The following is a 143748-nucleotide window of genomic DNA, read 5'->3' as shown; positions in this document are numbered from 1 at the left end:
TATATCTGATGCATCTTGAACAAATAATAAAATGAATACATTTTGGAATAAATTTTAAATCAGGGCACCTGAAAGACTAACAAAATTTATTCCAGCATATACTTTCAAGGTGAGTTATGAGCCCCGAAAGTGTACGCTGGAACAAATTTTGTTTTTAAGGTGCCTCTGGGCGCCTGTTGTATTAAGTTAAACACATGATGCTGCCTTATACTGAATCAGACCCTTGGTCCACCAAAGTCAGTATTGTCTACTCAGATTGGCAGTGGCTTTCCAGGGTCTCAGGTAGAGGTCTTTCACATCACCTGCTTGCCTGGTCCTTTTAACTGGAGATGCCGGGGCTTGAACCTGGGACCATGCCAAGCAGACGCTCTGAGCCACAGCCCCTCCCTAGGTTCCTTGACAGCCAGCATGACATAGTTGACAGAGCGTCAGACTAAGATCCTGGGAGACGACCTGTGTTTGAATCACTGCTTCTACCATGGAAACTGTCTGGGTGGCCTTGGGCCCACCACACACTCTCGGCCTGGCCTACCTCACAGGGTTGTTGTGAGAGTAGAGGAAGGAAGAACGATGTTCTAAGCCACTTTGAGTTCCAAGTGGGGAGAAAAGCAGGATATAATAAATGCAAATACATTGTCCTCGGGGGTAGGGACCCAATTTCGGCCTCTGGAACCCTACCAAAAAATTCCAGGGTGCATAGCGCTGTCCAATTCATCCCTTATACACAGAGAACCAGCGCAAAAAGCGCTTTAAGAACCCGGCTTGATAGCAGCAAGCGAGCCAATCCCATCCTAAAAACAATTTCTGGTCATTTATGCATGGTTAATATGTCCCTGGTTCCTCCCTCTCTCACACACTTTTATATCCCAAGATTGGAAAACCTTATGGATGGTGTCCCTTGTAGTTAAGAAAGTCGCTTGTAGTTAAGAAAGGCAAGGGGCTGTGGCTCAGTGGTAGAGCATCTGCTTGGCATGCAGAACATCCCAGGTTCAATCCCGGGCATCTCCAGTTAAAGGGACTAGGCAAGTAGGTGATTTGAAAGACTTCTTCCTGAGACCCTGGAGAGCTGATGCTGGTCTGAGTAGGCAATACTTTGATGGACCAAGGGGCTAATTCAGTATAAGGCAGCTTCATGTGTTCAAGTTCCGGACAGTCTCTTGAGAGAGAGCAAGGCAAAACGTTTTAAGAAATCCGATTTGCAGGGGCCAGCAAGAGAGCACTCCCCACGTGCAATGGAGTTGTGTGCTGGCTTTAAGCTTGGGGTTCGTTTATAAATATATATATATATATATATATATATATATATATATATATATATATATATATATATATATATATATATATATATATATATATATATATATATATATATATATATATTGGGATACAGAAAAAAGAAAATGGGGGGAAGAAGCACAAGGGGAAAAAGCAAAAGTACAAACAGGTCTGTGCCCAATCTTCAATATAATAATGCGTTCATACCACCCTTCATCAACTTGAGACTTAAGTTATTGGTTTCACTGGGTTTGGGATTCGTTTTTTTAAAAAATATATATATATTTTTCTTATATATTGGGATACAGAAAAAAAGAAAACAAGGGGGAAAAGAAGCATAACGGGGAAAAGCAAAAGTATAAACATGCCTGCGCCCAAGCTTCAATATAATAATGTGTTCATCAACTCGAGACTTAAGTTATTTGTTTTATTGGGTTTGAGGTCCATTAAAAAAAAAAACACAATTTTTATTTTTACATATTGGGATACAGAAAAAAAAAATTGGTAAAAAAAAGAAGCATAAGGGGGGAACGCAAGAGTACAAACACGTCTGTGCCCAAGCTTCAATATAATAATGCGTTCATACTCCCCTTCGTCAACTTGAGACTTAAGTTATTGGCGTCATTGGGTTTGGGGTCCGTGTTGTTGATTTCTTTTAGGGGACTTTCACGCATGCCAAATAATGCAGTTTCGATCCACTTTCAGTGCACTTTGAAGCTGGCTTTTACTGTGTGAAAAGGCACAATACCACTTGCAAACAATCGGGGGTTACCGCACTTTGTATTCCCAGCGATGTATTAAGAGTTTGAAAATGTTATAAAAAACATCATCGGCTGTTACCGCACTTGTATTCCCACCGATGTATTAAGAGTTTGAAAACGTTATAAAAAATACTGTTCGCACTTTGTTTGGTCCCTTTAGCTGTGAAGACGTCTTCCAACCATTTATAAGCCATGGTATCCAAAAACCCTTCTAAAGCGATGTTTTTTTACAACATTTTCAAACTCTTAATACATCGCTGGGAATACAAAGTGCGGTAACCCGCATTGCTTTAAAAGGGTTTTTGGATACCATGGCTTATAAATGGCTGGAAGACGTCTTCACAGCTAAAGGGTCCAAACAAAGTGCGAACAGTATTTTTTATAATGTTTTCAAACTCTTAATACATCCGTGGGAATACACAGAAAGTGCGAACAGCACTTTTTACAACATTTTCAAACTCTTAATACATCGCTGGGAATACAAAGTGCGGTAACCCCCATCGCTTTAAAAGGATTTTTGGATACCACGGCTTATAAATGTCTGGAAGACGTCTTCACAGCTAAAGGGTCCAAACAAAGTGCGAACAGTATTTTTTATAACGTTTTCAAACTCTTAATACATCGGTGGGAATACACAGAAAGTGCGAACAGCACTTTTTACAACATTTTCAAACTCTTAATACATCGCTGGGAATACAAAGTGAGGTAACAGCCAATTCGTCAAAAAAGTGCATGGACGAATTAAAAAAAACTTGGGCAAAGGCCATCACATATTGGGATAAACTGGCAAAAATGGATTTTACTACTTTAATTAGTGAGTTATAGAAACTAGTTTTAATATTCTTATATTTTACTGTTAATGGATATTTTTAAAACTGTTAAGACGCTTCTTCGGAAGTCAGGTGATGGGCCACTTCATTAAGGTGGGTGGAGGGCGAAGGGGTATCTTTTTGGTCTGTATAATTTTGTAATTACAAATGTATTAACAAGTATAGATAGATACTCTTTTGTATTTTTGTTAATGTTGTTTATATTATTTTTATTGTATTTGTTTTTTTATGTTATGTTATAAAACTTAATAAAAATTATTTAAAATTTTATAAAAAAATTTATATAAAAAGTGCATTGAAAACGGATCGAAAGTGCAGTATTTGGCATACGTGAAAGAGCCACTTCTTTAAGGTGGGTGGAGGGCGAAGGGGTATCTTTTTGGTCTGTATAAATCTGTAATTACAAATGTATTAACAAGTACATATAGATACTCTTTTGTATTTTTTGTTAATATTTTATATTATTTTTATTGTATTTGTTTTTGTTTTATATGTTGTTATAAAACTTAATAAAAATTATTAAATTGAAAACGGATCGAAAGTGCAGTATTTGGCATGTGTGAAAGAGCCACTTCTTTAAGGTGGGTGGAGGGCGAAGGGGTATCTTTTTGGTCTGTATATTTTTGTAATTACAAATGTATTAACTAGTATATATAGATACTCTTTTGTATTTTTTTTGTTAATATTTTTATATTATTTTTATTGTATTTGTTTTTGTTTTATATGTTATGTTATAAAACTTAATAAAAATTATTAATTTTTCAATAAAATTTATAAAAATATATATAAAAAAGTGCATTGAAAACGGATCGAAAGCGCAGTATTTGGCATGCGTGAAAGAGCCACTTCTTTAAGGTGGGTGGAGGGCGAAGGGGTATCTTTTTGGTCTGTATAAATCTGTAATTACAAATGTATTAACAAGTATATATAGATACTCTTTTGTATTTTTTGTTAATATTTTTATATTATTTTTATTGTAATTTGCTTGTTTTCGTTTTATATGTCATGTTATACAACCTAACAAAAATTATTAAAACATTTTATAAAATTTATAAAAAAAAATTATTAAAAAAAAGTGCATTGAAAACGGATCGAAAGCGCAGTATTTGGCATGCGTGAAAGAGCCACTTCTTTAAGGTGGGTGGAGGGCGAAGGGGTATCTTTTTGGTCTGTATAATTTTGTAATTACAAATGTATTAACCAGTACATATAGATACTCTTTTTTATTGTTTGTTAATATTTTTATATTATTTTTATTGTAATTTGCTTGTTTTCGTTTTATATGTCATGTTATACAACCTAACAAAAATTATTAAAACATTTTATAAAATTTATAAAAAAAAAATTATTAAAAAAAAAAGTGCATTGAAAACGGATCGAAAGCGCAGTATTTGGCGTGCGTGAAAGAGCCCGACTTTAAGGTGCGGGGGGGGGGCGCGCGGGAGGCGGAGCGGCCAGGAGACGGCCGGGCGGTAGGACCGGGCGGGCGTCCCCGGGCGGAGAAGCGAGGGCGAGCGGCGCGCGAGCGACTCAAAGCAGGGGAAGGGAAGGGGGACGCCGGAGGGCCCGGGAAGCGCGAGCCCCGCCGGCCAGCCCCAGCAGCCCTGCTGCGCTGCCCTCCTTGCAAAGCAGCCCCGGCGTGGCCGTGCCTGGAAAGAGCCCGGGCGGCGGCCCAGCCTCCCTCCCTCCCTCCCTCCATTCATAGCCCGGGCCAGGCAGGAGCTCAATGGGCTGAGCAAGCCGGAGGAGGAGGAGGAGGAGGAGGAGGAGGCGCCTGCACCCGCCGAGGCCTCGGCTCCAGCCTGCTCTGCAGCCGCCGCTCGCCTCGCCTGCTTCCTCCGGCGCCGGGCATGTAAGTGAACTCCCCCTCCCTTTTTTTTTTGGTGCATTGTCTGGAGCGCCTTCCCGGGCCGAGGTCCCTTCGCCGGCCCCCCATTGCACCCCCCCGGTCTCGTTAGGGAGCCCCCCCCCGTGCAAAAGCGACCCCTCCCTCCTTCCTTCCTCGGGCTTACAGGCCTTGCAGGAGGGTTTGCAAAAATGTGTGTCTGTCTCCCTCTCTCTTCTCTCTCTCCACCCCCCCCCCCCGGTTTAGTGCATTGCGGCTCGGGAGCTGCTCCTGCGGATGCAGCTTGGGCGATGCGTGACCCCCCCCCCCAAAAAAAAAGGCCAGAGGGAGGGGAGCCGCGGCGGAGAAAGCGCCTCGCCTCCTTTGGCGTGCCCCCTCTTTCCCTTTCCTCTGAACCCTAGCAAATGTTGGGGGGGGGGTTAGGCTTTGCACCCTTAGGGGGCTTTGGAGGGGTGGGCGTGCCTCCCTTTGAATGGGCCCGCGGTTCCTGGTCCCCCTTTCCCCGTTGCGGTACTGGTGCGTGTTTACCAAAAAAAAAAAAAACATTTCCCCTGTTTGCAACCCCCATTTCCCCTGTTTGCAACCCCCATTTCCCCTGTTTGCAACCCCCATTTCCCCTGTTTGCAACCCCCATTTCCCCTGTTTGCAACCCCCATTTCCCCTGTTTGCAACCAGCAGCTGCTGTGGAAGCGAAGGGGGGGTCTGGGGCGGGGGTCCCTTCCTCCTAGGCAGGTGGGGTCTCTGCCTCCCCGCCCGCAGATCAGCAGGGGCAGGCGCCTGATCCTGTGCAAGAGTCACCCCGGTGCAAGCCCTTTCACAGCCCTGGGTTTGCACTGGAGTGCTCCGGCCTGCACAGCAGGGTGGCGTGTAAGGTTGCACAGGACGCTGGGTTGTTCCTTTGCCAACATCTGGAACCATCCTGCATTGGATCCCGCTCTTTAGTTAGGGGGAAAGGGCCAGAGTCCAGTAGCGCCTTAAAGACTAACCAAAATATTTTCTGGCAGGGTGTGAGCTTTCGTGAGCCACAGCTCGCTTCTTCAGGTACCTGAAGAAGCGAGCTGTGGCTCACGAAAGCTCCCACCCTGCCAGAAAATATTTTGGTTAGTCTTTAAGGCGCCACTGGACTCTGGCCCTTTTCTACTACTGCAGACAGGCTAACACGGCTACCCACTGTGGATTTAGTTAGGGGGGTGTTTGTAAGGCGGCGGCCCCTGTTGCTTCCCCACCACCACCTGGAACAGTGATGGGTGCATGCGAAAGGCATGCTCTTTGGAGAGCCGGGACGCACTTCCGCTCCCTGGGAACTGTACGCTGCCGGAGTTGGCTGTTGTGTAATGTATACAGCAGCCCCACAGCCTCTGGGGATTGTGAAATTGCTAGAATAAATACATCAGAGGCTGGTGGCCCTTAGGGACTTTATTCTATTAGAATAAGATGTGTTAGTGTTTAAGGGGCAGACGGGCTGTGGAATAGGTCTCCCATCTTTTAAAAACGGGAGTTGTCTTGTAAGATTAGCAAAGAAAATCAAATACGGTGAAGAAATAGAAAGTACATTTTGTTGACAGTATCATATTCCTCAGGAAATGCAGTGTGTTTGTGGGTTTTTGGACAGTGTTATTTACCCCCCCTCCCACCCCACACACACACATTATATGGAGGTATGCCCCTCTGACTTCCACAGAACTTTGCCAGTGGGGCATAGTGGTTAGAGTTTGCGACTGAGACCTGGGAGACCCAGGTTCGAATCCTCACTCTGCTGTTGGAAGTTTATCGGGTGACCTTGGGACAGTCACTCTCAGTCTTGCCTACCTCACAGGGCTGTTGCGAAGGTACAGTGGGAGTGTGGGAAACGGTGGGTGATGCCCTCAGATTTGTGGAAGAATATGTAAGTTGGCATAATTGTTCAGAGCCTGAGCTTTAACATGCAGGTATCGTGCTCTTTTCCACACATTTGATCCTGATAATCTCTGGGCATAACTTTTATTTATTTATTTATTTTTTTCCAATTTATAACCCGCCCTCCCTGGCCGAGACCAGGCGCAAGGCGGGTAACATCATCCAAACACATCAAACATCAGCAATAAAATTAATAATTTTAAAATCAAACGTCAAAACCCAATTGAAAACCTTAAAACTCCAGATGGCGCCTACTTTAGCCCATAGTGCCCGGAATAAGCAGCAGGTTGCCTCCCCAATAGCAAGAGTAACATAAGAATGGGGGGGGGGAATAGGGATTTGTGTGGGCAGACTGTGTTAGGAGCCAAGCGGGGCAGAAAGGACTATGGGGATACCAGGATGGGCTCTCTGCTTTCCGTGCGGCTACCCTGTTTCTCATGTTGCGCATGTTCCCCTGAGGTCGTGCCCAGAGAAGTTCTGGCCGACCTCTTGGGCAAAAAGCCACGTTGTGTGAACAGGATCTGACTACTGTCAAGTCCTGCTTAGTGGTTTGTTTAGGGAAGTCTGGGTTTGCTTCCTTGTCTTGCGAATGCAAAGAGCAGGTCTCTCTTTTTGAGCCTTGTTGCGCCTATCTGTGCGGCATCGTTTAAAACGTCTGGTGTCTCTCTCCCCCCACCTTGTTTTTTAAAAGGGTGGGCCAGGTTAATTATCACCCGTGTATTTGTGTACAGATAAATTGGGCTGTCTTGCCAGTAGAACGTAGCTGCTGACTTCCTACTTCAGGACCAATAGTGTTTTGAATGGTTTGAAACCTTTGGACCAAAGGGATGTGCTTTTCGAAATGTGTGGGTTGATTTCGGAGGTCACAGAAGCACAACAAAATGCATGTACACTCACGGAGCAGTTGTCTACTGGAAGCAGATTAAAAGCCAGAGATCCAGCATGGTGTGGTGGTCAGAGTGGAGGACGAATCCCAGGTTCAAATCCCCCCACCCTTACCAAGAAAAATTAATTGGATGACTTGGGGCCTGCCTTGCAGGGTTATTGTGAGGATGAAATGGAGAAGGAGAGGACCATGTTGATGGCTGTGAGATCCTTTGAGGAAGAACAGGATAACAGTGCAGTCAATACATTTCTGAGCTGAGTTATATAGGATTGGACAACTTTTCTCTCTTTTGGTGTAATGCTAGAACTCCACGACACCCATTGAAGTTCACGGGCAAAAGGAAACGCTTCTTTACAAGATTAGTAATTAAATTGTGGAATTCATTGCCAGTGGACGCAATGGGCAGTGATGCTTTTGAGCACAGAGGGTTAGACAGATTCATAGAGGATAGATCCATCAGTGGCTACTAGCCATGGTGACTAAAGGGAACCGCCGCTAGTCTGATCCAACAGGGCTCTTAGAACAATCCAGAAGGGCAACACAAACTTTTAAGTCACCATCTTTCTGGTCCATCCGCCCGAGCTAATTTTTATCCCACCATCCTTCCAAGGAGCACAGAACAGTACGCTTGGGACTCTTTCCCACCCACCCATTTTGTCTTCTCAACAACCCTGGGAGGTAGACTAGACGGGGATAAAGGGCCTGGCCCAGGATCGCTCAGCCAGTTGCATATCCATGCAGGGGCTTGAACTGGGGTCTCCCCCAGTCCGGGTCCGACGCTTTATCCGCCAGGGTGTCGGTGGCACTTCTCTAGCATGCATGCAAAATTGCTTTCCCTTTACTCCAGGAGGCATATGCTCACAGCAACCACATCAGACTGATGGGGGGAAACTTTGCATGCCCAGGATAAGGGGTCTGTTTCTCAGAAGTCCGGTCTATTTACATCTTGCCCTTTTCGCTGAGTTATGACAAATACCAGAGTTCAGATGATAACCACATGGCGTTGCCGGCTGGGAACAGTGGTGCGCATGCATTCAAATGCCCCCTCTTCGCTGCGAAAGGCACAGAAGCAGCCAATAAGGGAAAGGGTTGAGCATTTGATTCTGTGTGTACAGTACAGGATCCTGGCTGTCCAAAAACATAAGCGCCCCCCTCCGCTGACGGCACCGCCGTGAGTATATGTTCGCAGATTAAAGCTGAGTGCTTCCAATGAGTTTTTAAAAAGTGTGAACCAGTGTCTAATGTTTTCTGCTCATCGTGCGCTTGCGGGATAGGGCCATTTACTAGGAGCGATTGTTCTTAGAATTAAGTTAGCCGGAATTGTCTTTCATTCCATCCAGGGAAGAAAATACGGATGTAATTGAGTTATGTAGCTAGTTCGGCTTAAGACTCCGCGTATATTTTGCGTGTGAGGTGGAGGCAGCTGATTCTTTTTGGAGAAAGGATCTGTGTACACCCAGGCATTTTCAGACTCTTCTAAAGCCATGCATTTGCCCACCAGCTCTAAGAAAAAAATAAGGAATTCACTAGAGTTCCTTTTGGGCGTCCATACCACTTTGTTGTAGCTTACGTGTTTTCTAAGGAAAAGTGGTCTCTTCCACTGAGCTATGCGATGTGTTTTAAAGATGGTAGGCTTCATCCTCTGAATCTTTAGAGAAAAAGAACTCCAGTAACTGGGTTGGAAAAGATTCTGCTGGAGATCTTGGAAGCTGCTGTCCATGATGCTTCTGAGATAAATGGACTTGGTTCCTCGCTGGATAAGGCAGCTTCATAAATTGCTAACTCTTTAAAAGCATTTACTCGAGGGATTTTGAACAGTTTTGAAAGTGCCGTGCCCCCCTCCCCCTTTTTACCTGGGCAATGGAAGCACCTGTCTTCCATTCTCGCTTGACCCTTGGTTTTAGAGTTGCCAACAGGCCTGGAGAAAAATGCCCTGAAAGACAATATCCCAGTAAGCCTCTAACAGAGGCTTTCAGGACATTCCCCCCCCCCTCCAGGCCTGGTGTCAACCCCTGCTTGGGTTTCTTGTACAGTCTTTCAGCTCGGCGCACACTCTCCCTGCGCATCAACAAAATAAGTTGTGTTTGTCAGGACTGATGTGAAACGTGCTGCGTCTTTTCACCCCATCCCCAGCTGTGGTTTCGCCGGCCAAATTTGACGCTTCGAGATTGCAGGCCGGTGCTAATGCATCTGCAACACTTCTAGAGGGCCACTGCAGTGCTGGCGTCATGCCATGGTTTGGGGTGTGCTAGAGCAGCGCTTGCTATGCGCTGCCCTGTGTGTACATGTGCCGGCAAAACCTACCTGCGCTTAAATAACGCTTGCGTGCAAGAGGATCCCATTGACTACAGTGGAGTTCCTGTGCATTTAAGACCGTTTTTGTCTCCTTTTAAGGCACGCATCAACCTTCTTCGTGTGTCAAACTTCTCCCCCCCACCCCCTTACTTCCAAATCCCTCCTTGGGAAGGGGTTTTTCTGACTCTCACACCCAATTCAATTTCAGTTTATTGCTGTCATAGACCAGCAAAGCAAACATGCAAGGATTTAAATTGATCAATATATCTGTTCGTAAGATATTCAAAGGAATTAAGATTTGATTAAAAGGTATAAAATATAACAATATCTGTATATAAAAAGCATCACAGAATAAATGTTTACAATAAAATTGTTTACATTAATATTATCCATTCAGTTACATATTCCATTTCCCTTATCAGAGTTAGACCAAGTACTTCTAAGATTAATACCTAACCTTGCATACTTGGCGACTTTATGGGTTGTCTCACTATTCCTGTCTGAAAGTATCATCTTTATTTGGGTGGATCTTTGGCTAGTTGGAAGGCCAGCCAAAATGGGTAATATTAGTCCTTGCTGAATTTGATTGTAAATCCTGCAATTGAATATCACATTTCTCTCCAGGATCAGGGGAGCATGCCTATTATCTTAGGTGCTGTGGAACACAGGCAGGATGGTGCTGCTGCAGTGGTCTTGTTTGGGGGCTTTCCTGGAGGCCCCTGGTTGGGCCACTGTGTGAACAGACTGCTGGACTTGATGGGCCTTGGTCTGATCCAGCAGGGCTTTCTTATGTTCTTATGTATTGTTTCTACACTACCATCCTGGCAAATGCACACACATTCCTGAAAAGGGATTTTTTTATAATTGCCTTCTATCAGTGCTGATGTTCGGGCTCCCCCCCCCCCCCACGGATCTGATTCAGCGGTTTCCGTCATGCCTGCTCTTTGGAAGTCTCTGACCTCTTCCTCGTCCCCTTTATGGGTGCTGCGTTGAAAGAAACGGTTGTACAAGGCCCGATATATGCAAACAGCAGAATGCGGTGGGAATGAAATGTTAGAACTATGAGGAAGCAGAATGGAATGTATCACTTCCGATTGCAAGGGGGCGTGTGTGTGAATGAGAGCCTCTGAATGCTTTCTCTTTGCATTGAAAGGCTTTTAGGATGAGGGGATGGTAGCACATTGCAGAGAGAGCTTTCTCATCCTGATGGGCTAGTTTTCTGCATTAAGGGAGGGACAGAGAAATTCAGGGTCATTGAAAGGAAGTAGTTCTTCCTGGGAAGGGCGGCCATGAAGGAGCTAGAAAAGATTCTGCGGTGTAAGGATGTCACTGGCCACCAAGATTAAGTTAATTCATGCCATCGTATTCCCTATTACTATGTATGGGTGTGAAAGGTGGACAATGAAGAAAGCTGATAGGAAGAAAGCAGATTGCTTTGAAATGTGGTGTTGGAGGAGATTGTTACGGATACCGTGGACTGCCAAAAAAACAAATCAGTGGGCTATAGATCAATTCAAGCCTGAACTGACCCTAGAAACTAAAATGACTAAACTGAGGCTATCATATTTTGGTCATATTATGAGAAGACGAGAGTCACTGGAAAAGACAATCATGCTAGGAAAAGTGGAAGGCAGCAGAAAAAGAGGAATACCCCACAAGAGATGGATTGAATCAATAAAGGAAGCCACGGCCCTCAGTTTGCAAGATCTGAGCAAGGCTGTCAAAGATAGGACATTTTGGAGGACTTTGATTCATAGGGTCACCATGAGTCAGAAGCGACTTGATGGCACTTAACACACACACACAGTTCTTCATAGTGCAATTATGTCTGGAATTCACAGCTAATAGATGTGGCAACGGCTGCTAGTTTAGACAGCTCTAAAAGAAGACTAGAAGAGTTAAGTGTTCTGTCGGTGGCTTCGAGACCTGGGTTGGTGGGTGGTTAGCATGTCAGACTTGGATTTGGGGGGCCCAGGTTTGGATCCCCACTCTGCCATGGATGCTTGCTGAGTGAACATGGACTGATTGCTAGGGTTGCCAACTCCAGGCGGGGAAATTCCTGGAGATTTGGGAGGTGGAGCCTGGGGAGGGGACAGAGCTCAGCAGGGTATGATGCCATAGAGTCCACCCTCCAGAGCGGCCATTTTCTCCAGGGGAGCTGGTCTGTGTAGTCTGGAGATCGGTTGTAATTCTGGGAGATCTCCAGCCCCCACCTGGAGGTTGGCAGTGCTGCCTCATTTTCCACCTAATGTGCTTCATGGAGTTGTTTTGAGGTAGGAAGAAGGGCAGACAATGTTGTAAGCCACTTTGAGGCTATTTTGGAGAGAAAAGCTGGCTATAAACATCTGAATGAATAAATAGTTGATTAAATCGAACTTCCATGTCTCAAAGTAGTGCTCCTTGGAATACTGGTTATCGAGGGGGGACAGTCGGGGGAAGCTTTGGCCTGCTTGCCTGGCTTGTGAACTTTCTGAGGGATACTTGGTAGGGTTGCCAACCTCCAGGTAATAGCAGAAGATCTCCTGCTATTACAACTGATCTTCAGCCAATAGAGTTCAGATCACCTGGAGAAAAATGGCCTCTTTGGCAATTGGACTCCATGGCATCAAAGTCCCTCTCCTCCCCAAACCCCGCCCTCCTCAGGCTCTGCCCCCAAAATCTCCTGCCGATGGCTAAGAGGGACCTGGCAACCTTAGTATCTGGCCAGTGACTGGCCAGTCCCAACATGTTTGTTGGGAGTAGATGGACCATTGATTTGAAACAATCAGATTGTTTTTATGCTGGTCTGTGGGAGGGATCGCGTGATGGATTCACGCCAACCCGGCAACATTGGGATTTATAGGGCCTTTGTTGAAGTTGCATGAATATTTACAAATTCTGGTACTGGTACCCTAGAACCATAGAGTTGGAAGGGGCCATACAGGCCATCTAGTCCATCCCCCCCTGCTCAATGCAGGATCAGCCTAGAGCAAGGGTGGGGAACGTCAGGCCCGGGGGCCGTATAAGGCCCGCGAAACCATTTGTTCTGGCCCTTCGTGGGTCCTGGCAGGTCTCTAGCTCAGAAGGATGCTGCCCTGCCTGAATCTCTTGGGCCCAGCTGGGGACAGCAGAGCTCAAAAGCGAGTCACTCTATTTGGCAGACACTCGGAGCCGTCTCCGGTCCTGCCTCTTGGCTAAATGTTTGACCAAATATAGCAGGCTAATTTTTAAGTTGATAATTTTGTATGGCCCCCGAATGATGTTATAAATATCCAAATGGCCCTTGGCAGAAAAAAGGTTCCCCACCCCTGGCCTAGAGCATGGGTGTCAAACATAAGGCCCAGGGGCCGGATCTGGCCCCTTGAGAGCTCTTATCCAGCCCGCGAGGCAGCCACCCCCCCACTTCTGATCTAGGCTGGTGAGTCCGCTGCGGTCAATTATCAAAGACTGTTAAATAAAAGAAAATACTGCAAGAGTGTTATTAAGCATGTTTGTATTTTAAGTAAAAAATAAAGTAAAAAATATTAAATTGGCTTTGCCTGTGTCTATAAAGTTTTTATCTCTGGTACCTGGGATTAAATTTTATGGTACACATGGCCTGGCCCAACCAAGTGACATTTATGTCATATCCGGCCCTCGTAACAAATAAGTTCGACACCCCTGGCCTAGAGCATCCCTGACAAGTGTTCGTCCAGCCACATTTGAAAGACTGCAAGGGAGGGGGAGCTCACCACCCTCCCTAGGTAGCTGATTCCACTGTTGAACAATTCTTACTGTAAAAATTTCCCCCCTAATATCCAGCCGGTACCTTTCCACTTGCAATTTACACCCATTATTGCGAGTCCTATCCTCTGCTGCCCACAGGAACAGCTCCCTGTCCTCCTCTAAGTGACAGCCCTTCAAATGCTTAAAGAGAGCAATCATGCCCCCCACCAACCTGCTTATGTTTCATGCTATCCCACGAGGAGCCGGCCGGTTCTCCAAAGGCACTGACGTAAAGCGAAGACACCATTTTGGAGTGTACTGCATCCCCCCCCCCCATGGTGTGGTAAAATGCAAGCAAAAAAATGATTGTTCAACATGTTTTCAATTGAATACCCTTTAGTTGTCACACACTGGAGGTGCATCAGTGTGCAACATGCTAATAAATGGCCTTTACTTCATATAGATTACTTTTCAGAGTGGATCTCAGTACATTCATTGAGAAAATGGGCTTCTGGAGATACAGAATTGCTTTGAATGCCAGACTGCTGTAAGAGACGTGGGCAGCTAAAGAGCAGGAAGCAAGGTCTGCTTCTTTCTGAAGCAGTGTAGATTTCTGGTATTGGTGGTGGAAAATGCTGCCAATTTATGGCGCCCCGTAGGGTTTTCAAGGGAAGAGACATTCAGAGGTGGTTTGCCGTTGCCTGCCTCTGTGTTGTGAACATAAGAAAGGTCTTGCTGGATCAGACCAAGGTCCATCATGTCCAGTAGTCTGTTTACACAGTGGCCAACCAGGTGCCTCTAGGAAGTCCCCAAACAAGACGACTGCAGGAGCATTATCCTGCCTGTGTTCCAAAGCACCTAATATAATAGGCATGCTCCTCTGATCCTGGAGAGAATAGGTATGCATCATGACTAGTATCCATTTTTACTAGTAGCCATGAATACCCCTCTCCTCCATGAACATGACCCTGGACTTCCTCGGTGGTCCCCACCCAAGTACTAACCAGGGCCAACCCTCCTTAGTTTCCGAAATCTGACAAGATCAGGCTGGTGAGGGCCATCCTTGTAAATGATCTCTTAATAGCAATATTAAAAACTGTAAAAGAAGTGATGGCGTTTGCTGGTATCCCTCGACCCTTTTAGCTGTGTCATTGCGTGGACAATACAGATTCATTCACTCTGTAAGCGTCTGTACTGTTCACTTATCTGAATCTCCTCTTTATCTGAACTGTGTGTTTCAGTACTGCTGCATGTTATTCCCATATGCAAACTCTCCCCCCCCCCCATAGAATTGGAAGGGACCACCAGGGTCATCTAGTCCAACCCCCTGTACAATGCAGGAAATTCACAACTACCTCCCCCACGCATCCCCAGTGGCCCATACTCCACACCCAGAAGATGGCAAAAATACCCTCCTCCAGTATCCCTGGCAAGTCTGGCCTGGAGGAAACATGCTTCCTATCCCCAAAGTGGTGATCGGCACTACCCTGGGCATGCACGAAAGGGCCAAGAGAGCCAAACAATGATGCAACCCGTCCTGCCCTCTCTCTCATGACCTGCCTAAGTTCACAAAATCAACATTGCTGACAGATGGCCATCTAGCCTCTGCTTAAAAACCTCCGGGGAAGGAGAGCCCACCACCTCCCGAGGAAGCATGTCCACTGAGGAACCGCTCTAACTGTTAGAAAGTTCTTCCCAGTGTTTAGCTGGAAACTCTTTCGATTTAATTTCAAGCCGTTGGTTCTGGTCCGACCATCTAGGGCAACAGAAAACAACTTGGCCCAATCCTGTGTATGGCAGCCCTTCAAATACTTGAAGATGGTTATCATATCCCCTCAGTTGTCTCCTCTCCAGGCTAAACGTACCCAGCTCCCTGTTATCTCCAAAACATCTATTCTGTTTCTGAGTTTTTTTCCAGATAAGGATTGGCAGCTGGATTTTTCCAGGGGCCAAATCATGCCCTCAGGAGTACTTGGTGGCCCCGCTGGTTGTTACCCCAGAGGGGTATGTGAAGAGCGCGGACACTGGCAAAGGGTCTCGGTGAGGGTCTTGAGCCCATTCCAAGTGGCTGTCCCATAAAACTAGTTGCTGACCTCAGGGTGTGTGTGTTATTGTACCCATCTAAGCAAGCCTCTGAAATTAATGGCCCACAGGTTTGTTGCGGGTTTGTTTTGGTCGCTTAGGCACAGTTCATCTGTGGCCTGAAAGAAAAGAGCAACCCATTTTTGTGAATCTGCTTTGCCTGGTCGCCTACAGGTGATCTGGGCTTGCTACAGGCGACCAGACTCAAACGGCAGTTTGCAAGCCTTCTTGTTACGGCGGAAAGAAAATCTTTAAACCCAGTGTTTTACCGTGTGCATCTTCATGTTACAGTTTACAACACTGGGGATGTTTGAAGGGGAGGGACTTTCCCCTCCTGCCTGGGAAGCTCCATTAATTACCATGTTTAATTGATGGGCTTTTGATAGCTTCAACGGGCAGAACTATCCAGTGGTTCCAATTAAGCTTGGCTTTCTTGAAAGCCAGCCTCCGGAGACTCGTATACTATCTGCGAACAGGAGCTAAAGCTTCTGTTAGTTAATATTTACTCGGTTGGGGAGCTCTGCCCACGGTTGTAGTGTAGAAACAGGGCTTCCCTTCCTCCCAGAATGCTGTTCCTTAGAAGCTAGGGAATCCTCTGTTTCTGTACTAGTTGAGCAAGTAGAATAGAAGGGTTTTTCTCTTTCCTCTACAGTATGGAAGTCCCTGGTAGGGACATATAAACCCTTGGTGATAATTACTGACCCATGGGGAGATGTCACATCCCGACGTTTACTAAGCAGACTGTGTTTATGGGGTGGTTTGCCAGTGCCTTCCCCAGTCATCTACACTTTACTCCCAACAAGCTGGGTACTTATTTTACCGACCTCGGAAGGATGGAAGGCTGAGTCAACCTTGAGCCGGCTACCTGCAACCGACCTCGGTCAGGATTGAACTCGGGTCGTGAGCAGAGCTTGGACTGCAGTACTGCAGCTTACCACTCTGCGCCACTCTTATTGCAACAGCTATATTCTAAAACGCTGGCCCAACAGTTGTATGGGACCATGCTTGGACCACCACCATCTTGTTTTGCCCCACTTGAGCGGGTCTGATCAAAATGTTTAAGAGCGGCCCTCCACTTGTCCTGCTGCGTGTCCAACGCAACCATACGATTAGAGACAGGAACGGTGAAGGTGGAGGCACAGGTGTGTCTTGCTTCCATTACCCTGTGGCTCAAACTAAATCTTAACTTTCAAGGCCTGTCACCTTTGATCTTGCAGGATAATTTCCAGTCCTTATGGCTTAGGGCAGTTTACAACAAAATGGAATGGTTGGGCTTCTCTCCTTGTTGGCTCAGGGTAAAGATCCGGCAAATGCCTTCTGAAGCAAAGGGTGAATGATATTGGACATCAGGCAGATCTCAGGAAATCGCTGTTCTTCCTATCACCTGAAAAATCTAGGTACATAGTCTTCCCCCTATCTTTCCCAGTTAGAACTTATCAATCATAGGAAAACTTTCACCCTTGCTGGGTGCCAGATTTTACCATCAGTGGTAATAGAAGGAAGATATAAGAAGGGCCCTACGAGGGTAAAGCATTACCCTTGTGGGTCAGGGGATATCGAAACCTCAGAACATGTTTTGATTTGCTGTTCATTCTACCAAGAAGTCCACCCAAGGTTTCTTTCCCCTCTGCTTTACACTTTCCCTGTCCAACCTGACGTGTTTCTGGCTAAGAAGCTCTTAACAGATGAAAAACCACAGTTTTCACTCCTGACTGCTAAATTTGGTGCTGCAGCTATCAAAATATGCCATACCCTGGTAGGATAAGACTAACTGAACTATTTTATTATTTAAAATATTAAGGGGGATATGTCATGCAATGTTTATATACATTTTATTTATACATGCAATATGTAATTTTTAAGTTTAGGTCATTTGTTGTCTTTTTTTCCTGCTGGTCAGCGACCGTATTAATAAATTATCATTATAGCAAGATTGCTGGACTTGGACCAGAGAGGTTTGGTGTACGGCCTTGAGTTGCCCCTAGCATTCTGCCCTGAAGTACCTTACAGGGTTGTTGTGCAGGATAACCCCCCAATCTGGGTCATCCTCCGCTCTTAAACCAAGATAAAATGTATAGCCTTCTCTTCTCACTGAGACTCGAGTTGGATTCTTTGGTTTAGGGCAATGCAGTCAGGTAGCACAAGAGGTTTAATAAGCCATGCTAGAGGGCTCAGATTGCAAAAATCAGAGACACTGGAAAACGGTCAGACATGGTATGTCAGGCAGCAGAGAAAAATGGAATTGCAAAAGTAGGAAGCAATGCAGCAAGAGCAGGATAATACATACCATATACAGCGGTATATGCAGACCAGTCGCTTTTATAAAATTGCCTTCCTAAACCATTCTGTTATACTGTAGCTCTATTACCTTTATAAAAATGCCTTCCTGAGCAATTCTGTTTATGCCAGTGGGATGTCAGTGGGGTTACAGCTTGGAAGGGAGAAGCCTTGTTTGGCAAGTTGAAAGCCCCCGGAATCTCCTCTTAAAATGGGTTTCAGGACCAAAATCTGCGTGAATCAGAGGAGCTGTGGTCTTCCCTTTTTTAAGGTACGAATACAAAAGCCTTTATTGGTGTTAAAAGGGAAATTGTACAGTGACGTTTGCAGTAAAATCATGCTATAAAGGCATGCAGATATCATATGATAAAATGGACTATGAAATCATTTTTATAAGAACATAAAATCCCACAAAATTGGTTACTTGGTTATTCAGTCCTGACTTAACCGTTACATGGTGCAGCTTAACAATTGTGTTCTTTAACTACAAGCTGAAAAAACCTGGCCACCGAGTCAATAATTGTTGGATCCTGCGTTGACATAAGGTGGGACACCTTTGACTTGGTAGGTAACTGTTCCCTATCAGCAAGTAACGGGTCAATTTTTAAAGGTAAAAGCAGCCGTGGAAGTTGGCACTGTTTTGAAAGAGCTGCAGTGTGGGGGAACTGTGTGTGTGTTCAAGCCTCGCATTTATCACTTTTCTTGATGCAAAGAGTTTCTCTCCGGAGGTTTGTTCTGTGGAGAAAAACAAACGGATACTATGGTATTCTTTCTCGCAGGCTTTTCCCTTGAAAAAAAATAAGGCATCCTGCTACCAAAGATGCGTCAAACGTTTTTGATTGGGTTTCTAAGCCAACGTAGTGTAGTGGCTAAGAGCAGTGGTTTGGAGCGGTGGAGTCTGATCTGAAGACCCGGGTTTGATCCCCCCCCCACTCCTCCACATGAGCGGCGGAGACTAATCTGGTGAACCGGGTTGGTTTCCCCACTCCTCCACATGAAGCCAGCTGGGTAACCTTGGGCTAGTCACAGTTCTCTTAGAGCTCTCTCAGCCCCACCTACCTCACAGGGTGTCTGTTGCAGGGAGGGGGAAAGGGAAGGTGATTGTAAGCCGGTTTGAGTCTCCCTTAACTGGTAGAGAAAGTCTGCATGTAAAAACCAACTCTTCTTCTAATTCTCTCGCTCTCTCTCGCTCTCTTTAGTTTTTTCCAGCCTCTGAATGCAGTATTTCCCTAGGGAATAAATAGTGACTCTTTTTCTCCTAACAGAGGTTGGAAAAACTTCCATGGCTTCCAAGATTCAAAAGGCAAAACCAATTAAAGATTAAAATAGTTGTATCTTGCCTCTCCCCCCCCCCCCGGCTCAACGTAACTCCAGTGTATGTTCAGGGCTAGGTCTATTTCAGATGCAGGAAATATCAGTCACATTTTCACAAAGCAGCATATGAAGTCTGAGAATGTAAAGGACTCTCTTTGCTGGATCAAGCCAGAGGCTTTTCTAGGTCTTATTAAGACTATTGGCACTTTTGGGGTAGGGTAGGGGGCACCCCCACAAAATGACCCTTTGGTTGTGTGGCCGATAACACAATTGCTGTCATAGGGGATAACACAATTGCTGTCCTGATTGTCAGGACCAGCTCTTTGGTTTGGGGAAAGAGATGCTGTTAAGTTCCATTTTAAATGAAAGAGAAGGGTTTGTCCCTTTGTGGACTCAGGGAGTTTTCCAAGCCCAGAGAAACACGTAAAGATATATCTATGGCTGTGGTTAGGGCTGTGATAGGGCCTGCCCAGAATACGCTCAGTGTCTTGCTAGTCAACTGGTAAGGGGTGACCCTAAACTCCTCTTTTAATTACTATTTTTATAGGCCTTCTTTCTCGTGGAGACTCAAGACAGATCACACAACGTAAATGGATGTGATCAATAGGATGTGTCAACGTAAATGGATGTGATCAATAGGATGTGACATCTAAAAGGCAGTGTACTAAACAGGACTAGGATTACAGGGATCTGAAAGAAGCATAGGCTATTAGACATGATATCAAATGCAGAGCAATGGTATTATATCATGAGAAAATAATGCAGTGGAAGCAGGGTAATAATAAACCAATAACGCATTCCATACACAGTGGCATAGACTTTTATAATAGTGCCTTCCTGAACTGCTCCATTATAGTATAGCCCTACTATCTTTATGGAAAGGTCTTCCTGAATAATTCAGGTTTGTGTACTTTGTGGAAAGCCAGGAGAGTGTGAGCCTTCCTGACTTTCTCAGTCTACCTAGGGAGGTGGTGAGCTCCCCCTCACTGGCAGTCTTCGAGCAGAGGCTGGACAAGCACTTGCCAAGGATGCTCTAGGCTGATCCTGCATTAAGCACGGGGTTGGACTAAATGGCCTGTGTGGCCCCTTCCAACTCTGTGGTTCTGTGATCCTAGGTAGGTTAGGCTGAGAGTGTGTGACTGCCCCAAGGCTACCCAGCAAGCTTCCATGGTAGAGTGGGGAGAAGAACATGAACACATGAAGCTGCTTTATACTGAATCAGACCCTTGGTCCATCAAAGTCAGTATTGTCCCAGTATTGAACCTGGGACCTTCTGCATGCCAAGCAGATGCTCTACCACAGCCCCTCCCAACATAAGAAAGGCCATGCTGGATCAGACCAAGGTCCATCAGGTCCAGCAGTCTGTTCACACAGTGGCCAACCAGGTGCCTCTAGGAAGCCACAAACAAGACGACTGCAGCAGCATTATCCTGCCTGTGTTCCACAGCACCTAATAATAGGCATGCTCCTCTGATTCTAGAGAGAACAGGTATGCATCATGGCTAGTATCCGCTTTGACTAGTAGCCATGAATACCCTCTCATCCATGAACATGTCCACTCCCCTCTTAAAGTTTTCAGTTTTCCATATTTCCCATATTTGAACCTGAAGCTCCCAGATTGTAGTATGACACTCTGACCACTACACCACACTGGCTTTCCAGTAGACTTCAGATAGCAGATGGTGGGAAGTCCATTTCTGTGGCTAAGATCCTGGATAGCTGTTCCTAGCCTAAGTACAAAATACTGAGTCAGCTGGTCCATGGTTTTTTGTTTTTTATTGTTTCAATTTAATACCCCGCTCTCCCCGGCCAAGACCAAGTTCTAACTCTGTTTATGGCAGATTTGGGTACAGGAATGTAGATCTAGGGTAAACAGAATGGAAAAATAATATGGTCCTATTAGGATAATGTTAAAGAAAATAGTCATTTATCCGTAACTATTATTGATGCCAGGAATAATAGTTTGCTCTGTAATTGTCTATTTATTGTGCTGTTTAATATGCTGCTAATTGTACTACGGGCAGCCAAAAGATATAATTGCTCACCTGCTTTCCTTTCTCTCTCTGTCTTTGAAAGATCTTCCCTAGAAAGGAGATTTAGTGACAACGAAGGGAAGGGAGAGCAAATCTGAACAGATTGTTAGGGTTTTGCAGAAAAAATATGGTGAATCTTACCAATAATTGATTGACCTCATGCTAATTTAAAATATGGGTGGCGTTTCAAATATTTTGCCGGTTTTGATTTTGGGTTCAAATTTTCGATGTCTTGTGCGACACAAGTTATTCAAATATTCGCGCTTTTGAAAACCTTGCTTATCGCTGCTGTTGTAACTTGCAACTGCTTCTTTGGTGTAGATTAATTGTTAATTCTATTTTATGGATGTTTTTATGGGGCTGGAAATTACTGATCCGATTTATTGATTTTAATTGCTGAAATTTTATTGTGTTTATTGTATGAAATTTCTTGTTGTGAGCCGCTCTGAGCCCAGGGTATAAAACGAAATAAATAAATAGATGTACATTTTGTGGGCATTCAGAAACCATGAGGAAACTCTGTTTCTTCTCCCCTACCTTTGGTTCCCTGGTTTTCTGTTATCTAGGAGGGGGGAATAAAACTCATGCAATACTTTCTTATCAAACCTAACCTTACATTACTACTTTAAGAACATAATAAACACTGACGTTCATAGCTCTGTTAAAATATAAGCTTGTGCCATTTGGTATATTTACGAGATCAAAATGTATAAAATGCCGTAGTATTGTTCCAACTCAGTGCTAGAGAGAGATGCAGATTGTCTCCCCCCTGTGCTATTGAGGCACATACATTTTCATTTTTAACTGTCTTGAGAAATAGCAAAAATAAAAGTTGGGAACAGAAACCGTACGTTTTGTCATAAACAAAAGGAAGTTGACAGTGTGGGGTTTAGAAAGCGTCTTTGTAGAGTCAGAGCATTAAAGACCCTCAGCGGAGTTGAATGTTGAAGTAACAAAACCCTTCAACAATATATTATGTATATGAATTGCGGACTAAGTTTGGTTGCATTTAAATAAAGCCCTTGGAAATATTTTGTTTAAGGGCCTTTCACTAGTACAATGCATTTCTAGGGGTTATATTTAAATGCAACCAAAGTTGATACAGGTTGAGTATCCCTTAACTGGACATCCAAAAACCGGAATGACCGAAAACCGGACTTCCTGGTCCCTCAACTGCTTCTGATGTTTCTTCTCAGTTAAAAAAATAAAATACAGGGTACGCAGCATCGTAGGTGGAGACTGTAAGCCTGTTGTTAGTTAGTTTGTTGTTGCTGTTGTACTTGTTTAACAGCTGATACAGGTATTCTGGTGCGATAAGTTACACCTTTGCTTTCTGATGGTTCAGTGTGCGCAAAATGATTAAAATATTGTTTAAAATTACATTCAGGCTAGGTGTATAAAGTGTATATAAAACATAAATGAATATGAGTCCCATCCCCAAGATATCTCATTATATAAGTGCAAATATTCCAAAATACGGAAAGATCTAAAATATGGAACACTTCTGGTCCCAAGCATTCTGGATAAGGGTTACTCAACCTGTACACAGTTCGCATACTCTGTGTGTAGGGCAACACAGTCTATATACTCTGTGTGTAGCTCAGTGGTGGAGCATCTGCTTGGCATGCAGAAGGTCCCATGTTCAGTCCCCAGCATCTCCAGTTAAAGGGACTAGGCAAGTAGGTGATGTGAAAGACCTCAGCCTGAGACCCTGGAGAGCTGCCGCCAGTCTGAGTAGACAATACTGACTTTGATGGACCAAGGGTCTGATTCAGTATAAGGCAGCTTCATGTGTGTTCAACAGACATCCCTTTGTCTCCTTTCCTGCTGGTCCTTACAGTAACTGCAGTGATAAGCCTCCCACCACTTGCTGACCAAGAAATGGGCTAGGGACTAAGCATACCACCCTGTCTCCTTTGGCCAGCTGACCAGGGGTCACCTTTCTGCTACAAGCCCAGTTGGTGGTAGTGGGTAAGCTTTCCAGCCTCCAGGTGGGGCCTGGAGTTCTCCTGGAATGATAGCTGATCCGCAGACTACAGAGATGAGTTCCCTTGGAGGAAATCATAGACTCATAGAGTTGGGAGGGACCACCAGGGTCATCTAGTCCAACCCCCTGCACAATGCAGGAAATTCACAGCTACCTCCCCCCCCACATGCCCAGAAGATGGCCAAGATGCCCTCCCTCTCATCTGTTTAAGGTCATAGAATCAGCATTGCTGACAGATGGCCATATAGCCTCTTCTTAAAAACCTCCAGGGAAGGAGAGCTCACCACCACCTGGGGAACCCTGTTCCACTGAGGAACCACTCTGTTAGAAAATTCTTCCTAGTGTCTAGATGGAAACTCTTCTGATTTAATTTCAACCCGTTGGTTCTGGTCCGACCTTCTGGGGCAACAGAAAACAACTCGGCACCATCCTCTATATGACAGTCCTTCAGATACTTGAAGATGGTTATCATATCGCCTCTCAGTCTTCTCTTCAGGTTAAACATACCCAGCTCCTTCAACCTTTCCTCACAGGACTTGGTCTCCAGACCCCTCACCATCTTTTTTTCGCCAAATATAGCTTTGGAGGGCGGAACTAGATGCTGCCCCCAGATCTCTAGGAATTTCCCAAGCTGGAGTTGGCAACCCTGTGTAGCGGGAGGGTGGGAAAAGTTTGGTGCCGAAGGCATGCCCAATTACCATCCTGCTGTTTCCTCCTCCACCTGCCTGCATGTTTACAGGTAACACTCTTGGGAGGAAAGATGGGATAAAATGAACTAGAATTTAAAAACAAAGCAATTTGCTGCTGTTGGAATGCAGACCGCTGTGACACCCAGTCCCTTTCTCCTTCCTTTTGAGCCGCTCAGATCCAGGGGAGTCTCTTCCAGATAACGTTCCGCAGTATTCTGGCAGCTTCAAATATCTTGGTCAACACATGAATAAATTAACGCCGCATGTGAACCGCAGTGAAGCGTAAGCGTAACCACTTAGGACCGACTGTGCTTTAATAAGCTGTGAGGCTTGGCAGCGGCCGGGGAGAGGAAGAATGGGGGGGGGGGAAGGAAAGTGGTGGCATTTTGGTACCGACCATACAAGCCAACCTGATCGTTCTTTCTTCTCCCTCTCGTTGCCCCCCCCCCCGCTACTGTAAATCAAAGTGCAAAGTACAACCACTGTTCGTCTTTTGGCACTGCTCTGTCACGTGGCCACGGACTAGACAAGCCGGCCGCGGTCTCCTCGGATGACCCCTCTTTGCCGTAACTTTAGGAATGCTTCCCAAACAAGGTCACGCTGCCCCAGATTGCTTTCGTGTTTTTTTTAAAAAAAAAACAATTTCCATTGTAATTTTCCCGTCACTCCTTCAGCGCGAGTTGTCTCTGCCTTTGGAGTACATGATGGCAGGGATGGAAGCAAAATATTTCCCTCCATAGAGGTAGTGTGAACAAAGGCATTGTGAGTTATACAGCCAAGCTTAAATCTTTTTTTCCCCTCCCCTCCTGGAACTGCCTTTGCAAATCGCATCTGGCATGGATTCTGCAACCCTTTGGTTCCGAAGCTGTTCCTTCCTTTGTGGGGGTGGGCGAGAGGGGGGCACGGATATTTTAAACTTGTCTAATGTTTTGAAGGAGTCCAATGGGTCACTGTTTCTACATTTGTTTCTCTTGATTCCCTGAACTCCAGAACTCCACTGGTTGAGCTTTCTAATGCAAGTAGAAAGTTCTCTTTTCTCCTCTGTATTTTTCCCTGCTATCTCTCTCCTTTAGAAGAAGAGTTGGTTTTTATCTGCCAACTTTCTCTACCACTTAGGGAAGAATCAAACCGGCTTACAATTGCCTTTTCTTCCCCTCCCCACAACAGACACCCTGTGAGGTAGGTGGGGCTGAGAGAACTGTGACTAGCCCAAAGTCGCCCAGCTGGCTTCATGTGTAGGAGTGGGGAAACAAATCCAGTTCACCCGATTAGCGTCCGCCGCTCATGTGGAAGAGTGGGGAATCCAACCCGGTTCTCCAGATCAGAGTCCACCGCTCCAAACCCCCGCTCTTAACCACTACACCACACATAGGTTATATGAGGGCTGTGTATATGCTGAAAGTGGTACTGGATGCAGAATTCAGTATTTAAGGAATCTTGCCATTAAAATAACAAGAACCATGAAAAGCAAAATTCTAGCTTTGGAGGATGTGAAAAGCTTCAAAGTGGATGCCCCTCACCTGGTAAAATCTCTGCATCTGGAAGGAAATGAAGAAAACAGCCGAGCAGTAGATAAGAGTGGTCAGGAAAATGGATGGTGAGGTTTTTTTGTTTTTTAGCGCGCCTGCATTCTCATACTAGTGCTTCTTGAGGTCGCCTGGTAGTCTTTTCAAGATGGGCAGAAGGAAGTCCTTCGACATGCAGTGCGTAATTCTGTAACTAGGTCGCCGCAGGATGTGGCGACAACCACAACATAGGTGGCTTTTGCTTGGCATGCAGAAGGTCCCAGGTTCAAATCCCCAGCATCTCTTTAAAGGACTTGGCAGTAGGTGATGTGAAAGACCACTTCCTGAGACCCTGGAGGGCCACTGCCAGTCTGAGCAGACAGAGGAAGAGTAAGAGTTGGTTTTTATATGCTGACTTTCTCGACCTCTTAAGGAAGAATCAAACCGGCTTACAATCACCTTACCTTCCCCTCCCCACAACATACACCCTGTGAGGTAGGTGGGGCTGAGAGAGTTCAGCGAGAACTGTGACTAGCCCTATGTCACCCAGCTGGCTTCATGTGTAAAAGTGGGGAAACAAATCCAGTTCACCAGATTAGGAGGGGCTGTGGCTTATTGGTAGAGCATCTGCTTGGCATGCAGAAGGTCTCAGGTTCAAGCCCCGGCATCTCCAGTTAAAGAGACTAGGCAAGTAGATGATGTGAGACCCTCTACCTGAGACCCTGGAGAGCCGCTGCTGGTCGGAGTAGACAATACTGATTTTGATGGTGCAAGTATAAGGCAGCTTCATGTGTTCAAGCAGCACCCAATCTGCAACACCTTTTCACCAGAGGTGGCAGCTGAGTGTCTTGTTCTAAGCAGTGATCCCTTTTCCGAACTGCTTTTTGCTCTTTGGGGATGAGCAAGGCCTGGCTCCACACTATAGCTTTTCTGTCTTGCTAAACTCCATGGCGCAGAGTGGTAATCTGCAGTACTGCAGTCAAAAGCTCTGCTCACGACCTGAGTTCGATCCCGCCGGAATTCGGTTGCAGGTAGCTGGCTCAAGGTTGACTCACCCTTCCATCCTTCCGAGGTCGGTAAAATGAGTACCCAGTTTGCTGGGGGTAAAGTGTAGATGACTGGGGAAGGCAATGGTAAGCTACCCTGTAAACGTAGTCTGACTAGTAAACGTCGTGATGTGACGTCACCCCATGGCTCAGTAATGACCTGGTGCTTGCACAGGGGACTACCTTTACCTTTTAAAGCACCAAAGTAGACGTTTGGGTTTTTAAAGAGTTGGATCCAGGTTTTCTTTAGCAGCATGGGGAGTATTTGGGGGGAGGGAACAAATATGCCAGCATGTGACATTGCTTCCGGTGATAAACTGGAAGCGGAGTCATGACATCGAGGGTGATGCTCTAGGATTTGCCAAAATGTGTTCATGCACGTCGAGGTGGAAAATATGCGCTTTGCCCTCCTCACACACACCTATGTGCATTGCTCTCTTCACACACCTATTCTCTCCAGGATCAGAGGAGCATGCCTATTATATTAGGTGCTTGGGAACACAGGCAGGATGGTGCTGCTGCAGTCGTCTTGTTTGTGGGCTTCCTAGAGGCACCTGGTTGGCCGCTGTGTGAACAGAGTGCTGGACTTGATGGACCTTGGTCTCTGAACCAGTATGGCCTTTATGTTCTTAATACCAACAACGTTTGTGAGGGATGATGATACTCCCTCGATCGTACCAAAGTCGATTGAACAAGGCTAAGGAGCATGGCTACATCTTTTAGAAAATGGAATGAAGAAATCCTCATGCGCCTTCCAGTTTCACTCCTGAGGGGCTGACAAATTTTGTGTTCCAGAAGCCTGGCTTCCTTGGCAAGGGTTGGCAGTAGTGAGACGGGCAGGATCGATGGCTTAATGTCTTTATGCGCCCCCAGTACTCCTTGGTTTGACCGAGCAGTGGCCAGACCAGTGAAATCAGGCTGGCAGCTCTAGTAGGAATGGCGGTGTGATTTCACTCCTTATTTCAAACCCTACGAACAGTTTAGAAATAAGATGTATAATCTTTCCAGAAGTACTCCTGTGCTAGTGTGTATGTGTATTTTTCTTTAGGTATCCACGGAGAAAGTTTGCAATGTGGAATAGCAATTAAGTAGTTCGGGACATTTTAACTGCCCTGACCTGGATGGCTCGGGCTGGCCCGATCTCATCAGATCTCAGAAGCTGTGGGGTAGTTCCTGGTTAGTATTTGCACAGGAGACCCCCGAGTAGTGTATGTGTGTTTAGTGCAGGAAACGGTCTGCTTTTTCTTTGCTGTGTCTACTAACGTGGCTTTCTGTATTGAGGTTGTTTCTGTATTTCACGTGTTTCCTGACCACTTTGAACAGGCTGAAACCCCCATCCCAAGCCATGGCTTCATCTCCCCTGGTTTCTTTTGGATTCTTCATCCTGTTAATCTTTCCCCCCTCCTCTTGCTTTAAACAGACAGCAAGAAATTCGTGTTGCGCCTCCGAGTTTATAGCAGTTCATTTCTGTATCTTTTACTGCCTGGTTGAGTCAATTGACAGCCGTTTTCTTTTCCTTTTTCTTTCAGGAATAGCTGAAAAGGGGAACGAGGAAGGGGGGGAGGCCGTGTTCTGCGTGGCGGGGGCTGAACTTCTGGCATCGGCCACTTGCTCGAGAGACGTCCTGCCATGATGAATGAAGTCGCAATAGTGAAGGAAGGCTGGCTCCACAAACGAGGTAAGCGCCCATCTTTTTGCCGTCTTTAGCCGGTGGGACGTGGTCCATTTTTGGCCAAGTATCTCAGGAGGCTCCAACCAATTTTTATGCAAAGAACTTGTCAGTCAGACTTCTGCTTTCTCTCTTGATCGTATCCCTTGCATAATACGAGTCAGTCATCCACCAATCCTTTACTTATTCATCTATTTGTTCCTTTCTTCTCTCTTCCCCCTCCTTTTATAATTGATAAGTTCCATGAAACGGTGCCCTGGGCTTTTTCGAAAACACACAGTTTTCTACGAGAAGACGGTACAATGAAAACAATAATAAATTGTCACGTCAGAGCTTCAGTAACCCCGTAAAACGAAGACTGTAGTCATCTTTTTTTAAAGCACAAATGGTTTAATTTCTAAAGTTGTTCTTATAAATGCCACATGCATGTGGCAAGGGGATAGATGGGATTTTTGGAATGCACATGCTGACTCTTTCGTTTTAGAAGCTCTGTGGTTTTCCTTCAGCAAATTGGGGACATTTATAGGAACTGGCAGCCACAGAATGAATGGCAGGGTTTTTCTCACCTCGTGGTGCGATGTCTCTGTCAACAAAGTAGCTCTGAATGTGTCGCCCCAGGCCTGACTGATTTGTGAGAACAGGATCTGGGTGTGGGCTGGTAAGGGTTCCGGGTTAATCTGGAACAAAGATCTTTTGTTCCATTTTGTCTGCAAAAAGATGCAAAAGGGAACAGTCTGGTTACTGCCAGAACACCAGAGGGATTATAGCTAAGGATTTAGAATGGGTAGTCCAGGATTGGGTAGAGTAGAGTTGCATGGTTGCGAAGGAATACCATATTAGGCAAAGCTTTGCTATAACGCTGGATGGATCTTAAGCAGAAGACCACAATATAGTAGAAACGTGTAGGCTGAAGTGGGTGCAGGGCCCATGAAGATGCCTTAAACCGAATCAGACCATATGTCCATCAGGGTCAGTATCTTACCTACTCAGACTGGCAGCAGCTCCTTGGGATCTCAGGCTGAGGTCTTTCACGTCACCTACTGCCTGGTCCTTTTAACTGGAGATGCCGGGGTTTGAGCCTGGGACCTTCTGCATTCCAAGCAGAGGCTCTTCCACTTAGCCACAAGCCCTCTATGCTCTGTTGTTGGGCCTCCAGAGGAACTGGTTGGCCACTGTGTGAGACAGGAGGCTGGACTAGATGGACCACTGGTCTGATCCAGGCAGGGCCCTTCTGATGTTCTTATGAAGGCCTTGTCCTCTATGCCCTGTTCTTGGCCCTCTAGAGGAACTAGTTGGCCACTGTGTGAGACGGGGCTGGGCTAGATGGACCACTGGTCTGATCCAGGCAGGGCTCTTCTGATGTTCTTATGCAGGCCTCGGCCTCTATGCCCTCCAGAGGAACTGGTTGGCCACTGTGTGAGACAGGAGGGTGAGCTAGATGAACCACAGGTCTGTTCCAGCAGGGCTCTTCTTATGCTCTTATGAGGAGAGAAGAGTGAAGAGCTGATAGGACAGAAGGAATGTCAGGATACGACAGAGGAGAGGAGGAAAGCTTTGGAATGATGGCTGTAAGGCTAAAGCTGATGTTGAGAGTGATAAGGAACCAGTATTCAAGGAGAGAGGGATAGTGGCATTGCTGATGCTCATAAGTACCTGCTTCGGAATAAGAATTTATCAGTCTGGTAGTGCATGGATGAATAACAAATCAAGGGTTCTCCCCTTCCCCCCAATTTTTTTTTAAAGCTTGGAATGTAAATTGGATGCATGCTGAACAAGGGAGGACCTTTCATTGAATAGAAATTGCAGATTTTCTCTGCTTGTTGTTTTAAGTCTGGCACCTCCCCCCCCCCCGGCTCTGGATTCCTGTGAGATTAAAGCCCCACAGGGTGGGACATTTTTAGAGAACTGTGCAGTTTGAGCTTCTGGCCACAATGAGCACCTGAAGTCTTGGGTGCGAGGGAGCTGTGCAGTCCCTGAGGTTGTTTGGGGGAAGCTCCCAACCAGAATGAACTGTGTAATCTTTTGTATACTTTGGGTAAGCCCTCCTCCCCACACCCAGTAGGAGACCCAGTGTGGTATAGCGGCTAGAGTGTCAGACGAGAATCTGGGAGACCCAGGTTCAAATCCCTATCCTGCCATAGAAGCTTGCGGCGTGACCTTGGGCCAGTCACACACCCACTCAGCCTAATCTACCTCTTAAGGTTGTTGTGAAGATAAAATGAAGGGGAGGGGAATGACGGAAGTTGCTTTGGGTCGCAATTCGGGAGAAAGGCAGGGTATAAATGAAGTAAAAGAAAGTTTCAGAGGGTAGCAGTGTTGGTCTGCAGTAGATAAGCTGGATTCGAGTCCAGCAGCACCAATCTTGTTGGTCTCTAAGTTTCTACTGGACTCAAATTTGACCATAGTTATAGATCCCTTCTGTGCTCTTCTGCAAGAATGTATAACCCTCTCCTTTCTTGGTATTACTTTTACCTCATATTGAAGAATGAGCCCCGTGGCGCAGACTGGTAAGCTGCAGTACTTCAGTCCAAGCTCTGCTCACGACCTGAGTTCAATCCCGACGGAAGTTGGTTTCAGGTAGCCAGCTCAAGGTTGACTCAGCCTTCCATCCTTCCAAGGTTGGTGAAATGAGTACCCAGCTTGCTGGGGGTAAAGGGAAGATGACTGGGGTAGGCACTGGCAAACCACCCCATAAACATAGTCTGCCTAGTAAATGTCGGGATGTGACATCACCCCATGGGTCAGGAATGACCTAGTGCTTGCACAGGGGACCTTTACCTTTACCTATATTGAAGATAATTACTATAATTCTTCATGACGTCAGGTTTTCTCTGTGGCAAGTGAAGAGGGTGGCATGAAATGTCCTTTTTGTGGGGTTTAGTACCCCCCAAAAAACCCCAAAGAAAAACTGTTTTGGGGGGTTTAATACCCATCAGTTTTTCTTCCCAAAGCCTTCTAGAGTTCTGCCCTACTCCCGTCCTCAGTTTCATAAGCTCCAAGTCACCCAACAATAACATGTCTATACTGGGATTTGAACCCAGGTCTTTTCAATCCAAGTGCGGCAGTTTGTGCGCTGCCCCCACGCTGGTCTTTCTCCCTTTCTCAGCTAGCGTTGGAGACAGCACGTGATATATGTTACTCCGTTTCCGATCTTGGCAATGACAGTCTTGTAACATGATTCAAACCTGGTTAAAGCCTACATCTGGGATTGTGGTCTGGGGTTTTCTTTTGTTTGTATTTGTGTGTGCACGTGCATATATATGTATACATATATTTTTCTTTTTAATGGCAGCTTTCGGTGCACGACAATGGCTATGTAGAAATGTGCTCGAAATCGAAAAGATTGGCTTGACGGTGCATCTAGGTTTTAAGTACGGCCAACCGCAGGATGTTTCTAAACCAGACCTCTGATATTCTAAGCTTGTGAAACATGCTGAGGCTGTAATTACAGCAACGAAGGCTTGCAAAAAAGGGAGGATGACAGACTAAGAACTGTATTTTTGTTTAAAAAATGCTCTTATTTTTTAAGAAAATGAAACCATGGACCTGCCCTCTGGTTAAGATTCCCTTCCTCCTTTTCTGAATTTAATTTTTAGGTACAGGTGTGTAAAGGGGAACAGTTGTATTCCAGTATGAGTAAATGCTGTGGCTGAGTTTTATTCTTCTTTTTTCAGTCTACCCTTTCGGTCCATAGGCCACCTCTAGATTACACTGAGTAAGGGACTCCTTGGTCCATCTTTCTACAGGGCACTACAGTGGTTCGATCCATTTCTTCATCCAGTTATGGTTGTATTTAGATAGCCGGATAAACTCAGTACAATTCAGCTTCCAAAATGTTTTGGAACTGTTTCATTTAGAAGAAGGAGGAGAGTTGGGGGGTTACCACACTTTGTATTCCCAGCGATGTATTAAGAGTTTGAAAATGTTATAAAAAACATCGCTTTAAAAGAGTTTTTGGATACCACGGCTAATAAATGGTTGGAAGACGTCTTCACAGCTAAAGGGGCCAAAAAAGTGCAAACAGTATTTTTTATAACGTTTTCAAACTCTTAATCCATCGCTGGGAATACAAAGTGTGGTAACAGCCTTGGTTTTTATATGCCAGTTTTCTCTACCTTTTAAAGGAGAATCAAGACAGTTTACAATCTTTTTCCCTTCCTCTCCCCACAACAGACACCTTGTGAGGTAGGTGGGACAGAGAGTTCGGAGAGAACTGTGACTAGCCCAAGGTCAACCAGCTGGCTTGATGCATAGGAGTAGGGAAACCAACCCGGTTCACCAGATTAGAGGCTGCCGCTCATGTAGAGGAGCGGGGAATCAAACCTGGTTCTTCAGATTAGAGTCCACCGCTCTTAACTACTACTTGATTTATAATCTGCCTTTTTTTCTTGGACTCAAGGCAGACTAGAATTTTTAAAAGAATGCAAGAATAATGATGTAAAATCGTATAATTAACATTGTAATAAGGTTGGGTTACAAAATTAGGAACGAAGGCAACAGGAGCAGAATAAGATGTAAGAAGTGTAAAAACCGGATTAGAAAGAAGTGTGGTAAAAACAAGAACTGCATTAATAGATCACTGGGGTTAGTTTAACCGTTCCACTCCTAGAGTGTGTGTTTTAGTACTGCGTAGACAAGAATATGGAGTTCAAGGTAGAAATGTGTTTTACAAATTTACTTTATATCTCTTAACACCAAGGGCAGGGGTGTGTGAACAATATTCCCTAAGTGCCTGTTAGAATCAGGAGAATAATAATATATTTTTTATATAATATATATATAACAATATTTTTTTACTTTAAAATATGCAGCTGATATTCCTATTTGACTCTTAAGGCTGCTGATATTTGTAGTTGGGCATTCATTGTGTGTGTGTGTGTGTGTGTGTATACAAGTACATTTTAAACGTGACTTATGGTTTGGCTTCTTCAGTACCCATAGCCCTGATACCCACCACATTCATACAATCTTCCTTAAGTGCCTGTTAGAATGAAGAAGAAGAAGAAGTTGGTTTTATATGCCAACTTTCTGTACCACTTAAGGGAGACTCAAACCGGCTTACAATCACCTTCCCTTCCCCTCCCCATAACAGAATCAGGAGAATAATCACTTTTTAAATTTTAAAATACGCAGCCCACGTTATTGCATAGTATGCCTTTTTAAAAAAAATGTTGGGAATGCTTTTACTGGGTGTTAAACCTCTCTGTTGAGGTTTCAAACAAATATATCGAACTGTACCGAAATTGCATGTGGGGGCGGGGGAAGATGGTGTTTGTCTTTCTAAGTTATGGAACTCCAACGTAATTTTAGTGTTAAAATTACTCTGCTGTAATCACTCTAATAAGACTGCTGATATTCCTATTTGACTCTTAAGGCTGCTGATATTTGCAGTTGGGCATTCATTGTTTGTGTGTATACAAGTACATTTTAAACATGACTTATGGTTTGGCTTCTTCAGTATCCATAGCCCTGATATCCACCACATTCATGCAAAGTTTATGTAAAAAAAGCTGGAAGGAGGAAACTGCACCTAAATCCCACTGCAGGGTTTTCTTGCGGCCGCACGAAATTTCCACTGCGGCCCTTTCCCTCGCTGTAAAAGGAGAAATGAAATGAGACTCCTTCCTCTGTGTTCGTCTTAGTAGTTCCTGGCAAGCCCATGAGTCAGTCACTTAACGGAAGTGCCGCTTCCAGCACAGCAGATGTCGGTTTGTAGAAAAGGCTGGTCACATCCCCTGACCTCAAACATTTGGCTCGGGGATCTCATGAATGAACTCTTCAGCTCCGAACGGGGCGTCGAGTAGCCCTGTGACCCGCGTGGCAAAGGCCTGTGGCGTAGTCACATGAAGATGCAGGAGCAGTACTTACAGATCGCTTCCTCTATTTCTTCTGCAGAGCGCATGAAAGCACACAGCAGCAGCTGTAGCACATGGAAGGAAAGAACATTTTCAGGGACGAGCGGCATTCTTTTTTTAAAAAAAAATATTTTTTATTAAAAGTTTTCAAAAAATCATACATAACATTCTCAGTCATTCACATACATACAGTGTAAACCAGTGGTTGCCAAACTTTTCGGGCCACTGCCCCCTTGGCTCCACAAACTCAACCCCAGCTCCCCCTACCCTATCCAGCAGCACAGTTGAAGGGGCCCACCTCTAGCATCCCCATGCTGCCCCCTTGCCTCTTAGTGCCCCCCTAGGTAATCCCACCGCCCCCCAGGGGGTGGTACTGCCCACTTTGGGAACCAAGGGAGTTCGATTTGAATTAATCTTTCGTATCATACTGGACATTTATTTAATCAGTACTCTATCTAAATCCTTTATTTCCACTACTTTTCAGACTATTGAAGCAATACTTTATCTTGATACAGGGATGAGCAGCATTCTTGTGACTGCTAAGCACGAGTTGATTGGAGGCCATGGGGCATAATAATTGGTGTCGCATTCCTGTTACCAAATTTATCACAGAGGGGTGGTGTGACGGGGTGTATAGGTGTGAATTTCACTGGAAGGGATTGCTGGTTCCCGTATGAGCCTGCCCATCAGTTGAGATTTAGCTCAAAAGAGCCTATTCTGTATGGTGTTACCTTCAGAGATGAGGTGGGTGAGGCTTGGAGACAGAGACTTTCCAGTGGTGGCTCCTCAATTATGGAACTCTGTCCTCACAGCGATACATGCGGTGCAGAGCCCTGTTGATTTTTGGGTGCCCGGGGAAAACATTTTTTGTTTCCCCCAGGCTTTTTAGTTAATTGTTTTGTTCTTGCCCTCTGGTTGAACTTTATGCTATGGTCCTGGTGTTTTTTTTTTTTCAAATTCCATTTTCAATTTCTTTTAAAAGCCTTAATTACCCATTTTTTCTGTCACCAATTTTAAAATAATTCTTGTTCTCTGACCCACTGTATTGATTTTTTATGAGATGTCCCTCCCACCTCCCACGTTATGGCTTTCCACTGTATTTTATTATTTTAAGTGGTGTTTGGAAACTGCTGATGCAACTGATGGATATCATAAATAACTAAATGCATCAGTATCCTTTTTATCCTAATGTTATTTGTTCTAATGATGCCGCATTATAGGAATTCTGTGATATTGTCTGGAATCCAGGTTTGTAAATTACCTCTTGCCTGCCTGACTCAAGAAACGTGAATCCTCTACAGGTGACCAGGCAAAAAAGCTTTAAAAAAAAGATTATTGTGTTAGCACAGGGTTGACGAGGGTTGCCAATATCCAGGTGACACCTGCAGATATTCTGCTATTACAATTGACCTCCAGATGACCAATATCAGTTCCCCTGGAGAAAATGGCTCCTTTGGAGGATGGACTCTATGGCATTATACCCCACTGAAATCCCTCTAAGTCTGGTAACTGACATACCAGTCATCTTCCCTTTACCCCCAGCAAGCTGGTCACTCATTTTACCAACCTCAGAAGGATGAAAGGCTGAGTCAACCTTGAGCCAGCTATCTGAAACCGACTACTGTCAGGATTGAACTCAGGTCGTGAGCAGAGCTTTGACTTCAGTACTGCAGTTTACCACTCTGCCCCATGAGGCAGACGCGTCGACAACTGGGGAAGGCAATTGCAAACCACCCCGTAAACATAGTCTGCCTAGTAAACCTCATGATGTGACATCACCCCATGGGTCAGTAAGGACTCGGTGCTTGCTCAGGGGACTACCTTTACCTTTTAACTGGTAGCCCATGATAGCATAAAATCAGTAATTGACCTATTTCAATAGTGTAAGCCTGGCATTTCTCTGTTGAGAGATGCCAAATTACTGGGTTGTTTTTTTTTTTAGCCCTCCTATGGTGTATGTGGGTGGCAGTAGTGTGACATTGAGGCGAGGAAACTCACATTGATGTGGGCAGGATATGTTAAACCATGCACCGTCCTGTCCTTATAGTATGCAAAGAAGCTTTGACTATGCTCTTTCCCAAAACCAGGTTTAGGAAAGATCATAGCGAAGCAGGGGAAATCACAGGAAGTGGACTATTTGGGGATGACATTGTGTGGATTCTCAAAAGAATGGAAGAAGAAGAAAAGTTGGTTTTAATACCCTGATTTTCTCTACCTTTAAGGAGTCTCAAACCGGCTTAAGGAGTCTCAAAAGTTCCCTTCCTCTCCCCACCATAGACACTTTGTGAGGTAGGTGGGGCTGAGAGAGTTCAGAGAGAACTGTGACTGGCCCAAGGTCACGCAGCAGGCTTCATGTGGAGGAGTGAGGAAACCAACCCAGATTAGCCTCCGCCACTTATGTGGAGGAGCGGGGAATCAAACCCGCTTCTCCAGAGTAGAGTCCACCACTCCTAACCGCTACACCACCAGAGCAAAACCTGCATGGGGAAGCAGCCTCTATCCACCTTTTAGGGTTTCGAGTTGAATGCCGGCTCTTCCTGCTGAAGTGTTTGACGCTGAATATATCATTCTAATAATGGACGTGAGCGGGGAGGGACAGGCGTCGATGCCTACAGTTGACCTCATTCCCACCCTAATTTGGAATGTAGGTTAAGTCGGAAAAAAGTACTTTTAGTTTCTGAGCTTCTGACACTTTGTTCAGTCATAGTTGGAAAATGTACCCTTTGAGTCATTTGATCTTGCCTCTTCCCCTCCGCAGGATTATAGAGCTATCATACCCTTTTTAAAAATTAGGTGTCTATATAGCTAGTTTTGAGCCTTCTGTTCCTTGGTTGTGCCGTCCTTATGGTGCAGTTAGCCCTCCTGTCCTCTGCTCGAGCACCCCAGAAGGTTTCCTGTTGCTAATGTTGGGGCAGCGGTGTCCTCACCAACAGCGCCTTGGAGTGGGGGCGTTGAAGATAACGGCTGCCTTCGTTTGTTGGCTGCAACTGCCACCAACACCCTTGAATTTGCAGAGGGTTCTTCGCCATGTTCTGCAGTCTCTTTGGTTCAACTGAGAAATAGTTTAGGTTTATTCAGCATTACTGTGTCCCTCCCCCTGCGCCTTCAGACATCCGGTGGGTTATGTGATGCAGGAGGAGCCCAGTAGAGACATAGACAATTCCTTTTGGGGAGACTTTCCCACTCCTACTCATTGGATCGAGAACATGTGGACATATGAAGCCAGCATGGTGTAGTGGACTCTGATCTGGTGAACCGGGTTGGTTTCCCCACTCCTCCACATGAAGCCTGCCGGGTGACCTTGGGCTAGTCACAGTTCTCTCCGAACTCTCTGAGCCTCACCTACCTCAACCAGGTTTCTGTTGTGGGGAGAGGAAGGGAAGGAGATTGTAGCCCAGTTTGATTCTCCTTAAAAGGTAGTGAAAGTCAGCATATAAAAACCAACTCTTCTTCTACTCAGATTGGCAGTGGCTCTCCAGGATCTCCAGTAGAGGTCTTTCACATAACCTATTACCTGGTCCCTTTTTAACTATGATCCTATGATCCAGTGTCACAGTTCTGCAGGGATTTAACTGTAGTTTCCCCCCACCCACCCCAATGCACATTCAGCCATTACATTTAGTAAGCAAATGCAACATGACTTTTGGGAGGGGGGGAAGAGACGACATAATGCCATCATAATGGGCTTTTGTGACACTAGAAAAAGAGTACTGTGCCAAAGTTATGGTAAGAATTTTTTGTAGGTTTTCTGGCTGCTGGAACAGTTCCTTCCTCTGTTACAAGTTTTTCCAGCGTTAAAACACACAAGAGTAGAATAGCTTGTTTTTCTTTTCTTTTCTTTTCATAATAAAGAAAGTCTCCCAAACAACCGACAATGCAAACATTCATTTCTGAAATGAAACCAGCCATTCACGTGACGCTGCCCGGTTGAACATAAACACGCTGTCCGCCTTGTGGAATAATTCGTTGGACTTCCTGCACAATTAAACGGGAGAGCCTGCGTAAGCGTGGTCCCTGGGCACGCTGGCTGGGGGCCCACGCTTGAATGCCTCCTTTCGCTCAAGCTACCTTGAGCCGCTAGCCTGTTTTAAATAAGCCCCATAAGAAGAGCCCTCATAGAGCAGACCAGTGGTCCATCTGGTCGGACATCCTGTTACCCCCCCCCCCCCCCCCGTGGCCAGCCGGCTACCCTGGAGGCCCACCAAATAGGGCACAGAAGAAGAAGAATTGGTTTTTATGTGCCGACTTTCTCTACTACTTGTGAAGAGCCCTGTGGTGCAGAGTGGTAAGCTGCAATACTGCAGTCCAAACTGCTCACGACCTGAGTTCGATCCCGACGGAAGTCGGTTTCAGGTAGCCGGCTCAAGGTTGACTCAGCCTTCCGTTCTTCCAAGGTCGGTAAAATGAGTACCCAGCTTGCTGGGGGTAAAGGGAAGATGACTGGGGAAGGCACTGGCAAACCACCCCGCAAACCAAGTCTGCCTAGTAAATGTTGGGATGTGACGTCACCCCATGGGTCAGGAATGACCCGGTGCTTTGCGCAGGGAACCTTTTCCTTTTTCTCTACAACTTAAGAAAGAGTCAAACCAGCTTACAATCATCCTCCTTTCCCCTTCCCACAACAGACACCCTGTGAGGTAGGCGGGGCTGAGAGAGCTGTAAGAGAGCTGTGAATAGCTCAAGGTCACTCAGTTGGCTTCACGTGGAGAAGTGGGGAAACCAACCCTGTTTACTGGCTTAGTGTCCGCTGCTCATGTGAAGGAGTGGGGGGATCAAACCTGGTTCTCCAAGTTAGAGTCCACCGCTCCAAACCACGGCTGTTAATCACTACACCATGCTGGCTTTCCTAGGTGTTATTGCCCAGCACTGGTATTCAGAGTTTTGCTGCTTCTGAATACGGAGGTTCCTTTCAGTCACCATGGCTAATAGCCATTGATGGACTTCTCCTCTGTAAAGGTAAAGGTGCAAACATCGGGTCATTACTAACCCACGGGGTGACAGCACATCCCGATGTTTTCTAGGCAGACTGTGTTTGTGGGGTGGTTTGCCACTGCCTCCCCCAGTTGTCTACACTTTACCCCCAGCAAGCTGGCCGCTCATTTCACCGACCTCTGAAGGACGGAAGGGTGAGTCAACCTTGAGCCGGCTACCTGAAACCGACTCCCGTCGGGATCGAACTCAGGTCGTGAGCAGAGGTTGGACTGCAGTACTGCGGCTTACCACTCTGTGCCACGGGGCTCTAAGCCCCTTTTAAAGCTGCCTATTGCTGGTGGCCATCACTGTGTCCCAGGTGTGGCTGATTCTGGAACCAGCAGTTCTGACAGGCAAAGGAAGTCATTGTGTTGATAACTATGGCCTGTCTTCTCCCCTCCTCCTCCATGGAGCTAGGTTCAATGCATATATAATGTTTTTTCTTCGACACTGGATCCTCAAGACGGCCCTAGCCTACCTCCCAGCATGAGAAGCGGTGACTGATCCAAGGTAATCCCAGTTGAACGTCCAGGATAAGCAAGGATTTATACCTGTTTCTTTCCATTTCACCAGTAGGGCTACTTCCTATACACCTCCACAGGTCTCATGTATTCCTGACTGTGGCCTTGCTTCTTCTGCTTTATCATCTTCAACCAGCTCATGGTCTCCAGTTCTCTCGGCAGCAGGGGAGAACAGGGCCCGTAAACTAAGGTGACTTGAGTCATGGTGATTGAACATTTAGCTCCATGCCTTGTAGAAGAAGTTGATTTTTATATGCCATCTTTCTCTGCCACTTAAAGAAGAATCAAACGACTTACAATCACCTTCCCCTCCCCACAACGGACACCGTGTGAGGGAGGTGGGGCTGAGAGAGCTCTAAGAGACTAGCCCAAGGTCGCCCAGCTGGCTTCATGTATAGGAGTGGGGAAACCAACCCGGTTCACCCGATTAGCGTCTGCCACTCATGCGGAGGAGTGGGGAATCGAACCCTGTTCTCCAGACCAGAGTCCACTGCTCCAAACCACTGCTCTTACACACTCCACTGCTCTTAACCTCTACATCTACTCTCACTGGCAGTGCCTCTCCAGAGTTTTCAGGCCAACGCAGTGTGGTGTTTGGAGTGCCACACCTAGGAGTCCTGCGTTCAAATCCTGACTCTTCTGTGAAACTCTGGGTGGGCCAGTCATTCTCTTTCTGGTTGTGAGGATAAAGTGGGGAGGGAAGAACCGCTTCAGCCGCCCTGAGGGCCTCAAAGAGGGCTGGGATGAAAAATTTAATGGATGGGCAGAACTGAGACTTCGCCCCAGAGGATTGAGAGCCTTTTAACCAGAGGTGCCAAAGATTGAACCCGGGGCTTTCTTTATGCAGAGCGGGCGCTCTGCCGCTGAGCCGCAGCCCCTCCCTGAAACCCTGCCTGAAATTTCCTCCCTGCCCACCTACGTGGGGGTCCTCCTCATTCTCCTCCATGTACTACATCCCAAACACACTTTTCGGTCAAGAGGTTGGAGTCACTTTTCATAGCCACGCTGTTCTGCAAACCTGCTCGTTTTCACATGGTAAAACTGTCTTCTATAAAAGCCTTACCCCGTGAAATTTATTGCCGTATTAAACTGGGGTTGAGATATCTGTGGATGTCTCTCTCTCCCCCTCAGGGTGCCCTGCCTGGGACTGGATGTGTGGGAAACGTTGGCTCCCGTGCGATGTGTTATCATTTGTTCTTTACCTACTGCGGTTGCTTTTGGAGCGTGGGATTCGGGTCCCTTGGGCTGAAACGTTCCCGGGAAAGCTACCTTGCCGATACCGCCCTCTGTCGTTGCAACCCGTGGGGGAAGAAAAAAATGTGGCCGAACAGAAGAGGAAACAGCTCGATTGGGCAATTGTGGATACTTCTGTCCTTCTACAGCAGTGGTTCCCAACCTTTTTTTGGCCAGGGACCACTAGGACTTTTTTGTTCGGAGCAGGGACCCCAAGGTTCAAAATAAAAATTCAGAGAATTTGAAAATAAACTTTAATCATAACTGTTAGTTAAACATTAAACTTAGAATAATATTTGAATATATGTTTTTATAATAGAGAACTTTTAATCGAAAATATTAATTTATTATGGGTTTATAACTTTGTTTCGTGGACCTTAATTTAGTTCTCGCGGACCCCTGGGGGTCCACGGACCCCCGGTTGGGAACCAGTGTTCTACAGCAAAGTCTCAGTAAGGCACCCCCCCCCCAGAAGCCAGGCATTTTCTAGGGACTCTGGGATGCCCCAACAAATAGGAAGTGAGAAGGAGCCACGAGGAGGGAACAAAATAGTGTGATTCAGAAGGAAAGAAGACGGGCCCCCAAAATTATCAGAGTGGAAGGAGTGGTGGTTCGGAGCGGTGGATTCTGATCGGGAGAACTGGGTTCGATTCCCCACTCCTCCACATGAGCGGCGGAGGCTAATCTGGTGAACTAGGTTGGTTTCCCCACTCCTGCACATGAAGCCAGCTGGGTGACCCTGGGCTAGTCACAGCTCTCTCAGCCTCACCTACCTCACAGGGTGTCCGTAGTGGGGAGGGTAAGGGAAGGTGATTGTAAGCCGGTTTGATTCTTCCTTAAGTGGTGGAGAAAGTTGGCATATAAAAACCAACTCTTCTTCTTCTTCTTAATGGCCAAGCTCACCAATCAAGTAACCATGAAACCTTTTGATTTATTTCAAGAGAGATGGAAGCTGTTTTACCAATATTATTGATTTTACTATCTTTATCTTAAAATTATATTAGATACTAGAGCTTATAGAAATATATAGTAATATATACAATAAGTCATATTCCAAATCGTATTGTAAATACCCACTTGCTTAGGTAGGTCGCATTGTGTTATTATGTTCAGTATAATCTAATTTGGGTATCGAGTTTGTGTATTAAGAGAAGAAATTAAGACATAAAGAGAAAAAAAGATTGGAGAAGAAACATTGAAAATATCTGATTACTATTTTTAATAAGGTAGTTTTTATTGAGTCTACTATAATATGTTTTGGGTGCCATGGAAGAAAAAGAAAAGAATGTATTGTGTATTATTTTTTCAAATTTTCTTCCGCTTCTCTATTTGTAATATTTAAAAATTTAAAAAACAATTAAAAAAAGAAGACAGGGGCACTATACATATATACATATGTGTGCGTGTGTGTTTTCATGAGACACTAACCCCACTGTAAGGCGCACATATAAAGTGACTCTTGTTTAGCGGCATTCCTGATTGCTGTGAAAGCAAACGTTGGTTGAATCTTGTGCTTCATTCCCTTCCCGTGTTGCGTTTCACCCAAGCTGTTGGCTCGCCGTTCTTTTCCTGCCGAAACTTAGCGCCAAGTGTTGCAACATTGTTGGCCCTTTGGAATTGTGAACGGTGGACAGGGCTGTTTATTTTATACACACGCGCGCACATAGATACGCAAACACTGCTTTCTCTTCAGCATAGCACTCAAGGGGGTTTGCATATTAAAAGCAATTATTTCCGTTCAGACTTTTTTCTATCTAATGCACAGGATGTGTGAGTGAATGCATGCATGCGCGTACGCTTTCCTGGATTAAAGCTGGACGCACACTGAGATCTACCATTCTACATATTTTCCAATCAGCTTCCGGAGTTCTTTGCAACTGCCGGATAGTCCAAGTCACTTAGCACCCCACCATCCTCTTTCCTCAGTTAGTGAAGTCCCAAGGATGGGGTTGTGCTTTCTGCACAATAGTAATGCTTCTGGGATTTCTCGGGGTAATGTCACCGCTCAGACATGGGTGGGAAAGGAGGAATTGGGTCTGGACAGTGTCTCCTACTTCGGGGGCAGTGGATACTTTGCAATAGCGGTTTAATTTTTGAAAACTGTCTTTCACCCTTCTAGCACATTAATGCTGGAATGCCCTCTGGGTCCCACCCCCAAGATATCTCATTATGTATCTGCAAAAATTCCAAACCATTCCAATTCACGGAAAGATCCGAAATATGGACCGCTTCTGGTCTCAAGCAGTCCGGATAAGGGATACTCAATCTGTATTTGGTTAATAAACTGACCGTTTTGTTCGCTGTGACTGGGGCCTTTGCTCCTCATACGTGGCTGTACAGTGGGGCACGCCCTGACCGAAGAGGGATTTGCCCTGGGAGGGGCGAGAAGGGTACTGTGGCCCCTCTCCAGTTCAGCCCCAGAACCAGGGTGGTGGCAGCCAGTTACGGCCCATACCCAGTCTGTGGGGCAGAAGGGCATAAGAGAGAAGGGGCAGTATGTGCCGGGGCTGGAGGGCTACCTGGAAGAGCCCACAACAAAAAACCCTCGGGCCCCATTCCGTCTCGTGACAGGAGGCATAAGGGAGCTTCTAAATGGAGCCCGATGATCGTGACTGTGTGCACTGGAGTCGCCACACTGACCAGGGGTAGTGACTTTTCTCTCTCTCTTTGCCAACGTGCACGACTGGAAAAGCCGGGCGCACTCACGTGATCGCCCTTTGTGTATCTCAGCCTGGAGAGAGGTCTGTTTAGTACCCAGGCTAGTCAGGGTGTGACCAGGGAAGGACCATGCAGTGCCGGAGACTTTTTTTTTTTTTAAATTTCCATGCTCGGTTTTAAAAGTAGAATGACCCACAGTGGGACTCAGTGGTTTAGAAGCACACGGTTGCCCTTGAGCGTCTGTAGAGATCTCTTACAGCACTGAGCTCTCCGCTGCCATTTCCTGCCTAATTTTTTTGTGGTTAGGATAGACGCGAGGGCGGGGAGGACCCATGTGGAATTCATGGCTCCCAGCGTGGAAGGCTTTAAGAGGGGAGTGGACATGTTCATGGAGGACAGGGGTATTCATGGCTACTAGTAAAAATGGATACTAGTCATGATGCATACCTGTTGTCTCCAGGATCAGAGGAACATGCTTATTATATTAGGTGCTTTGGAATACAGGCAGGATAGTACTGCTGCAGTAGTCCTGTTTGTGGGCTTCCTATAAAATACTATAAAGAATAACATTGCAGATGCCATTCAGAATTCAAGTCCAATGTGCATGATTGAAAATTGTAGATAGAATTGTAGATGAAGGTCACAGGCTGAAGACAAGCTGAAGACGACACCCCGGTATTCAGTCGTTTTGCTTAACTTCCTCAATTCCAACTGTATCCTTAAAATACAATCAGGCAATACATAATATATTCATAAATTATAAACATAAGATAACTGTACACAACTAAATAATAATGGATCTTACCACTAGAACGGAGATGTGTATGCATGAAACATCTTCCCTGGAATTCACAGTGTAAATTAACAGCTTTAGAGATGCATTTACCAGTAGAGACAGGAAAGAGACTTTTATTCACTGGCGTAGAAGGTCCTTAATGAGACCTAATTAAAGATACATTCCTACCTCTTGCAAAAAACACTACCCATTGTGAGAAAACTTCACCTGTTAGTTAACTACCTGTTGGTGACCTAGCAAGCATGTGTAGTCTTAAATAAACTTCAAAAATTGTGCCCTAACTAAAACCTAGTCTAGAATCAAGGATGTGTATAAAATCCCAATCCCTTCCTATAATTAATAGGCTCAGGATTAGAAAAATAAGCCGTAGGTGAGACTAAGTTTCTAGATTTTTCAGGTTCTAGAAAAAATTGTGATTTTCCAAGATCTGTCTGGCGTTCAGTATCTTCCAGCCTTTGCTTCGAGTAACTTGATTCTCGGTCTATGCCCATAGCTAACAGGGTAGGCGGAGAAAGGCCCAAGCAGGCCATTGTATTCAGGACCATCTTTAGCCATGTTGACTGGAATTTATCTTGTAGAACCGAGGGTAGTAGACCTTGAGGGCTGAAGTTTAGTTTAAGCCATAGAATCCCTTTAACTGGAGACCCCCGGGATTGAACCTGGGACCTCTGCATGCCAAGCAGATGCTCTACCACTGAGCCACAGCCCCTCCCCAATCACAATGCCTCCCATTGTTCCCACAGTGCCCCACAATGTCCCATATTGTCCCACAATGCCGGCCCATAGGCCTTAACTTTGACACCCTTGTTTTAAATTGTAATCACAATGACTCCTGCAGACTCTGCTCTATAGCACATCTGCTGTCGCTGCTGCGTGAGCAGGTGCTTAGCTGATTGAAGAACCACAGGTTGGTTGCCTGGCTAAGGTCAAGCTGGCCATTTTCAGTTCCCTCCCCATCAACAGATTCTTAACTAGTGCTAGACATTCTGGAGCAGGGCTTCCGCTTCTTCTCTCTCCCTCCCCCCAGTCTCTTACTTACCCTGTCTTGATCAGGCTTCAGGCGCATGTGTTTCTCCCTATGGAAATAAAGAACACCTATAATTGGCTTTTTCTGTGTCTTCTATAAGGTTTGCATCTCCATTAAAAGGGAAAGGTAGTCCCCTGTGCAAGCACCGGGTCATTACTGACCCATGGGGTGACATCACATCCCAACGTTCACTAGGCAGACTATGTTTACGGGGTGGTTTGCCATTGCCTCCCCCACTCGTCGACACTTTACCCTCAGCAAGCTGGGCGCTCATTTCACTGACCTTGGAAGGATGGAAGGCTGAGTCAACTTTGAGCCGTCTACCTGCGTCCGACTTCTGTCGGGATTGAACTCCGGTTGTGAGCAGAGCTTTTGACTGCAGTACTGCCGCTTACCACTCTGCGCCATGGGGCTCCCGTATCTCCAGTACTTGGCGCTACATTTTATGGTACACATGGCTTGGCCTGACCAAGTGTCATTTATGTCATATCCATCCCTCCTAACAAATGAGTTTGACATCCCTGATTTAAAAGGATCAGACTGCCATTGGGAGAAAGAGTGGGAGTAGTTGGGATCCGAGGAAAGGAAGGGGTGGAAGCTGCAGGAGTTTGGGGTGGGGGAACAGACCAGGGAAGGCAATCACAGAAGAGATTTTTAAAAATGTCTTGCGCTGGGACGGAGTACAGGCGATGCCCATGGATTCCCAGATCCTGTTGGAGAAAGGAGAGGTGATTAGAAGCAAGTGAAAAATGTTCTGTTTCGGAGAGAAAGAGGACAAAAACACTTTTTAATTGTAATATTTTTAAACTCTATTTTGGAGAGGACCATTTTCACAATAATTCTGTTTTCCCATTCCCCTGAGTATTGAAAGCTACTCATACATCTGAATTCTTCTGATACTGTTTTGAGTGCAATAGGAAGCGGTGAGTTGTTTGCAGTTGTGTTTTCTGAATGCTTACACCCTAAGTATTGAAAGCTACTCATACATCTGGAGAGTGGCTGGAGAAATCTTCTGATACTGTTTTGAGTGCAATAGGAAGCGGTAAGTTGTTTGCAGTTGTGTTTTCTGAATGCTTACTCCGAGACACAGAGTGAGTTGCTGTCCGAAGTGGGTGGGTGAGGGGTTTATAGATGAGTTTTAATTTCTTGCAGAATTTGGAAATGGAGTTGCAATGGCTTTTTAGGAAGATCTCTCTCTCTCTCTCTCTCTCTCTCTCTCTCTCTCTCTCTCTCTCTCTCTCTCTCTCTCTCTCTCTCTCTCTCTCTCTCTCTCTCTCCTCTCTCTCTCTCTCCTCTCTCTCTCTCCTCTCTCTCCTCTCTCTCCCCCCCCCCACGGAGGGGTGGGGAAGGTCTTTCTGGATCCTCCTGGAGTGTCCCAACACCTTAATCCTTGATCTCACTCCGGGGTTTCTTTGTACGTTTCGATGGAGATGCCAGCTGGGTAACCAGGTTCATTTATTTTATCAAAACAGAAAAGAAGCCAGCCTTTGAATTGTCCAGAAGGGGAGTAGGCATTAAAATGTTACTCTCCCCCCACCCCACAAAGATCTTCAGGCCATCATATAATCTTTCTTAGTTTCTACAGAGAGAGAATTCGGATCTCGACTGCGATGTCTCATTGACATCCCTGCGTATTGTATCGGCTCTGCTCTCTTCTCGACTGTAATTTTCACTGTAATGATGGATTATGTTTGTCATACTTGATAGGAATCTGGCTTACGTGTCCTTTTTTTCTCTCCTCTCCTTCTCTCCCCCTCCCTTCCCGTCTCATTCCTTTTCTTTCTTTTAATAATAAACGGCTTATCTTGCCTTTTAACGCCTGGAGAAGCCAAATAAATCTGAAACTAAAGCTCAAGCTCGCGTAAGAGGAGGGGAAAGAACTGCTCTTTAATTTTGCGATTGTCTGATGGGACCCCGCCGTCGTGGGATTTATTTGTTGTTCCGTGCCTTTTAACGACATCGGCAGTCAAGAGGCGCTGTTTTGCTAAATGTGGTGTAAAAAGTAAATTGTGGCGCAGCAGATGTTGGTATTTGGATGGATGTCTGTACAAGTAGGGGGACGGCCCCAGTCATCTCTGTCGGCTGTCTCCCGGCTCCACAGGCCTGCTGCGTGGTTACTTCGGTGTGTAAAAACAGCTCATTTCACAACTGGGGGAAGCTTGGCATTATGCTTGGCGTGGAGCCATTGCGCCGGGTTTAACACAAGTGTTTATCCAGCAATTTTCTTAACACTGGTAGCTCCAAGATAATGCGTATTGAACTTCAATAAGGCGAAGGAGGAAATTAGAGCGAGGGGGTGTTCGGGGTGCTTTTTTGTTTGTTGTTGTGTTTGTGTTCTATCCATTAAGAAAAAGAGCAATTCAAGATCGTAGCGACGCATCCGCTTTTTTCCCCTTCTCCCCACCCCGCGTCTTTACTGCCAAACCCTTAACAGATTGCAACGCTAGTTTTTTCTTCCTCGTCACATTTCCTCCTTCTGAATACTGATGATATGATTCATAGAAAGCTGACCTGCTTGTGTAGATAAACAGCACCGAGTAGGAAAAGGGCCACCTCCGCTGCCTGATTGTCCAATAAAAATGCCCTTGCCAGATGGGCATGACTTTTCCTTCCCCAGGCTTCGGAGCAGACGAGGCCTTATTCTCGAGTGACACAACACCAAGTGCTGTGAGCAGCTTGGTAATAACTTTTCCAATGTATACTTTTTCAATGTAGTTCTTCTGGTAGATTCTGCATTTTAGCACCCTTCTGAAGTTAAGCATGCACCTCTGCTCACGGAACAACTGCTGTCGCTTGCCTCCCCAGTTGGTTTCCCCACTCCGACACATGAAGCTAGCTGGATGACCCTGGGCTAGTCACAGCTCTGTTAGAGCTCTCTCAGCCCCACCTATCTCACAGGGTCTCTGCTGTGGGGAAGGGAAGGTGCTTGTAAGTCGAGTTGATTCTCCCTTGAGTGGTAGAGAAAGCTGGCATATAAAAACCAACTCCTACTCCTCCTCTTCTTCTTCCTCTTCTTTTTCCCTCTCGATATCTCAGTTTGCAAGGACCGTCTCGATCGGTGCTAGAGAGTCCTTGCAACTGTCTTTTCTATTTCCAGTCTCTAAAAACCTCATTGTGTGTTTGTTGAATGCCGTCAAGTCACTTCCGACTCATGGCGACCCTATGAATCAAAGTCCTCCAAAACATCCTATTCTTTAACAGCCTTGCTCAGGTCTTGCAAATTGAGGGCCGTGGCTTCCCTTATAGAGTCAATCCATCTCTTGTTGGGTCTTCCTCTTTTCCTGCTCCCTTCCACTTTTCCTAGCATGATTGTCTTTTCCAGTGACTCTTGTCTTCTCATAATATGACCAAAATACAATAGACTCAGTTTAGTCATTTTAGCTTCTAGGGTCAGTTCAGGCTTCATTTGATCTATAACCCACTGATTTGGGTTTTTTTGGCAGTCCACGGTATTCGTAACTCACTCCTCCAAGACCACATTTCAGAGGAGTCTTTCTGCCTATCAGCTTTCTTCATTGTCCAGCTTTCACACACAGACATAGTAATAGGGAATACAATGGCATGAATTAATTTGATCTTGGTTGCCAGTGACACATCCTTACACTTAGTAGATGGTTTTTGTGCAACTTTAGCAGCGTAACCTATTTACAGCCTAACTAGCTGCTGCTTCGCTTATCCGTTTTTCTGAAGTATGCACCGAAAGATGTGCTAAGCGTATACTTGCACATCTGACGCATAGGTAAGCAAGCTTTGTTTGCAAGCATGCGTAGCTATTCACTGGGGAGCCAGGTCTGGCTGAGGATCCCTGCTGAGAGTAGTTTTGGTGTTTAACCCCAAGCTGGGCATGAGATTGACTTCCTTGCCCTCACTGAGTGTTTGTTTGCCACTGCATAAGGTGCGAAATGGCTCTGTGTGGCTGCTCTGCTTTCTCTCATCTAAAGACTTCTAAGTCTCTTAACATAGAATAGTTGAGTACAAAAAAACAACAACACCCACTTTGGCATGGAACTGTGCATGATTCCGTGAGTGATTTTTAAATGCCTATCCTAAAGAAGGGTATTGTGTAACACATAGATTCATAGAATTGGAAGGGACCACCAGGGTCATCTAGTCCAACCCCCTGCATAATGCAGGAAATTCACAGCTACCTTTCAGGTCCTGTTTTTATGTAACATCAACCTCATAGAAACATAGAGTTGGAAGTGACCTCTAGGGCCATCTAGTCCAACCCCCTGCCCAATGCAGGAAATTCACAACTACCCCCACGCCCCCAGTATCTCCTCCATGAACATGTCGTCTTCCCTCTTAAAGTCTTCCAAGTTGGCAGCCATCACCAGATCCTGGGGCAGGGAGTTCCACAATTTAACTCTGCGTTGTCTATGCTGGTCTTGGACCGTATTAAACTCTCTTTTCAATTTCAACTCTGCGTTGTGTGAAGAAAGACTTCCTTTTATTAGTTTTGAATCTGTCATCCTCCAGCTTCAGCAGATGACCCCACATTCTGGTATTATGAGAGAGCAAGAAAAGCTTCTCCCTGTCCACTCTCTCCAAACCATGCAACTCGATGGCACTTTCCGCTACCAACTGAGAGCTGGAGTTTCAAGGAGGGTAAGAAAGTGGAGTCCATAGCGATGCCATGATACATTTCGAAGGTAACGATGCAGCAAAACGTGCCCACGCTAAAGTGTTCTGGGTCCTGGTCAGTGCTTGAACGGGCCTCCGACGCAGCTGATTCTGGCTAGACAAACAGCAGGAGGAATGTCGTAGGGAGCCTGTTCGATGCATATTCTCCTGCCCCCCCTTCCTTCCACCTCCTCAAAGTCGCTGGCTGCAGCAAGATTCTTCAGGGTGGCCTCTGCTGCCTTGACCCCTTCTGCAGCGACGGCAAAACCTCCGGCAGCTGCAGCCGGGGAGGGACGAGCTCGGGAGCGACAGGCGGAGAATGCTTAGTGTCCGAACAGCCGAGCTGCATAGCAGCAATTCACGCCGTTCCCCCCCTTCCTTTTCCTCTGCAAAATTTCCAGCATGTGGCTCCAGATTTCTCGAAATGCGCTGTTGCTACGGCATCAAGCCAGTCGCTGAGGCTTACGCGGTAAGCTGTATCTTGCAGCTGTGGTCATTAGGACCAGCCCAAAATGGAGTGCAAGGTTTTGAGGGCGACAGAACTCTTCATAAGGACAGATATATATATATATATATATATTTAAAAAAACGTTTAAAGGTGACGGAGGAAGAAAACGTTTTCAGGGCAGATATGAAGGCCTCTTGTGTGCTTTTGTGCGCTGGAGGCTTGGTTAGGTTAGGGCAGCGGTCCCCAACATGGGCGCCGCGGTGCCTGCTGACACCTTTTCTGGTGTCCACCAAGCGCTTTCAGGAAGTGGGTGGGGCCAGGTAGGGCTTTTGCCCAAGCAAGGCTTCTGTTTGACTGTTGGAGATTTGATTGGCTGTGCAGGTTTTTTAGGATGCTGCTTTGGCAGCAGCGGCCAATGCAGCGCAAGGATCTGGACCGTGTTGCTGGAGTTAAGCCGTGGCAACCGTTTTGTGGCTGGTTCCGCCTCCTGCAGCAGCCGGTTTGTGGCACCCAGTTTGTTCCTGCTGCCACCATGCCGTGCCAAAATTCCCAGTGTACCCACAGTCTCAAAAAGGTTGGGGACTTTTAGATTAGGGGAAGCTGGTAAGTTGTGGCTTTATTTATTTATTTAGATCATCATATCCCGCTTCCCCCCCCCCCAGTGGGGATCCAAAGTAGCTTACTGTACATCACTGTTCTCTACTCCCTCATTTCATTCTCATGACGTCTCACTCTTCTTTCCAATTTTTGGGGAGGAGCCGCGGCTCAGTGGTGGAGCCTCGGCTTGGCATGCAGAAGGTCCCCGGTTCAATCCCTGGCATCTCCAGTTAAAGCACTGGTTCCCAACCAGGGGCCCGTGGACCCCCAGGGGTCCGCAAGAACTAAATTAAGGTCCGCGAAACAAAGTTATAAACCCATAATAAATTAATATTTTCAATTAAAAGTTCTCTATTATAAAAATATATATTCAAATATTATTCTAAGTTTAATGTTTAATTAACAGTTATGATTAAAGTTTATTTTCAAATTCTCAGAATTTTTATTTTGAACCTTGGGGTCCCTGCACCGAACAAAAAAGTCCTAGTGGTCCCTGGTCAAAAAAAGGTTGGGAACCACTGAGTTAAAGGGACTAGGCGAGTAGGCGATGTGAAAGCCCTCTGCCTGAGACCCTGGAGAGCTGCTGCCGGTCTGAGTAGACAATACTGACTTTGATGGACCAAGGGTCTGGTTCAGTATACAGTAGCTTCATGTGTGTAATCCTGGCGGTTAGGCTGAGAGATGAAGTGACTGGGCCCAAGGTCACCCAGCAAATTTCCATGGCCAGGTGGGGATTCGAATCTGGGTCTCTCAAATCTTAGTCCAGCACTCTAACTACTGGATCACACTGGATCATTCTGGGACGACAAGAGGCCTTCTTTTGAAAATATAAAATGGTTGGTTGAATGTGTCTCCAGAACCAATCGGAACATGCCGACCCCTTTTCGAAAAGGTGAGCTCTGATTAAAAGCAGGATCAAAGCAAGGGTTGAACTGTTAAAATGTCACATGTTTTCTGTAGTGCCGTCCAGGTGTTTGGCACCTGTGACATTGGCCATTGGCCAACAGTAACAACAACAACACAACAATAATGGCAGGAATACAGTGGGGTAAACAGTGAACAGGAGAAGTGAGTGGGAGGTAGATACCCTCACAGAGATTATTTATTTATTCATTTGATTATTTGTTTGCTTATTTAATTACTATATTTTTGTAGTTGCTGCTTTATTACAGAAAGTGTGATTTGGGGGCAGTCCCTTTTTCTCAGCGGAACTGTCCCCCTCAGGATTGTTGTGAGATTAAAATGGTGGGAGTGGCTTCTAGCCTTGGTGACTAAAGGGGAACCTCCACATCCAGAGGCAGTCAGCCTCTGAATTCCAGTGCCAGGAGGCAGCATTAGGGGAAGGCCTCGGCCTCTGTGCCCTGTTGTTAGCCTTCCAGAGGAACTGGTTGGCCATAATGTTAGACAGGATGCTGGACTAGGTGGACCACCGGTTTGATCCAGCAGGGCTCTTCGTATATTCTTACGAATCTCTTCCCGTTTAAAAACAAAATAGAAATGCAATATTCAGACAACGTGCTGTAGTGGTTAAGAGTGGTGGACTCTAATCTGGAGAACTGGGTTTGATGCCCCACTCCTCCCCATGAGCGGCAGACTCTAATCTGGTGAACTGGGTTGGTTTCCCCACCCCTATACATGAAGCCAGGTGGGCGACCTTGGCCTAGTCACAGTTTTCTGAGAACTCTCTCAGCCCCACCTACCACACAGGGTGTCTGTTGTGGGGAGAGGAAGGGAAGACAATTGTATTTAAGGAGACTCCTTAAAGGTAGAGAACATCAGGGTATAAAAACCAACCCTTGTTCTTCTTGTGTTGGAATCGGCTCAAACGTTAGCGTGGTATAGTGGTTAAGAGTGGTGGACTCTAATCTGGTGAACCGGGTTGGTTTCCCCACTCCTACACATGAAGCCAGCTGGGTGACCTTGGCCTAGTCACAGTTCTCTCTGAACTCTCTCAGCCCCACCTACCTCACAAGGTGTCTGTTGGGGGGGGGAGGAAGAGAAGGTGATTGTAAGCCTGTTTGATTCTTCCTTAAGTGGTAGAGAAAGTTGGCATATAAAAACTAACTTTCTCCTCCTCTTCCTCCTCCTCCAGAGTAGGCCTGAAACCTTTGTAATTCCGCCCCCTTCCTCTGGGCCTCCCATCTATTGGAGGTTAAATTAACACCCAAACGTAGTTTTAAAAGGACAACAGGCAGAGTTTTGAAGAGCTGCCGTCTCTCCTTTTTTAAAACAAAAGTGAGCTGCTCATAAAATTTCAATGCTTAATGAGGCTTCATTTGCATCTTTTCCCACCGGAGGCAGCTGTAGGTGAAGGACCGGGCTACGTAAGCGGTGCCAAAGGGAAGGCGTAAGGGGTTTTGGATGCTGATTAATTCTCTTTCGCTCCTTTGGGAATATCTGGCATTGGTGGAAATTGATTGCTGTAAGCAATATGGCAGCGGTTTCTCTTTTCTTTTGTTTTTTCCTTTGACCTTCTAAACCAAAACACAGCAAAAAAACACAGACGCTCACAAAATCCTCCCAAATTTGTCTTTTCGGTTAGCTGTAAATAGAACGATTTGCCTTGAAAAGCAGGTGACTTCAGATGGTGTGAACGCTTTTGCTTTCCCTCTCCCTCCCAGTATAAACTCTTGACTGAAAGCGTGCATTGATACGAGCCCTTTAAATTTTGTTTCTGCCTTTCAGTTCTTCTAGAGCAATCTTGCTTGTCATCTTCTGAAGAACTGCACGGTGTGCTTGAGCATGAATTTATTGTTTGTGTATGTGAGCTTTCACAATCATGTGTTGGATCCACTGGAGCAATTCCATGGATAGGATTTCCACTCGCAGAACACGACTTTCGTGCCTCCTCCCTTCAGTTGCAGCTAGGGGTGCCAACCTCCAGGTGGTGGCTGGAGATCTCCCACTGTTACCACTGATCTCCAGGCGACGGAGATCAGTTCCCCTGGAGAAAGTGACCGCTTTGGCAATTGGACTCTATGGCATTGAAGTCCCTCCCCTCTCCAGACCCCGCCCTCCTCACGCTCCACCCCCAAAATCTCCAGGTGTTTCCCGACCTGGAGCTGGCAAACCACGTTGCAGCCCTAAATTTTCCCCTCCTCCTTTCAGGGGAGCATTTTGAGCTGCAGTGCGAGGCAGGAAGTGGGGATGTTGCACTCTGTGGGCGGACACATACAGAGCTTCTTGGGTCTTTGGATGTGGACAGAATTAAGCGGGTGCAGAGGAGAACGGCGAGGATGATGAGGGGCCTGGAGACCAAGCCCTTTGAGGAGAGGCTGAGGGACTTGGGAATGTTTAGTCTGGAGAAGAGGTTGAAGGGGGCCATGATTGCTCTCTTTAAGTATTTGAAGGGCTGCCACTTAGAGGAGGGCAGGGAGCTGTTCCTGTTGGCAGCAGAGGATAGGACTCGTGAGAATGGGTTTAAATTGCAGGCAGAGAGGTATTGGCTGGATATTAGAAATTTTTTTTTACTGTAAGAGTTGTTCAACAGTGGAATGGGCTCCCTAGGGAGGTGGTGGGCTCCCCCTCACTGGCAGTCTTCAAGCAGAGGCTGGACAAGCACTTGTCAGGGATGCTCTAGGCTGATCCTGCATTAAGCAGGGGGTCAGACTAGATGGCCTGTATGGCCCCTTCCAGCTCTATGATTCTTGACAGAACCACTCTTGTGGATCTGAACCCATTGTTAGAATGTATACAGTGCATTTGAATCCACGAAGCTGCTTTAACCTGAGTCAGGCACTTGGTACATCTAGCTCTGTTTTGTCTACTGTGGCTGGCAACGGGTTTGCAGGGTCTCGGGCAGAGCGAGGACTTTTCACCTGCCAGAGATCTTTTTAATTGAAAATGCTGAGGATTCAGTCTGGGACCTTCCGAATATGACGCAGGCGCTCTGCCACTCGACCACGTCCCCTTCTGGTAGTATTTTCAAGTGTTTCATGTTTATTATCTCAGTAATCTATACTCCTTTTAATGTAGGACACAGTATCTCTCCTCCCCTTTACTGCTGGCAGGAAGCTACAAAGATAGAAGAGTTGGTTTTTATATGCCAACTTTCTCTACCTTTTTAAAAGGAGAATAAAACCGGATTACAATCTCCTTCCCTTCCTCTCCCCACAACAGACACCTTGTGAGGTAGGTGAGGCTGAGAGAGTTCAGAAAGAACTGTGACTAACCCAGGGTCAGCCAGCTGGCTTCATGTGGAGGAGTGGCGAATTCAACCTGGTTCTCCAGATTAGAGTCTGCCGCTCATGCGGAGGAGCGGGGAATCAAACCCGGTTCTCCAGATTTAAACAATCTGGAATTGTTTACTGTTTCTATAGTGCTCTAAACATTTGCCAATTGTCCAAGCCTTTGAAAACATTTAAAGCAGCGTTACTCCACCTGCAGTTTGCGGTGAGCCACATTCGAATTAAGAGTCAACAAAAACAACCAGGGTTACTTCCATCCCTAGATCTGGCTGCTCAGACCAAGTCTGATAGTAGTGGATTCCCAATGGGCAAAATCAGGTAGTTACCATGGGTGACTTGGCAGAGGGGCAAGAGACTACCTATTGGGTCAGATCCAAGTAGGATTGCCAGCCCTTGGGGAAGACTGGTGGGGGCAGGGCTTACCATTAGGGCCATATTCCAGCGCCGTGACATCACTTCTGGCTACATAGCTAGAAGTGACATCACTTCTAGTGGTGTAGTGGTTAAGAGCGGTGGTTTGGAGCGGTGGACTCTAATCTGGAGAACCGGGTTTGATTTCCCACTCTTCCACATGAGCAGCAGACTCTATGAGAGTCAATGTGGTGTAGTGGTTAAGAGGTGTGGTTTGCAGCAGTGGGCTTTAATCTGGAGAACCAGGTTTGATTCCCCACTCCTCCACATGAGCGGCGGAGGTTAATCTGGTGAACTGGATTTGTTTCCCCACTCCTACACATGAAGCCAGCTGGGTGACCTTGGGCTAGTCGCAGCTCTCTTAGAGCTCTCTCAGCCCCACCTACCTCACAGGGTGTCTGTTGTGGGGAAGGGAAGGGAAGGTGATTGTAAGCCGGTTTGAGTCTCCCTTAAGTGGTGGAGAAAGTTGGCGTATAAAAACCAACTCTTCTTCTTCTACTACTGTGGGACACTATAGGAGTCACCCCCCAAAATGCGTGGTAAAACCATAGAGTGGGGTGAGGGTCCCACAACACAATGTCGTCCCATAGAGGTTCCCATAGAGAGGGTCCCACAACACAATGTCGTCATTTCCAGCTACATAGCGGCGTTAGATGATCGCTGTTAGGGCCCACCCCCCTTTATGTGCCGTCAGGGGGTTCTCTTACTGGCAGCAGAAAAACGGTAGCCCTAGATGTCGGTCCGGGCAGTTCTCATGTCCTTGAATTGCAGATGTGCCTTGATGCCAGATGGGTTGTGTCATCTGGTGAACGGGCTGGGTTTGTGTGTGTGTGTGTGTGTGTGTGTGTGTGTGTGTGTGAGGTTAATCCACGCTCCCTTTTATAGATGTTACTCCGAACACGAGACCAGTTAATCATCTCCCTCTGCCCTACTCCGGTCTCTCTCTCTCTCCCCTCCCCTTTCAAATTCCCTGAAGATATGATAATGAAGCAGGTGCTGCAGGCATTGTTGGCTTCCCAGGGCCGTGAGAAACGGCAGTCGGTTCAGCGTACCCGGAGCGGCGCGCGAGGCGGGGCCCGTCCTTTGTAACCTGTTGACGTCCCTGCCAGTCAGAGTGCCGTGTGGGGTCGAATCGGGGAAGGGGGAGAGAAGTCTTCCAACTCCATCCAGCTGCGTGGAAGTGGGGGGGGGGGGGAGGTTGAGAGACCCGTAGAAGGCGAGCGACTTTCTTTTCGCCTTGAGGTGAATTAGCGGCCTGTTGTGGCGGCAGGCGGTTCTCCCACATGCAGTCGGTCAAAGGCAAAGGGGGGGATAAGCGGGAGGGGGGTGGGCTTCGGGCGCAGACAGTCTGCTGACTCAGGGTTGACCTCTCCTATTGGGGAGCGCCCTCGGCTGCAGTCTGGACGGGCTCATTGAAATGCAGAGCACAGCCCGGGGCGTCCGCAGCTGTCCGCTGGAGGCAAAGTCTGAAACGCGCATCCGAAGAGTGACCGGGGCCTGAATTTTTGAAAAAAGAACAGAATTATCACTTCTGCGCGTGTGGTCGCGAATAGGCGAACCGGGACTCTTCGGCTCTTCCGAAACATCTTTGGGGAGACGTTTTTGCACGCTTTCGTCCTTGCTTCTCTTCCCCTTTGCAGCTGCCTGGAACAAAATCACTGGCTGTGACTTGATAGTAGGGGGAGCCGGCCCCCCCTAGCTGGTCCCGCAGCGTCCAGGGAATGTTTTCCCCCCACGCTTCTGCATTTTCAGGAAATAAGACCCAGAAATGCCAAAGCAGTGACAAGCGGCACTGTGGGTTTCTTGGGGGGGAATGTTCCAGTTCAAATGGAAATGAATTATTTTGAATGAGGTGAGCAACATTTAAATAAGTTTAGCAAAAGAAGGCAACGGCGCCATATACAAGGGCTGGGGTTTGCCCATGCTTCACATCCCACGTTTAGCCGATCTAACAAGGTGGATTTTCAGCCCGACAGCCCTGACAGCTGTAGATAATCAGAGTATATTTACATATGTGGGGCGGAAAAGTTTCTGCGGAATAGTATAGTATTGCAAAATTTTCTGGAAGATGTTCCATTTTGGAAAGTTTTCTGCCCCACATCAGTGGTGGGTGACAAGTTTGTAATGTTTGCTAGATACAAGTTTGGCAGCACCTTAGAGGGTCAGAGCTCCCTTTGTCAGATACGAAGCTATGGCTCTTGAAAGCTTATGGCCTGAAAATTGTGGTGGTCTCTAAGGTGCTACTGGATTCGAATCCAGCTGTTCTACTGCAGACCAACAAGGCCACAATCGGAAACCAAAGTCATTTATGCATGGGTACTTTCACTTACATTCACCCCTGGTCTGAATCAGTTGTTTCTTGGAGTGAGGCATGAGTTTTCCATCCATTAGAGATGACCTTGCTGCCACCCCTCACAAATCCCAGGACTTCCCGTTCCTTTGCTAGCCCGATTCTTCCCTCTCCCCTGAACTCAGCATGGGTGAAATCCCTGTGCATAAGGCAAAGTGCGGGACACGGAAGCTTGCTTTCTCTCACAGCCAATTACAAAGCAGCATGTCCAGAAGTGGGGATTCAGTTACTTCCTGCTTCCTTGAAACTCTTTCTGAGCAGAAGAAAGGCTTTTTAAAACTGAGGCTTGGATTCCCCCCCCCCCCCCATCAAGTTGCTCCGGTTTTTATTTTTTGTTCTTAAAATGCTTTTTTTATGCAGCATTTGGGTTTGGGGGGTTTATTTTCTCTCACAGTAAGCTCTACAAAGTAAGCCAATTACAAAGCAGCATTTAAAGGGGCGAGGACTTGATTTGAGCTTGGAGACTGCAGGTGCATAGATTCCCGACAGGAAAGTGTGGGTCCAGCGAGCAACGAACCTCAGGTAAAACTCCTAGGCATAAACGACCTAAGTAATAATTTTGAAGCTGGTATTACTGTCTTCTTATGATTGTGAGAGCAACGCGTTGGATTACCTCTGTTGTGAACCAAGCAGGTTCTTTTGTGCGGGCTGCTCCTCTCTCAGCTTTGGCAACCTAACCGCAATTCATGCCTACCTTACAGTATTGTCTGTAAAGATTACTGAAAATACAGGGTTGGATCTAATACTTCCCTTCCACTCACCAGTATGGTGTAGTGGTTGCAATATTGGACTAGGATCTGGAAGACCCAGTTTCAAATGTTACTAGGTGACCTTGGGCTAGTCACCTTTCTTAGACTAGCCTACCTTGCAGGGTCGTAGTGAGGACAAAATGGAGGCAAGGAGGAGGATGTATGCTTCCCTGAGCTCCTTGGCGGAATGGCAGGATTTTTTTTTAAAAAATGCAGTAAATTAATGTGTGTACAACTTAGCAGGTGGCCTGTTTACGAAGATCCTATTTGGTCAGTTTGCATCAATCACGGTAACAAACCATATAGCAGGAACGAGCTTAGGAATTCCTCAGCCCTTGTGCAGTTCACAGGCTGGAGACAAGTCACAGTTTGGTGATATGTCTGAACTGCCATGTCTTAGTGGCTTGGTCTTTTGCTCTCAAACTGGGAATAACTCTGGTTTGCAGTCCTGGTTTTGTAAGCGAAAGAACAAACCCGCAGGGAAGCCTTCCGTCTCCAAGATGGGCCCAGGGGGAAGGGGGACCATGAAGCTTTGGATTTTTCAAGATACCATTTGCCTTTTACTCAGGGATGCTCCAGGCTGATCCTGCATTGAGCAGGGGGTTGGACCAGATGGCCTGTATGGCCTTTTCCAACTCAATGGTTCTATGAATAGATCTTCAGAACTGGAGATTAATTTGAATTTAGGGTTACAAACGCCTAGTCCTGAGGTCTAATTTGAATAAGGATTCCTCTTGTAGATAGCTACTTCAGGAAAACTGGCATGGCCAATGTGGTGTAGTAGTTCCAGTGTCAAACTAGGATCTGGCAGGCCTGGTTCAAATTCCCTGCTCTGCCATGGAAACTGGGTGACCTTGGGCTAATCACAAATACTCTCAACCTAACCTACCTCACAGGGTTGTGGTGATGATAAAAGGGAGGAGGAGGGAATGTTGTAAGCCCCTTTGGGTCCCCCTTGGGGAGAAGAGTGGAGTATAAATGAAGGAAATAAATCAGTGTTCAAAGCACGTTCTCAAGTTTTCTCTAAGTATTCCTTAACAACAACTCTACAAGGTAGATCATGCTTGATACTCTCATGTTACAGTTAGCAGTAGAGATCCAGAAAGAGAGGCTTATTCATTGAGCTTCTCAGCCAAACTGAGGTTCCCAGGGGGTCTTCCGAATAATACTTCCTGCTCTTAACCACTGAACTGGTCAACAGCTGCACCGGACCACACTGGGCAAACTGTTTTTATTTATTCAAAAGGGTAAAGGTAGTCCCCTGTGCAAGCACTGGGTCATTACTGACCCATGGAGTGACATCACATCCCAATGTTTACTAGGCAGACTTTGTTTATGGGGTGGTTTGCCATTGCCTTCCCCAGTCATCTACATCAGGGCTTCTTAAACTTTTTTCACTCGTGACCCCTTTTCGCCCAAGAAATTTTTACGTGACCCCGGGTATATAGGTATATAAAATAGGCACACAAATCAAACATTTACTGATAGTAAATCATAAAGAAACCTTTTACTGTCTTTTGTGACCCCCACATTCAGTTATGCGACCCCCAGATAGAGTCCCCAAGGCAGCGAACAGTTTCCTTTGCTAACCGTAGAACAGAAGAATTATTTATCAGATTTATTCTTCTACCTGTGCGTTCTTCAGGAAAAACAGAACAACACCCACCCCACCCCCGTGTGAAAGATAGTAGTAAAATTGTGAAATTTCCCGTTCTTTGACTTCAGAGGGTTGCGGTTTCGGCTTTGCAAAAGCCCTCGACGCAGCAACGAGGCTACAGCAGTTGGTAAATAAAGATGGATTTCCTTTTGTTCGGCTGGCGCTTTGCTGTTCATTATTCTCCACTTACTTCCCAGGGAGTGGCATCTGTTTGTGAGGTTCAGCACTCTATCAGGGGTAGACAGCTCCCTGATTTGGTTAATATGCTGCGGGGAAGGTGGGGTGGGAGGGAAGACGCACGACAACCCCGGCCTCGCCGCTCGGCTCTCTGCAGAGTAAACTTTTCCTGAACCAAAGGAGCTGCCTGTTTAAACTTCCTAAAATATCGACGTGCGTGGGGACACCGCACGCTGTTTTTGTAGAATGCTTTACTGGGCGTGTTCTCTCTGGCACGGCACGGCTCGCGATAAGCATGAATTTAGGGTTTTAATGTGCCCCGCGTATGGGGTAAGATGCAAGAGTGAACCCAGCGCCGTGGTAATTTAGTGTGGGCGCGTATTCACGGAAACGTGCCGTTTCGGAGCAGTTCAGTTGTTTTGAAAATGGCCTGCAGATGATGGCCATCTTAAATCTTCTGTTTAAAAACCAGGCAGGTTGGAAGGATGCTTTTGTTTTCCAAGGAGCATTTGGAAGTCTTAAATAGGTCCCCTCTTCTTTCCCCCTTCCCTTCCTTTCCTTGACTCGCACGGTTTAGCGTTTTGCTACTGAGACCGAGCGCATTAAACAAACCCAGGAGAATGTGTTTTACTGCCTGAAGTGCTCGGCAACTCAGGGCAGTCTGTCAGTATTATTGACATAATTTCCCTCTTAAAAGTGCAACTTTAATTTCCAGGCACACATTCGCAGCTTAAACTTCCTCACAGGGCTGTTGTGAGGATAACATGGAGGAGAGCTTTAGGGCCCCCGTGGAGAAAAGGGCGGGATATAAACGAGTTAAATAATAAATAAAATAATTTATTGCTGGGCCAGTCACGCACTCTCAGCCTAATGTACTTCACAGGGTTCTTGTGGGGATAAAATACAGGAGAGGAGAACAAAGTAAGTCACTTCTGGGCCCCGTTGGGGAGAAAGATGGGATATAAATGAAGTAAATGGTAAATGAATGAAATGATAAATTTATTTAGACATTTATACCCCACCAGCCAGCGTGGTGCAGTGGTTAAGAGCGGTGGTTTGGAGCGGTGGCGTCTGATCTGGAGAACCGGGTTTGATTCCCCACTCCTCTACATGAGAGTCAGAGACTAATCTAGTGAACTGGATTTGTTTCCCCACTCCTACACACGAAGCCAGCTGGGTGACCTTGTGTCAGGCTGCAGTACGGGCTAGTCACAGCTCTCTTAGAGCTCTCTCAGCCCCACCTACCTCACAGGGTGTCTGTTGTGGGGAGGGGAAGGTGATTGTAAGCCGGTTTGATTCTGCCTGAAGTGGTAGAGAAAGTCGGCATATAAAAAACAACTCTTCTTCTCCTTCTTCTTCTTCTTCTTCTCCTCCTCCTCCTCCTTCCCCCCCCATGGAGAAAACAGTTGGCATTGTTCTAGTAGAAGAACATAATGTAATAAATGCAATATGTAATAAATATCAACAGCATATCAAACTTCTTCCTTCCTCAGTGTCAAAGCCAGCATGGTGTAGTGTCAGACTAGGATGTGGGAGACCCAGGTTCGAATCCTCGCTCTGCTGTGGAAGCTTGCTGGGTGAACTTGGGCCAGTTGCACACTCACGACCTAAGCTCCCTCACAGGGTTATCGTGGGGATAAAATGGAGGAGACATAAGCTACTTTGAATCCCCATTGGGTATGAAGGTGGGGTATGAATGAAGTAAAACAAGCATAAAATTCCAGATCAGAACCCCCACGGCCTGCTTTTTAAGACCCGGAGTCCTAATGAACAAAACTTAAACATCATGTGTGGTTCGGCCTGTAACTGTTGGCTTTAAAAGGATCAACAGCTGGGTTTTGTTTCGTCAGCAACAAGAAGTGCTGCATTGAACAGAGCGAGCAAAGCAACTGACGGCCTGCGTCCCCTGGCGCGCTGCCGCATCTTCGGATCCTGGCTTGCAGCATCGAAAGCACACGCAGAATACTGCATCGGTTAGAATTGAGGGGACCTGCAGTGCAGGTCTAGCCCCAGCGGCACGGTTCTGGAATCCGGCGCTGTCTCCTGTGGGATGCCTTGGCTTTGCATTATCCAGTTAGGTGTATCCGATTATTTTCGTTAAAAGGGCACAGGAGTGGAGGAAGATGATCAGAGAGTAAAAACTCGCTGAAGCAGAAAAGCTGAACGGAATAGCAAGTTATAGCATAGAGGCTTCAGAAGTAAATTGCGCAAGGCTATAAATCTCTGCACCCTGGGATAAAAACTACAAAATGCTACCTTAGTATTAGGTGCGGTGTTTAATTGGCCAGGGGAGAGAATGTGTGCGGGAAATGCAACAATTTGCGTTCCGTGCTGGGGAGACAAGTGGTCATGAAGTACACAACGCCACTTGTTCTGCAGCTTGCAAATACAGATCTGTTTCCAGCCACTGCAGTAGATCCCATTTTTGCGGAACGTCGAACCGTATGTCGAGAGGACTCCCACGCCTCTCCCGTACCGTACCGCGCAGGGCTCGTTCGCTGGGGCGCTTGCTGACTTTCTATGGTGCATTTGGGGCGAGAGGCACAGAAAAAATACACCTCTCTTTTCAGACTTTTTTCTTGTCACTCGGGTGCCTTGTTTGGGGCACCGGCCAAATTTCAGGTTTTCGAGAGGCGGCGGAAATACCCATACAGTTTTGCCTTTGTTGACAACTCTGCGAAAGAAGAGAGAAGCGCGGCGGCCCCGGCTTGCTGTAGCTTGGCTTGTTTTCAGGTTGCAGTATATTAAGAATTCTGTCCTCTTGGCCGGTTAAAATTAAAGCGTGGGTTTTCTCGCGAAGGCGACACTGTTGGAAGGCCTTCCCACTTCCCCTTTCCTGAGAATACTTATGACTCGAAGAGGAACTTCAGGGCATGTTTATGTTTTGGCTTTGCTCAACCGTAGGAAAGGGGGGTAACACCCACTCCACCCCAGGTACTTCCCACCCTGCTGAAACCGAAAACCCTTTTCTCGTGGGTATTGAAAAATCGCCTCATGTCTCAGTCACATGGACAGACCCGTGCTCTTTTTATTAGGAGCTACCCACAGGCAAGCGCATGGGTGGCTTGTGGCGCAAGTTTTGGTGCCTGACCGTCATGGGGGTCGTAGAGTTGGCAAGGGGTAGGCGGTCTCCTCTGGCACACAACCCCTCTCAATGCAGGGGATTTTTTTTTTTAATTTAATTTTTTTATTGCTTTTTATAATTAATCAATGCAGGGAATTCAAAACTAGAACATTCCCAAAAGAAAAGGTTGTCCGGCCTCCCCTTGAAAACTCCCCCCCCCCTCAGGAAACTGGTTCATTCATTTGAGCTGTTCTTACCCGTTAAGCAGTTTCTCCTGTTCTTGAACTGGAGAAACAAGTTTTTCATCTAGTGGCGCCCATGAAGCAAATGAAATATGCACACAAGTTCTGCTAGGCCTCCCTTCAATTTCTTCCCTCACCCATTCTGTTGGGCCCTCTTCTTCTCTTTATTTACTTCTTTTATATCCCACTTTCCCCCCCAATGGGGGACCCAAAGTTGCTTACATCATCTTCTCTCTCTTCCATTTTATCCTCACAAACAACCCTGGAAGGTAGGTTAGGTTGAGAGATAGTGAAAAAGAAGAATAATTGGTTTTTATATCTCGTTTTTCTCTACTTTTTTAAGGCGTCTCAAAGCGACTTACAATCCCCTTCCCCTCCCCACATCAGACATGCTGTGGGGTAGGTGGCGCTGAGAGAGTTCAGAGAGAACTGTGACTAGCCCAAGGTCACCCAGCAGGCTTCAGGTGGAGGAGTGGGGAATCAAACCCGGTTCTTCAGATTATAAGAACATGATCCATGCTGGATCAGACCAAGGTCCATCAAGTCCAGCCGTCTGTTCACACAGTGGCCAACCAAGTGCCTCTAGGAAGCCCACAAACAAGACAGCTGCAGCAGCACCATCCTGCCTGTGTTCCCCAGCACCTAATAGGCACACTCCTCTGATCCTAGAGAGAATAGGTATGCATCATGACTAGTATCCATTTTTACTCTCTGATACTGGAGAGAATAGGCATGAACATAAGAACGTAAGAAAGGCCCTGCTGGATCAGACCAAGGTCCATCAAGTCCAGCTGTCTGTACACACAGTGGCCAACCAGGTGCCTCTAGGAAGCCCACAAACAACCACTACACCACTCTGGCTTCTTTTTCCTCTGTGTCGGCAATGGTTTCCCTTTCAGACCTACAAATGATCACAAGTCTTGTTCAGAACTTTGTGGACTTTTGTGAGTTAACCTTAGCATGGGTTCCACTTTTGCTCGGCCTCTCCAGGACTGTTGAACTCAGGCCCTTGTCCTGTCATCCAAACGGTACTGAACTGCCAGGAGCCCTGAACGCCGAAGGCTCAGCAGGACCCGCGATGCGCTCCCTGTTTTTTGCCCTCGGGGAGTCGACGATCGGCCAGCGGGGTGTAAAAGGTGGGATTGGTGTGATGCCGCTGGGCAGGTGGCCGGTTTTAACCCTTCGCGCCACCTGCATGTGTTCCTTCGTCTTAAAAAATAATAATAAATACTCCGTCGCTGCTGACTGCAAGAAAAGCGCTTTGTTTTGCAAGGTTGGCTAAACCCCGGTCCCCCTCTGTAGTTACGTTGACAGTTGTGCTGATTTGGCTGTCTGTCCCTGCTTTGTAGAATGCGCATAAATGTTTTAAGCTTTGGGTAAAGGCTGTTTCTGGAGCGGTCCTTACCACATAACAAGCTCTTTTTTTGGTTTTCTTAAAATCCTCTCCTTACGTTTGCTGTGTGTGTGACTTCTCTAGCGAGCGTGGGAAGTGCCCTGTTTTTGAACCCCTCTGTCTTCCTCCTTAAAGCTAAGAGAGCCGGCGTGGTGTTGTGGGTAGAGCATTAGACCAGGACTTGGGAGGCCTGGGTTCGAATCTCCACTGTTACCATGGTAGTCCCTCACAAACTCTTGGCTTGGCGTACCTCACAGGTTTGTTGTGAGTAACTGGAGGTGAGAGAATGGTGTTCTAAGTGGTGTTGAGTCCCAGCTGTGGGGAAAAGCAGGATAGAAATACATAAAGGCAAATGCCAACACTCCCCTCCAGTCCTACCACAGTAAGACTGCTGCTAGTTGTAATAATTTCTAGGCCCAGAATAAGGAAGACACTGGGCTTGCACAAAGCCTCTTCCCTGGAGTGCTCCACTCGGTCTGTTGTTGCATTTAGAAGGTGCTGGTCACTGCTCATGCAGTGTTTGCACGTCAGCATAGCTATTCTTGGGGCTGTATACCCATAGCCATGGGAGCAGTGCATAATGTGTGGGTTGAGAGTCTTTTAATGTGACCCTAGACAATGACTGGTTTTGAACCAGCGTAATACTCAGATGTGTGAGATTCGAGAGCAGGGGTGTCAAACTCATTTGTTACGAGGGCTGGGTATGACATAAATGTCACTTGGTTGGGCCGAACTATGCCTCACTAGCCCATATCGGACCTGGGTGGTGGTGGCTGCTGTAGCTGGCTCGCCGGCCGGATAAGAGCTCTCAAGGGGCCGGATCTGGACCACGAGCTGTATGTTTGACACCCCTGTTCAAGAGGGTCTTATTTCTAATCTGTGTAAACTAGAGGTTGACAAACCTTTTGACCTGGGTACTGAAACCCTTGCAAGATCAGTCTGAAGATGAGCTGGCAAAAAATTGGAGGGCTGCATCAGAGGCGAGAACTGCACTTGGCCAGATCAAGGGGATTCAAGCAGAGTCCCAGTGGTCCAGCTAAGGCCTTGGGGAATGGGGTCAGCAGCCCAGGCTTTCTTGCTGCCGTTTGGCCCACGTGCCAGGGGTTGCCTGCCTCAGTCCTAACCTCTTGCACCTCTTGAGTAGTGCACTGTTCTTACGAAAGAAAACCGGGAAGCAGATCTCGGTCAGGAAATTCCCAACAAAGCAATGCTCTCGTAGCTGTTCAAATCCATCCTCTCAGACTTCAGTGAATTCATTTGAAAGGCGGACGCTGACCCTTTCTAGGTTACCCCACGTTTCTGAGCTGACAGTGGCGGGAAAGAATGCGGACAGCAGGTTTCCTGCCTGCCGAGCGGTTGGCAACTCAGCAGGATTAAGCCATCCTGGTCAATAGGTTTATCTTGGATACAGGCAATTTGGAGTGTGCGAGTCCCGGATGATCCGATCAGAATGCTTCTGAATTAAAGACTCGGCAATCCTGCTTAGCTCTAGAGACCTGGCTATATTTTTAGCTGCTGTCGCAGAGAACTTGTGTTGCAAAGGAACCGACCGTAAGCTCCAGAACTTGAGATGCGGACCAGAACTTGGGTTGCACTTTGTGAGAAAAGAAACTCGTTGGAGAATAGCTGTAATGATAACAAGAAAGCTTTTTACGGGCTCGTTTTTCATTCCCTGTTAATGCTGCTGGTGTCTCTGTTTGCAAAGGGAGAGGCTCCCTTCTTCATCCCAGGATATTTTGATTTCCACTTGGCACCCTTCTGGGCTCCAGTTTAAGAGAGCTACCAATGGAAGATGTTGGGGATCAACCAGAAGGCCCTGAAACACCCCGTTTCCCCCCTTTCTTTTGTGGTCAATATCCAGCCTGATGAAGAGCCCTGGGGAACTTGACAGCTTGCGCTCATTATTTTGAGAGCTAGTGTGGTGTAGTGGTTAGGAGCAGTTGGCTCTCTGGAGAACCGGGTTTGATTCCCCACTCCTCCACATAAGCAGCGGATGCTAATCTGGTGAACCAGGTTGGTTTCCCCACTTCTACACATGAAGCCAGCTGGGTGACTTTGGGCTGGTCACAGTTCTCTTAGAGCTCTCTCAGTCTCACCTACCTCACAAGATGTCTGTTGTGGGGAGAGGAAGGGATTGTAGCCGGTTTGATTCTCCTTAAAAGGTAGAGAAAGTTGGCATATAAAAACCAACTCTTCTTCGTGATGTTTTGGTTGATTCTAGTGGAAAGGTGGTAGGCTGCAGTAGCATTTGGGGTTTTTGCCCCTGTAATCACACAGTGATTGTAAATTTTGGTTTTTCCCTTTGTGGACTCTGGAAGTGTCTTTGCGAGCGGATCCGCCAGATTTCTTTTTTATGTCCCCTAAAATGACACTTGCCGAATCAAGCCTGAATTCTCCCAAAAAGCTAAAATGACTAAACTGAGACTGAGGGTATGAAAGCTCATACCCTACCAGAAAATATTTTTGTTAGTCTTTAAGGTGCTACTGGACTCTTGCCCTTTTTGTAAACTGAGACTATCGTACTTTGGTCATGTTATGAGAAGACTAGAGTCGCTGGAAAAGTAATAATGCTAGGAAAAGTGGAAGGCAGCAGGAAAAGAGGAAGACCCAACATGAGATGAATTGACTCAATAAAGGAAGCCCCGACCCTCCATTTGCAAGACCTGAGCAAGGCTGTTAAAGATAGGACATTTTGGAGGTCATTGGTTCATAGGGTCGCCATGCTTAATGGCAGATAACACACACAAAATGGCACTTACTGATAATTGTGCTACTGTTCCAGTTTAGGAGCGCATGTACCATAATCTCAAAACAAAGCCGTGGTTCCCCCCCCCCCTTTTATATGTCTGTTCCTCTTTCTGGCTTTTTGTTTCGGGGAAGTTTATTTCTTTGTGTTTATACGATATGATAAAGTTTATTGTTTGCGGCCGAAGGCCATTACAATCGATCATAAAACCTAGTCATATATAATAACATTAAAACCTAGTGATAAATAATAACATTAAAACAGTCTGACCAAAATGCTAGTCGATAAATGCATTAAACACCCTGATTAAACACAGCTTTAGCCTGGATTTTCTTGGCTTCTTTCGCAAAGCGCGACACTCTATAGGAGACGACTGCAGTGTCGTCGTGAGAGGTGCTGCACGTTTTCAGGTGGAAAATGTGGTAGTAGGTTGTGTTTGGTTAAGAGAAGCTTCCACATGCTAATTCCTTTTGCTGCAAATGGACCAGAACTAAGAAGGGCTTAGAAACAAGGGAGTCAATTCGTGGCTGTTGGCTTACAAGATGAATTCCGTGGCTCAGTGGTTGAGTATCTGCTTTTCATGCAGAAGGTCCCAGATTCAAATCCCGGCTCAGCCATGAAGTTCACTGGATGACATTGGACCAGGCCCCACTTGCCCTGCCTCGCAGGGCTGTTGTGAGGATAAAAGGAGGGGAAAACCATGAACTGCTTGGAGGAAGGGCAGGGTTTAAAAAGTGGTATTTGTTTGTTTGTTTTGTTCATTTATACCCCATTTTTCTCCCCAGTGGGGGAACCAAACTGGCTTAAAGAAATCTATTCATTTTATCTTCACAACAACCCTGTGAGGTGGGTTCAGCTGGGGGCACAACAACCCTGTAATGTACGCTAGGCTGACTTTCCACAGCAAAGTGGGGATTTGAACCAGGGTCTCCCAGATCCCAGTGCAACCTTACAACCTTGATACACTCTCTCTTCTCACGTTTTCCTTGAAAAAGGCAGAGGATTGAAATTTGGGGAGTACCCCTTTCCAAAGTCATGATGCATACTTATTCTCTCCAGGATCAGAGGAGCATGCCTGTTATACTGGGCACCGTAAAATGCAGGCAGGATGGTGCTGCTGCAGTCGTCTTGTTTGGGGGCTTCCTAGAGTCACCTGGTTGGCCACTGTGTGAACAGACTGCTGGACTTGATGGGCCTTGGACCTTCCAAGACTGCTGGACCTTGATGGGCCTTCCGTGTTCACTCTTCCTTTTTAATTTTTAATTCCTTTTGTCTCAATCTGTTACTTACCTGCTACTTGTTCCTTTATAAGACTCCCCATTCCCCCCCACCCCCAATCCAGCTAAGAACCATTGTCTTTGACGGCAAAGATCTTTTCCATCGAGGGCTGCTGTTCTTTGTCGGCAAACAAAGCTGTGCTGACGTGTAGTTTAAGGTATTCTGCTTACCTGCGGACCCAGCCTGAGATTCTCCGGCTGCAGCACATTTTCCTGCAGTGGGGACTAACATTTTTTTTTAAGCAAACAAACCCAGACACAGATGCGGCGTGTGTGTTTCCCCCTTTCTTCTCTTTGCAGGAGTGCCTGTTTTTCAGTGCTGTACGCACTTAGTTTCTGAACATTAAAAAGGAAGAGCTCAGAAAAGAGCAACCAAAGTGATCAGGGGACTAGAGCAACTGCCCTATGAGGAGTGGTTAAAACGCTTAGGGCTGTTTAGCTTGGAAAGAAGGCGGTTCAGGGGAGACATGATAGAGGTCTATAAAATTGTGCATGGTTTGGAGAGAGTGGACAGGGAGAAGCTTTTCTCCCTCTCTCATAATGCCAGAAAGCGGGGTCATCTGCTGAAGCTGGAGGGTGAGATTCAAAACTGATAAAGGTATTTCTTCACACAACGCATAGTTAAATTGTGGAACTCCCTGCCCCAGGGTGCAGTGATGGTTGCCAACTTGGAAGGCTTTAAGAGGGGAGTGGACATGTTCATGGAGGAGAGGGCTATTCATGGCTACTAGTCAAAAATTAATACTAGTCATGATGCATACCTATTCTCTCTAGTATCAGAGGAGCATGCCTATTATATTAGGTACTGTGGAACACAAGCAGGACGGTGCTGCTGCTGCAGCCGTCTTGTTTGGGGGCTTCCTAGAGGCACCTGGTTGGCCACTGTGTGAACAGACTGCTGGACTTGATGGGCCTTGGTCTGATCCAGTAGGGCCTTTCTTATGTTCTTAACATTTAAATGGTTAGAAAATCCTTTCTCTGTGTAACTCCTGGCTTGAAAAATAAAATACAAGCCCAAGTGATTTTTGTGATGCGCAGAGTGAGCTTGGGGGAGCCATCTGGTTGGTGGGGGGGGGGGGGGAGGCCAGCACGGTTGAAAAGCAAAACAGCCTAAAAGCAGGTGGGAGAATTGGTGGCAGGCTGCACCACAGAGGGAGGGGACGTCCAGGGGAAGGGGGGAAGGAGGAGGGCCATCTGTGGGGGAGTGTTCAGGGCAGGGTCCATGTTCTCGGGGGAGACGTTTCTAGGAAGATGATGGAACAGCCAGAGTGGGGGGGTGGGATAGGTGAAGCCGGGTGAGAAGGAATCGATGTGTGTGTGTGTGTGGAGAGGGAAATTCTGCCTGTGAAGCTTCAAGCATCTTTGTGTGTATGTTTTTTTCTGTAAATCCATGGTCATGCTGGGGAGGGGCCGTGGCTCAGTGGTGGAGCATCTAGTTGGCATGCAGAAGGTCCCAGGGTCAATCCCCGGCATCTCCAGTTAAAGGGACCAGGCAAATAGGTGATGTGAAAGACCTCTGCCTGAGACCCTGGAGAGCCGCTGCCGGTCTGAGTAGACAAGACTGACTTTGATGGACTAAGGGTCTGATTCAGTAGAAGGCAGCTTCATATGTTCATGTGTTCACGGTCGCCATTCAACACCTGAGAGAACAGACCCTGTCACTCTGGTTTGTAGTTTCAGAGGGTAGCCGTGTCGGTCTGCAATAGAACAGTTAAATTCGAGACTAGTAACACCTTAGGGACCTGCAAGATTTTCAGGGTATGAACTTTTGAGAGCCAAAGCTTCCTTTGTCAGATACGTGCAGGAATGGAGAATCCCTGAGATTGGGATATGAGGGATGAGCTGTGGCTCAGTGGTAGAGCATCTGCTTGGCATGCGGAAGGCCCCAGGTTCAATCTCCAGTATCTCCAGTTAAAGGGACTAGGCAAGTAGGTGATGTGACTAGACCTCTGCCTGAGACCCTGGAGAGCCGCTGCCAGTCTGAGTAGGTAATACTGACCAAGGGTCTGATTCAGTAGAAGGCAGTTTCATATGTTCAAGACTCTGGGATCTCCGTTCCCACTCATATTTGACAAAGGGAGCGTTGCCTCTCGAAAGTTTATACCCCGAAAATCTTGCTGGTTTCTAATGTGCTGCTGGACTGGAATCTAGCTCTGGTTTGTAGCATCCTTTTCCTGTTTGGTTGAAAGGTAAAACTGGAATTGCGCACAGTATGGCGTAGTGGGAAATCTTGCCAGCACGGTGCGGTAAGTTATTGCTGCCGAGAGTGCCTGTTAATGGGCGAAGTGGTCAGAGAGATATTAAAACGAAGCATCGATTTTTTTTTTAAGCGTAAGCGACGTCAACCGTAACATTTGGAGAAGCAATTAACTAATGGCCTAAAATATATAGTTAATAAAAAGCAGGAGTGCTACATTTGTGATTCATGCACTTCTCTTTCCCCCCCCCCTTTGCCGCACAAGGAATAGACTCTTACCTCAAAAAGTACCTAAAGTTCTGGTTCTCTGTTGGTTCCCTGATAAACCAAGTTTTTTCTACCTCTTTTTGTTCCCAAACCTGTTTTTTCCTCCTTGATCAGGTTTCCCAGGAGAGGAACTGAGAAAAATTTGGGGTTGGAAGTGGATTTGGGTACTTTCATAAGAAAAGGTTCTCTTATGTTACGAATACGTGTCCAATTAAATATTGTCAAATAAATCTGTAGAAGGGAAGCTCTTGTTACTATACTGGAACATTAAGTAGTCTATTAGTTGTAGTTCATCAATGATGTAAAGCAGTGATATGGGTTTTTTCGGATTGTAGAATACTGTATATGTATTGTTAATTGTTTGCTAGACTTCATAGCAGTTGATATAGTAGCTGACATAATTCAAAGTATTAAAAATGAAATGTTACATGGATAATTTTTCGCCAAACTAAACAAAACAGTCTTTACCTTCTGGTGGAAGATGGCAGCAGAAAGGAACAGATTAATGTCCCTGGGGAGAGAGTTCCAGAGTTTTGGTGCCACAGCCGAGAAGGCCCTGGTGATTAAGGCAACCTTCCAAACCATACACCCCTCCTAGGTTCAATCCCCGACGCCTCCAGTTAAAGGACCAGGTAGTAAATGATGTGAGAGACCTGAGCCTGAGACCCTGGACAGCCATTACCAGTCTGAGTAGATAATACTGACCTTGGTGGACTGATGGTCTGATATAAGGCAGGCTCATGTGCTCCAGGTAGCATGTAAATCTGCAGCAGCAAAAGTAAACAGGTGTCCAGTGGCCCCTTCAAGACAAATGACATTTTATTCCAACACAAGCTTTTACAAGTCAGATACATTGGACGCTGTTTCCAGCCCGCTGAATTCAGCAAGTTACTGTTGCTATTCATGGCTATGGACTGGTCCCCTGTTCATTAGGAACTTCTCCCCAGGTTAAGAACATAAGAAAAGCCATGCTGGATCAGACCAAGGCCCATCACGTCCAGCAGTCTGATCACACAGTGGCCAACCAGGTGCCTCTAGGAAGCCCACAAACAAGATGACTGCAGCAGCATTATCCTGCCTGTGTTCCATAGCACCCAATATAAAAGGCATGCTCCTCTGATCCTGGAGAGAATAGGTATGCATCATGACTAGTGTTCATTTTGACTAGTAGCCATTGATAGCCCTCTCCTCCATGAACATGTCCACTCCCCTCTTAAAGCCTTCTAAGTTGGCAGCCATCCCCACATCCTGGGGCAGGGAGTTCCACAATTTAACCATGTGTTGTGTGAAGAAATACTTCCTTTTATCTGTTTTGAATCTTTCACCCACCAGTTTAAGTAGATCCCCCTGCGTTTTGGTTCACATTTAAGACATGCTCCCTCCATCAGAAACTTTGAGGATCAAACCAGATATCGTCTGAGCGTCCTGTGTATTGAACTCCAAGCAATTTTTACAGAATCCCATTTTTGGGGGTTGCATCAGAGTCCCGCATGGTTGAGAATTCACATTACTAACTCACTAAGAGCTCCAGACCCGGAACTCCTGGTGCACATCTGGTTGGGCCCTGAAGGGGGCAGTAGAGAGGGCCCTGCAACCGAAAAGTCAGGCTTGTGTCTCTTTACTTACGTGTGACTCTCGGTTTGAGAAAGCAGCCAGCTAATTAGCGAAATAAACCATTGTTTTAAAACACATGCACTGCAAAATGTAAATGTAAGGGGGGGAAACTCTCCACTTGTCAGTATGAAAAATGGCAGTAGCAGAAAAAATAATATGTAGGACATCTGCTGTGATTTTTGTTGTTGTTGCGGAGATTAGACAGGATTTTCAAATGCGTTCCGGGCACGTAATCTAGAATTTAAAAGGAAGCGCGAGCAGATAAAGAAGTTAACAGGAGCTATGTTACTTTTTTTACAAGAGTCGCTTGCTAGTTAACGCTGTTGTAAATGTTTTTTCTGGTGTGGAGTGATTTTTCTTCCCATCCATCATCTTGTAATTCGGGGGTGGGGTGGGGAGATGCCTGCAACCAGCAGTTCTAAAAGTAAAACACTTCAAATTCAGAATAAACACTCAGGTTCTCTATTGGCACTTTGGGAACAATATGGCGTCACTGTTAGTCCCCCCCGCCCCTGGTATATTTATTTAGCCTCTGCCGTGCAACTTCCAGTAACCGTAATCAGCAGGTGGCAGGAGGAAGGGATAAATTTATTCCCTTGATTTCAGTCCCCCTAACTGATTTCCTGGTGGACTTCTGGGTTAGCCTGGAAATGCATGGGCAGCCTGGTTTGTGTAACTAACTAAAAGGGAAGAAAGGGGGAAAAAACTCAATACGCTTGGCCAATACGGTTTATCACTGATTGATGATACACTCATCCATACGACATTGGAAATACATTATAAGACCTCTGTGTGATAACGGGCCACACAATATAAAAGGTTATTATTTTACAGCATACCTTTATATGTATTTCTGAATGTGTTTCTGAAATATGTGAATGTATATATGACCACTGAAGAAGGCCACATAGGCCAAAACACGTTTGTGTTATTTATTGGTCATTTACATTAATTTTTTTCATCAACTATGTTGGAAAATTAGCAACTATTTTTATATATTCTTTTAATTGATCAGCTGTATATTTAAGGCCCACTGATCTCCACAAAAGGCCGCTCCTGGGAGATAGGGAACCCCAAGCATTGACCTGAGAGAGTTCCGCAGAAGGAAGGGGGATTTCCAGATTTAGTCTTGATCCAAACCCAGAATTCTACTTAATCTGGTTCAGTGCTTGGAGTCCAGATTGGTTACAAAAGTAATTTAATCTGGTTCAGTGCTTGGAATCCAGGTTGGTTACAAAAGTAATTTTTTTAATTTGAAAAGTTGGCTTTCTAGATTTTCTAAATCAGGTATTTATTGAAATGGTAATTTTTGAAATGGGGAGGGGCTGTGGCTCAGTGGTAGAGCCTCTGCTTGGCATGCAGAAGGTCCCAGGTTCAATCCCCGGCCTCTCCAGTTAAAGGGACTAGGCAAGTAGGTGATGTGAAAGACCCCTGCCTGAGACCCTGGAGAGCCGCTGCCGGTCTGAGTAGACAATACTGACTTTGATGGACCAAGCGTTTGATTCAGTACAAGGCAGCTTCATGTGTTCATGTGTACTGGCTGGCTCTCCTTTGTACAGTGCTTTTTATGTGGTTACCAGAAAATGCTTTTAACCTTTTTAAAAACAAACTTAAATTTGTAGTGCAAATTTGGCCCATAGTCAAGTACATTGAAGTAAAAGGCTGGTTTTTTTCCTATGTAAAGGAAGAACCTCGGGGGAAATCATTCTCTCTCTTGAAATTAAACGTTGTAAATTTGATGCAAGGTGTCTCCTAGTATACCATAGGCTGGTGAGGGGTGTTTCAGAATCTGAGGTCGAGTCACAAAAGTGTGTACAAGTGGATATTCTTGCATACCCTTCACACCCGCTTTCCCCTCAGTTCACAAGGTACTTTCCCAAATGCTCCAAAATCCCCCGGGTTCAAAAGGCCATTTGAGATTGAGTCATAATTGACTTTTGTCAGAAGGAAGACTTATTTCTTTATAGTACCCATGAAGGGCTCGGCCCTGAGGAGGCTGCAATCAATCACGTGACATAAGAGGGCCAGCAAAAGGAAAAGAGATCTTATTTTATTTACTGTATTTATCGTCTCTCTTTCTTTCTGAGACTCAAAGCGGATTGAGTGTGTTATGTGCTGTCAAGTTGCTTCCGATTTATGAACCCTGCAAAACTGAGGGCCGTGGCTTCCTTTATACAGTCAATCCAGCTCATGTTGGCAGAGCAGATTACACAGTGTAAATCGATACAGTCAATACGGAGAGACATCTAATAAGCAATGGACTAGGATTACAGAAATCTGAATCAATAGATCATATTTGACACGCAGTAGGGATGAACGGAGAATGTCTTCATGTCAATTACACATACTTAAGTTTTCATCTAAATCCTGCAGAAAGGTTGAAATTCGACTGGAAACGACGGCTCCTGCTCACCTGGAGCCGGGGTTGTGGGTCCGCGCCAGGATTCAGAGGTCTGGCCTGATTTGGCCTGGTCCGTTTCGGGTGGGGGGTGAGTTCTGGAGAGGGCCGCTGGCGGCACACCTCTCCTCCCTGGCTCCTGGCAGCTATAGCTGCCTCCTGGGCTGGAAGCAGTGGTGGCGGCGTGCTGGGAGGGGCCCGCTTCACTTTGTGCCCATGCGGAGGAAATGGCGGTAGCTGGCTGGGTAGCCAGCCACGCGCTGGAGTCGGCGCCACCCACTGTTTGAATGGGCTAGTCAGGGCCCTTGCACCTGGTTCCTCCCTGGCCGGCAACAAACGGCCGGGTATTTATTGGCAACCCCTTCCTGGCCTGGCCAGTCCTGTGCTGACTTTGTCCCTCCCTCCCTCCCTATATTTACGGTTTTAATTAATGTTTATAATTCTGTCCCAACTTTAAGGTTGGAGGTTTGGGCATGGGGCCCGGATCCTGTTGGGGGAAAAGCCGGCCTGTGTGCCCCCTTTTCCCATGCTGGGGACCCCAATAAGGGGTTTTGGGGGAGGCCTGGAGTTGGACATGCCCAGTAGGTGGCTGTGGGGATGGCCTCCTCTCAAGTGGCAGGGGACCACACAGCGGCTGCCGTCCAAGTGGGTCCTGGATAGTGCCATCTTAGGCTGCGCCCAGCAGCATCTCAGGCTGCGCAGGATACATCAGCTGGCATCAGGTCACCTGATGTCAGGATCCCGCCTCCATGCTTGCCAATGCCTAATGCTGTAACTAATAAAGTTGTGGCCTGTTTCAATCCAGCCGTGCTTGTATTTGTAATTTGTGCTGCTTAACTTGTATTCGCATTTGGTCGGGGTTTCCAGGCAATGTTGGGTGTTATGGGTGGGGGGAGAGCTACCCTGTGGGGGGCCCGGGCCTCTGGATCCCCCATTGGCCTGGGCCCACAAATCTGCCTTCCTGGAAAACCATCCATCAGCAGGGTGTAGTGGTTGAGAGCGGTGGTCATGAACACATGAAGCTGCCTTCTGTTGAATCAGACCCTTGGTCCATCAAAGTCAGTATTGTCTACTTAGACAGGCAGCAGCTCTCCAGGGTCTCAGGCAGAGGTCTTTCACATCACCTACCTGTCTAGTCCCTTTAACTGGAGAGCCCGGGGATTGAACCTGGGACCTTCTGCATGCCAAGCAGAGGCTCTACCAGTGAACCATGGCCAATGGCAAATGCTTAGAGCAATACAGAAACAGTAACCAATTCCTGATTGTTTAAATCCGTTGCACTGGGTTTGATTCCCCACTCCTTCACCTGAGCGGCAGACTCTAATCTGGTGAACCAGGTTGGTTTCCCCACTCCTCCACATGAAGCCTGCTGGGTGACCTTGGGCCAGTCACAGTTTTCTCTGAACTCTCTCAGCTCCACCTACCTCACAAGGTGCCTGTTGTGGGGAGAGGAAGGGAAGGAGATTGTAAGCCTGTTTGATTCTCCTTAAAAAGGTAGAGAAAGTCGGCATAGAAAAGCCAACTCTTCTACTTCACTCAGAAAGCCGCTGCAGGAGCATTTTTACTGACGCCTTTCTGCTTTTCACATGTGCAGTACAGCAGTGATGTGAGATGTGGCATGTCTGATTTCGGCTGTACTGCACATGTGAAAAGCAGAAAGGCATCAGTAAAAATGCTCCTGCAGCGGCTTTCTGAAAAGAAGAAGAGAGAACCTCCGGTGCTGAACCAGGGCAGCATCTCGGCTGGCATCATGGTCATAGAGCCAGACGCGGATTTTTTTTGTATCCCATAATTTACCCTCCTTTACAGAGGGTACAGAATACATTTGTAACATCTGGGACAGTATGTTAATCCACCCACCTCCCTCTCAATAATGCTAGTAGCAGGATTTAACTAGGTGGTCTTCTGGAAAGCTGTTGGGTTTCTTATAAGGTCAGTATTGTCTACTCCGGGGTGTCAAACGTAAGGCCTGGGGGCTGAATCCAACCCCTTGAGAGCTCTTATCTGGCCGCCGAGACAGCCCCCCCCCCCACAGGTTTCAGTGATCAAAGACTGTTAAATAAAAGTAAATACTGTAAGAGTGTTATTGTTTTAAGCATGTTTGTATTTTAAGTAAAAAATAAAGTAAAAATAATAGGATTAATTTGCTTTGCCTGTGTCTTCTGTAAAGTTTGTATCTCTGGTACCTGGCCTTAAATTTTATGGTACACATGGCCTGGAACGACCAAGTGACATTCATGTTTAAAATTTAAGTAAGAGTTTATAGATTTTTCCCAAATTATGATCCGTTTCTTTACTAATTAAGTCTTCAAACTCAGTATTCTTTCTTATCTTGCCCTGTTGTAAGCAATCTTGTCGCATTTTCATAATCATTTGATTGTAGGTCAACCAACTGTTGTTTCTGCTCTCCTTAATCTCATTCCATGTTTTTATTTCGCCTTGCTCATTTAGCATATCTTGATATTTCACCATATCTACATTCCTCTTCTCTCCCTGACCAAGTGACATTCATGTCATATCTTGCCCTCGTAACAAATGAGTTCGACACCCCTAGTCTACTCTGATTGGCAGCAGCTCTCCAGGGTCTCAGGTAGGGGTCTTTCACATTACCTGCTACCTGATCCTTTTAAGTGGACGTGCTGGGGATTGAACCTGGGACCTTCTACAGGCAAAGCAGATGCTCTACCATTGAGCCAAGGCCACCTCTCGGCTTTATATGAGAGAGTTAGTACAAACTCTTCACTTGCATGGGGAAAGTAAAGGTTTACTCATGATCACTACTGGAGTGGATACTTAAATCCTTCTCCTGCCCCTGGGCGGCCCCAGTTATCCCGTGCCCTTCTGCTCAGCTCCATCCTGACTTCTGTCTCTCTGGTCATGCTAGAGCGGAGACAGGCTGAGCTTTCTGTAGATACAAATTATAATTAGATTTCTAATAGTTAACGGGAGATGGTACTCCTTCGGAAACATTCCATGCATTCGTTCTGTGCTTTCTCTTCTTCAGATACTTTGTGTGAACTTTGCCATTTCGGCGATTCTCCGAGCTTTGGGTAGCCACTCTAGCAATAACGGATGCCTTACTGTTGAATCATTATCTTGCAGCGACTGTATTAGCTGCGGTAAAAATATTCCATGTTTACGAATCCCCCCATTTTTTTCATTCTTGCAGGAGAGTATATTAAAACATGGAGGCCGAGGTATTTTCTGTTGAAGAACGATGGGACGTTTATAGGCTACAAAGAGCGGCCGCAAGACGTGGACCAACGGGAGTCCCCCTTAAATAACTTCTCTGTGGCTCGTAAGTATTTCCCGGACTATCTTTCTGTTGGGTGTTTCACAGACTAACTTCTCCAAAGCTGTCACAGACATTACTGGAATTTAAACTGCTTTGCCTACTGCATGGTTAGTAAAACTCAACAGAATCTCATCTTCGGACAAAACTTGTTCTCAGCATCTTGGCTTTCTTCATCTTGGGCACAAAGGTGTTTTCTTGTACCATATAATGACTGTAGGTCAGATCCAGCCATACATTTTGTTTTGTTCAGTCTTGCCCATTTTTTCTCCTTACTACAGCCCCTGCCCCACATAGTTTTTTGTCAGTGCAGGTCCCATGACCCACAGCATGGATACTGTGGGGACTTCTTCTACCAACAGGAAAGGTTGGTAGAAGGTTCCAACCGGGGCTCCAACCCAGCAGCTACTTTACGTACCGTATATACTCGCATATAAGCCGAGTTTTTCAGCCCAAAAAAAGGGCTGAAAAAGCCGAACTCGGCTTATACGTGGGTCAATACGGTGGAGGAGGGAGGGGGGAACTTACCGCCATCATCGCCGCCGCCGCCGCCGGGCCCAGGCGCCTTCCTTCAGCCGGCAGGGGCCTTCCTGGGCCGGCAGGAGGCCCCTGCAGGCCGCACCTCCGCCGAACCCAGGCGCCTTCCTTCGGCCGGCAGTGGCCTTCCTGGGCCAGCAGGAGGCCCCTGCAGGCCGCGCTGCCTCCGCCCACGCGCCTAGGCACCTTCCTCCGGCCGCCAGCGGCCTTCTTGCGCCGGCAGGAGGCCCCTGCCGGCCGCGCCACCGCCCGGCCTGGGCGCCTTCCTCCGGCCGGCAGGGGCCTTCCTGGGCCAGCAGGAGGCCCCTGCCGGCCGCGCCGCCTCCGCCCACGCGCCCAGGTGCCTTCCTCCGGCTGGCAGCGGCCTGGAGGGGCCTCCTGCCGGCCCAGGAAGGCTGCGCCGCCGCCGCTTCGCCGCCTCTCCGGGTGAGTAGGGGGTTCAAGGGCTCTTCCCCCTCCCCCTCCCTTGAATGGCACTGGGGTCGGGGTGGGTTGGGATGGGTCGGGAGGGCCTGGGAGGCCGGCGGGAGGGCGACCTGAGGCAGGGGCCCTGCGCTCTAAAATGGCGGCCGCCATTTTAGAGCGCAGCATTGCCGGTAAAGGGAATTTCTTATTGACCCTCGGCTTATACGCGGGTCAATAAGAAATTCCCTTTTGTGGCCTCAAATTTGGGGGGTCGGCTTATACTCGGGTCGGCTTATACCAGAGTATATACAGTACTAAAAATGGGGTATCTCTTTTAAACTTTTTTGAGATTGGTTTGAATCTCATGGTTAAATATTCCTGATAGAATATTGAACAGTCTGGTATAGCCCTATCTCGGAAGCTAAGCAGGGTCGTTACTTGGATGGGAGACCACTAGGGAAGACTCTACAAAAAAAGGCAATGGCTAACCCCCCTCTGCTTCTCACTTGCCTTGAAAGCCCCTTGCTGGGGTTGCCATAAGTCGATTGTGACTTTGAGGGCATTTACGTACATACGTGAAAAGCCTTTGGCAGACAGGCAAGGCAAGGGCCAGTTTGGTGTAGTGGTTAAGAGCAGCGGACTCTAATATGGTGAACCGGGTTGGTTTCCCCGCCCCTACACATGAAGCCAACTGGGTGATCTTAGGCTAGTCACAGATATCTCCAAACTCTCTCAGCCGCACCTACCTCACAAGGTGTCTGTTTCTGCCCTGCTTCTGTGGATTTTCAAGTGATTGGAGGGATCCTGGGAACACCCAGTTTGTCACACTGTCATAGGCTGCAGACGGTCATCTTTCCACATGGTTACAGCTGACTGTGGACAAGCTTTGAAACCTGTCTTTGCTCACAGTTCAGCAGACTTTACAGGTCCACAATTTGCTTGTCTTTCTGGAAAGTTCTTCCATCGGCCTTCCCCTTGTCCCCCCCCCTTCAATCTCCTTGAAAATCCTCTAGTGACAAAATGAAGATTGAAAGCATCTTTCTTGGCGCTATCAGTTCATGGTGCGATGCCATTAAAAGGGGAGCGGAGTTTGACACCTTCATTGGCAAGAAATTTGCCTTTTTTCCTGCTTTTAAGTGCTCTGAGGGGAGTAAATATTTTGACGGTCTAGGAAGTCGCTCGGATAACGGAGGGCGTCTTGAAGCCACAAAGCGGTAATTTGCATCTCAATACCTTGGTGTCTATTCGTGTTAGAAATTCCTGCCCTGTCCTACTTATCTATAAAAGGCCAACCGGTAAGAAAAATTGAAAGGTTCTTTCGAGTAGTTTAAAATTTCTCTCCCTTGAACACGTCTTCCTTTTGATGGGGAAATGGGGGAAATGACAAATAGAAATACTGATAGTTTGTACTGGGGTCTGTCTTGTTTTACACAAAGGGCAATAGACCAAGTTGACTGGGTAGTACAAGTTTTTGTAGGGAAGAAGAGTTGGTTTTTATACCCAGCTTTCTCTACCTTAAGAAGTCTTGAAGCAGCTTACGATCACATTCTCTTCCTCTCCCCACAACAGACACCTTGTGAGGTAGGTGGGGCTGAGAGAGTTCTGAGAGAACTGTGACTGGCCCAGGGCCACCCAGCAGGCTTCATGTGGAGGAGTGGGGAATCGAACCCGGTTCTCCAGATTAGAGTCTGCTGTTCTTAACCACTACACCCCATAGGGTCTGGGTTTGGAGGACTATTTTGTATCCTGTAGATTCAAGAACGACCTTTCTCTCCACACATGGATTACCCCCATGTTCCTTTTAGCCTTTAAAAAACAATTAAATATTTATGCTTTATTTTTCTCCCCATTATTGGGGGAGGGACACAAATCAACTAAAAGCCTCGTTCTCCCCTCTTCTGTTTTTATCCTCACAGCAACAACCCTGTGACGTAGCTAGGGCTATGAGGGAGTGACTGGTCCTAGTTTGCCCAGTGAGAGCTTTCATGGCAGAGTGGGGATTCATAGAATCATAGAGTTGGAAGATACCCCCAAGGGTCATCTAGTCCAACCCGCTGCACAATGCAGGAAATTCACAACTACCTCCCCCACACACACCCAGTGCCCAGAAGATGGCCAAGGTGCCCTCCCTCTCATGATCTGCCTAAGGTCACAGAATCAGCATCGCTGCCAGTTGGCCATCTAGCCTCTGCTTAAAAACCTCCAGGGAAGAAGAGCTCACCACCTCCCGAGGAAGCCTGTTCTACTGAGGAACCGCTCTAACTGTTAAAAAATTCTTCCTAATGTCTAGATGGAAACTCTTTGGATTTAATTTCAACCCGTTGGTTCTGGTCCGACCTTCTGGGGCAACAGAAAACAACTCGGCACCATCCGGATTCGGAACTGGGCCTCCCAGATGCCAGTATGACACTCTAACCGCTATTCAACACTGCCTATCGTTGATATCTCTGAGTTAATACCCTTATATTGTGCATGTGGCTGAGGTTGCCCAAAGAGCTTGTTCCCCTTTTGTGTTGCTGAGCTTTGTTGCATAATTTGTGCCTAACCCCCAACCTTGTGGGTTAACATTACAGAAAATCGTATCCTTGTATCCTGTGCCTCTGTGGCTACATGCGAAAGGGTCCCCCCCCAATCTTCCCTGAAGTTCCCCATTTTAATATTTCTGAGTTTTTCGCTACTGTAATGGGAGTAAGGAGGTGGTGCGGGAAGCGACTCTGGCAGCGCAGCGCGTACTCAGAAGTGCCGCACAAGTTTTCCGAGGAAGCTTTTTCTTCCCTTCTTGATGTGTGCCGTAATGATTGAGCAGGGTAATTAGACAGCATATTGTTCACTAAACAAAACATTTCTGTGTGACATACTTGAATTATAGTGGTTATTAACTGACAAATCTCTATTATTCATCTTGCTTGTGTGCTTTAAAGATTGCTGGATCAGCAAGCTGAACAAATATCAACCGGGCAGCGCTGATTTAGAGGAAACACGTCGATTTTAATTGGTCTTCGTTCCTTCCCTCGTATCGGAAAGCAATAATGGGGACGTTTGACGTGAGGTCAGAATAGCCAACCGTTCACGCAGCCGCCGCTTTTTGTTGCCCCGCTGATGTCGTCAGAGCTCATTGTGGCTGCGGGAGGAAAAAGGCAGCAGGTGGACTGAGTCCGGGTTCAGGAGGCGTTGGGGGATTAATCTTTGACCTTAGGCTTGTGGGAGGAGGTAGGTGCCCTGGGATTGCACCCCAGCCAAGCCGAGGTCCTGGGAAATGGCTGGCTCTTGATTTCTTCCGCCAGTCCAGGCAAGAGTCAGGGGCAGAGGATTTGTCCCGTGGGGTGTTGTCCCCTGAATTCCTGCTGAACAATTTGTTAGGATTCCATTCTCAGATCGCTCCTGTGGTTGCATATCAGGGATAACAGAGACGATAGATCACCTATCTGGTCGGACCAGAACCAACGGGTTGAAATTAAATCCAAAGAGTTTCTGTCTAGACATTAGGAAGAATTTTCTAACAGTTAGAGCAGTTCCTCAGTGGAACGGGCATCCTGGGGAGGTGGTGAGCTCTTCTTCCCTGGAGGTTTTTAAGCAGAGGCTAGATGGCCATCTGTCAGCAATGCTGATTCTATGACCTTAAGCAGATCATGAGAGGGAGGGCACCTTGGCCATCTTCTGGGCATGGAGTAGGGGGTCACTGGGGGTGGGGTGGGGAGGTAGTTGTGAATTTCCTGCATTGTGCAGGGTGTTGGACTAGATTACCCTTGTGGTCCCTTCCAACTCTATGATTCTATTCTGTGATCAGTGGATTGCACCCAGGGCTATCTGGATTGCTCCTATTTTATCTAGATATTGGCTTCCTGTTGAGCCATGGGTGGTATCACTAGCAGACTCTGATGTGTTGCAAAATATCTGGCAATAATAGTTTCTGTAAAGTTATGTTAAAATGATTTTATTGCTGATGGTATATAAATTGGATGAGTCTATGTATTTAGTTTCTTATGTGCTAACGGGAGGTATTATCTATTTTATTGTTTATATTTGTAATATTATGTTTTAAGTCCTTTAAGGTTTTATCATGTTTTAATGTTGTTTTATCTTTTATGTATTCTTTTTGCTCAAGATCTTTGGTCATATGAGCTTAGCAATAAAGGAAGGAAACGAATTCCTGCCGAAATAGAATTTGGCAGTGGATCTGGGGTTTTGTCCCTCTGAATCCAAGGGCAGAATTCCTACCGGATCATCGGGCTGAGCCGGTGGAAGTCTGTAGGAGAATGGATGCTGGAAGGCATGCCCAGCCATGTGGCATGATAGGAAATGTTATTCCTACGGCCAAAGCACTAGGTTACCTTGGCAAGCAAACCAATGTGGCAAAGGTGCTGCACGGGCAGGCGGTTTTGAAAACCACATTGTTGGGTGCGCCAGTGGTTGGACTGAAGCAATAACGGGCAGCTCTGTTATATCAGAGAACAATGGACACGAATGTAGAAGAAAAGCAGCTATAAGAACATAAGAAAGGCCATGCTGGATCAGACTAAGGTCCATCAAGTCCACCAGTCTGCTCACACAGTGGCCAACCAGGTGCCTCTAGGAAGCCCCCAAACAAGACAGCTGCAGCCATATTATTCTGCCTGTGTTCCAAAGCACCTAATTAACGGGCATGCTCCTCTGATCCTGGAGGGAGTAGGTGTGCATCATGACTAGTATCCATTTTGACTAGTAGCCATGAATACCCCTGTCCTCCATGAACCTGTCCACTCCCCTCTTAAAGCCTTCCAAGTTGGCAGCCATCACCACATCCTGGGGCAGGGAGTTCCACAATTTAACTATGCGTTGTGTGAAGAAATACTTCGTTGTATCTGTTTTGAATCTCTCACCCTCCATCTTCAGCAGATGACCCTGCATTCTAGTATTATGAGAGAGGGAGAAAAGCTTCTTCCTGCCCCCTCTCTCCATAGCATGCATAATTATATAGACCTCTATCATGTCTCCCCTGTTCGCTTTTGTGAAACCACGCCCTCTTCTGCAGAATTTAAATGCCCCTTCAGCCCTTTTCCTGTGTTCTTTTATTTTTGTTTTAAGTTTTCGAAATGAAGGAATTGTGAGCTTATCGCTGGAAAACCTCTTATCGTGATTCACCACTGCACTTTTAACATCTGACTGCAGTTCTCGAGTAGGAGGTGGCTGAACTTTGGCATGCCCTCAATGAAAAAAACGAGAAGAATGCAGAAAAGGGAATCCATTGAGACGCTGCACAGTTTTAGCAGCAAATGAGGCGTAAAGCGCTGGGGCCCTGAATTCGGCAAGTGAGCGCGGGCGAAATACCTCGCCAGCGCAATGAATATTTAATTCTGTGTGGGAGGGTGCAAATTAAAAGGTTTCCGTTTTTAAAAAAGCATTTAAATTAAAAGGTTTTCGTTTAACATTGCCTAATAACACTCCTAATACTACCACGAGCCTCGGCGATGCCAGAATATCTGTGTGGAAAAGACACGTTAAGTGAATGAGATTCTCTTGACAATATGACAGGTACATTGTTGTTAACATGCTGAGTTTTTTTTAATCAGGGCTGCTTTCCTAGGACCAAGTTAGTTTAGCAACTTGGTATTAAAATGGAAACAGAAATATTGTTAAAATAGCCACACTGTTGGCTGCTACAGGGCAGGGAAATGCATGACCTCATGACTTGAAGAAGAAGAAGAAGAGTTGGTTTTAATATGCTAACTTTTTCTACCACTTAAGGAAGAATTAAACTGGCTTAGAATCACCTTCCCCTCCCCTCCTTTCCCCACAACAAGCACCCTGTGAGGTGGGTGGGGCTGAGAGAGCTGTGTCTAGCCCAAGGTCACCCAGATGGCTTCATGTGGAGGACTGGGGAAACCAACCCGGTTCACCAGATTAGCGTCCACCGCTCATGTGGAGGAGTGGGGAATCAAACCCAGTTCTCCAGATCAGAGCCCACTGCTTCAAACTACCACTCTTAACCACTACACCACGCTGGCTTTGCACGACTTTCCATTACCAAATGTTATAAGGAAGAAGAGGGGGATGGACACGTGGCTGCCATTTTCTGTGGCAACCCTGTGTTCTTCTTCGTCTCTAGTTCAGCCCTCAGAGAGCCCCGGTCTTACGCAATTTTTGTAATGTGTTGGTGCTGCGAACCTCCTCGACATGACTTTCTGGGGCAGTAGTGTGATATGAGGCCGTTGCTTTGCCACAACCAGAAGCATAGCACAGGTTTGAGAGATGGTAGGATGTGACAATGTCAGGGCTGGGATACCGGTGTGTCTCCATCGATGCAGACCCTTATAGATTTTGATACTTGGAGTTAACCACACCTCATAGCCAGAGTACAGCTGATGGGCTTCCCTGTTCGCTTAGCAGTGGATGCTGCTGTTGGTGCCAGCCTCTCTGTTTACATCAGGGATGGGGAACCTCAGGCCCCCGGGCCGTAAACGACCCGCGAGGACATTTTCAGTGGCCCCCGGGAGCTCCAGGGCCCTGCCATTGAAATGGGGCCCAGCACGGCCCTCCCAAAACTGTTCTGGAAGCCGCAGCGTGCAGGAATGCTGCGGCACCCTTTAAACCTCCTCTCGCCGCCTGTCAGAGGGAAAGAGGAAGAAGCCAGCCGCGCGCGCGCGAGGCAGAAAGCCTCCAACCCTGCTGGGCCCCAGGCGCGCGCATGTGGGGTGGGGTGGAGAAGGTGGTGTGTTGGCGCTCTTCCCTGCCACCCCCCTCGAAGGATTCCACCAGCGGCAGCAGCACCAGGCCCAGCCCGGGGAATGACAGTGGCGGCGGCGGCTGCCTGGAGCTGGACTCCTCGTCCCCCTCAGGCGGCTCCCAAATGTCCAGCTCCAGGCCGCCACCGCCATCGTCGTCCTCCTCAGGCGCCTCTCCCCGGCCGTTTTCACCCGCCGCCTCCTGACCAGGCCTGTCTAGTGGCTGCAAATGGAATGACATGCCATCTTGTTTTAATGTAATCTGAAGTATTAGTTTTAAAGTATGTTTTAATTCCTGTTTTTATTGCTATGTTGTGACCCGCTCTGAGCCTGGATTTCTGGGAACGAGGGCGGGGTAGAAATGCAAGAAACAAATGAATATTAAATACATTTCTATCCCTTGAGAGTACAAAGAAATGCTTGAAAGTTTGTTCCTTGGTTGAAATACCTGTTGAAATATCAGAAGCCGAGGTGGGAGGTTGACAGTAAGATTTCCAATTATTTGCGGGGGGGAATGGTGCTTTAGTGCACCGCCATGTTCCTCCCTGGTCTTGCAAGGATAAATTATGCAAATTTCTCTCATTTGAATAATCTTTCCAAGCCTTGGAATTTAGCTCGGGTGCAGGATTTCAGCGGCATGCAGAATTGTAAGGGTTTTGTTGGATTGTTTTTGTCTTGTAAGCTGCGAGGCAAGCTGCGGATCTCTCGCATCCTTTAGTTTATCTGCACTTTTGGATTGGGGACCGGTTGTGTTTTGTTCTGCTCCCTGACTGGACAAAGGTGTCCAAAGGTCTCATCGATTTAAAACGAAAGGTCCTATCCCCACAGCTGCTGCTTCGGGTTTGCTGACCCGGGTCCGTCCCCGCTCTCCGAAAGAACGCCTCCCTCCGAGACTTCCGTGCCTGATTAATCGCAACAGTTTGCTCGATAAGAATAAAGACAAATGATTATTTAAACCTGCTTACATACCATGACTTTCCTCCCTCGGTCTGTGCTAGAGTGCCAGTTGATGAAGACGGAGAGACCCAAACCGAACACATTCATCATCAGATGCCTCCAGTGGACCACAGTAATTGAAAGAACGTTTCATGTGGAGACTCCAGAGGAGCGGTATGTTCTCTTCTGACTTGAATGCAGAAGCAACTTGCGAAAGCAGATGTAAATGTTCAGCGTTATTAGTGCGAGCCACCTTCTTGAAGCTTGTTTTTTTTTTAACAAAAATAATTGCGCTGGGGTTGTGGGTTTTAGAGACTCATTTCCTATGAAGTTCACTTCTGGAGATGCCGGTGGGAGGTGGGTAGCGTGGAAGGGGATGGATAAGGAGCTCACTGCTGGCTTTGGCTTGGATCCAGGTTAGACATTTTCGGTATTTCTGCCCATGGAGCATGGTTTTCTCCCCTCCCACAGCAGCCTGAAATCCCCCCCCAATCCTATTTTGGCCCCAGGAACAGGATTTCTTCTGCTGCAGAAGCGGAGAGGCAGGAGAATTGCGCTTTGTGGGTAGAAACCCTCGAATCTGCAGAACCTTCTAGCTTGGATCCAACCTTCTGCGTGTGCATATGCATGGAGAAGTGCGTGGCTTACTCATACAGGCTCGAGATGGGCATTAAATTATCCAGTGGCCCAACATAATGTGTGAAATCCACAGGGGTTGTCTCCAGGTTAGGATTTAAAATCGTTTACGAATATTCAGATTGATTCCAGATGATGGGACTGGTTATCCCCGCTTCATAGAATCATAGAGCTGGATCACCAGGGTCATCTAGTCCAACCCACTGCACAATGCAGGAAATTCACAACTACCTCCCCTCCACACCCCCAGTGACCCCTACTCCATGCCCAGAAGATGGCCAACCCCCACTCCCCTCCAGGATCCTTGGCCAATCTGGCCTGGAGGTAAACTGTTTCCTGACCCCAGAGTGGCTATTGACATTGCCCTGGGATGTAAGAAAGGGCCACGAGAGCCAAACACTGAAGCAACCCTTCCTGCCCTCCCACTCATGGGAGGGTAATGGATTGGGTGCGCCCCCCCCCCCAGTTCACAGAATCAGCATTGCTGCCAGATAGCCATCTAACCTCTGCTTTAAAACCTTGAAAGAAGGAAATTTAAAGATTTTGATGTCCAGGGCCCTGCATACCTTGGGTTATTTCTTTTTCCATGTATTTCCCCTGCACCCTCCAGATCCGAACTCTTGGTCTTTGTTTGGTCTTTCACAGGTTGGGTCATGGATTGGGTCCCCCCCCCCCCCAAGGGTGGCTCCCACTCCTCTGGCAGGGAATTCTAGTGGTTCAACACTCTTGTGTTTAGTAGTAGTTAGGGATATAAATATTGTTTTTAAAAGCTGCTGTTTAAATAGTCATTAGAAATAGCCTCTGATACAGGGAGGGGAGCTGACCCTACAGAGTCACTGGGTTCTCAATAACAGACTGTACAGCTCATTCTGGGAGGGGGAGTACTTATTGTTTAAATGTTTATAGATATATGTAAATGATAAACACATTTGTATCTTTTTATCATGGAATAATTTTGCATACCTAGTACTTGGCATTTGTATTTGGTATTAGGAAGAATTTTCTAACGGTTAGAGCAGTTCCTCAGTGGAACAGGCTTCCTGGGGAGGTGGTGAGCTCTCCTTCCCTGGAGGTTTTTAAGCAGAGGATAGATGGCCATCTATCAGCAATGCTGATTCTATGACCTTAGGCAGATCATGAGAGGGAGGGCACCTTGGCCATCTTCTGGGCACTGGGTGTGTGTGGGGGAGAGGTAGTTGTGAATTTCCTGCATTGTGCAGGGGGTTCGACTAGAAGACCCTGGTGGTCCCTTCCAGCTCTATGATTCTGTTATTTGTATTTTAAAAAAATAATATCCTCTCTTTCTCTTCATTCATGGAGGCTCAGAGTGTCTACAAAAGAATGTGGCGATAAAGAGACATAGTAAAAAAACTAGTTTCAGAAGGCAGCCTTGTTCGTTTGCAGTAGAACATCTAGATTTGAGTCCAGTAGCACCTTAGAGGTAGAGCCAGCGTGGAATAAGAGCTTCAGACTTCAGTCTGGAGAACCGGGTTTGTTTCCCCACTCCTCCACATGAAGCCTGGTGGGTGACTCTGGGCCAGTCACAGTTCTCTCAGAACTCTCTCAGACCACGCGGAGGCAGGCAATGGCAAACCACCTGCGAATGATGCGGTGATGGCTGCCAACTTGGAAGGCTTTAAGAGGCGACTGGACATGTTCATGGAGGAAAGGGCTATTCATGGCTACTAGTCAAAATGGATACTAGTCATGATGCCTACCTGTTCTCTCCAGGATCGGAGGAGCATGCCTATTATATTGGGTGCTGTGGAACACAGGCAGGACAATGCTGCTGCAGCCGTCTTGCTTGTGGGCTTCCTAGAGGCACCTGGTTGGCCACTGTGTGAACAGACTGCTGGACTGGATGGCTCTTGGTCTGATCCAGCATGGCCTTTCTTATGTGCTGCTTTTTTCGTGAGGGTGACGCGTGTTGCTGCTTCATTTTTATTTGTCTTAGGGAAGAATGGACAAAAGCCATCCAAACGGTAGCAGACAGCCTTAAGAAACAAGAGGAAGAAATAATGGATTTTCGATCTGGTTCCCCCAGTGATAATTCAGGAGCTGAAGAAATGGAAATTTCTATGATGAAACCAAAACATAAAGTGGTAAGTGTTGGGTTGTGGTAGAATATTTTTTTCATTTCCAACGATTAGTAACTTTATTTTAGTACCAGGAGAGGCTAGGTTGGAGACTGGAGAGGCTAGGTTGGAGACTACACACGCTCCGGTTGTGGCTTTCACAGTGCTGGTTAGTGTCAAACTAGCACTGGGGAAACTGAGCTTCAAATCTCTGCTTTGCCATGAAGCTCATGGAGTGACCTCGGGCCAGCCGCATACTTTCCCATACCTATCTAATGGGGTCATTGGGAAGGTAAAATGGAGGTGGGAAGAACTCTGTGCGATGACATCTTGAATTGGTTGAAGGAAAGTCGGGATAAAAATGTAACAAAGAGGCTCAGATTGTTTTGGGGAGTCTGTGGAACTGATCAGGGGTTCCCCAGTGAATATCTGTAATGGCGATCAAGCATCTCTGAATGATGGCCACATTCGCTGCCAGTGATGCTCCCCCTTCCCCATGTGCAACTGCGGGAGAGTCTTGGTTATGCATTAGGACTGTGGCTCAGTGGTAGAGCCTCTGCTTGGCATGCAGAAGGTCCCAGGTTCAATCCCTGGCATGTCCAGTTAAAGGGACTAGGCAAGTAGGTGATGTGAAAGACCTCTGTCTGAGACCCTGGAGAGCCACTGCTGGTCTGCGTAGACAATACTGACTTTGATGGACCAGGGGTCTGACTCATTATAAGGTGGGTTCATGTGTTCATGTGATGGTGGGAAATTTCATCTTTGAAGAGGGGCTGCGACTCAGTGGTAGAGCCTCTGCTTGGCATGCAGAAGATCCCAGGTTCAATCCCCAGGCATCTCCAGTTAAAGGGACTAGGCAAGCAGGTGATGTGAAAGACCTCTGCCTGAGACCCTGGAGATCCGCTGCTGGTCTGAGTAGACAATACTGACTTTGATGGACCGAGGATCTGATTCAGTATAAGGCAGCTTCATGTGTTCATGTGACACATTCCTGTAAGGTAGGTGAGAGTGAGAGTGACTGCCAGCCCCGTGGTCACCCAGTGACCTTCATGGCCACCTGGGGTTTAAGCCTGGCCTTAGTCTTACTTTGTCATCCCAGCACTGTCTTCTCTCTGCATAATTATGTAAAAAAAAAAGTAACAAAAAGTTTGTGTTTATGCAACAGGAAGATTAGGCAAGCTGCTCTCAATGAAGCCTCTCCTCCCATATCTAACTGAGCTGTTGTAAGGATTACAGAGATAATATATGTGATGAAGTGAGCTTTTGAATATTCACAGAATCACAGTGTTGGAAGGGGCCATACAGGCCACCTAGTCTGACCCCCCTTCTTAATGCAGGATCAGCCTAGAGCATCCCTAACAAGTGTTTGTTCAGCCGCTGCTTAAAGACTGCCAGTGAGGGGGAGCTCACCACCTCCCTAGGTAGCTGATTCCACTGTCGGACAACTGTTGCTGTAAAATATTTTCCCCTAATATCCTTTCTGCCCGCAATTTAAACCCATTATTGCGAGTCCTCTGCTGCCAACAGGAACAGCTCCCTGCCCTCCTCTAAGCGACAGCCCTTCAGATACTTCAAGAGAGCGATCATGTCCCCCCTCAACCTCTTCTTCTCCAGACTAAACATTCCCAACTCCCTCAGCCTCTCAAGATAGGGCTTGGTCTCCAGGCCCCTGATCATCCTCGTCGCTGTCTTCTGCACCCGCTCCATTCTGTCCACATCCTTTTGGAAGTGAGGCCTCCAGAACTGCACACAATACTCCAGGTGCATTCAAAGCACTTCACATTCATTCTCCCTGTAATCCTTAAATCGACCCTGTTAGATATGCGAGTAGGGGCTTAATCAAAGGAGAGCAGCTCGCCAAAGTGTTTTGTCAACTCTCCGCAAAATTTCTGTTCTTCAGCTATTTTTTCATGAAACTTCAGTTGACGTTTAGAGGGAGGGGGCCCTCATGAATTTGAAAACTTTATTTTGAATACTTTGGGGTATATTTTAAGGGGTATAGTTTAAGGATTTATTGGCCCAGACTTGTCAGGGCTTTGCAGCTAAGCAGGGTTGGCAATGGTTAGAACTTGGAAGGGAGACCACCAAGTAACCCTGGGGTTGCTATGCAGAGGAAGGCAATGGCAAATCACCTCTGCTTGTCTCTTGCCCTATGGATGGGGTTGCCATGAGTCAGTGGTGACTCAATGGTGCGTTCTTTGCATGCTACCTCTCCAGTGTCCTACTTGAGGAGGCCGAGTAAAAAGAATACCATGCAAGCATCGTTAACTATCAATATAAAAACAAGGAGCCTGAGAGCAGTACAATCAAATACGAATTTGCAAGAAGAATTTCAAGGATTGGGGGGGGGAATGGAATTTCTGATAAATTTTATTTGTTGTGTATCATCTTACAACTCTGGTGCAGGACTGAGCGGTTTTTATTTCACTTGTGTATTCTGGAAGGCCACTGGAAAAGGTGCCCCTGTGATCTGTAAAAGTACAGGATCTTTCCAAGCTGTCAGTCATTTTCTTCCGTTTATGTGTGTTTGGAAGCTATCCTGCAAGAATCTAACCTTCTTCAACCCTGTCCTCAACAGACTATGAACGAATTCGAATATCTTAAGCTGCTGGGAAAAGGCACATTTGGGAAGGTTATTCTGGTGAAAGAGAAAGCAACGGGACGATATTACGCTATGAAAATCCTGAAGAAGGAAGTAATTGTAGCAAAGGTAGGATATAGGAAAATCCAGTTTCCTCTCCGTTGGCCCCAGTTCTTGTTGAGCAGGAAGAAGAGGAATGGGGAAGAGGAAACAAGGCAATCCGTAGCCAGCAAGATCGGTATTTTCTAGTTGTTGAGGCCAGCAGGCAAGGTTGTCAGAGAGTACGATATTTTATTTTGTCGAAGGCTTTCACGGTCAGAGTTCATTGGTTCTTGTAGGTTATCCTGGCTGTGTGACCGTGGTCTTGGTATTTTCTTTCCTGACGTTTCGCCAGCAGCTGTGGCAGGCATCTTCAGAGGAGTAACACTGAAGGACAGTGACACTGAAGGAGAGACACTGTCCTTCAGTGTTACTCCTCTGAAGATGCCTGCCACAGCTGCTGGCGAAACGTCAGGAAAGAAAATACCAAGACCACGGTCACACAGCCCGGATAACCTACAAGAACCAGTATTTTGTTTGTTTGTTTGTTTTTCCGAGTTCTTGTCCGTCTTCCCTGGCCGAGGCCAGGCTCATGGCAGGTCATATTATTTAAGAAATTCATCAACCATAATAATTTAAAACAGTAAAACAATAACATTTTAGTTAAAACCAGGCAAGTCTCAAGATGGTGCTCCAATTTCTACCGACTTGAACGAGTAGACAGGCAGGCCACCCCCCAGATGGATTCCAGCATATAATACAAAGGGGGGGGGGAATAGGGAGGCCAGCAGATGTAGTAGATATAGTATCCGCGGCTGCCCTCAACTATAGGCCTGGCAGAATAGCTCTGTCTTACAGGCCCTGTGGAACTCTTTAAGGTCCCGCAGGGCCCTGATGTGACCAGACAGAGCATTCCACCAGGCTGGGGCCAGGGCTGAGAAGGCCCTGGCTCTTGTCGAGGACAGCTGCACACTCTTAGGGCTGGGAACCACCAGTAGATTGTTATCAGCAGATTGTAATGCTCTTGGGGGGGGGGGTATACCAGGAGAGGCAATCCGCCTGATCTGCTCTGACCAATTGATGCGAAGAGGCTGATTTCCTGCAGTTTCTTGCTGTGGCTCAAACTGGAGAGTGGTGCATGGGCCCCACCAAACATTTCAAAGGTCGCCAGTTCAAGACTCTCTTACGGGCTCAACTCCTGATAGTCTTTTCCCGTTAGTTTGGGTCTTTCGTTTTTCTTGTGAAGAGGCACTTTGGCCTTTGAAGGCTTTTCATATAGTTCTGCAAAACCGTGAAGAGAGGCATTTATTTATTAATTTAGAATGCCTCTAGGCCACCTCTCCAGAGACCTCCTCAAGATGAGTTAATACAAAGCCAGCGTGGTGTAGTGGTTAAACTGGAGAACTGGGTTCGATTCCCCACTCCTCCTCATGAGCGGCGAACTCTAATCTGGTGAACTGGATTGGTTTTCCCTCCTCTGGAGAGAGGAAGGAAAGGCGATTGTAAGCTGCTTTGAGACTCCTTAATGGTAGAGAAAAGTGGGGTCTAAAAACCAACTCTTCTTCTTCTTCTAAAATCATAAAAATAGCAACATATGAGTTATCAGCTTTAAAACAAATCAAGAAAATATAGTAGCCACGCCACACCGAAACGGCAACCGAACCCCAAAAAAACAAAAGCATGTGGCCAAGGGACAATACTCATAGATTTAATTATGTGATCGATTAATTATTTAATTATATGAATAAATCATCTCTTCAGTATCAGGAGAAAAATGAGTATAAATAATCTCTTCAGTACTAGACGGGTTGCCGGCTCCTGATCCCATTTCGTAAAAATCTTCATCAGAACTTCACATCAATCTTATTTCTTCAAAATGATACATAATCTGACAAACTCCGTCTAGTACTGAAGAGATTATTTGTACCCATTTTTCTACTGATACTGAAGAGATGATTTATTTATTAACTGATCTACTGGTGTTGTATCATTGAAGAAATATCCACAACGTATGGAAGAACAAGCTCAAGGATTGCATATGGACTTGATTCTACGCCAGTAGAATTATTGTCTAATGTTATTTAGATGTATTTCAGTCAGTATATCTAGGTCGTTATAATGTTGGTACATATTTAAATCTATGAGTATTGTCCCTTAGCCACATGCTTTTGTTTTTGGGGGTTTGATTGCAGCTTTAAAACAAGCCATAAAAAGACAAGCTAGGGGCATTGAAAACATAAAAAAAAAAAACATTGGGCAGCCTAACATGATACCAATAAAATGGCACTAGAGCTAGAAGCAGGCCATAAAAATCAGCTTTAAAAGAATGGAACTGCTCAGTTCAAGAGCCTTGGGTGGGGAGAGATTCTTTGGCCTGATAGCTGAAAGAGCAACGTAGGTGCCTGGGCAACTTCAAGCAGGAGGGTGTTCAGAGGTGAGGGGCCACCACCGAAAAAGCCTTGTTTCTAGTTCCACATCCCTAGCCTCTGCAGGTGGGGGCAAAGAGAAAGGAGCTTCTGAGGAGGATCTGAAGTGGCAGGCCGGACAGTACCACTGCCGTTATATCCACAAGTATAAATGTTATTTGTTGTTTTTGTTGGGTCGATTTTTGCTGCCTCCTGCCCTCTCCCTTCTTCATTTATACTCTCAGCTGCCTATGAGTGCACCTCTTCCTTCCTCTTTTTCCTGTTTCTCTTGCTACCTTCCCTTGTTGATGGGCTATGCGTGGTGTAGAGAGCCAGTGTGGTGTAGTGCTTAAGAGCGGTGGTTTGGAGCGGTAGACTCGAATCTGGAGAACCGAGTTTGATTCCCCACTCCTCCACATGAGCGGTGGAGGCTAATCTGGTGAACTGGGTTTGTTTCCCCACTCCTACACAGGAAGCCAGCTGGGTGACCTTGGACTAGTCACACTCTCAGCCTCACCTACCTCACAGGGTGTGTGTTGTGGGGAGGGGAAGGGAAGGTGATTGTAGACCGGTTTGATTCTTCCTTAAGTGGTAGAGAAAGTTGGCACATAAAAACCAACTCTTCTTCTGCTGCTGCTGCTGCTATGTTGGGGAAGAGGGACAGGGGAGGATGGGTGGTGGGGTTAGTCTGGAGTCATATTGACTATTCTGTGTAGGGTAAAAAAATCCTAATTAAAAAAACACATGATCTTTAATGGTTGTTTATTCATTGGGTTTCACTGCAGGATGAAGTGGCTCATACCCTGACAGAAAACCGTGTTTTACAGAACTCTAGGCACCCTTTCTTAACAGTGAGTATTTTATCAGCGCAAAACATTTCTACGTCGCCTCTCCACCCAAACAGGCTTCCTAAGGCAGTGAACATCAAAACATTAAAATATTTCAACACTAAAAAATGCATTTAAAATAAGATATACAAAATAACCAGCATGGTGTGAGAGCCAATTTGGTGTAGTAGTAAGGGTGTTGGACTAGGATCTGGGAAATCCAGGTTTGAATCCCCGCTCTGCCATGGAAACTTCCTGGGTGACTTTAGGCCAGTCACACACTCTCAGCTTTGGCCATGGCAAGTATTTGGATGGGAGACCTCCAAGGAATTACCAGGGGCGTGATGGGGAGGCAGGAAGTGGCAAGCCACCTCCTAACATCTCTTGCCTTGAAAACATCACCGGGGGTCACCGTAAGTCAGATGTGACTCAGCAGCAAAAAAAAAAAGTAAAATAATTCCATAAGGACATAATCATGAACACACATGTTCTTCCATGTATTCTTCCTTAAGAAAGAGAAGAGATGGGGGGGGGGGGGGAGAGACAACAGATCTTCATTAACAGAAGCAGGTCTCAGAGGCATTCATGTTCCAAAGTGGAGGGCGGTGGATTCGAGGATGCGTTGGTGACCCCTTGATATAAATGGGGTTCAGGGGGGCTTTGCATTTTACACAGTGGTTTGTTAGCCATGATGTTCCATGTCCATAAAGGGAAGACGTCATTTGCAAAATAGCCAGCGGAGAGGTGCCCGAGGCCAGCATAGCTACACCTGCCTAGCCTTTGTCTGCTGCATTTTAGAGACCGGCATTTGCCTGCTGTTCTGTATGGCTCCATTCAAGCCTTGGGCTTGTGCCTTTCAGGATATGCATCAAAGTCGCTTTGCAGCTCTGGATTTGGAGGGCGAGTGCCAACTTGGAAGGCTTTAAGAGGGGAGTGGATATGTTCATGGAGGATTGGGCTATCCATGGCTACTAGTCAAAATGGATACTAGTCATGAAGCATACCTAATTCTCTCCAGGATCAGAGGAGCATGCCTATTATATTAGGTGCTGTGGAACACAGGCAGGACGCTGCTGCTGCAGTTATCTTGCTTGTGGGCTTCCTGAAGGCACCTGGTTGGCCGCTGTGTGAACAGACTGCTGGACTTGATAAACCTTGGCCTGATCCAGCAGGGCTTTTCTCAAGTCCTGAACTGTTGTTTGCCAGGTCGTACATAACAGCCAATGCAGTTTGCCAGAGACAGAAAGTGAGAGAATGGATCAACAGGCATGAAGAGGAAGCAGGAGCCTGTGTCACAGTTGAGAGCATGGGTGTCAAACATACAACCCGCGGGCTGGATCTAGCCCCTTGAGAACTCTTATCCGGCCAGGAGCCAGCTGAGGCAGCCACCCCCTCAGTCCCGATCTGGGCTGGCGAGGCATGACCCAGCCTGACCAAGTGACATTTATCTCATTTCCAACCCTTGTAACAAATGAGTTTGACATCCCTGGTTTAGAGGATAGAGAATGTTGCATCTGGACACGTGTTTACAGTAGGGCACAGCTGTGGGTAGGCAGTAAAATGGGATTAAAAGAGTTTCCTTCTAGACAGTAGGAAGAAATTTCTAATGGTTAGAGCGGTTCCTCAGTGGAACAGGCTTCCCTGGAGGTTTTTAAGAGGCTAGATGGCCATTTGACATCTATGACCTTAGGCAGATGAGGAGAGGGAGGGCATCTTGGCCATCTTCTGGGCTTCGAGTTGGGGTCACTGGGGGTGTGGGGGGGAGGTAGTTGTGAATTTGCTGCATTGTGCCGGGGGTTGGACTAGATGACCCTGGTGGTCCCTTCCAACTCTGTGATTCTATGATTACAAGGTGTGCTAGCTTTTTATGCACGCCATCTTTCTCTGTATCTGAGAAAGAGAGCTGTGACTCTGAAAAGCTTATACCCTGGAATTTTTTTTGATCTTTAAGGTGCTGCTGCACTCGAATTTTGCTCATCTTTCTCAGTATATGTCCCCCCCTCCCCTTTTAAACATGTCTTTCTAGTGGAGTGTTCCAAAGTTCACTAATGCACCCCGCATGTTTCAGGGACATCCCTGACTTGAGCTAATCTCTCTCTCCATCCATAGTTACCTTTTGAAAAGTCCCTGGTTCTCAGCAAGTGTTTTCGAAGCTGACAGGCTTGAATCGGCAGCGTTGTCTAAGCAGTTGGCAGGTTTGGTGGCTGTGCCAACCTGGTCCACAAGAAAGACCTTTGTTCTCTTATCTTCCTTTCTCCGATCAGTGTGTGGAACGTGATAGACGGGAAAGAGCACCCGATTACTGGTACTAGAAGAGCAGAAGAGTTGGTTTTTATACCCTGCTTTTCTCTACCGTAGGCGCAGAGAGGTAAGCTGCAGTACTGCAGTCAAAAGCTCTGCTCACAACCTGAGTTCGATCCCGACGAAAGTCAATTTCAGGTAGCCGGCTCAAGGTTGACTCAGCCTTCCATCCTTCCGAGGTCGGTAAAATGAGTAGCCTGCTTGCTGGGGGTAAAGGGAAGATGACTGGGGAAGGCACTGGCAAACCACCCCATAAACAAAAGTCTGCCTAGTAAACGTTGGGATGTGACTTCACCCCATGGGTCAGGAATGACTTGGTGCTTGCACCTACCTTTACCTTTCTCTACCTTTTAAGGAGCCTCAAAGCGGCTTACAATCACCTTCCCTTCTTCTCCCCACAACAGGCACCATGTGAGGTAGGTGGGGTTGAGAGAGCTCTAAGAGAGCTGTGACTAGCCCAAGGTCACCCAGCTGGCTTTGTGTGTAGGAGTGGGGAAACCAACCCTGTTCACCAGATTAGAGTCCGCCACTCTTAACCGCTACACCAAGCTGGCTCGGACTAACATTGACGAAACAGCCGGCTGTCTCCTCTCTCACTATTGTTATCACTGTTCTGTTCTCCCCCACTTCAGCCCCCCTGCTTTGAATCATCACCCCTGATTTTAGAAACCCTTATCTGAAAACCATGATTGTTAATTGCCTATAAGGGCATAATCTGCATATCTGCTGGCTGCATCTCGTAATTAGGGGAATGTTTCGTGGCAAATGGCAACTGATTACTCTGGGGACGGCCAGGCTGTTCTGGGATAGTAGGCTGCTCTGGTCACCACTCCTAAAAACGGATATTGCAAAGCTTGAGAAGGTGTAGAAAAGAGCAACCAAAATGATCAGGGGGCTAGAGCAACTGCCCTATGAGGAGCGGTTAAAACGCTTAGGGCTGTTTAGCTTGGAAAGAAGGCAGTTAAAGGGAGACATGATAGAGGTCTATAAAATTAGGCATGGTTTGGAGAGAGTGGTCAGGGAGAAGCTTTTCTCCCTCTCTCATAATACTAGAACATGGGGTCATCTGCTGAAGCTGGAGGGTGAGAGATGCAAAACTGATAATAGGAAGTATTTCTTCACACAACACATAGTTACATTGTGGAACTCCCTGCCCCAGGGTGTGGTGATGGCTGCCAACTTGGAAGGCTTTACAAGGGGAGTGGACATGTTCATGGAGGAGAGGGCTATCCATGGCTACTAGTCAAAATGAATACTAGTCATGAGGCATGCCTATTCTCTCCAGGATCAAAGGAGCATGCCTATTATATTATGTGCTTTGGAACTCAGGCAGGATAATGCTGCTGCAGTCGTCTTGTTTGGGGGCTTCCTAGAGGCACCTGTTTGGCCACTGTATGAACAGACTGCTGGACTTGATGGACGTTGGTCTGATCCAGCATAGCCCTTTCTTATGTTCTTATGTTCACCTTGGAACGATTTGTGAAGTCCCATAATCCGGGAGTAAGATCTTCATAAAACAAATGGGTGCGGGTGGGTGCGGGAGTGTCTATTTCTGGACTCCTGTTTCACAAAGATCTTTCTGGGTCTCCTTTGGATGTAAGGATAGTTAGAACACATGACATAATGCCCTCACTGTCCTTCCTGGCCACTCATCGTGAGTTGCAAGATTACATTTCTTCGACTCTCTCTGCAGAGCTTATCAAGCCGCAGGGACTTTTGGGTAGTGAAAGATGCCTTGCCCCCTCTATTGAGCATGGTGGAGACGCTGAAGGGTCTTGCCTTGAGCTGACCATGGCTGCATAGGACCTCTGGCTCGCCTCGGGCCTCTGTATAATTTATAAAAGTATTTATAAAAGTGTGAAGTATTTCTTCACAAAATGCGTAGTTACATTGTCTTGCAAATTGCAGTCCGAGGCTTCCTTTATAGAGCCAATCCATCTCTTGTTGGGTCTTCCTCTTTTCCTGCTGCCTTCAACTTTTCCTAGCAATCCCAGCGCGATTAGTTATCAGTACTTAATTGGCGGCAGCCAGTAGATTCCAAATTGGACCCTGCCGAAAGAAAGAAACCGTGCCATATCTCCCGACAATGGTGCCTGCTAAAATGCACTATTATTTATGGACATCTTTATTTTTATCATCTACGGCGTAAGCTGCATTGCCTTGTCTGGCTCTGAAACCCCAGCTGTAGCTTCTGGGCTGCAGCCCAAGCAAAACAAAACTTGAGGGCGTGTCGACCCAGGCTGGTGGTCCTCGTGATGTCGGAATTTGCCTGATGCAAGGAGGCACCGGCATTGGAGGTGGGGGGGATGTCCCCCCTTTTGCACGTTCTGTGTTTGTGACTCGAGGCTGGGTGGGTTCATACGGATGAGATTTCACGGCTGTCATCAAGGAGTTGCAGCAAAAAGAGCTGGGGGGGGGGAGAATAACGATGCCTAAAAAGGGTGGGCATGTTTTGCTAGCAGTCTGTAAGGGTCTAGCAGCCTGCAACTTGGAAGGGACCACCAGGGTCACCTAGTCCAACCCTCTGCACAGTGAATTTCCTGTATTGTGCAGGGGGTTGGACTAGATGACCCTGGTGGTCCCTTCCAACTCTATGATTCTAAATATTTGAAGGGATGCCATGTTAATGATGGAACTAGCTGGTTCTCTGTTGCTTCAGAGACTAGGACACGGAGTAATGGATTTAAACTAAGAGAAAAACGATTCCACCTAAACATTAGGAAGAACTTTCTGACAGTGAGGGCGGTTCGACAGTGGAATGCGCTCCCTGTGGGGGGGGTGGAGTCCCCGTCTTTGGAGGTCTTTAAGCAGAGGTTGGATGGCCATCTGTCAGGAGCGCTTTGATTGTGGGATCCTGCATGGCAGGAGGTTGGACTGGATGGCCCTTGTAGTCTCTTCCAACCTTGTGTGATTTTGTGATTATTATTGTTTTGTGATTGCCAAAGAAGTAACTGAATGTCATAAGATTACCCCAGGAATGTCCATCTTTCTCAGTCTGAACTGTTGGCCGGTGTGTGATAGCCTTATCCCAGGAGCTGAACCCACCACCACTTCCGGCCCAGTGTCTGATCTTGCCCTCTTGCTGTGCCCAGCTATGTGAGTCACCCCTCGGTCCCCCTAGCCCCATTGCCCCTGGCTCCCGTGCCCCCTGAGTACACCCATCCTGAGCGGCAGATCTCATTTGTAGCTTGAGTTTGCATCATGGGTGTGCGTTCAGGGTGCCGAGTTTTCTGTTGCCCCAGAAGGTCGGACCAGAACCAACGGGTTGAAATTAAATCAAAAGAGTTTCCGTCTAGACATTAGGAAGAATTTTCTAACAGTTAGAGCGGTTCCTCAGTGGAACAGGCTTCCTCGGGAGGTAGTGAGCGCTCCTTCCCTGGAGGTTTTTAAGAAGAGGCTAGAAGGCCATCTGTCAGCAATGCTGATTCTATGACCTTAAGCAGATGATGAGAGAGAGGGCATCTTGGCCATCTTCTGGCCATGGAGTAGGGGTCACTGGGTGTGTGTGAGGGGGAGGTAGTTGTGAATTTGCTGCATTTTTCAGGGGGCTGGACTAGATGACCCTGGCGGTCCCTTCCAACTCTATGATTCCAAAGCCATGCCCAAAATTCCCTGTTTAGTTTCATATCGGGTATTTCCGATCCAAAACTCAGCAGGGAATTTCAGGCTCTGTTTCTGATTGGAAATATGCAAACGCCCTAGTTTGCATGGTCTTGAGAGCTTCTTTTGTGTGCTTCTAGCCCCTTCCTATCGCATTTAAACTTTGGAACTCTGTATATCCGTGTCTGTGTTGATCAGTGCTGCAACTTTGTGCAGCTATTGTGCTTGAATTTGGGGCAGGGAGGGGAATGGGCAAAACTTTTCTCTGGAATGCATACCGGAGTGCGACCAACGAATCTGTTTCTCATCATGCCTGAAGGGACACCTGTGTGTGTGGCTTTGCCCTTGACCCTATCAAAGGCTTGGAAATACTGATAAGGGAAGGATCAGGAGCCCCTATGCAAATGTTTAAAGGTTAAGCTTACCAAACTGCACAGTGTGAATAATTCTTTGCTTACTCAGATGCTTCAAGTGGATGTTCCCAAATCTATAGAGAGATCCAGCATGGTGCAGTGGTGGAGTGGGGGAATGGTGGAGTCTGATCTGGAGAACCGGGTTTGATTCCCCCATTCCTCCACATGAGCGGCGGACACTAATCTGATGAGCCGGGTTGGTTTCCCTGCTCCTACACATGAAGCCAGCTGGGTGACCTTGGGCTAGTCACACTCTTTCAGCCCCACCTACCTCACAGGGTGTCTGTTGTGGGGAGGGGAAGGGAAAGAGATTGTAAGCTGGTTTGATTCTTCCTTAAGTGGTAGAGAAAGTCGGCATATAAAAACCAACTCTTCTTCTTCTTCGTCACGAGAATGTACTTCAGGATGCATCCAACACTATAGCTTAGACCAGGGGTGTCGATCTCATTTGTTATAAGGGCAAGATATGACATAGATGTCACTCAGTCAGGCCGGGCCACGTCTTGCCAGCTCAGATTGGGATGGGGGTGTGTGGCTGCCTCGGCTGGCTCACTGGCCGGATAAGAGCTCTCAAGGGGCCGGATCTGGCCCGCGGGCCTTATGTTTGACACCCTGACTTAGCTCCCATCTGGATTTCTTTGGGCACAAAAGAGGGGAGGGTAATTTTGACAACCCCCCCATGGGGGGGCCTAATTTCCCCCCAAGCTATTTCTGGGAGTTCCCCATCCCCTAGGAACAACATGTCAGAATGTGTTTTTTGGGGCTGCTGCAGAAAGGAGGAAGAATCAGCAAAAATATCTCTCCCCCACAAAAATAATCTTAGCAAGATCCAAGCCTGGGTATTTTTGTATCTGGTGAAGGAAGTATCTGAAAGTTGAGTTTTTGCAGCCCTTAATAGGAATTGTTTTGAAATTTGTAGGTTTAAGAAAACCTTTAAGATATTGGCCAGGTGTCTTCTGCACATCTGCCATTGTAACATGCGTGCACAGAACTTTAATCATTGCAGAACTGAACAACTTAAAAGCCAGACGTGTGTGTGTGTGCGTGCGTTTTCTTTAAAAGTCAAGGTTATAGCCCTCATGGTTGAAAAGTGGCAACCATGTCGATCAGATCTCAAAAGCAGGAAAAGGTTAAGCAGAGACTCCGTAGGTTGGCTTACTAAATGTTTCTGGTTGGTTGCTGTGGGGAAAAGTTGCCAAACTAGATGGACCCTTGATCTGATCCTGCAGAGCTGCTCTTGGTTCATGATCTTAGACACGAAATCATGTAAAATATTGCTGCCTCGTTGCCCCCTCCTCTCATCTTATCCCTGGTCATAAGAACCTAAGAAAGGCCATGCTGAATCAGACCAAGATCCATCAAGTCCAGCAATCTGATCACACAGTGGCCAACAAGATAATTACCAGGTTGGAATGGGGCAGGAAACGCTTTAGCTTTGTTTCATTTAAACCCGAAGAGCCATCCTTCCCCCTTGCTCACCTCACCTACGTGGAAGCATTTTGTGAAAAATAAAAGGTTTAAGTCAGGATAGTTATTTAGTTATTTATTATTTAGTCATTTATTTATTATTCCTTGGAAGACAGCTTGCCTATTATTATCAGCTTCCCCATAATAATACACAACTGTAGGGTATTAGAGGGTATTTTTATGTTGTTCTCAGCTCATGGGTGAAGGTCTCAAAGGCTTCGCCAGTGTCTCTTGTATGCAAAGAGTGAACCCAAGAACAGAACCCTATGTAGCAGATAGAGCATGGTTCTTCAGCAGGTCAGCTAATGCAGGAGGGGCTTTCTGAAGTTGGAGAGAAGGTAGGAAATTGGGCTTGGACCTGAGATACTTGTGTCGAAATTCCAGTCTGGATTACAGATTCAGAGGGCTGCTTCAGCCAAGTTGCTTGACCACAGTTCTTCAGCTGGGAATGTAAAAATAATAGCATAAGAATTGTACTGAAAATAATTGTACTGATGCTTGCTGTGAGCGCTCAGTCTAGATTTAGGTTTTTTTTAAAACTGCTTGGTGTTAAAGAAAACAACACACCCTATTTTTAAAATCCATCTTTTGCAGGCTTTAAAGTATTCCTTTCAGACTCATGACCGGTTGTGCTTTGTGATGGAGTACGCCAACGGAGGGGAGGTAAGGATGACATTCATCTCCATCAAATGTTCTTTGGCCTCCACATACTATTTTAGTGGCTCGCAAGTTCTCGGGGCGTGTCGTAGCAAGCCTCAGTGGTAGAACACGCACTTCAAATGCAGAGGGTCCCTCGTTCAATCCCCCAGCATTTCTGTTTAGCAGGATATCGGGTAGCAAGGCCAGGGAAGACTCGGGCCCCCTGGAGAGCCACTTCTGATCAATAGACAGTGATACTAGTGGCCCGACTTGGTGTAAGGCAACTTCTGATGAGAAAGACAGGTGAATGTCACTGAAGCGTAGTGACAGTCCTATGAGGAAAGGTTGAAGGAGCTGGGTATGTTTAGCCTCAAGAGCAGAAGACTGAGAGGGGACATGATAACCACCTTCAAGTACTTGAAGGGCTGTCATGTAGAGGAGGGTGCCGAGTTGTTTTCTGTTGCCCCAGAAGGTCGGACCAGAACCAACGGGTTGAAATTAAATCAAAAGAGTTTCCATTTTCTAACAGAGCGGTTCCTCAGTGGAACAGGCTTCCTCGGGAGGTGGTGAGCTCTCCTTCCCTGGACGTTTTTAAGCAGAGGCTAGATGGCCATCTGTCAGCAATGCTGATTCTATGACCTTAAGCAGATGATGAGAGGGAGGGCATCTTGGCCATCTTCTGGGCATGGAGATGTGGGGATGTGGGAGGGGAGGTAGTTGTGAATTTGCTGCGTTGTGCAGGGGGTTGGACTAGATGACCCTGGTGGTCCCTTCCAACTCTATGATTCTATGACAGATGTAGCCCTCCTGAGCGTGCACACTGTGAATCAAGAACCTTTGACTTTGGGGAGGAACATGTTCAGGATTACATGGAAAGGTGAATGGTAGTTTGCATTTGGCCCTGACCTCGATGTCCCAAGCTAGCCTGATCTCGTCAGATCTCAGAAGCTAAGCTGGGTCAGCCCAAGTTAGTACTTAGATGGGAGGCCACCAAGGAAGTCCAGGGTCGCTATGCAGAGGCAGGCACCACCTCTGCTCGTCTCTTGCCTTGAAAACCCTATAGGGTTGCCATGAGTCTGCTGTGACTTTACGGCACTTTCCACCACCAGATTTCCTCCCCCTTCCATTTCCCACTGAATCTGGTCCCATGATCACAAGGACTAGAAATTTGGCTGGTCAAAAGAAGCCACTGAGATATCTACAACTAGGCTAGCTATGGAATTGGAGTCATTGCCTTCTAAAGCTGTAAACAAAGCGGTGTGATAAACCCCCACCTAGAGCCAATCAGCCATCTTTACTGTGCCTGCCCTCGAAACAACACAACCCAGTTGGTCATTTATTCTTCCCCTTTCATGGATAAAAGAAATGGTGACTTGTAGCAAAAGAATGACGCAGGTTGGCCCAGTCTCATCAGATCTCAGAAGCTAAGCTGGGTCAGCCCTAGTTAGTTCTTGGATGGGAGGCCACCAAAGAATACCAGGGGTTGTGTTGCAGAGGCAGGCGGTGGCGATCCATCTCTGAACGTCTCTTGCCTTGAAAACCCTATTGGGTCGCCATAAGTCGGCTGCAACTTGAAGGCACTTTACACCCACAGTTTGTATTTGACCAAAGGAAAGTGGCCAAAAATCCATGCTCTCCCCCAACCCAGAATTGTGAGTCACCATAAAAGATAGAGGATCTGGTCTCCTGACCTTCCGAAATGATTCAGTGTCGTCTTCCCAGTCTAAACTGAGACTCGGGGTAGTTGAAAAGACAGGATATGACAGTACAATGCACCCTGCTGGCGCTTAGCTTTACTAGTACACTGGAATTCCAAATTGCTTCATAGTACAGGCTGTCTTTGCAAAAAAAGAAAAAAAGAATGGAAAGTGCTAATGAAAAGCCAGCAAAGGTTGTTGGGAAAAGAAGTATATTGTTTTCTGCCCTGGCCCAGACTAGCCCAGTCAGATCTGGGAAGCTATGCAGGGTCGGTTCTGGTCAGTACTTGGATGGGAGACCCCCCAGGGAAGTCCAGGATCACTGCCCAGGGGCAGGCAGCGGTGAACCGCCTGCTTGTCTCCTGCCTTGAAAATCATTTGGGATCACTGTAGGGTTGCCAGGTCCCTCTTGTCCGCCAGCAGGAGGTTTTTGGGGCAGAGCCCGAGGAGGGTGGGGTTTGGGGAGGGGAGGGACTTCAATGCCATAGAGTCCAGTTGCCAAAGCGGCCATTTTTCTTATCGGCTGCAAATCAGATGTAATAGCAGGAGATGTCCAGCTAGTACCTGGAGGTTGGCAACCCTAGGTCACTATAAGTCGACTGATTTGATGGCACTTTACACATATACATGTATTCTTTTTCTAGTGCGTGACTTATAGAGTAGGGAATTGAGAGGGGAGATTTAACAAGTAACTGGTTAGAAACTAAATCTGTTTTTCTGGTTTGCTTAGTGGACCATCAATGTAGTCTGGGGCATGGTCTAGGCATGCATTCTGAGTTTAGGGAGAGAATATCTAGGAGTCCTGCTCGTATACCAGACTTGCGTATACAAAGAATGAGCCCTGGGACAGATTATGGTAAAGGATGGTGGTGGTCTTTTGGTAGCGGAGAGTTGTGCTAGAGAGTATGTGGCATTGAGTCAGCCTCCAATTTTTCGGTTGTTTAAATTTGCCACACGCAGCATTGCGTGAAGCTAACAAATGGTGGTTCTTTGTAGCTGTTCTTCCACCTATCGCGGGAACGTGTCTTTTCTGAAGACCGGGCCCGCTTTTACGGAGCTGAGATTGTATCGGCGCTGGACTACCTACATTCAGAGAAGAACGTGGTTTATAGAGACTTAAAGGTACGTAGAGGGTGGTGAGTTTTTCGGAAGCCGCCCCTGGCTTTGTTCTCTCTGAAGTGATTTCGAAGCAGGTTGTGTTGCTAAATCCTTTAAGATCCTGGGAAGAATGATAGTATTTTGATCTGCGTGTTTACTCAGCTCTCTGTATTACGAGAACTCCTCGAGATGCCTTTGATTAAGTGGATTCTGGCTCAGGGATGCTTATACCACGACTGATTTGTTAGTCTTGAAGTTGTCACATGTCTTTTTGTTGTTTTATCTACAGAGGAATTATGTGGCTATCCTCCTGGCAATTTCAGTGCAACCTATTTGGAGTAACATAATACCCCATGAGTTTTTTTTCCTCTCCAGAAAACACTGATGGGAGCAAACATTGCTAAGTACCCAGAAAGATTTAAACCCCTCTCCCGTTTTATAGAAAGACCACCTGATTAACATTCCACTGAACTGGTGTGAGTGATTCAGTGTGCAAAAATGTGTGTGTGTGAGGGAGGATCTATGCCAGAGAAACATTCCATTTGAAACAGGGTGTGTGTGTGTGTGTGTGTGTGTGTGTGTGTGTGTGTGTGTGTGTGTGTGTAAAGTGCCGTCAAGTCACAGCCGACTTACGACGACCCCTTTTTTGGATTTTCATGGCAAGAGACTAACAGAGGTGGTTTGCCAGTGCCTTCCTCTGCACAGCAACCCTGGTATTCCTTGGTGGTCTCCCATCCAAATACTAACCAGGGCTGACCTTGCTTAGCTTCTCAGATCTGACGAGATCAGGCTAGCCTGGGCCATCCAGGTCAGGGCGAAACAGTGTTATGAAAACATCAAATCCTTCCACCAAAGCCAGATTTTTATTTTTCAGATGGACCAAATGACATTTCACGACCCTGAGATATGTTGAAACGTGGCTTGAGGGAGTGAATACCATTTTTATCATCTGCCCTTGAGTCTCAGTGAAAAAAGTGGGCGGAAAATAAACTAAATTAAGAAATACATCCCAAATACAATTTGTGTGCCAGTCAGTCTTTATTGTTGTCCACAAAGCCATGTATACAATAAAACCAGTGAAGCGTTCATGCTACAAACCCCTCTCGCCTATACTGTACAATCTTCTTACACATAGCGATAGAATTAAAATTAACATACAACGTGTACACAAGAGTTTATCCCTGCCCAAATTTTATGGCAATGGAGGGAAATTTTTGCAACTTGCGCAGTAAACTCTTTGATTACTCCAGCCAGTGACATTTCAAGAACTTTGGCTCTGAAAAAAACTAATATTTTTTCTTCCCATAAAGGGTTCCAAAAAGTCCAAATGTGCTTGCCTGTAAAATTGATAGTGAACCAATGCATATGCCAGTTTTTTCCTTTCCCTAGACTTAACAGCCATTGGCTATTCGTCTGCCATTTCACACTTTAAAGGGGGAAATGAAGATTGATTTTTTTCTTGACAGTATAAAGAGAAAAGTTGCCACGTCTCTCACACAATTCACCGATCTACTAGATAGCAGATAACACAGCATCCATGTCTCAGAAAGTGTCATTAGCTGTTTTATCCAGGGAGTGATGTATTTATCTCGTGCAGTATTATTTTGTAAATGTGCTACAACGTGTCAGCGTTTTAATCAAATTATCCAAACGGGGACAAAATCTGTAATCAGCTGGAATCTTCTTATGTCTTCCAAACAAAACGGGCAATTTGTATGTGTGTTTCAACCCAATTGTCAAAGGGCTTTAACTGCTAGGAAGAGGCACTTTCTCCCAAGTGTCAGAACTGCTAAAGTAGAAGGGAAGGTTCCTTAATCTGGAGGTAGGCTCTTTGGAGGATAGTTCTGTCTTCAGTTCTGTCCTATTTAACTTTAGGGGTCTTGGCTCAGTGGGAGAGCATCTGCTTTGCAAGCACAAAATCCCAGGTTCAAACCCCAGAATCTCGTTAAAACGACCAGGCAGTGAGTGATGTGAATGACCTCTGCCTGAGACACCCTGGAGCCAGTCTGGGTAGACAATACTGACCTTTGAACACATGAAGCTGCCTTATACTGAATTAGACCCTTGGTCCATCAAAGTCAGTATTGTCTACTCAGACCCGCAGTGGCTCCCCAGGGTCTCAGGCAGAGGTCTGTTCACATCACCTACTTGCTTAGTTCCTTTAACTGGTGATGTCGGGGGATTGAACCTGGGATCTTCTGCATGCCAAGCAGAGGCTCTGCCACTGAGCCACAGCCCCACCCCTTGATAAACCGATAGTCTGACTTAGTATGTCAGCTTCATGTATACATGTGTGTTTGTCTACCTGCCACCCCTGAGCTCTTTGGGAAGGGGCTTCGGCTCAGTGGAAGAACCTCTGGCTTGCATAAAGAGGGTCCCAGCTTCAAGCCTCAGCATCTCCCATTGTAAGGATCAGGTAGCAGATGATGTAAAAGACTTCTGGCTGGAGAGCCACTGCTGGTCAGAGGAGACAATACCGTTCTTGGTTTGCATAAATTGATCTAAACGATTCCATTGTACATGATATTATGGGAATAGACATCTTTATGGTTTTAGACTAGCAGATCAGTTATAATTGTTTAGAATTATATCATATGGGTATTACATGGTATCATAATATAATTATAATATTTGAGTAGGTTAAAGCTATTATTACTAGATCTATAAAATATAAAGTACAATTATACATTGCTAATCATTTCCTCGGCTGATTGAAAGGCTCAGTACACACAAGTGGAATTATATAACAATAATAATTAAATATTGTAATTCATGTATCCTGCAAGAAGATATGAGAATATGCTTAGATTCCCCCTCCTTTTAAGATATGTTTATAGTTTATATATTGTATTTGATATTTCAGATTTACAGATAATTTGCTAGAATAGTAGAAGGTATAGACTGATATATAATCGCTCTAAAAATAGCTGATTAATGTCTTAGGTATGTAAAATGTGTGTATGTTGTGTGCTTTGTTTTGTGTTGTTTTGAAAATAAAAATTTACTTTAAAGAATACTGTCCTTCGTAGACCAGTGGTCTGATTCAATATAAGGCAGTGGTCTGATTCAATATAAGGTCGTGGTCTGATTTGATTTAAGGCTACTTCATGTATTCAGGATACTGTTTTGAGGTTTGCAGCAATAGCAATGCCTATGAACTCATTCTCTTCAAGAAATCACCTCACAAAGGGGTGAGACTATGTGGTTAACTTGAAGGGAGGCCTAACCACAACAGGAGGATAGCTGCGAGGAAGGGGAGCATTAAAAGAAAATGTGGAGAGTGACTGTTGCAAAAAACGCTCGATTTCTGCATTGTCCATCTAATAATGAGCCTTCTTTAATGTGATTTTTTTTTTTTTTACTTTTTATTTTTAAGTTGGAAAACTTGATGCTGGATAAAGACGGGCACATAAAGATAACGGATTTCGGGCTATGCAAAGAAGGGATCAAGGATGGAGCAACAATGAAGACTTTCTGCGGCACGCCGGAGTATCTCGCACCAGAGGTAAATTTAATTTTTGGCCGCCTGGAGCGGTTGCAGCTGGACGGAACAGCTTGGATCCTGCACCTTGGCCCCGAGTGCTTCTCTCCAGGCATTTTAGAGGCTGTCCTTGGCCACAGAGCCTGCTTCTTCTGAAGCTAGACACTTAGGCTCGCACTAGACCGGGGGGTCCCCAAAGTTTTGAGCCCATGGGCACCATTGGAATTCTGGCCCAGGGTGTGGGTGCAGCGATAAAATGACTGCCACAGGAGCCTGACATATAGCGGCAGCTCAACAACAAGGGCCTTGGTCTGATCCAGCATGGCCTTTCTTATGTTCTTATGATGCTGTTCTCTCATTTGGGTGAGTGTGCCTGGTTAAGTGGGCAGCGCCGGTTCATTTGGTCCTCCTCTTCCCCGTACGTGTTCACACTCTATACGAGTAAGTTAATGTCATCTTAAGATAATTTTAGAGGGTGGCCGTGTTGGTCTGCAGTAAAAGAGCTAGATTTCAAGTCCGGTAGCACCTAAGAACGTAAGAAAGGCCCTGCTGGATCAGACCAAGGCCCATCAAGTCCAGCAGTCTGTTCACACAGTGGCCAACCAGGTGCCTCTATGAAGCCCCCAAACAAGACGACTGCAGCAGCACCGTCTTGCCTGCGTTCCACAGTACTTAATGTACAAAGAGAGTTTAATACGGTCCAAGACCAGCATAAAAACATACCAGATATACATAAATAACATCACATATAAAAGTGCATCAAGTGTGAGCCCCTATAACCTCTTACAATCTCTCACTCATAAAAGCCATTAAGCGCTTAATTAAAAATATTACATATTTGGAATTAGTATAAATATAAATATAAAATCGCTCAACCATTAAGTTCGACCCATGCACGCCTGGTCCTCATTACTTGCCACTCAAATTTGGCCACTTTAAAAGTTATCTCCATATCTTTGTCTGAGAGCATGTTAGAAAGACTAAAGGCTCTGGATTGCCCTGGGAGGTCCGATAATACAGAAAGAATGGCTTCTCGTATCTTGTTGTAGATTTTGCATTCAAACACAATGTGCTCGAAGGTCTCAGTACTCCCATCAGCGCAGGGGCATAATCGTCCTGCATATGGTATCTTTTTGTATCTCCCTTCCAAGACGGCTGAAGGGAGTGCGTTACAACGCATCAGGGTGAAAGCCCTCCTGTATTCTGGACTATCTAAGTGGGAAAGGTATGACATCGGGACCACGTTGGTAAGAGTGCTGCAATTGTAGCACATGTTTTTGATTCTACTTAGGTCATGCTGCCTTTCCACGTCCAGAACTCTTTGCCTGATCAGGGCTCTGGCCTGTGGATAGTCCATTGATAGGAGCAGATATTGTGAGAGACCATAGTAGCCTAGTTTTTTCATCAGATTTTTCAACCAGGGGGAAATAAAAGTCTCATATAAAATTAAGTTACCAAGACCTTTGGGACGTGAAGCTATTTTGAGCCAATAGGACATCGAGACAATCCACATCCTTGCTTCAATCGTTACTTCCCCTGTCTCCATTCGAATTGCAGCATTAGATACACTGGGAGGGACTTGTAGTACAGCCTTCAGGAATTTGGATTGGATTTTCTCCAACCTGGAGTAATTTGCTGTGTTAATAAGCGGCCCCCCATATAACATTTGGGAAAGGGTTTTGGCTTTATATAACTTAACAGCAGCTGTTACCGAGCGTCCTTCCTTTGTCCAGAAAAATTTTAATATAGCTGCGGCACTTTTTTGGGCATTGGCGGAGACATGGGCTATATGAGAATTCCTTAATCCTGTTGCCTGAAAGACCACACCCAGTTATTTATAGCAGTGTACCTGCTCTATCTTAATCCCATTCAGACTCCAGGAGTGCAGTTTTGGTTTATTGGCAAAGACCATTACTTTAGTTTTTGAGTAATTAACCTCTAGTTGATTGTCAGTGCAATAGATCGCAAGCAGGCGTAATGCCCTCCTGATGCCAATAGATGTTCTAGAAAGAAGAACGACATCGTCTGCATATAGTAACAGGGGAATGTGCCTATCCACCAGTTTTGGGGGGTGCAGCTCTTGCTTGTTTAAATATGCTGCCATATCGTTGATGTAAAAATTGAACAATAATGGCGCTAGTATGCAGCCCTGTTTGACCCCCTTCCTTGTTACAATGGGATCAGTTAGCTGCCCTTGATGGTTACATCTTACCCGTATTATGGTTCTTTCATATAGGGCTCGAATCAGAAACAGAAGCCGTCTGTCTATCGTAGAGGCGCTTAGCTTTTCCCAGAGAATGGATCTTGGGATTGAGTCAAACGCTGATTTCAAATCAATAAAAGCTGCATACAGTGAGACAGCAGATTTGGCCGCATACTTTGCAATAAGATGGTCTAGCAACACATAATGATCTATCGTAGAGCGGCCTTTTCTGAAACCCGCCTGCTCTTGTGCTAGGTAATTCCCTTGTTCCAGCCAATCTCTAAGTTTCCACTGAAGATGCTTGGCACAGAGCTTGCTTATGGTACTAAGTAAGCTGATTGGTCTGTAGTTGGAAGGGTCTTCCCTGTTACCCTTTTTATAAATAGGGACGATAATTGCCACCCCCCAATCATTTGGAATTCTGCCAGTTTTGTCAATTGCAGTGAAGAGGAATGCCAACACCGGGGCCCACCATTCCAGATTCCTTTTCAGTAAATCTGCGGGGATCTGATCAATACCTGGGGCTTTCCCTAGTTTCAGGGATTCAATGAGCTTCCTTATCTCTGAGGTCTCCACCGCTGGCCATTCTGGAAGATTTCTAATGCTCTCAGCATGATTGTCATTGTGGTCATTATTCTTATATAGAGCCTTAAAATAATTTTCCCACGTAACTGGTAAAATAGTGCAATCAGGTGGTGAGGTGGGCTTTGTACCTGCTGAGATCAGGCACCAGAATAGGGTGGAATTTTTAATTTTAGCTGCCTGTCTAATCTGTTCCCAGGCTAAGACGGTGGCTGCCCTCTTTTTGTGTTTAATGAGCAGCTTGTATTGTGATTTTAAGTTTTTCAAGTCTGTCAGCAAAACTGCCTCAGAATTACATCTATATCTAGCATATGTCTCTCTAAGGGCTCTTTTAAGACTCCGGCACTCCTTGTCAAATCAGTGTTTGGAATGATGAGTTAAGGCTCTCTTAGGATTAGTGTTAGTGGTACTCATAACTGACTGTATGGCCCTAATCATTTGTTCATATTGCCCTAAACAACTATCTATTCCTTCTGCTGTTAGAAAACCCTGTAAAAGTTCATCCAAGGCACCAGAGGCAAGGAAATCAGACATGATCTTATCTAGTCGAGGGCTCCACCTAACCCGCGTTGCATTTGCCTCTGTTTCCAATACCACTCCATGGTGCGTTTCAATGCGTGGATTAAAAGTTGGAATATTAAAGAACACATTAAGAGGCAAATGATCACTGTCATTATAAGAGGAAACCTCGAATGATTCCACAAATTGGGCAAAATTTTCAGAAACTATAATATAGTCAATAACACTCATTCTCTGGGCTGACCAGTAGGTGAATTCAGCCGGATGATCATTTGGATAAGACCCATTTAATATAGCTAGATTGGTACGATGGGCTATCTGGGCCAGAAGAAACCCAGCATGATTGGCTTTGCGGTCTTTAGATTGTCTAGGATATGGGAGAACTATATTGTCATCGTCTGCGGGGCAGGATTTATATTTAGCAAACAAACTAGTGTCATCTGGGCCCAGCCTGGCGTTAAAATCTCCACCTACAATAACATAAGCCCAGGGATGGGTTAACATTAATTGGCATAGATATGATTCAAGCCCTAGCAAATTCTTTTCCCTTTGGATTTTGGTCTTTGATGGAGGCAAATACACATTTATAATCAGACACATAGTTCGCCCGTATTCCATTAACACTGCCATAGCCAAATGATCAAAGGGGGGAAGCTCTATAACCTTAACCTTTAATGTTGTGGCAATCATAATACCAAGACCACCCATAGCTCTACCGTGGGTGGCAGCCTCAGCTGCCAGGGCAAAGACTCTATACCCATTCAGGTTGGGAGCCTCCAGGCACCATGTTTCCTGTATGAGAATTATATCGAAATTAGATATATAATTCAAAGTAGTACCATCCCTTAACTTACTACGCCAGCCCATAACATTCCACGATATCAGAGAATACGCCTGTCTTTTAGGGTCACAGCGATGTAAGGATAACTTTGATAGTCAATCTGGGGTTATCTTTTCCAGGAGTCCCTGGGTATCCCGTTGAATACAACCATTAGTGACTATAGTCAGATTGTCCTTGACGGGCAGTGTTCCATGCTCAAGGCTTGGTGCATCCCATACACACTCTATGAGCTGGGGAGCGGATGTGCTTTCTTGATTGGTGTGGACCTCGGCAAGAAAACTTTTAGTGATTGTAGTTCCCTTTATGCTGGGAGTAGATGTAGACGTTTGGCAGGAATCCAAGGATTGCAAGGGTGCCTGTTGCTGGTGTGTAATATCCATGAAATTATTCTGTGGTTCCTCCAGCCTGACTGTATTTACTGGTTGCTCTCAGCACTTAATGTAATAGGCATGCTCCTCTGATCCTGGAGAGGATCTTAGAGACCAACAAGATTTTTGGGGCATGAGCTTTCGAGAGTCGAAGCTCCCTTCGTCAGATAGTCTTAAGAGTCAGCCTTCCTTTCAGTGGGGGGTATAAGCTTAGAATGCAGAGGTGTCTCTCTGAGGCACAACATGGGGAAGGGGCTGTGGCTCAGTGGTGGATACTCTGCTTGGCATGCAGAAGGCCCCAGGTTCAATCCCCGACATCTCCAGTTGAAAGGACCAGGCAGAATGGTGATGTGGAAGACCTCCGCCTGAGACCCTGGAGAGCTGCTGCAAGTCAGAATAGACAATGCTGACTTTATGGACCAAGGGTCTGATTCAGTATGAGGTCGCTTCATGTGTGTGTGTGTTCATAATGGAACAGCTGCTAGAGGCTTTATCTTTTCGTTATTAGTAACAAGTGGGTTTTCATTAGCAGACCTGTGGTCATGCTACAGTTCTTGTGCTCAGAGAGTTGCTTTTTTCTGAAGGGATTCCAGAAGGGCCCACAAATTGAACTGTACCTTCTCTTGGACTTTTTCCACGAGCCGTTTCCTTTTGGGTTCAGATTCAACAGTGAAAGAGTTGCAGATTCCCACGTAACTTTCCCATGGATGTACGCACTTACAGGCACTCTTAGCAACAAATGTCCGAGCTAACATAAGACTCTGAGCTCATGGATCTTTCAGCATAGGAGGATCTGCTAAGAGAGGGAGCTGAAGTACCAACTTCAGGATGAGAAAATTTGTTCCGCTAGATCAGAGCAGGGCAGCGTCTAGTTCAACATCTTGTTTCCGACGGTTCAGCCGAAAACTCACAAGCGGGGTGCAAAGGCAATAGACCTCCTGGTTGCCACCCCCTCATCCATCTATCTCTATCTTTCTCGTACACACACACACACACACGATAGTCATACTGTCACTACACTGAGAGCCAGCATGGTGTAGGGGTTAGGAGCTGTGGACTCTGTTCTGGAGAACCGGGTTTGATTCCCCACTCCTCCACATGAACAGCAGACTCTATTCTGGTGAACTGGGCTGGTTTCCTCAATTCTCCACGTGAAGCCAGCTGGGTGACCTTGGGCTAGTCACAGTTCTCTCCGAACTCCCTCAGCCCCCATCCACCTCACAAGGTGCTTGTTGTGGGGAGAGGATCGTAAGCCGGTTTGAGGCAGAGAAAACGGATATAAAAACCTACATACTGTCTCTAAAATATGCAGGTTCCTTTGAACTGTCATGGATAATAATGGTTGTTTAACAGATCTATCCTTCGTGACTTGGGCTTGACTTTTAAAGCCATCTAAGCCCGTGTTTATCACCACATCATGTGGCAGTGAATTCTATAAATTACAAGGGTTTCCCCACCCCTTATAATCTCAGGTGGACAGCAGTACTGGTCTTCAGTAGAAGAGCAGGATTTAAGTCTAATAACACCTTAAAGACCCAACAGGAGTGCCAGGGTATATGTTTTCTAGAGTCAGAGCTCCCTTCATCAGATACAAGCATATACCCTGGATATTTTGTTGGTCTTTCAGGTCCTACTGGGCACAAACCTTACCTCTCCCCCCCCCCGATAGTTTCCCCAACCATGTTATGACCAATCTTCTTCCATACCTTAAATTGTGGAACTCCCTGCCCTAGAATGTGGTGATGGCTGCCAACTTGGAAGGCTTTAAGAGGGAAGTGGACATGTTCATGGAGGAGAGGGCTATCCATGGCTACTAGTGAAAACGAATACTAGTCTTGATGCATACCTGTTCTCTCCAGGATCAGAGGAGCATGCCTATTATATGAGGTGCTGTGGAACTCAGGCAGGACAATGCTGCTGCAGTCGTCTTGGTTGTGGGATTCCTAGAGGCACCTGGTTGGCCACTGTGTGAACAGACCTCTGGACTTGATGGACCCAGCATGGCTTTTCTTATGTTCTTATGAGTGGACATGTTTATAGAGGAGAGGGCTATCCATGGCTACTAGTCAAAATGAATACTAGTCACAATGCATCTCTATTCTCTCCAGGATCAGAGGAGCATGCCCGTTATATTAGGTTCTGTGGAACACAGGCAGGATGGTGCTGCTGCAGACATCTTGTTTGTGGGCTTCCTAGAGGCACCTGGTTGGCCACTGTGTGAACAGGCTGCTGGACTTGATGGGACTTGGTCTGATCCAGTAGGGCTTTTCTTAGGTTCTTATGTTCTTAACACAGGCAGGATGGTGCTGCTGCAGTCGTCTTGTTTGGGGCTTCCTAGAGGCACCTGGCTGGCCACTGTGTGAACAGACTGCTGGACTGGATGGGCCTTGGTCTGATCCAGCCTGGCTTTTCTTATGTTCTTCCGTACCTAACCTGCCGTCGGCCAGCTTGCTGAATGGCTTGCAGTGTCCGCGTCCAAAAGTTCCAAAGGCCCCTGGTGACGGTTCAGCATTCAAACCATCCGGACAGCATGTGAGCGAATGTCCTGGGTACATGAAGTCACTCACCCTAAGGCGGGGGGGGGGGAGAGAGAGAGAGAGAAAGGAGTGGGGCTGGCTTACCGTCCTGTCATCTGTTTGTAATCGGAGCCCGGCCTCCAAGCCTGTTTGTACAGTTGCCGCATAGTTGTTTTAGGGCCATGCAGGAATTTGGTACATAGATGGCAGCGGCTGCCCGGCGCAGCCTTTGATGTGTCAGGCGCATCATCGGTCACCGAGGTGTTTACAGCTGCTGCGCCTTCCCTTGTAAATTCCGCCCGCGCAGCTGTTCGGGGGCTCTTGGCTCTCCTACCTGACTGGCTACTTATTTTTAAGTCGAAATGACCTTTTTCTCCTCTAACCTTCCACTCACCCTACCTTTTGCCATAAATCACGGCTGGATGATAACTCTTAAATGCCAGTATTGAGGCAGAGGGAAAAAGAGACAGAGATAAAAGCACTCCTTGCATTTTTGGCTTACTTATTCCAAATTCTGATGTGTTTATATCAGTATTCGTGGTAGGAAGCACCCTTTCTTGTTGGACTCGCGTCCAGCAGCACCTTAGAGATCCACAGAATTTTACTCTGCTCTGGTTAGACCTCACCTAGAGTACTGTGTTCAGTTTTGGGCACCGCAATTTAAGAAAAATGTAGGCAAGCTGGAACATGTCCAGAGGAGGGCAACAAAGATGGTGAGGGGTCTGGAGACCAGGTCCTATGAGGAAAGGTTGAAGGAGCTGGGTATGTTTAGCCTGAAGAGGAGAAGACTGAGGGGGGATATGATAAACACCTTCAAGTACTCTAAGGGCTGTCATATAGAGGAGGGTGCCGAGTTGTTTTCTGTTGCTCCAAAAGATCAGACCAGAACCAACGGGTTGCAATTAAATCAAAAGGGTTTCCGTCTAGACATTAGGAAAAATTTTCTAAGAGTTAGGGCAGTTCCTCAGTGGAAGAGGCTTCCTCGGGAGGTGGTAAGCGCTCCTTCCCTGGAGGTTTTAAAGAAAAGGTTGGATGGCCATCTGTCAGCAATGCTGATTCTATGAACTTAGGCAGTTCATGAGAGGGAGGGCATCTTGGCCATCTTCTGGGCATGGAGTGGGGAGGCACTGGGGGTGTGGGAGAGGGAGGTAGTTGTGAATTTGCTGCATTGTGCAGGGGGTTGGACCAGATAACAGTTGGAGCGGTTCCTCAGTGGAACAGGCTTCCTCGGGAGGTGGTAAGTGCTCCTTCCCTGGAGGTTTTTAAGCAGAGGCTAGATGGCCATCTGTCAGCAATGCTGATTCTATGAACTTAGGCAGTTCATGAGAGGGATGGCATCTTGGCCATCTTCTGAGCATGGAGTAGGGGTCACTGGGTGTGTGTGGGGGAGAGGTAGTTGTGAATTTCCTGCATTGTGCAGGGGGTTGGACTAGATGACCCTGATGGTCCCTTACAACTCTACGATTCTATCATATTTGGAGTGTAACTTTCACTAGTCTTGTTGGTCTTTAAAGTGCTACTGGACTAGAAACCTTACTCGTTGGTCTCCTTCCTTACTCTGAACGTGCCCCATTCTTTCTGTCCACCTTCCCACCCCTACCCAGGAAATTCCCTTGGTATATTGGTTAGTAGCTTTTGCCCATGTTGGGTTGGCTCTCTGGTCTGGCTCAAGGACTGGAATCGTGCCCATTGAGCGCCGTGACAGAAGAACTTGGCTGTTGCCATCATACCCTCAAAACCTGTAAATTTTGTACGCGGCAATGAAAGCATTGAAACCGACTTTCCCTTTGGTAGCCAGTCTCAGCAAAACACTGAGGCCTTCTCCTGGTCCTCACCACATCCTAGAGGCAGTCAAGATTCCAAGAGAAGGGAGTTGTTTAATCTGGAAGCTACCCTTGATTATGCATTCTCACGTGGTTGAAGACCTGCCTTGACACATGAGCTGATACAACTGAGCACCTTTAGTGGATCTTAGCTGGTCAGCTGGTCAGGCAGTTCTTCAGATATGGAATTTTCCCAGCAGTATCCAGCATGGTGTAGAGCGGTAGACTCTAATCTGGAGAACCGGGTTTGATTCCCCACTCCTCCACATGAGCGGCCGACTCTAATCTGGCGAACTGGGTTGGTTTCCCCACTCCTACACACGAAGCCAGCTGGGCGACCTTGGGCTAGTCGCAGTTCTCTCCGAACTCTCTCAACCCCACCTACCTCATAAGGTATCTGTTGTGGGGAGAGGAAGGGAAGGAGATTGTAAGCCGGTTTGATTCTCCTGAAAAAGGTAGAAAAAATCAGCATATAAAAACCAACTCTCAAAGCTGGTTTTACCCCTTGCTTGAAGCTAAGTGGGTCTCACTCTGGTCAGCCTTTGGATGAACAGTATGTTGACTTCCCCGAGACCGAGTGTTAAGGCAAAATACAAAATAGTGTGTGTGTGTGTGGGGGGGGGGGCTACTATCTGCGGGCGTCTCCAAAGCTTCTGTTTGGTTTTTGCGGAAAGCAGGATGTGAAATTTAGGTAGGGTCGATAGCTGATCCAGCAAGGGTCTTTGTGTGTTCCTACAGGGAATAAATAACAGGAGTTCACAATATCAGTTGTGAGCTCGGTTTGTTTCCCCCTCTCCTCTTACTTACTGGTAAATCCAGAATAGCAGACGGTCTGGTTTTGTTTGAAACCGCTCCAGGTCCAAGTATGAGAGAGAGAGAGGGCCCTTGCCGGGAAAGGGCACGGCTGGCTGCAAGCGGGCGAACTGCATTGTCACACAATCCCGCGTACGCCGGCTCGACCCCCTCGCCCCGCTCGCTCATAAAGGATGATGAGGCTGGCTCCTGGAATCCTGGCAGACGAAGCAGCTGTGTTGGTCTTCTACATATATGGGGCAGCTGCAGAACCAGCTGTCGCTCGGTGCGAATCGTACTGCGGGAGATGCTGTAAATAGACCTGCGTGGGGTAATCCAATACCTGGCAGCCGCCAGCTTTTCGCTGTAGGCCCTTTTCCAGGTTCCAGTAATATTTTACCCCCCAAGGCAGCAGGCTAAGCAGCGAGCAGACACTAAGGAGCGGGGGGGGGGGGGAGTGGAGAGAAAAGAGCAAATGCTAATTCGCTGGCGTGTTCGGGTAGCTCGACTCTTTTCGATGGATTTAGTTCCCTGCGCTTGTGAGCTCCGTCCTGGTGCTTGCCGAATACGCTCCGGCGTGTCTTCTGCCTGAACAGCTCAGGGAAAGCTTGCAGATCTCGTTCTTACAAAGTGGGTAGAAGAATGCGGTACGCTATTGTCGTAAATAGCAGCATCATCGTGGAGATTTTCCTGTTTAAATGGTCTCGCTTTTCGCCAATTAATTGACTTAATTAAGACAACGGTGGTTTAATACAGTTAATCTGTTAAGGCTATTAAAAATGAGTTATCGTGTTTTTTATAAGAAGTCTGAATGGGGAACAGGCGCATCTGAATGGCAGCAGCGTAGTGAAAGTGAAAACAGCAGTTTTAAAAAGCGGTCACTATGAAACTGTGGTGGATTTAAAAGCATAAAAACCAACACTCTGTAAAAGCCAGCTGTAAAGAAGTAAGAAACAGCGATGCGAATTTGAAAATGGGAATTGTTGGGGAGAAGAAGTCCCAACGACCCTCCAGAATAAGGAAGCTTTTGGAATTCCAGAGTCTGGGGGGACCACAACCAAAAAGACTCTGCCCTGCACTCACGCTGGCTTTACTCCTTTTAATGCAAACATTTGGAGCAGGAGGATATTGCCCTAAGAAGGAGGAGGATATTGCCCTAAGAATTGCCCCAAGAGCAGGTGCAGAGGAGAGTGATGAGGCTGATCAGGGGCCTGGAGACCAAGCCCTACGAGGAAAGGCTGAGGGAATTGGGAATGTTTAGTCTGGAGAAGAGGAGGTTGAGGGGGGACAAGATCACTCTCTTGAAGTATTTGAAGGGCTGTCACTTAGAGGAGGTCAGGGAGCTGTTCCTGTTGGCAGCAGAGGACAGGACTCGCAATAATGGGTTTAAATTGCAGGTGGAAAAGTACCAGCTGGATATTAGGGAAAAACTTTTTACAGTAAGAGCTGTTCGACAGTGGAATCAGCTCCCTAGGAAGGTGGTGAGCTCCCCCTCACTGGCAGTCTTTAAGCAGAGGCTGGACAAGCACTCATCAGTGATGCTCTAGGCTGATCCTGCAATAAGGAGGGGGTTGGACTAGATGGCCTGCATGGCCCCTTCCAACTCTATGATTCTATGAATATCTGTCTGGAGACAGACAAGGAATGAAACTTAAAAGGAAGGAAGGGACTGTCCTCACTATCCTATCTAACTGCCTGCTTGCTGCCCCCTGCAGGGTCGTCTTCTCTTCTTTATAGACATCGCCAATGCCAAGAGTTCTGTTACTATAATTGGTTTTGATTCCGTTGGCTACCTTAGAGAAAGAATTGTCCTTCCTAAATATGTAGCATTACTGAGCAATAGGCTGCGTTTCGGGGTCACGTTACACATTTGGGGAGAGGAGGTCACCCCAACTTCCCTTCATCCCAACTGCTTTTAGGGAAGAGTCAGATAGCCCATTTTGAGAGCGCAGCATTCTACGTTGTCCACCATGTCTGTGTTTTAGCCCCTTGGTCTGTACAGATGGCAGGCAGGAAAACAAAGGTGACGAACGGGTTGAAAAGAAGGTGAGAAATTCTACACTTGTGCTTGCTTGAAATACGGGCAGCATCCTGATCTGTTGGGAGAATTATTGGCAGCCGTGACATTGCCCTCAAAGGAAAGGCTGGACCACAATGTTGGAGCACCTCCTTGGCATGCAGAGGGTCCCAGGTTCAGTCCCTGGCATCTCTAGTTAAAGGGTCCTTGTTAGGTAGGCGATAGGAAAGGCATTTCTTGGCATGAGGCTTTTGGAGAGGTGCCACCAATCAGAGTGGGAGATACTGAGCTAGGTGGGCCAATGGTCTGTCTCGAAATAAGGCAGCTTCACATGACACACAACCTAACCTTCTGATGTTGTACCGTCTCCAGGTGCTGGAGGACAATGACTACGGGCGTGCGGTGGACTGGTGGGGTTTAGGAGTCGTCATGTACGAAATGATGTGCGGGCGGCTCCCGTTCTACAACCAGGACCACGAGAAGCTCTTTGAACTCATTCTTATGGAAGAGATCAGGTTTCCGCGCACGTTGTCGCCAGAAGCAAAATCTCTTTTATCGGGCTTGTTAAAGAAGGATCCGAAGCAAAGGTGAGCCCCCTTTGGGTTTCTGGACTCCGGAAATTCGTACTTCCCCTCGTTCTGTGTCCTTGGAATGAGGCAGTATTTTGCCACCTACAGACGGCCCCCTTGGCAGGCACCTAACACATGGGGTCACACCACCCAGAAACGTAGATACTTAGGGTGACCCCTTGGGTTGTCAAGGCAAGAGATGCTCTGTGGTGGTTTGCCATTGCCTGACTCTACGTCACAACCCTGGATTTGGAGGTCTCCCATCCAAATACTTGCCAGGGCCGACCCATGCTTCGCTTCTGAGATCTGATGAGATCAGGCTAGCCTGGGGCTATCCAGGTCAGGGCAAAGTAAATTCTAGGGGTGAGCGGTTCAAAAGTTATCGTTTTAGTTTCGTATTAGAAAGTTGGGAAAGGGCATCATTATCGTTTTCATTAAATATCAGAAGTATTGTTATCGTGTTGGGGGGGAAATTCCGTTTTAATAAATAACAGAACGGTATTCCCAATTTACTGAAAAACAGTAAGCATGCCCTTTTTGAATTAAAACCATAATTTTTGGTGCCTCTCCATTTTTATTTATTGCTTACTTACTTATTGGACTTTTATGCCGCCCTTTCCTGACCAGGTCAGGCTCACAAGCAATTTTAACACAATTAAAACAAGCCACAGTTTACAATTAAAACTACGGATGACTTCAAACTCCAGGGGGCCTCAATACGTTAACAACAGTATAACAGTCGCGGGAACCATACAGAGGAGAATATAGAGGAGTAAAACATATTCCAACAAAAAATAAATAACTAAAATAAATAACTAAAATAAATCCAAATAATAAAGAGAATTGGACGGTGCTGATCTTGGTGTCTTTTCTCCCCACAGGTTAGGTGGTGGACCGGATGACGCCAAGGAGATTATGCAACACAAATTTTTTGCCGGCATCGTATGGCAAGATGTATATGAAAAAAAGGTATTTTATCTTAATCTGTTGTATGTTTTAATCCCATCCTTCCTCTACGAAACTCAGAGCTGTGTTTTTAGATCTCATCATTTTTTTATCCACACAACAACCATGTGAGGTAGGTTATGGCCAAGAGACTACCCCTCGGTCACCAAGCGAGCTTCACGGGCCAGTGAGGGATTTCAACCTGGCTCTCTCTGGTCTTGGTCTACCACTATAACTGCTACACTGCACTGCTGTTGTGTATCTCAGATATGGTTTGGCTGTTTATCGAGTATGGTTTGTTCCATATCAGCCCCTGAGGGGAGTGAACTGGATACACAGGAAAGCATTGTGTCAGAAAGCGTGCTTCTGTGGTTGCTCAGTCTGCAATGGCACATGAAAAACATAAGAAGAGCCCTGCTGGATCAGACCAGTGGTCCATCTAGTCCAGCATCCTGTCTCACACAGTGGCCATCCAGTTACTCCAGAGGGTCAACAACAGGGCGTAGAGGCCGAGGCCTTCCCCTGATGTACCCTCCTGGTGCTGGTATTCAGAAGTTTACTACTGCCTCTGAACGTGGAGGTTCCCTTAAGTCACCATGGCTAGTAGCCACTAACAGCTTTATCCCCCATGAATCTATCTAATCCCCTTTTAAAGCTGTCTATGCCTGTGGCCATCACTACATCCTCTGGCAGCAAATTGCACGTTTTAATGACTCATTGAGTAAAGAAGTATTTCCTTTTGTCTGTCCTGAATCTACTGCCCATCAGCTTCATTGGATGCTCTCGAGTTCTAGTATTTTGGGAGGGGGAGAAAAAAGTATCTATCTCTACTCACTCTACCCCGTGCATAATTTTATAAACCTCTGTCATGTCGTCCCCCCAATAGTCATCTCTTTTCTAAACAGAAAAATCCCAGACTCTTCAGCCTTTCCTCATAGGAAAAGTGCTCCAACCCCTTAATCATCTTGGTTGCCTTCTTCTGTGTTTTCCGGCTCCGTGATGTCCTTTTGGAGATACGGTGACCAGAACTTTACAGTTTTCCAAATGATCTGTGTGTATGTGTTAAGTGTCGTCAAGTCGCTTCCGACTCATGGCGGCCCTACGAATCAATGTCCTCCAAAACGTCCTATCTTTAACTGCCTTGCTCAGGTCTTGCAAATTGTGGGCCGTGGCTTCCTTTATAGAGTCAATCCATCTCTTGTTGGGTCTTCCTCTTTTCCAGCTGCCTTCAGGTTTTCCTAGCATGATTGTCTTTTGCAGTGACTCTGGTCTTCTCATAATGTGACCAAAGTATGATAGCCTCGGTTCAGTCATTTTAGCTTCTAGGGTCTGTACACAGACCTGTACAGGGGCATTATAATATTGGCTGTTTTATTTTCAACCCCTTTCCTAATAATCCCCAGGTTAGAGTTTGCCATTCACTCATGCAAGCTGTCACCTGATGCTGTGTCTTACATGAGGTTGACCTGGATGTGCAGACGTTCCTTGTCGCCGGACTCCCGTTTCCTCTCTCTTCCCTCTCGGCTCTCCCAGTTCCTGTTTATCACTGTGTAGCTCTCTGATGCCCTCTAGTGGTGCTCGCCTGTTTATAACGGGCATGCTGTCCTTAAGCCAAAGGTGAGCTTTTGGGCTCCAGCAGATGTTTGAGGCTGTGTTTTTCTTTCTTTCCGAGGGAGGGCCTGAGTTTAGGGGGCAGCCTAGTTTTTCCCAAGCCCGTTGCCATTAATTATTTGCCAGTGTGGTGTAGTGGTTAAGAGCAGTGGTTTGGAGCAGTGGACTCTGATTTGGAGAGCTGGGTTTGATTCCCCACTCCTCCACATGAGCAGCAGAGGCTAATCTGGTGATTTGGATTTGTTTCCCCACTCCTACACACGAAGCCAGCTGGGTGACCTTGGGCTAGTCACACTCTCTCAGCCCCACCTACCTCACAGGGTATCTGTTGTGGGGAGGGGAAGGTGATTGTCAGCCGGTTTGATTCTTCCTTAAGTGGTAAGAGAAAGTCGGCATATAAAAACCAACTCTTCTTCTTCAAATCAGGTAGGACAGACTGTTGCATTAACTATTACCTGTTGATCCGCTTCTCCACAGCATTAAGTTATAAAAGGTAAAAGTACAGAAGAAAGGGGGGGTCACAGTGTTCCAAACATGTCTGTTATTTGGAGTCATCTCTGCTATGCCCCATGACTACCTGCAAAGCCGATGATTTACAATGCAAGTCCCAAACGTGGTACCTGCAGGTGCCCTGGTGCCTGTCGACACCTTTCTTGGCACCCACCAAGTGCTTTTAGAAAGTGGGTGCGGCTAAGTGTGGCTTTCCCCCAGCATGGTTTCTGATTGGCTGTGTGGGTTAAAAGGCATCCTGTTAAACAGAGCTTCCTGCCTGAAATGTTGAAGAGTTACTATTAAGACTTGTAATATCATCTTGAAACCTGACATTCTGTGGTTGGGGTCACCTGCTGCTGCAGCCAATTTTGTGGCTGCTCCCACCACCCTATGTCAGAATTCCAAATGTGCCCACAGGCTCAAAATGTTTGGGGTCCCCTGCTTTACAACCTTCTCTTTGTTGGCAAAGCTTCTTTTGAATATTGTTCCAATTGTTTGTGAGGGGGGGAACCCCCCCCCCGTGTCACTTCAAAAAGGATGTTGACAGAATCGAGCGGGTGCAGAGGAGAGTGATGAGGATGATCAGGGGCCTGGAGACCAAGCCCTACGAGGAAAGGATGAGGGACTTGGAAATATTTAGTCTGGAGAAGAGGAGGTTGAGGGGGGGACATGATCGCTCTCTTGAAGTATTTGAAGGGCTGTCACTTAGAGGAGGGCAGGGAGCTGTTCCTGTTGGCAGCAGAAGATAGGACTCTCAATAATGGGTTTAAATTGCGGGTGAAAAGGTACCGGCTGGATATTAGGAAAAAGTTTTTTACAGGAAGAGTTGTTCGGCAGTGGAATCAGCTCCCTAGGGAGGTGGTGAGCTCCCCTTCACTGGCAGCCTTCAAGCAGAGGCTGGACAAGCACTCGTCAGGGATGCTCTAGGCTGATCCTGCATTGAGCAGGGGGTTGGACTAGATGGCCTGCATGACCCCTTCCAACTCTGATTCTATAGGGGAGAGCTTGCTTCTGTGCATGTTTACTGGGCTGCAAACCTCTCTGATTTCAGAGGAACGTATTCCCCAGTAAGCGGGCCTTGGATTGCCACCACCTTTCTGTAATCGCGGCAGCCCCGGCCGTCTGGGCCCAGGCCGAGTTTTTAGCACTCTTACCCCACAGCCCGCCACTGCCCTGTCGTTAGGAATGCGGATTTAACTTTGCTTGCAAACGCGGACTGGTTTGGGAAATTGTCCAGCGTTTTATGAGCACAGAAAGTACCCTTCCCTCGTCGCTGTTTTGGACAGTTAATACGGAAACAGAAATAGAATGGCAGATTAGGAATTTGGGTTTTGTTTTTTGTTTTTAAAGAGGCTCTTCTTAAACCTGTGCCTCTATCTATCTATCTATCTATCTATCTATCTATCTATCTATCTATCTATCTATCTATCTATCTATCTATCTATCTATCTATCTATTTATTTGGTCTTATACCCCGCCCTCGGTCGCTAGCCAAGGCCGGGCTCAGGGTAGCTCACAACAAAAACCATGCAATTAATACAATCATACATTAAAATCATTATAAGTCACAACATTTAGTCTAAAATCATGAAGCTCACTGGATGGCTTTGGACCCATTTCTGTCTTTCTGCTTAACCTCTCTCACATTTCAAAGATAAAAGGGTGGAGATGCCATTGTCATTTTGAGCATGTCGCAGGAGGGGTGGAAGAGGTGCGTAGATTTCGGTACTTCCCCCCATGTGGTCTAGGGTTGGGGTATGATCCCGTCATTCTAGTTCATAGTTGTACTCTTGGGCCCGCTCTTGCGCATCCTGCAAACTGAGGCATTTCGCTTTTGTTTGCTTCCCAGCTGGTACCTCCATTTAAGCCACAGGTGACGTCTGAAACGGACACCCGCTACTTCGATGAAGAATTCACGGCACAGATGATCACAATCACCCCTCCAGACCAAGGTGTAGCAGTTTCTCCTTTTGTGAGGAGGTTGAGGGAGGGGGGTCATGATCGTTCTCTTGAAGGGCTATCACTTAGAGGAGGGCAGGAAGCTGTTCCTGTTGGCAGCGGAGGATAGGACACACAATAATGAGTTTAAATTGTGGGTGGAAAGGTACCACAGGCTGGATAATAGGGAAAGAAATTTTACACTAAGAGTTGTTCGGCAGTGGAATCAGCTACCTAGGGAAGTGGTGAGCTCCCCCTCATTGGCAGTCTTTAAGCAGAGGCTGGATAAGCACTTGTCAGGGATGCTCTAGGCTGATCCTGCATTGAGCAGGGTGTTGGACTAGATGGCCTTTATGGCCCCTTCCAACTCTATGGTTCTATGGTTCAACAGCCTTAAACTAAGAGGCACTAAGAGGCAAGGGGGCAGCAGCGGGGGCGCTAGAAGAGGCCCCTTCAACTATGTTGTTCACTAATTTACAGTAGATCAAGCTATGGCACCATGCTGGCAAATTTGGTGGAAACTATCAGATTTTTTTTTCCAGACTTTGGAGAGCTGGTACCACTGGATCAAGTTCATCAGTTTTGTTGAATAAATTTCAACTAAAAAGTTTTAATTTGATTTTGAATAGATGTGCAATTAATTGTTACTGTTTTGAAATTTTATTTTTCTTTAGTGCGTCATGCAACCCCCTATTTTGAATCATGCTTTTTAGACGATAGGGTAGGGGGCGCTGGGGTTGAGTTTGTGGAACCAAGGGAGCAGTGGCCTGAAAAGTTTGGGAACCACTGCTCTACATCTTACCACATGCATCACGGACATGGTTAATCCTGTTCTTTCTTTTCTGCTTCCAGACGACAGTATGGATTGCATTGACAGCGAGCGACGACCTCATTTCCCTCAATTCTCATATTCCGCCAGCGGGACAGCTTAATGTTTTGCTTGTCCACACGGAGAAAGTGGTTCAACCGCATTTGGTGGACATTTATTTCGATGACGGACACTAGAGAACTCTCTACGACACATGAATTGCAAACTATGTTTGTACCTGGGTTCAGCTGAATTTGTAGAAAGTCTTGCAGGTTGTATATTTAAAGCAATCCTGGCGCGATTTTGAGACCGAATCTCCGATGCATTTTTGAGAAGCAAGACAAGAATCTATTGTTTAAATGATCAATTAAAATGTTGTTAAAAATTAAAAGGGAAAAAAAAGCTTTTTCTTCTTGGAAAGAAGTGACCTTTTAAGTTTTTTAAGAATATGCACCCCCAAAGCCATTCACTTTCTAGAGGTTTGTGGGATCCAACATGGCGGCTGCATTTGACCATTTCAAAAACAACAATTTCTTATTTATTTCATGCAGTTTGTTATGTAAGTAGACAAGCCGCATTCTTACGATACAAGGGACAAGACTGAGGGAGCGCAAGAATCCAAGCGGCAAAAATGAAGAAATTCCAGAGATGCAGCGGTTTGACTTCCATTCGGGCAGCAGTGAAAATATCAGCCGCTGTAGGAAATTAATTATAGGAATGGCATTGATGACCTCAGTGAGGTGAAATAAATTGCAAGAAAAACACAGCAACCCGGGCGCAAGACATTACATATCAGATGGAGCCGGGTGTGAGACCTGTTCCGTTTTTGACATGACACGGGGAAGGGGTTCCTTTGGAGGTGGAGCGTTGAATGATCCCATTTTTGTGTATATACTTTTTTGTGCTTGTTAAGATTGGCTTTGTCAAATCGTGGCAACAACCCACGGGCAGTTGTAGGCCCCATTGACACCAGGGGAGGAGGCTCCGGAGCACGGCTTTGCTTCCTGCCCCCCTATGTGTTTATTCAGGAGTGCGTGTCCCAGGGAGTTTTCCTGAGGGCCCGAGGCAAATGAGCCGCTCTCCCAGTTTCATCTGTAAATGCTTATACAGCTGCAAAATTGACCTCCGGGGAGTCCCTTTTCTGTAAAAACCACAGAAAGCTTCTTTTCCCAAGTTGCCTTTTAACTGAACGCATTAACGGAGCAATGGACAAATCTTGGGCACCGGAGCCATTTTTCTTCACACATTTAAGGGGCCCTGGTAAAACAGCAACATGCTGTTTGAAATGTACAGTTTGTAAAGGTTACTGGTGGGGAGGGGAACACTCTGAGTGTTTGGAGGAGACTCCTTTAGCGGCGGCTGGGTTTGTGTGTAAAAAGAAAAAGAAGTAGGGTGAAACTTCATGTGTTAAGGAAAAAAAGGTGTTCAAAAAGTGATTTTTTTTGTTAGTACTTTTTTCACTCTTTGCTCCCCACTCCCTCTATGGTTTTGTCTTGCATTTTCGTAAAAACCACTTCATTCAGACTCTGCCAAAAATGATAACAAGATCATATTTTGCCTTTGCTACAGCCAGGGATTTCTAGTTCCCGCTTGTGTGGCGAAGGAGTTTATTCAGTTGTGGCTTTTACTTTTACGTTCCTTTAGATATGCTTTTTTGTTTGTTTGTTTTCTCTGTTCTTTTATCTGTATAAAGTTGATTAAATAAACTGCAGTTCTTTAGCATTTTTTTATTTGAAAGGGAGCATATTTAAAAGACCCTCAGACTTTTCCCTCTACATGAAACCCCGTTGTTTTTTTTGTTGTTTTTTACAACATTCAATTCTAGTATTTTTACTTATGATATGAAAGTTTCCCTCAAAATACTTCAATAAAATGCGCTTTAACAAGTTAGTTTGGTCTCTGTTGCGTCCCTCCAAAATGCTTCCTTCCATGCCACTGTACCTAGGACACTTCAGTTCCTACTACCATTAGACAAGGGCCTGCTCATGTATCAAGGGACAAAAAAGGGGGGGGGGGAACAATATCTTCCCTCCTGCTTGTTTTTTGAACTCAGATAGCGGATCCAAGACTCATTAATAGGATTGTCAAGCTTCTGAAAAGATCATAAGGCGCTGTGGTGGAGAAGTTATAAAGTGACTGTGGGGCTGCGAAAGTTAACTCCCCCCCCCCAAAAAAAATAGGGAACAAAGTTGGGGTCTGAGTGGATGGTAAGGAATCAGCGGCAATCACACACTAACACACACAGGAACTAAACAGACACTTTATTTATGCATTTATTTGCTTAATTTATACATTGCCTTTCTCCCCAATGAGAGCCCAAAGCTGCTTACATGTGGTTCTCCTTCTCTTCCGTTTTATCCTCACGACAACCCTCTGAGGTAGATTAGGCTGAGAATATGCAACTGGGCCAGCAAACTTCCATGGCAGAGTGGGGATTCGAACCTGGCCCACTACCCCACACTGACACCCCCACCTTCTTCCAAGCAGCTCAGGGCAGCATAGGTGCCCCCAGCTTATCCTCACGATAAACCCGTGAGGTAGGCTAGACAGAGATTGTGACTGGCCCATGGTTACCCAATAATCCTGCCGTTCCTAACTTTCCAGGGTGGAGCTGAACAATAATTTTCAAATTGCACACCCCTAATTTGAACCCAGATGTCCCGGAACCTAGTCCAACACTCTAACCCCCACTCTAGGGTTGCCAGGTCCCTCTTCTCCACTGGCGGGAGGTTTTTGGGGCGGAGCCTGAGGAGGGCAGGGTTTGAGGAGGGGAGGGACTTCAATGCCATAGAGTCCAATTGCCAAAGCTGCCATTTTCTCCGGGTGAACTGATCTCTATTGGCTGGAGAACAGTTGTAATAGCAGGTGATCTCCAGCCACCACCTGGAGGTTGGCAACCCTAGGGCTTGGGGAGACTTAACGGGAGGAGCAAAAGGGGAAACTATATGAACAGAACAACCCACTTAGCCATTTGCTACCCCAGCCTTTGGTGATGAAAACATGAAAACATGAAGCCGCCTTATGCTGAATCAGACCCTTGGTCCATCAAAGTCAGTATTGTCTACTCAGACCAGCAGCGGTTTTCCAGGGTCTCAGGCAGGGGTCTCTCACATCATCTACTTGCCTAGTCCCTTTAACTGGAGATGATGATTGCCTTTCTTACACTACTTATTAGAAAGCAACGCCCCGCTCGAAACACAGAGCAGCATCGCATGTTAAAATGACCTTATGCTGAGAACAAAAATTAATCCATCTGCCACCTTTGCAGAGGAATGGGGAGGCAAACCAGTCTCATCAAGAAGTGCTTCTTGAGCAGATGTGAACAGGAATGTGCTTTAGGAGTCCCAACCAGCGTGTCTTTGTTGCGGGAAGGGGGATTCCTTGGATATAAGGTTCGTCAGCCACACTACAAAAGCAGGTGGCAGCGCTGGAGGTTGGGTTAGTGAGTGTGAAAGAAGCGTGTCAAAGGAAAATAGCTGGTCAAGGAGGCCTCCGACGGAGCATGAGAAAAAGCGTCTCTCAAAAGACAGACTGCTACAAAAGGTTCACTTGTGCAATGAAATCTGGCTCGGAGCAGTGAGTGAGAGGCAGGAGTGGTGTGTTGTTGTTTTTTAAACGCACAACTTGGCTGAGGCTCAAAACGAAGTGGATTCTCGTTAACCTTAAAAAGTCCTTAATGCAGCAGCTTTGGTTTTGTAAAAGGATCTTTTGATGATTAAAAGGCTCCGCGTGCAATCTATTGTGCCGATTTTTTCCCCTTGAAGAGCTTTCTGGATAAAAACTGCTCTTTAGAAGTACTTATAAATGTATTCCAAATCTGATTTTTGCTGGGATAGTCTCTCTCGCCTACCTTTTCTTACACACACACACACACCAATCACTAGGCTTTCCCATAAGATTTTCTAAGACAGTCAATGGATTTGCCTAAGAAAGGTTTTAGACAATTCACTAGAAAGTACTTTTTCCTGTAAGACTATACTAAGGTCCTCTTCTTTTCTGGAGAGGGTCAGATCTGTTCTGCTAGTCCTACAGGATGGAGTGGATCCCACAGCAGGCCTAATAGGGTTGCCAACTCCTGGTTGGGAAATTCCTGGAGATTTGAAGGCATAGCCTGGGGATAATGCCAGAGTCCACCCTCCAAAGCAGCCATTTTCTTCAGGGGAACCGATGTCTGTAGCCTGGTGTAATTCTGGGAGATTTCCAGGCCCCACATGAAGGTTGGGCAACCCTATTACCTAGCAGCCAGCTGCATTCTTAATGGATGGAAATAATTCCAGATGTACAGCTAAACTGTTGCAGCAAAAATGAGCAGGAGTCTTGCAGCATTTTAAAGACTAATAACATTCTATCCCAGCATAAGCTTTTGAGACCTACCAGAGCCCATTTCTTCAGATGCTGGAACAAAAAATGTTAGACTTCCCAAAGGTTTTGTACCTAGAACAAGCTAGCTCCTATTCCGGTGGTATTTTTTAGCAAACCCCACATTATGTTCTCCTGTGAATAGTTACCCTTTGCTCTTTTGGGGGAAAATAAATCTGTCCATGGGGTTACTGCCTTGAAATCAAGGCTGGAGATGGGGGTGGCGGTGGAAGACCGAGCTCTCCTCAACGCAGAAAGCTGAAGACAGTGCAATACCGGGGCCTTCTGCAATATTCAAGCTTTCCGTCACAATGACAGGCATTTGGCTGAAGCTGCTGGTCAGTGTAGTCTACTCTGACTGGCAGCGGCTCTCCTGGGTCGCAGGCAGAGAGAGGTCTTCCACATCACCTTCTACCCGATCCTTCAACTGAAGATGCCAGGGGTTTGAATCTGGACCCTTCTGCATGTCAGGCAGATGTTCAACCACTAAGCTACAGATTCTCCTCCTGCTTCACAGAAGACCTGCTTGGGCAGAATCCCCGCCCCCATGAAGTCTCTTAGCCTGACTTGGGACCCTCGCCTGCTTTCTCACAGCAATATGGAGCAGTGGCACATCTCTTAATCCTGGAGAGGGCACATCACAATAGCGGTTAGTCAGTCAGTCATCCATCAACAGGTGAACCTGGGTAGTCTCGCTAGTCAGCCAGCCAATTCTCATTTTCTGTACTGCTCATGCCTTCTACCTCTTTGACCGCACCTTCATCTAGTTCCTTCCTGGATGGCTTATTTCCATTTCTCTCCTCCCCTTAGGGGGGAAAAAGCAGGTTCAGCAGTTGTTGCTCCTGAGCAGCTGGCTCTGCCAGCTTGAGCACATCTGTCACAGACGCTCACCGTTCTACCTGCCCCCAGGCAGAGTTGATAATATGCTACTCTGAAAGCCATACTGGGTGTACGAGTATCTAGGGCTGAAAGGCAATGAGAGGGGGGTCTCTTTAAAATCCTTCCTGCAGTAGGAACATGCACAAATCATGATCGGTGTACAAACAAATGTGAAAGGTTGCTGCCATTGTTGGTTATCCTTGTGTTTAATAGCATACTGCTATTAAACACAACTGACTTTCAGCAACCCCGTTGGGTTTTCCAGGCAAGAGACATTCAAAGGTGGTTCGCACTTGACTGCCTCTGCATAGCTACCCTGGTATTCCTTGGTGGTCTCCCATCCAAATACTAACCAGGGCCGACCCTATTTAGCTTCTGAGATCTGATGAGTTCTGGCTAACCTGGGCTATCTAGGGCAGGTCCTGTTAAACATAGGGGTAGAGGTGCTATTTAGGTGCTGTAGATAAGTGGAGAAAAGGAAGAGGCACTAGAGATCATATTGCAAATATACGCTGGTTACTGGAGTATACAAGAGAATTTCAGAAAATCAGCTTGTGTTTCATAGATTACAGCAAAGCTTTTGACTGCGTGGATCATGAAAAGCTATGGCTGGTTTTAAAGGAAATGGGTGTGCCACTACATCTGATCGTTTTGATGAACAACCTGTATTCTGGACAAGAGGCCACAGTTAGAACAGAATATGGAGAAACGGAATGGTTTCCAATTGGCAAAGGTGTCAGACAAGGATGTATTTTATCTCCCTATCTCTTCAATCTATATGCAGAACATATAATTAGGAAAGCTAGATTAGATTTAGATGAAGGTGGAGTGAAAATTGGAGGAATATTAATAATTTGAGATATGCTGATGACACTACATTATTGGCAGAAAATAGTGAAGATTTGAAACGACTACTGCTGAAAGTTAAAAGAGAAAGTGCCAAAGCAGGACTACACCTGAACATCAAGAAAACAAAAATAATGACTACAGGAGAATTACACAACTTTAAGGTTGACCATGAGGAAATTAACAAAAATATTTTCTGGTAGGGTATGAGCTTTCGTGAGCCACAGCTCACTTCTTCAGATACAGCTAGACTGAAGAAGTGAGCTGTGGCTCACGAAAGCTCATACCCTACCAGAAAATATTTTTGTTAGTCTTTAAGGTGCTACTGGACTCTTGCCCTTTTTGACTACTGCAAACAGACTAACACGGCTACCCACTGTGAATTATCTTCATGAGGAAATTGAAATTGTTCAAAATTTTCTATTCCTTGGCTCCACCATCAACCAAAAGGGAGACTGCAGCCAAGAAATCAGAAGGAAATTGAGACTGGGAAGGGCAGCCATGAAGGAGCTAGAAAAGATTTTGAAGTGTAAGGATGTGTCACTGGCTACCACGACTAGATTAATTCATGCCATCGTATTCCCTATTACTATGTATGGGTGTGAAAGCTGGACAGTGAAGAAAGCTGATAGGAAGAAAATAGATTCCTTTGAAATGTGGTGTTGGAGGAGAGTGTTACGGATTCCGTGGACTGCCAAAAAAAACAAATCAGTGGGTTATAGATCAAATCAAGCCTGAACTGACTCTAGAAGCTAAAATGACTAAACTGAGGCTATCGTATTTTGGTCACGTCATGAGACGACAAGAGTCACTGGAAAAGACAGTCATGCTAGGAAAAGTTGAGGGCAGCAGGAAAAGAGGAAGACCCAACAAGAGATGGATTGACTCAATAAAGGAAGCCACAGCCTTCAGTTTGCAAGACTTGAGCAAGGCTGTCAAGGATAGGACATTTTGGAGGACTTTCATTCATAGGGTCGCCATGAGTCGGAAGCGACTTGACGGCACTTAACACACACACAGAGATAAGTGTCCTGCCCTGGGTGGCCCAGGCTAACCTGGGCCTTTGAAGCATGGGTTGTTTCCGTTGCTGTCAAGCCTCAAGTATTTTGGGGCTTTGTTTTCATAATGCATATAATTTTCCAGCCTTTAGAAATCACCTCACTCTCACCTTGTTTTCTCTGCGTTTTGTGGATGAACATATGAAGCTACCTTATACTGAATCAGACCCTTGGTCCATCAAAGTCAGGATTGTCTACTCAGACTTGCAGTGGATTCTGTTTTACCCTGCGTTTAACGTCTGCCTTGATCCCAAATTGAAAGCTGGTCCTGTGCATACCTGTCAGTTCGGGGTTTTCTCCCCACATCCATTCTCGCTTCTCCCTCCCAATTGTCTTTCACCATCATCCAACCCTCCCCTTGAAGCTGGACTACAAGGCTGCTTACCAGTCAGTTTCAGACCTCAGCCTGATCAAACGGGTTTTTTGTTTGTTTGCAACTAGTGAGAATGCTGAAATAATCACAATCTATGTGGCTGCTTATTTGGCTAGTTTCACAGCGAGTGTTGGTCAGTTTCAGACCCCTGTGCAGAGTGATTTGAGAATTCGACTGTGCATTGAGAGCAGCATCTCCAATGGAAACAACTCGTGTATAAAAGGCCCTGATCTCTCCAGACCATGGAAGCTAAGCAGGGTCAGCTCTGATTAATACTCGGACAGGAGACTGCCAAGGCAGCCCTAGGTTGCTTTGCAGAGGCAGGCAATGGCCAACCAACTCTGTTCATCTTCTGCCACAAATTGGTTGTGATTAACCACCAGATGGTAAGACTCGGTCTCTAAAAGACCAAGCTTGGTTTATAAACTGAAAAGTTATAATGGAAGCTGTGTTCAAGACAATAGGGGAGGGTCCATTACCTAGCAGCTGAGTACAGGCTTTGCACGCACCAGCAAGCAGTTTCAGAGTTCAGTTAAAAGGCTCATGGGGGAGGGGAGTGGCTCAGTGGTAGAGCATCTGCTTGGCATGCAGAAGGTCCCAGGTTCAATCCCCAGCATTGCCAGTTAAAGGGACTAGGCAAGTAGGTGATGTGAAAGACCTTCTCTGCCTGAGACCCTGGAGAGCTGCTGCCGATCTGAGTAGACAATACTGACTTTGATAGACCAAGGGTCTGGTTCAGTATAAGGCAGCTTCATGTGCTCATCTTGCATTGCATCACTGGCAACACTGGCCTGGGAGAAGGCTACACTAATTGCATAAATCTCCTTCATATGACCATAGTGTGTCGTCACCACAAAAAATATGGGAAAGTTTGGAACAATTTGCTTGCTGCCTTTTTCCAGCTAAGAGAATCATTAAAGGTGGTTATGTCGACACATCTTTTGTATTAATTGAACAGCCTACGCTGCGTGCTGCTCTCCTCTGAAAACTGCGTATCTGTTATGCAATTCACACACGGGCATTGCTTCTCTACACTGCCTATGTACGCCACCCGCATGGAATGGTTGGCTGGTGTGCCGCTGCATTTAATATGCCAGTCCACATACAGGGAAGTAGCATGGGAAATTTTAAACTTACTCTGCATTGCCATCTCCTGGGATTCAGAAGCTCTGTTCACATGACAGTGATTGCACATACTCCCTTTCCTGTACACAGGTACACCTCTTTGTAAGAAACAACCAATACATGCATCTTACAAGTGAAACTAGGGACCAGTACCTCAATGATTGTAGGGTTTCACTCACACATTCAGCTGCATGTGTTAAATGTCACATGGGAATTGATGTATGTATAAAGGAAATCAAGTGTTCACAGATTGTATGTTCCTTCACTATAACTTGTGAACAGGGAGAATGGGACTAGCCTTTGACTCTTCCACTGACAAGTTTTCCTGTGTGTGTCAAGTCACTTCTGACGACCCCATGAATTAATGTCCTCCAAACTGTCCTATCATTTACAGCCTTGCTCAGGTCTTGCAGACTGAGGGCCATGGCTTCCTTGATTGAGTCAATCCATCTCATGTTGGGTCTTCCTCTTTTCCTGCTGCCTTCAACTTTTCCTAGCATTACTGTCTTTTCCAGTGAGTCTCGTCTTCTCAAAATGTGACCAAATTGCCATAGCCTCAGTTTAGTCATCTTAGCGTCTAGGGTCAGTTCAGGCTTGATTTGATCTAGAACCCACTGATTTGTCTTTTTTGGGGTCCATGGTATCCATGTTTTCCTGTTCAATAATATACAGAAGAGTTGATTTTTATATGCCGACTTTCTCTAGCACTTAAGGGAGAGTCAAACCAGCTAACTATCACCTTCCCGTCCCCTCCCCACTACAGATACCCTGTGAGGTAGGAGCTCTAACAGAGCTGTGATTTGCCCAAGGTCACCCAGCTGGCTTCATGTGTGGGAGTGGGGAAATAAATCCAGTTCACCAGATTAGCCTCCGCCACTCATGTGAAGGAGTGGGGACTCAAACCTGGTTCTCCAGATCAGTGTCCACCACTCCAAACCACTACACCACACTGGCTCTCTATAATTGCAGGAGAGAGGCAGCACGGTCTAGCCTCATCTCAAAAGCTAAGCAGAGTCAGAACTTGGAAGGGAGACCACCAAGGAAGCCTCTGCAGAGGAAGGCATTGGCCAGCCACCTCTGCTTCTCACTTGCCTTGAAATCCCCTTTGCTTGGGTCACTGAGTCGGCTGCAACTTGACAGCACTTGACACACACCTGAGCAGGCCAGACTAGCCTAAGCTCGTCAGAGCTCAGAAGCTAAGCAGGGTCAGTACTGGCATGGGAGACCAAGGAAGACAAGGGTTGCTATGCCGAAGAAGGCAATGAATCACCCCTACCTATTCTCTTGCCTTGCAAACCCCATAAGAGGTTGCCATGGGACTCGAGGACACTTAAGATACAGCAGTTGCTTGAATACAGACTTGCATTGCTGTTACAGAGACACTTCACTTGAAAATGTGATGATCTTGTACTGTAAACCATCCTTCACCCCAGGTAGCAAATCCCTTGGTGGTATTTGGGAAATATGGTTGCACTGTTACAGGAACAGGGCATTGCTATCAACACAGTAACGGACTGCCCAGAAGGGTCTGCTTGAGTGGTTTAAAAGTTGGAGATTGCACCTGCCTCTCGGCCAGGTAGAGCATAGATCAAACTGGATGCTTTGCTAAGGATAAAACAGCAGAGTGACTACCCACTACTTTTCTCTTGTCCGCAGTCTTAAGGACCCAAATTGGGTGGAAAGGTGGCACACAAAAGTTATAAATAAATAAAATTAGGGACAGGAGTATTGGCCTATTGCCAGTAAAATTACACAACTGCACAAATAGATGTTTGCTGTCATATTCCTTGTTCTAGATACTAGAAAATATGGATATATTCCTTTCTCCCTGATGGGGACCTGAAGTAGCTTAAAGTAACCATTTTCCTCTCCTCCATTTTATCCTCACCAGCTCATAAGGTAGGGTCTTCTACAGGCCATCTAGTCCAACCCCTTGCACCATGCAGGATCAGCCTAGAGCATCCCTGACAAGTGTTCTTCCAGCCTTTGCTTGAAGAGTGCCGGAGAGGGGGAGCTCACCACCTCCCTTGGCAGCCAATACCACTGCTGAATTACTCACTGTAATAAATTCTTCCGGGGTCCCCATAAGTCGGCTGCAACTTGATGGCACTTTACACACACACAGTCCAGCCAGCACCTTTCCTCCTATAATTTAAACCCATTACTGCGAGTCCTATCCTCTGCTGCCAAGAGGAACAGCTCCCTGCCCTCCTCTCAGTGACAGCCCTTCAAATACTTAAAAAGAGCAATCAATTCCCCCTTCAAACTCTTCTCCAGACTAAACATTCCCAACTCCCTCAGTCTTGGTCTCCAGGCCCCTAATCATCCTCGTCGGCTCTCTTCTGCACCTGCTCCATTCTGTCCACATCCTTTTTGAAGTGAGGCCTCCATAACTGCACACTGCACTCCACGTGCGGCCTGACCAATGTGGCGTACAGTGGAACTATGACATCTTACTATTTGGATGCTATGCCCCTGTTGATACACCCCAAGACTGCATTAGCCTTTTTGGCCACTATATCACACCTTCCAAAAAGAAGCCATAAGAACATAAGAAAAGCTCTGCTGGATCAGACCAAGGCCCATCAAGTCCAGCAGTCTGTTCACACAGCGGCCAACCAGGTGCCTCTCCAGGTGCTGTCTTCATTGTGTGAAGAAAAGTAACTATGTGTTGTGTGAAGCCAAAGTATACCGTCATCGTCCTCTGTGCTGTTTAGCTTAGACCAGCCCCTGAATTAGGTGCCTAATGCAGCAAAGGTTCTCTGAGCCATGAGGACTCACCCCTTCAGGAGAGACAGTGGCAGTGTCCAGCGTTACTGCACCAATCACATGTCAGGGCATATTTCCCTGTAAGGGTACAAGGAAGCACCCGGCCTCAACAGGCCTCACGATGAAGCCTATTTTTCTACCATCATGGCAGTCTGTTGTGCTGTTATGAGAAAGACGCCCTCTTTCAAGTCTTCCTCAGTGTGCCTGCGATGCCAAAGACACTTAAAGAAGTTCAAATTGGCAGTCTTAAAGTTGGCATGTTTAGTCTGAGAGGGCACTGAGTAGAATGCCTCACTGCCGCACCAGATTTGATTTTTTAGGCTGCCCTTTCCTGACCGCTAGGCTCAGAGTGGCTTGCAACCTTTTCAAACTGTCTAAAAACAATCCATAATTACATAAGAATACAACGGTAAAATCAAGCGCCCTTTCACTAACAGCCGCAAATACAAATAACAACCAGAACAGCAACAACAATTTTTGCTATTAGCAGGAAATAGCAGGGACAGAGGAAAAGGGAGCAGAGGAAAAGGGGAGGCCAGCCAGATGGAAAACCACTGTCCTCAACCATATGCCTGGTGGAACAGCTCAGTTTTTCAGGCCCCAGGGAACTATGTCCTGCAGGGCCCAAACCTCACTGGGCAGAGCGTTCCACTAGGCTGGGCCAGAGCCAAAAAGGCCCTGGCCCTAGCTGAGGACAGGAGGACGTTTTTTTGGCCCAGGGAACAGAAGAAGATTTTCACCAGATGAGTGAAGTGCTCTTTTTTTTAGGGGGGGGTATATCGGGAGAGGCTCAGAACATTTAAAGGTCACTGCGTTTAACAATTAAGACTCAAAATACAAAATGTTTATTTGATTAAACCACAGTTGTAGAAATATATAGTACAATACTTCGGGTGGGGGGGAGAATACTCAGATTGCATATACTAAGTTAAAATTGTCCAGCTTTTACACACACACACACACACACACACACACACACACTTCTTTACAAGTCCTGGAGCTTCAAGCATTAAATGTTGAGCAGCCACTGCAAAGGATTTGCTCATCAACATCATCTGATCTGGAAGGAAAGAGAAGGGCATCTGGTTTTTCAGTATGGTCAAGGAAAAGAGAACACCCCCTTCCCTGACCTCTGCATGCACAGCCCACCCACATCGAAGACAAAAATAGCAGAGCAAGTTATCCGTCAGCGCATATCTAGTCTAGCAATCTGGACTCCAGACTCAGCAGCGGGAAGGTCCTGAGGAGGTAACCTTTCTAGAAATCAGCTTCCCCTGGTAACTTCGTCCACAAAGGCAGAATATTTCTGAATGCCAGTTTCTGCAGCCACTGTGTGTGAAGGAATCCTTTCTCATAGCTGGTCCTGGAGACGATTCATTGTATTTATTTACTTTTTTATAGCCTACCTTTCTCCCCGATGGGGACCCGAAGCAGCTTACATTATTCTCCACTACCTCTACTTTGTCCTCACCACAACCCTGTGAGGTAGGCTGAGAACGTGTGACCGGCCAACCCAGCAAGCTTCCATGGCAGAGTGGAGATCTGAACAGGGATCTACCTGATTCTAGTGCAACACTCAAGCCTCTATACCATATTGGCTCAGCGTTTTAATTTTTTAAAAAGCTATCTGGTAGCGGTGAGTTCCAGCAATGAATTATTGCTTTAAGGAATGTATTTCCTGTTGGCAACAACCTACCACAAATCAAATTCATTGGGTAACCCTTATTATTGTTATTATTAGGGCTAATCAAAATCTTACACCAGGCCAGCTTTTTAAATCCCTTGAACTCTTCAGAGGACTACAGATTGGAGGCAGTGGGCTTTTTCATCACACTCTTCCACCCTGAGTTCCAAACATTCTGCCTGATGAAAAGTTGTAAAAAAAACCCCCATGAAAGCTAGAAGTTGGGTCAGTTCTAAGAAAAACTGCTGTTTTGCAAGGGTTTCTGTGGGACAATGATCTCCATCTATATTTGGTACCTCAGAGTTTCACGGCTAGCAGTCTATCCAGTTCCTCTCATGCTTTCCTCTCCAGCCCTGAGGTAAGCCCAAATGCTGTAGCCGTCTTCTCATAGAAAAGATGCTCCTTGATCACTTGGTCCAAGTGACAAATCAAGGATAAATTCCCATCCGCCAGAGCACTGGTACTCCGCTCGGGTAGACCGATCATTCTCCCCTCACGGGATATTTCAGCCAGCTGGCATGGCACAGTGGATAGAGCGCTGGACTAGCATCCTGGGAGACCTGGACTCGAATCCCCACTTCTACCATGGAAGCTTGCTGGGAGACCTTGGGCCTGTTCAAACTCTCAGCCTGGCCTACCTCACAGGGTTGCTGTTGTCAGAAGATGGAGGAAAGGAAAACTGTGTTTCAAGCCGCTTTGAGTCCCAACAGGGGAAACAGCGGGATATAAATAAAAAGTACAGTCCTGCCGGACCCTACTGGATGTGCTAGACCCCACCCACCCCTCTTTCTTTTGGACCTCCCAATTATCTTCCTGGTCCAACATCACCTATATCAGTGATGACTCTTATGTTCTTATGACTCGCCCTCTTGAATTTTAGTTTTAACTATACGTGAGGTGGGAGAGTTGTTTAGGGCGCCATTTTGTGGCTAGATTAGGATTTTATGATTCTAAATATAAATATTAATGAACGCTATATGTTTTAACCTTGTATTTTATCTATTTATTGATTGTTCTGTTAACTTATTGTTGTAAGCTGCCCTGAGCCGGGCCTCTCTAGGAAAGGGCAGAGTATAAATCAAATTTTTTAAAAATCAAATAAATGCACAACAAACAAGGCTCAAAATCTATCCAGGGTCAGAAGGCCCTGCACACAGCAGTTACGGACCTGAAGCTCTTGCTATGCTAGCGCCGACTGGAACTTTTGGGACGTTCCATTTCTGATCATTTTGATGCAGGCTGCCAAGGAGCTTAGGAACCCCCATGAAAAGAGAGCTCGAATCTGCACGGCCACTTACTCTATCACAGAACACGAGGAACAGGCGACGGCGTTACAGCAGCTGCAGAGTTTGCTGCAGTTCTCGCAGACGGGCCGGTCACACTGCGTGCACGCCTCTTTGACGTCAATGGCTCTGACGCACGACGAGCAGGGCTTGGAGACTTCCACTGCCATTGCTGTTTGAAAATACAGCGTTACGGATGATAAATCAGGACAGATTCTGGCCCTCGGCATCCCACCCTCTTCAGGGCTGTTATTGTGAGAGTCTCCCCGCCAGGAACCCACTAGAACGTAGACCACAGTCCTCACAAGCAGCTTACAATTCCACTAGTCTTAGAGAACCATCTAAGTGTAGATGATACACCGTTAATAATTCTCAAAGACATCCCTCGTCACTTAATTGCAAAGAGAAACATCTATAAAGACTTTACTGAGATATTAAGAAACAAGGGAATAAAATACAGCTGGTTACTACCACAAGGACTTACCTTCACCTACAAACAGGTTAAACATGCTGTCAACTCCTTGGAAGATATCAAAAACTTTTTGACAAGAAATAATGAGCTGACAGACCCTACTACAGGAATACAAAAAGAAGAATCAACCGCCCAAGGAGCAATAGGTGAAGATTGTTACAGACAAGAGGCCACTTCAAGAAAGCATACAGATGGCAACAGAAACTCCAGACA

General features: G+C 46.4%; 2 protein-coding genes across 2 annotated transcripts in view; one reads left to right on the top strand and one right to left on the bottom strand.

The window, feature by feature from the left end:
* The first annotated feature begins 27951 nt into the window (after positions 1-27951).
* On the top strand, positions 27952-129011 carry AKT1 (AKT serine/threonine kinase 1). The gene is made up of 13 exons (XM_056851461.1): positions 27952-28084; positions 78703-78831; positions 87467-87578; positions 89995-90142; positions 92694-92825; positions 95926-95991; positions 104343-104411; positions 107081-107206; positions 110559-110687; positions 122697-122911; positions 123775-123862; positions 127791-127893; positions 128732-129011. Exons 1-13 carry the CDS (start codon positions 28036-28038, stop codon positions 128809-128811), a joined length of 1446 nt encoding a protein of 481 aa, XP_056707439.1. The 5' UTR covers positions 27952-28035; the 3' UTR covers positions 128812-129011.
* Positions 129012-141061: 12050 nt separating this feature from the next.
* Positions 141062-143748, bottom strand: part of SIVA1 (SIVA1 apoptosis inducing factor) — a 7474-nt gene continuing 4787 nt past the window's right edge. Inside the window, exons 3-4 of the mRNA XM_056851788.1 lie at positions 143079-143235; positions 141062-141156 (exon numbers count right to left, since the gene is read on the bottom strand). Of these exons, the coding sequence (XP_056707766.1) occupies positions 141099-141156; positions 143079-143235 (215 nt within the window). The 3' untranslated portion in view covers positions 141062-141098. The remainder of the gene's footprint in view (positions 141157-143078; positions 143236-143748) is intronic.

Source organism: Euleptes europaea, chromosome 6, assembly GCF_029931775.1.
Source record: "Euleptes europaea isolate rEulEur1 chromosome 6, rEulEur1.hap1, whole genome shotgun sequence".
NCBI lineage: Eukaryota > Metazoa > Chordata > Lepidosauria > Squamata > Sphaerodactylidae > Euleptes > Euleptes europaea.
Note: the sequence above shows the minus strand (reverse complement) of the source record. Positions and strands in the feature narration are given on the sequence as shown.

Coding starts and splice junctions, on each gene's coding strand:
- AKT1 (XM_056851461.1), top strand. CDS start 28,036: ATGATGAATGAAGTCGCAATAGTGAAGGAAGGCTGGCTCCACAAACGA. Junction 104,412..107,080: donor AGTACGCCAACGGAGGGGAG/GTAAGGATGACA, acceptor GGTTCTTTGTAG/CTGTTCTTCCACCTATCGCG. Junction 127,894..128,731: donor AATCACCCCTCCAGACCAAG/GTGTAGCAGTTT, acceptor TTCTGCTTCCAG/ACGACAGTATGGATTGCATT.